At 47.1% G+C, this 143,657-nt stretch overlaps 3 protein-coding genes and 2 long non-coding RNA genes across 14 annotated transcripts in view; 1 reads left to right on the top strand and 4 right to left on the bottom strand.

Moving 5' to 3' along the window:
• Positions 1–9,661, bottom strand: part of CREBBP (CREB binding protein) — a 95,327-nt gene extending 85,666 nt beyond the window's left edge. For all 7 annotated transcript variants that reach the window (XM_017808794.1, XM_017808801.1, XM_017808795.1 and 4 more), the window contains exon 1: positions 9,216–9,661. In XM_017808794.1, coding sequence (XP_017664283.1) covers positions 9,216–9,300 — 85 coding nt within the window. In that variant the 5' untranslated portion in view covers positions 9,301–9,661. The remainder of the gene's footprint in view (positions 1–9,215) is intronic.
• Positions 9,662–19,054: 9,393 nt separating this feature from the next.
• On the bottom strand, positions 19,055–27,867 carry LOC108494382. 2 transcript variants are annotated; one of them, XR_001873826.1, is made up of 4 exons: positions 27,490–27,867; positions 26,701–26,773; positions 24,103–24,186; positions 19,055–19,932 (listed from the first exon to the last, which is right to left on the bottom strand). It is a non-coding gene; the product is annotated as an uncharacterized LOC108494382 (long non-coding RNA). The 2 variants fall into 2 exon arrangements; XR_001873825.1 differs by lacking the exon at positions 19,055–19,932 and having other exon boundaries at positions 23,946–24,186; positions 27,490–27,815.
• Positions 27,868–41,067: 13,200 nt separating this feature from the next.
• ADCY9 (adenylate cyclase 9) lies at positions 41,068–126,910 on the bottom strand. 2 transcript variants are annotated; one of them, XM_017808802.1, is made up of 10 exons: positions 125,092–126,910; positions 79,693–79,865; positions 74,384–74,488; positions 69,927–70,144; positions 65,614–65,716; positions 62,190–62,398; positions 55,118–55,277; positions 51,930–52,078; positions 49,046–49,087; positions 41,068–43,222 (listed from the first exon to the last, which is right to left on the bottom strand). In XM_017808802.1, exons 1-10 carry the CDS (start codon positions 126,788–126,790, stop codon positions 42,034–42,036), a joined length of 4,047 nt encoding a protein of 1,348 aa, XP_017664291.1. In that variant the 5' UTR covers positions 126,791–126,910; the 3' UTR covers positions 41,068–42,033. The 2 variants fall into 2 exon arrangements, with proteins under 2 accessions (XP_017664291.1, XP_017664292.1); XM_017808803.1 differs by lacking the exon at positions 74,384–74,488.
• A 725-nt stretch (positions 126,911–127,635) lies between these two features.
• LOC108494371 lies at positions 127,636–131,745 on the top strand. 2 transcript variants are annotated; one of them, XR_001873819.1, is made up of 4 exons: positions 127,636–127,872; positions 127,982–128,048; positions 129,127–129,227; positions 131,260–131,745. It is a non-coding gene; the product is annotated as an uncharacterized LOC108494371 (long non-coding RNA). The 2 variants fall into 2 exon arrangements; XR_001873818.1 differs by having other exon boundaries at positions 127,636–128,048.
• Positions 131,746–142,478: 10,733 nt separating this feature from the next.
• The window catches only part of SRL (sarcalumenin), a 25,620-nt gene continuing 24,441 nt past the window's right edge, over positions 142,479–143,657 (bottom strand). Inside the window, exon 7 of the mRNA XM_017809053.1 lies at positions 142,479–143,657. This exon is cut by the window's right edge and continues 2,514 nt beyond it. The gene's annotated coding sequence lies outside the window, so the exon portion shown is untranslated.

Here is a 143,657-nt window from a genome sequence, read left to right as displayed (position 1 = left end):
TGCATCTGACCTTGACTGTCAGCAGAGCAGCAACACTTCTTCAGAACACAATGTTTAACAACCTGGTTGAAAATGATGGTGATGAGGGACCTGGCTGGGTCAAGGACACCCAGCTGGGTGGAGGGTGGGAAGGGGGAATGAGAGATCCAGCAGCAGGGAGCTGGGCGAGTCCCAACAACTGATGGCTTGCATAATAAGAGATCTGAATATTTAACTTCTTAATTTCTTCCTGCCTGATTGATTGAACTACTTGCACTTGAGATGAGAAAGGAATATGGTCTGGTTTGCTCATTCCTAAGTCAGTGGACTGGTCAAAATTCAAGTATGTCAATACGTGGAAATGAGCTTGACCTTTCGGAATTTTTGGTACTTGCCTCTAGGAAACTCATTGGAATCATTATCACGGCACTCTCTCGCTCACAGACCCACAGTCACTGAGGTTGGAAAGGATGTCAGGAGGTCTGTCTGCAGCCCAGCCCCTCAGGCTCCTATCAGAAGGCACTTGCTCCAGCCCCCAATCTCCTTGTTAGTCCTTCACTAAACTGACTGCAGCTCCTTCATGACCTTCCCAGTGATGGAAGGAGCTGACCAGTCTCCAGTGCCTGTATTGTCCTTCTAGCTCTTCTTGAAAACTGGTGTAACACGTGCCTTCTGCTTTCCTGTGGCTGGGATTTCAGGGATGGGGGCATTGTGAAGGAAGCATTCATTCAGCCACACTTCCTTTGCAACTTGTTTTCTGGCAAAGCGTGACTCTCCTTCATAAGATGAATCCCATTCAGGGTACAGACATGCAACTAAGCAGCAAAGTTCCTAAAATCAATTAAATTAGATCCATTTTGTGCATCCCAATAAGCCAAAGGGACACTATCACCTTAGAATCTTGTTAATCTGAAGTTAAAGCAGCTTCACACTTCTAAAATCGCCCCCAGTTTATTTTTGTAAGACTTCAGCAACTAAGTGACTTTTCAAAAGCGAAGCTCATTGGACAGAGCAAACAAATCTCAAAACTAATGAAAAAGCATCCCTTCTCTTCTAATCTCTACTGCAGTACTACCAGTATGATTGACTTATTTTAAAAATGGTCCTGACACCAGCCCCAACACCAGACACGTGAGTCAGGATGGGGAAAATGCAGGTATCTATAACCTTTATACCACGACTAATGTGTGTGATTACAAGCACCACCTGACACAGGAAAGGTCATCTGTTCTGTCCCTGGCTTCTTTCTCACCTCCATGAAAATGTTACAGAGATCCTTCCTTGGTTACACCAGGTTTAGTTCCCAGCCTCTTTCCACTTGCACACTGTGTGTCACAATGTCATAACCTCTGCTGTACTCATCCAAATTGTCTCCACCACCTCTCTTTTGCTGTGCTCGTAATGAAAATACAGTCTATGTTAAAAGCCTAGAAAAACCTAAGATACTGGCTTCTTTCAGGAATTATCCCTGTTTTCAGATCTACCCTTCCATAAAAATTGGATTGCTTGAATGTTTCTCTATCAATTAGAAAGTAGTATATAAGGGCACATTAAATGCACCTGGAACTGAAGTTTATATAAAGAAAAAAATAGGAAAAATATTCAGATAAGAAGTCAGCCTCTCGAGACCAGAGGGGGATAAAACCAAAATAACCCCCAAAACATGTAGCAGAAGCAGCCCAACAAGAGCATTCACTCTCGTCTGTTCTTGAAATCATCGGATGGCAAACACTGGATTGACTTTACCCTTCTCTGGTCCTTCAGAGCCTCTCCAAAACTTTGCTTCCTCCCTTCCTGAGGTGCCTTCACTATTTTGACACTGTTGCTGCGTTTGCTCTTGTAACTCTAAATGCCACCCAGCAGCATCCACACCACAGACACGGTGTAACAGCGCAGGTGGCAGTGGGGCGAACACTGTCACTGACCAAAACGCTCCAGGACACTTCTGTGCCATAGGAAGAGAAACCTGGACAGAAGGAAAAGGAGGTAAACAATCTGCCTATGGACTGGGAGACACCACACTGGGAACATCAGCTTCCCATTCACAAGATCATCCTGAAGAAGATTAAATATTCTAAGGTTCTTGGAGCACGTTAACAGCAGCGGGATTGCCTTCTCATCCTATCACGAACACACACATCTGGTCTGTTGCCCTAATTTTACAGCTGACAGAACCTTTAAGTTGGGGATGACCCTTTAAAGAGGACTCATCTGAAAATCTGGTAATTAACAGCTGGCACTTGCTTCAGGCAGCGTGAAATGCAGGGTCTGCACCAAACCAGTGTCTGCACACAAATGCCTTGAGCTGACAGAGCCACTGCTGTGCCACCTGCCCAGCTGGAAAAGGAATCAGCAGATAACATGCAAGGACATGAATTATCCTGACAAACAAACTTTAACTGTGACATTCCCTGGCCACAGACTTCTTAGTAAATATATTGTCAACAAAGGTGGTTCAGACTTCGAAATGTTCAGTCCCCATCCTCCCCACGATGACTGACGGTGATGAGAACTCAAGCAGCTCCCAATATTCCCCTCAGCTACATGAGTCTTCCTCCTAAACTTCCCACCTTAATGCACCTTCTCCACCAGAACCACAGAACAGGCTTATTCTGTGAAAACTAAACCAGATAAATACGTACTTGAAATAAAATTATTAAAACAAACAAAAAGGCTAAGCAAGACTATTAGGAAACAGGCAAGTTTGAGGTCTCTTTTATGACGTACAACAGCTGCAAAAACTGTGTTTCTGTTCTTTTTAATGCCACTTTTCCCTCTCTACTTCTGATACCAAACTTAAGTGAAGTGTCTTTTGCTTGGCAACTCAAATTCAGCTGTGCAAGAACATACATACCAAAACAAACCAAATACACACAAGGAAGCAACAGCAGATGTGTGCTTAAAACTAATGATTTTTGCGTATTTCTGCCTAAAAAACCTTCCAACCGTAACTGACAATCCAAAAAGCCCCAATTCCCTCACATATCTATTTTACTTTAAAGCACTGATTTCAGTGAGATGAGGCTGTTTTGAATCATTCTCATTAAGACTTTCCTTAAGGGAGTTTATGAACCTTCGGAAAAAAAACTTCACAGCTCCTCCAAACCAGACTTGCACTCAGCACTTACTGAATTCAAGCCTCTTGGTAATTTCCCCAGTTCTCTTCTCTGTGAGATGATACTACACAGAAGTGATGTCATCACCAACACCCACTAAATCAGCCACCCAAGTACCCGTGGTGGCAAAGCTGGGCAGAGCAGGAGCAGCTCTTCGGGTGACACACACAAGGACAGGGGTTGGAATCTAATATTCCATTTTACTTCTCGCTCTGCAACCGAAAGGATCCAGCTCCCACGCCTGGCTCAGCCACATCCAACTGCAGCAGGGATATGTCTGCCTGTGGGACTGGGAGGGGGATCACCCAGGGAGAACAACTCCTCTGGACAGCATTGTCTAACCAAGGCAGCTCCCGCAGCATTAAATGTGATCGGCAGGGAAGGAGATTATTTTACAGACCTACAGATATATAAATGAAGGTTTTGCAAACCAAGGATACTGTATTTATCCAGTGTCACAAATAAGATCCTTATTTCTCAATGGTGGTGAACAAGAAAGGAGGAAAGGAAAAATGAAGTGAAGCTTTTGAAGAGTATATGTTAAGGGGTTTAGATTCCGAGCTATAATTATCAGGGCTAATAGAAGTTTCAGTTTTCTTTTCATTCACACTTTGATTGTGCACAATACCTAACAGTATTTCTTGAGGCATCTCTATTAAAAGAGTTTCTAAATAAATGATTTAGGTTCTCTCTGTATCTCAGACATCTGAGAAGACAGATGGAAAACGTAACATATGTTAAAAGGAAGATTTACAAAGCAAAAATTCTTTAAAGTGTAAACCAAATTAGGGTGGAAGTGTCAGATTTCTAAGCTAACCCACATGCTTTTCCCCTGTATAAGAACAAACACTAGAATTTTTCAAATTGTGTTTTTCAACTACCCCCTCCACCCTGATTTCACATTGACTTGCAGAATTTTGCCAATAGATTGAGGGCTTTTGTTCATGTTCTTTTCTATTAGCAGGTAACAACAGAGAGTAAAATATCTAATAAAGGTAAACACTAAGAACATGGGGATTTTTTTTAACATGAAGCTGCAGGTATAATAACAAAACACTGCACGTTGCTGTAGAAATAATTAATGGCACTGGATCGTGATGCCAAGGAATGTCCAGCCAGAACAGAAAGTGAATCATCTGCAGCAGAAAACTGGGAATCATTCACAAGCTACCAAGAGATCTCTGGAGTACAGCAAAGTCTGACCCCCCAAGCACAGCCTCTATTCCTGCCTGCTGCTGGCAGGGCTTCTCCAGGAGCTCTACGCACTGCACAAGACAGCACTTACTGAGTTAATTTTAAGTCATAAGAGGGAAGGAATCAGTTTGATAAACTCCCCAGTACATGTGCAATTATCACTCAAAATATGACTTCCAAAAAAAAAAGATTGTGGACTGTCACACATGATCAGAGTGGCAGATCACCTGCTCAACTTTTCATCCCCCACACACAGACGTATTAAACTCCCTGGGAAAAAACCTATAAAAGTCTCCAAGCACTAAGAAAGTACACAATATCCTGCTATCAGCAATGCTCTAGGAATTGTTAAGAATTAGCTGCACTAGACTCTCTAAATGAGCCCATTTCTAATCTTACAAATCTCCTGTTCCAGATCACAACTGCTGGCATCAAGTTATGAGGGTCAGTCACTTCGGTGGAAAAGAAAATAATCAGCTTGTATCAAACTCACAGCTCAAAGTAAACATTCTTGCTTGGCATCCTCCTTTCCCATCCACCACCCACATTGTTACACCTAAATACTAGGTCTTATGAAACAATATAGCCACGAAATATCCCAAAAGAAACAATATAGCCATGAAATATCCAAAAAGAAACAATATAGCCATGAAATATCCCACCTCCCACCCCAGATACTTATGGTGCAAGTTCCACAAAATAGAGGACTTTCCAGTGGAATAATTACAACTGCACACACTCCTTCACCTACAGCTTTTCAGAAGATGCATTTCTTCCCCAGATTGTCTGCTTATAAATCCAAGTCTGGTCATTTAATGGAATTACCCTTTTCCTTGTTCCAGGGAGAGATGGAGGAAGCACGTGTGTAACTGCAGTTCTTACTGCCACAGCACACAAATGACACTCAAGTTTTGCACATATCCTACAGAACGAGAGCAGACCGATTACACAGGCTTCCATGGAGCTTTTCAGCCACGCAGGAATGAGCCCTTTAAAACATCCATACTAATGCTTCCACGTGCCCAAACAAAATCTGGTTTTAGATCACTGAGACGTCACTCCACCTGAAGTCTCAGCTAAGAACACAAGCTCAGAAAACCTTGCTGGCTCTCCTTAAGCTACTTTGGTTTTGTCCACCTCTTTTAGAACTAAAACCTAAATCGACTGCAACACACCTCTCTGGTTTTTGGCAGGGGAGCAGGATCAAATCAGGCTGCGCATCGGCACGAACTCCCTTCTGCGAAGTTCTGTAGCTGGCTGGGAGTCAGCCAGAGATCTGCTTATCACAGCACGTAGGAAGGCACGTGCGGCAGGGCCAGCCTTCCCCCGGCACAAAATCCGGGGCCTGGATGCCAGCACGAGGGCTGTGAGGAGAACGTGAGTTACCGGGGCTGTCAGCCCGCAGACTCTGCGGCCGCAGCTCTGCTGCTTCAGCTGAGAAAAAAAAATCAACACCCCCCCCCCCCCCCAAGAAATTCTGAGGTGAAAATCCAGCTCTAATGGGTTTCGGAAGCTGCTCATCTCACCTTTTTCCCAACTTCACCTACTTTAGGGATTCGTTAAGTCCTGACGCCGTCAGGGACACCCTCTGCCCTGGCCCAGATTACGCGGTGTCGTTTCTGGAACTGGCGCAGCTCCACAGCAGCACAAGCTGCAGGGAACGGAACGAATGCAGACAGAGGCAGGACTTCAGTGCAACCCAGACCCCACCGAGCCACCTGTAGGAGGGACCATGGTCCAGGGGCACTGAACACCTCCAGCTTTGCTGCTGCTCCACACAGTCGTATTTTTCCCACCGTGTGGTGTGCAGCATTCAGCCCTAGACCAGCTCAAGAACAACGTGGGCTCTCTGTATATTCTGCTGGAGGACCAATACCAGACACGTACCAAATAATCACGACACTCAACGTTAAAATAACACACTGCCATAAGCAAAGTTACTGTATTTCTACTTTTTGTAAGAGTCCCTTGTTTATTCTGCCCCATACTGGATGAGAATGTCCCACAACAGCCACAGAGAAGAGAAATGTTTAGGTATGAAAACGACTGTGTCTCTAATAAAGCAGTAATTAGACAAAAGCACTACTCCTACTTGGCTAGACAAGGAAAAATCTTTCCCACGGACATTTTAGCACAGGAGTCAGCTTGTTCAATACAGCACAGCCACCAGTCTTAACCTTTCTTATTCATACAAAGAGCAGCGGGGCAACTGCAAAATGGGACTATCGTGAAATTCAACGATGGTCACAGCACCCATCTCTGTTACCCTTTCATCTCTGCTCCCTTCTCCAGATCAGACATTAGATTCAGCTGCTTGGGTTTAACAGGAAAGATTGTATTTTCAGAACGTAAGCAGACCAATTTCAACGGCACAAACTTCGCCCTGGTAAGATGAGGAGCTATTTTTATCAGAAAGATTAAAGGCAGCTAAAACTTACCCTGACAAAAGGAGTTGCTTAACATCACTGCATCAAAGCATCCAGAGAAATATAAACAAGGATGAGCAGTTGCTTTCTGCCGAGCATTCAGGGCTGCCACCAGACCCTCGGGTACGGGCATTTGCAGGCTGGGAGCTGAACTGCTCAGCAGCAGAACGGCCCAGCCGGGCCCGCGGTGGCTGTGAAAGCACGTCCCCGCCGCGGCAGCCGCAGCACCCAACGGCACGGGGTGACCACTGCAATTACAGTGCTGTTCACCCACACACAACTCGCTGCTCATCCAGGCAACGAGGCTCAAACCCACCTCCCCAGGCTCCTCCAGTCACAAAAGCCCCTTTCCAGGCTGCGGCAGAACTTTTTCATTTAAGCCTCGGCATCAGGGAGCCAGCCTGGTTTAGGTCCAGGGCAGGTTTTTGACAGCAGTCACTATTCAAACTATGTGTATCACCTGCTACAACGCACAGAAACCACCAGGGATGCTTCAACAAGCAGCACTAAGTGCTGGTAACAAACCTAGAAGTGCTTTTCCTAAAAAAAAAAAAAAATCTCTGAGTGAACAAACACGACCCACGCTGTCCGCAGAGAGAGATTTTTGCCTGTGGAACACGAGGGTGACAACAGAACTCCACGGACACACTTGTCCAAAATACAGCTTGGGGTTTGCCATCCCAGTGCCCAGAGGCCCCCTCAGCCCTGCAGAACTTTCTGCAGATGCTGGAGTTCACACATCCAGCACTGCACAGAGCTCACGAGACGCACGAGAACTTGCTGAACAGGACGTAATTAAGACTGAAGCATTCCAGAACAGACCAAGTGAACTTCAAAAAAGAAAGAAAAAAAAAATAAATCCAAGACACCTCTTCAAACACCTTTCACTGGCTACCAGGAGAGTCTAAGATGTCTAGCTGAAGACTTAAAGAAAAACTGTATTTAATCTGAGTTACTGTGTAGCGTTTCACAGCAACTTGTGTATCAGCCTCCCGTATATTCCACAGCTTCCACGAAAGGGATTAACATGGTTCAATCACAAGACCTCACCTAGATATTCCCTTACAAGTCTTACTCTTGATACTGTTTCTTTCTCGCTTGTTTCATTTATTTGTAGGTTGAAAAGAAAAGGATACCATAAAAAACCCTAAAGGACACCTAACAACTATTGCCGAACGCAGATTGAGCAAGCTGAAAAAAACCACAATATTTATCAGCTCAATTATAGCAATAATTTTTTCAGTCTATGAAAACACAGCAGGCATAGCACGATTAACTTATCACTGTCCCTTTCACAAGATTCATTAATCTCTGAAAGCAGAAATGCAAGTCCAACACACTTCGTGTTCCTCAGAAACCACTGTTTCAGTGATTGAAACAGTGGGAACACCGGGAGATGTCGGTCCACACACACATGCTCTTGTGCACACACGTGTGTATTTACAACAGGCAGGCGCTGCTGGAAATGAAACATTTTGATGCACCTTATTATCTACAAACCCATCACAACTGAAGAACAAGGCACGCCAGAGAGACTACACACAGCCCGACTGCCAGGCTGCCGGGCATTTCGTCACACAACCAACCCCACAACTTCAATTATTATCTGCAAATCGTTTGGGTTTTAAAGGAAAAACGCTCGGGACCGTTTGAGCCAAGCGCCTTAAACCTGAGTCACAGGTGGGGAGGCAAGGAAAAAAAAAAGCAAAGTATTAACTGGGGCGTGGAATTAGATGGTCTTTAAGGTCCTTTCCAACTCAAACCGTTCCATGATTAAGAAGCTGTTAGGGACTTTTTATTCCGTTTTTATTCCTACATGTGTTGCATGTAGGGGCACAGTGGAAGAGCCTGTATAGGGCTGTTAGCAGTGGGTTTTCAGGAGTACATAAAAACCCTGACCACCTTTCCATGAAGCCACCTTCAGCTTAGATTTAGACTAGATATCAGAAAGAAATTCTTCCCTGGGAGGGTGGTGAGGCCCTGGCACAGACTGCCCAGAGCTGTGGCTGCCCCATCCCTGGAAGTGTCCAAGGCCAGGTTGGACGAGGCTTGGAGCAACCTGGGACAGTGGAAGGTGTCCCTGCCCATGACAGGGGGTTGGAACGAGATAAGCTTTAGTGTCCCTTCCAACCCAAACCCCATTCCACGATTCTACAATAAGCAGGATGGTCAGCCCTTCTCCTTCCCTACCCGCACCCCACTCACCTGCGCACCCCCATCATCCGAACTAGGGAGCTAAAAACGAGGACGACGGAGGAAAAGAAGGGGAAACCCGACTCAAAAAAACGCCTTTTCCAACCGCTATTTATAGCCGGGACGGTACTTGGCGTACGGGTCCCGCCCGGTAACTTCGACTGCAGGAGGCCCAACCCACCCCCGCCGGGAACCGCGGCAGGGCGGGCGGTCCCCCCAGCCCCCCCCTCCGGCGGGGCGGTCGGGTGTGTGTGTGTGGGGGGGGAACCGCCGTGGAGCCCCGCCCGAGCCACCCCCGCGGCCTTACCTGTGCTATCGCTGGCGGAGAAGCCCGGCGAGTTGAGCTTGGCTCGCTTGGGGTTGGGCGGCCCGTCGAGTAAGTTCTCCGCCATGGTGGCCGAGGCGGCGGAGCCGGTGATCGTTGTCGGGGGGGTGCCCCGGGGGGGGGCCGAGCTCGCTGTCCCCGCTCCTCCGCCGCTCGGGAACCCAACAGCGCCGCTCAGTGCCCGGCCGGCCGCCCCCGCTCCCCCATGCCGGGCCGCCGCAGGCCGCAGGGAGGAGGGCTCGGGGCGGGGAGCGAAGGGCCCAGCGCCCCCTCCCTGCCGGCCGCGCTCCTCCCGGGCGCTCCCCCCGCCGCGGTGCCCGGATGGCGGCTCAGGCCGTCACTCGGGGCGCATTCCGCCCCCCCACACGCTCCCCTCGCCTCGCCCCGTCCCCTCCCCTCCGCGGCGGCGGCTTCGCCCCGGCCCCCGCCCGCCGCCCGCCCGCGGCCGAGGTAGGGGAGGGAGGAGGGAGGAGGGGGGGGCGAGAAGAGAAGGGGGAGGGGGGGCGGCAAAAATTAAAAAAAAAAAAAAAAAAAAAGGAGAAAAAATCGTCAGAAAGCGGAAAAAACCGCGCCGACACCCCCACGAAAAAAACCGCCCCAAAACAATGAGCGCGGCGCGGCGGCGGCGGCGGCGGCGGCGGCTCCCCCCGGTCGCGGCGGCGGCGGTCGGTTGGCTCCGGGCGGCTGCGCCCCTTGCTCGGCTCGAGCCGCCCCCCCCCACCACCGCTGTGCGCGTCGGCGGCGCTCGGCGCGGCTGCCCCGTGCGGCGGTGGGGCGGCCCCGCTGCCCCCGGCCCGGCCCGGCCCGGCCCGCTCCGCCCGCGCCGCGCTCCGGCTCCGCGACAAGATGGCGGCTGTTGATTCCTCAATTAAAAAAAAAAGTTTTTTTTTCTCTTCTCTTTTCCAGAGCCCTCGGGGGCGGGGCGGGGGCGGGGCCTGCGCGCTGCGTCAGCGCGCTCGCGGGCGCGGCCCCGCCTTCCCCCCCTCGTCCCTTCCCTCATCCGCCCCCCCCCGCCGGAAAGGCGCGCGCGCGGCGGCGGAAGCGCCCGGCGCCGTCCTCAGTTGCTCCGCTGAGGGGATCGGGGATGGAAGGGGAGGTATGGGGGGTAAAGGGTCTCCGGTGGCGATCCCGCCCCCCAGACCGCGCCCTCGTTGTGCGCGGCGGTGGCCCCCGCAACCCATCCGAGGGGTCTCGCCTCGGTCTATCCTGCTTGGATCCTGTCGGGGCTCCTCCTGTCGGGGCTCCTCACGCAGTACCCCAGAGCTGCCCCCTCACAGCGTCCCCTCTTCGTCCCCCACAGCGGCCCCTCGGATGCCTCAGGGCCGCCCTTACAGTGTCCCCTCTCAGTCTCGCCTCAGTCCCCCTCAGAGTGGCTCCCCAAGTCGCTCGCCTCGGTCTCTCCTTGCTCCTGTCAGGGCTCTCCCCACGGCTGCCCTCTCATAATGTCACCTCTCCGTCTCCCCTCAGATGTCCCCTCCTCAGTGTCCCCTCCTCATGTCCCCTCAGATATCTCAGAGGCCCTCTCACAGCATCTCCTCTCAGTCTCCCCACGGTCCCCTCTTCCCTCCTCAGTCCCCTCACAGTCAGCCCCACAACTCCCCCTCCCAGGTGGTTCAACACCCTCGTACAGTGTCTGTTCCCTGTCAGTCTCCCCTCAGTTCTCTCAGATTCACCCCCCAAGTCGCTTGCCTTGGTCTCTCCTTGCTCCTGTCAGGGTTCCCCCCTCAGTGCCCCACAGCTGCCCCCTCACGGCGTCCCCCTTCCACCTCAGCGCCCCTCAAATATCTCAGTGTCCCCCTCACAGTGTCCCCTCCAAGTATCCCCACAGTCCCTCCTTCCCCTCTCAGTCCCCTCACAGTCACCCCCTGAATCTCTTCTCTCATTTTCCCCACGGATGGCTCAATGCCCCCTCAAAATCCCCCCTCTCAGTCTCCTCTCAGTCCCCTCAGAGTGCCTCCCCCCAGGTCACTTGCTCAGTCTCTCCTGCTTGCTCCTGTCAGGTGCTCCCCCCTCAGCAGCCCACAGCTGCCCCCTCAGTCTCCCCTCTTCTCAGTGATCCCCTCACAGCGTCCCCTTTCCATCTCCCCTCAGATGTCTCAGTGCCCCCCTCACAGTGTCCCCTTCAAGTCTCCCTACATTCCCCCTTGCCCTCTCAGTCCCCTCACAGTCACCCCCCACAAACCCCCCTCTCAGTCCCACTGTAGATGGCTCAACACCCCCTCACAATCCCCCCTCCCAGTCTCCTCTCTCAGTCCCACCATGGACATCCCTTCTCAATGCCTCCCTCACAGCATCTCCTCTCAGTCACCCCTAGTCCTCCCAGTTTCCCCTCTCAGTCCTCCTACAAATGTCCCCTCTTGGTCTCCCCTCACTGCAACTCCCCTCACAGTCTCCCATCTCAGTTTCCCCTCAGTTCCCTCTCTCAATCAGCCCTCACAGTCCCACCACAAATGTCCCCTCTCAACTGTCCCCTCACAACCTCCCTTGCCAAGCTCCCCCCTCAGTGCCCCCATTTCCCCCCCCGTGCCCTCAGAGCAGCCCCACATGAGGGCAAATCTCCAGTGGGAGCTGACCCACTCTCACAACAAACCCAGCCTCACTTTACAAACACCTTATGCTCTGTCTAGACAGACCTCCCCAGCCCAAAACAGGTTTAGAAGACTGGTGCTCATATACTTCCATGGATTTCCATACTGGTTCCCAACCTGAGAAGCAGGTCGTATAAGCCCTGGTGACGTGTGTGGCAGCAGAGCTACTTGTACCCAAACTGGTTGCTTGGGGCTGTTTTCATCGCCTTTGTGTTGGAATGTCCTCTAAGGGCAGCCTCAACGGGAAGAGAGGCTGAAGAAGGGCACTGAGACAATCCCGAGGATGTGTTGATGAGCTCCATAAGCCGAGGTGGATTCATCAGCAATAGTGGATTGGTTTAAAGGAGATCCATAACGACATCTTCTTTTGCAAAGAGTAGGTCTGCCTTTTGTTTACTGCAAAACTGGAATTCATTGCATTTACTTCTACATTTACATGCATTTCATTACATTTACTTGCAAATTCTGTATTTATTTACATGGTGCCTGTCCTTGCTAAGGTCTGGCTGTAATCACGTGGAGGTCTCTCACAGGCCTCTGCTTCTATCACTGTATTACTCATTAGTTACCCAAGTAAGGGCTCCCTGGTGCTGCCTGCTTTAATTGCCTTCAAAACCAGCGAGTTCCCATGTGTTTCAGGATGTCTTGGTGTGGGACAGGGTTCAGTGTCCCACAGTGGCTCCAGACATGAGAGCAACAGCTCTCGTCCAGCAGTGTTTTACTGTGACAGAAGGCATTTATCCCAGTTTAGGTGAAGGGAATACATTTTGCTGTTGGAGGTGAGGGGTGGGAGTCAGGTCAGATGTCAGGCACAGCTGAGGACAGCAGTGCCCTTTGCTGGCTGCTGCTTCAACTTTTTAACAAGTTTGGTTGGTGTATTTTGAACTGCAGCTTGGATCACTTCTTGTGTTTGCCTTGCCCTTTACAACCTGGGCAACCTAGAGCAGTGAAAGCTGTCCCTGCCCAGGGCAGGAGGGTGGAATGAGGTGGGCTTTAAGGTCCCTCCAACCCAAACCAGTCTGTGATTCTATGATTACATCACTTGTGGAATTGCTGGAGCAGCTGACACCAGGAGCCCCCATAGCACTTAGCTCCCCTGATGACCCCCTTCCCTGCTGCTGCTCTAACTCTGCAGCTCTGGCATGAAGTCAGGATGGAGATTTACCACTGGGGACAGACCCTGAGTGGTCCCACAGCTACCTCCTGGCTCCAGGAGGTTCATGCTGCCTGGTGCTGGGCAACACCGATGTCACACCAGCACTGTGACTCTGACCACACAGCCACTGAGCAATGGACTCCGACAGCCCCAGTGCTGTGACAGGAGCTGCTGTGTTGGTGCCTGAGAGGGAAATGCCATGTACTCAGCGTTGGGAACGGGGAGCAGACCAGAGGAGCAGACATGGAGGGTGTGGTTCCTCTTCCATTAGTTTGGGAGAACTCTTCCATCTTTACAGCAAGAGCCAGGCTTGCCATGTTGGGGAAATCAGAGCGGGGCTGTGAGTCCCAGGAACAGAGTGGAAGGGCAAGGAGGTACTTTGGAGAGAGGGAATTCTTTCCCTGAGGCAGTGGGGGCAGAGGAGGAGGATCCTCTTGCTGCTGGGTCCTGCAGCTTCTCCATGACATGATGTCCCTTCAGGATGGCCTCAATTGCCCCCTGCCATGAGATCCAAACAGCACCGGGTCGATGGCAGGAGGGAGAGGAAGACTTTACCTGTTATCCACTGCCCCCAGAAACAGGGCTATGATTAAATACCCCCAAAACCCAGGAGTTCTGCAGCACCCAGGGTACCACAGCCCTCTGGTATCAGTATTGCAGGAGTCAGACAGCCTGAACCACTGGCAAATGCCGAACATGGAATGAGCTCAAACAGAGTAGGAGGATTTTGTGAAAAGAAACTCTTTGAAAGACACCACGTAACAAGCACACCAGGATTCCCAGTTTGGACCTCAGTGCACAGCTCCCTGCTGCCCCAGCTGATGGCTAAGCCCTTGCTTGGATTCCTGCAGCCTTCATCCACGGTGCTTGGGAGGCAGGGTGAAGCAGGTGCTTAATGGAGAACTCCTTTATTCAGGGACTAGTTCCAAGAGAAATTGCATAATAAAATCTGCACTGCTGCAGCCCATTGCCAGACTTCCTGTCTCCAGAACTAAGCTGCTTAAAGACACAGCTCCCGAGATCCTACCCTCCTTCCCCACCCAAAACATGGAAGTATCATTTCTATAGCTTGTGACCTCAAAACCTTACAGCCAAACAATTAGCAGTGTTTGAATAACTTCTGAGGAGCTCTGCCCTGTAACTTGTAGTCACTGTGGCATCATCAGAGCAGTTCTCAGTGGGAATGGGAGTCTGTTTTTCCTGGTACTGTTATGTCCCAGCACCTGGATGCATTACCATCCCTGTGTGCTGCCAGAGCTGTCCCAGGGAAAAGAGAAACCCAGAGCCTGTTGTCTCCTCTCCCCTCGGCCGCCGCAGAAGGTGCTGCCTATTCTTTCTCCAAGCACATCTGGTTACACACACCCTGCACTCATGGGATTGTGGAGCAACTTTCTGTGAAATAACTGTTGTTTCTGGCTTCTGATTTTCATTGTATGTGTGAATTCCGTGGTGCTCAGGAAGTGGTGGTAACCCGGGACCGCAATCACAGCGCTGTTCTGTGTTTAGCCCTGTGTCTGTGCACTTCTGCAAACCCTCAGCTGCTCGGGCTGCGGAGCTTAATGCACATCCCAAAGGGTCTCCTTGCTTCATTTGATGCAAAAAAAGTGGGTTTTGCAGGTGGCTAAACATGTTCTGTAAGTGCCATCCTGTCATCTAATGCTATCAGGCACTAGTCAGATCGGATTCTGATTCTGCTCTGCTTTTCAGCATGTATTCATTAATTCAAAGCCTTTTCCTACCTACTTGTTGAAAGAGTCTACTGGGGACTGGATGCAGATTTGGACATTACTGCTCAAATTCCTGTCTGTCAGCTGGCAAGCCCATCCTCCCTACAGGCACAACTCAGATGTAGAGGAATCTCCCATGTAACAAGTAAGGCTGTCTCACAGAAGTGAGAATAACAGTTCAGGAAAAACATGTAGTCTTCTGTCATCAGCATAATCAAATCTATCACTCAGAGGTGTCCTTCTTTCCTGTGTCCCAACTGTGAAGCCTTTTTGCTGGAGTTGGCCTGTATTTTTGCCATGACCAACAAACTATTATGAAAAATCTGTATAAATCTGTCTTTGCACTCTCACTCTGGGTTGTAGCTTGATAAATCATAGTTTGCACTTTGTCTGAGAGACAACAGTCCATTTGCTTTATTTTTAAGGTCAAACTGCTCTGAAAAATGTCTGTCTTTGGGCTGTGCTACGTTATGGTTTCTCGTCCGTCTGATACCAGCTCGCACCCTGCCCCACAGTCAGTTTAAAAATCATATTTCTAGCCATAAAATAGTGAGTTCACTTTTAGCAGTTGCAATTAGTGGTTTGTGGGTGGTTTCAGCCAACATGGGCCAAAAGAAAGACATGGAACTTTTTTTCCCCTGCAGATTACGGTGAAAGATCCCTTCCCCGAGCACACAGAAAGGCAGGATGCCCATAGATACACTCTGGCCATTTGTGATGGGAAGATTTCTGTGTTTCCCACCTCCCTGCCTTGTCCTTCAGTTAAAGGTTTGGCCTTCCCCATCACACCATCAGGAGGAGGGTGCATTAGCAAGCTCTTCAGGTGCTACTGCTCACACCTTGGCGTGAGGTGAATCCCAGATGAAAGGCAGTCCAAGTTCAGGTGCTGAACTGTGAACTCTGGCACCGAGCACTGATCGCAGTTCCCTTCTGGATCCCCACAGGATCCACCTCTTGCCTGAACCCATATCTTGGGAGAAAGACCTCGTCCTTCCCACGAGGCTGGTGCCTCCCTCCATTCGTTCTCCTGTTCTCTCCTGGCAGCTCAGAGCAGTGGTGTGTCAGCATCTTCAAACCTGGGGGAATGGGTGATTCCTCGTCCCTTGAAAGGTGTCTCCAGACTCCTCCTCACCCATTTCTGCCCTCTGCTCTTCCCACCACGGCAGAAGAGAGACAAGACCAGTACCTTCCAGTACCTGAAGGGAACTTATGGGAAAGATGGGGCAGGACTATTTACAGGAGCATGTGGTGACAGAACAAGATGGAATGGGTTCAAACTGACAGACAGTAGGTTTAGATATTAGGAAAAAAATCATCCCTGTGAGGGTGGTGAGGCCCTGGCACAGGTTGCCCAGAGCAGCTGTGGCTGCCCCATTCCTAGAAATGTTCAAGGCCAGGTTGGACAGGGCTTGGAGCGACCTGGGCTAGTGGAAGGTGTCCCTGCCCATGGCAGGGGGTGGGAACGAGATGAGCTTTAAGGTCCCTTCTAATCCAAACTATTCTATGATTTTAGGATCAAGGGCTCAGCATGTTTGACCACACTAAGCATTGCTCCTTTTGATCCAAGGCCATCCTACCATCTATTAACTCATTTGGACACACTGCATATGTCTTTTGTGGAGGTAATTCATCACTATAAATCTCAAAGTTCAGGTATTTTTCTCTCTCTGCATATAGCTTTCATTTTTTTACTGGTAGCAGTGCTCACAGCAATGCAGTGACTTCCACGTAAGTGTCTGGGATGACATTTGGAAACGCCCTCCCTGTGTTCTGGCTGACGGTCCTTATTTTTTGCTGCAGCAAAATCTGGTGTTCCCAAGAAAACTCTGCCCAAGCTCATAATCTCACCACCATCCTGTGAGCAAAACTCTGCTGAGCCACTGCAAAGCCAGGCCATGGGGACACTGGTGGCATTTCTCCCTGCCCTGCCATTGTTGTGGTTGGTGGAGGCAGCTACAACAGCACAGCTCTGCAGTTCCTCCTGCTCCATTCAGCCCTGCCTGTACCTCTGCCTCTCCTCTTCTTGCTGTCAGCCATGGCTTCAGTGCAAGGCTTTGGTGATCTCTAGGAGCTTCATTCCCAGGAAATTCTCCATACCTTATCAATGTTAATCTTGGCTCCCCCACCAACCTTTAACCTTTTGCTGTGGGTTCAATTCTTAAAAAACTTTATTTCTCATCAGAGACTCTGTTGAACTCCCACAGTCACCCAGAGAGCAACTCCAAGCTCCTTTGCAGCATCAGCCTCTCTCCATCGCCCGGGTTAAAAGCCAACTGTGAAATGTTTTGGGTTTAGGTGGCAGACAGGTCCCTCACCTTCTGTGTTAGGCTCCAAGGGTCAACTCTGCCCAAGTTCTTGGAGAAAGGTGCAGCCTCAGAGGTGGCTGCACTGTCCTTGCTCAGGCACTGCCACGTGCTATCACAGAATCATGGAATAGTTTGGGTTGGAAGGGACCCTGAAGATCATCTCGTTCCACCCCCTGCCATGGGCAGGGACACCTTCCATTAGCCCAGGTTGCTCCAAGCCCCATCCAACCTGGCCTTGGACACTTCCAGGGATGGGGCAGCCACAGCTTCTCTGGGCAACCTGTGCCAGGGCTCCTCATAGGGAAGGATTCCTTCCTGCGGACTGTACACTCCTTCCAGGGAGGAAAGGGCCCCCAGCGGTGGCCAGGAAGCCTTTCTGGAAAACTGTCCTGCTGAACCAGTTCCAATTTGTATGAAATTCTTCAATATTCATCAGGGCAGGGAGCACACTGAGTTGGGCTGACAGGGGGAATACATTAACTGCCAGTTTGTGCCTCCACCCTCTCTCTTCCTCTACCATAAGGTGTTTTGTTTTGGACAAAAAAAGGGCAACTTCCAAGGAGTTCAGAGCTCAGTGCTGTCTGGTTTGGGACCAGTGGAAATTGGGACCTGGCCCAGTCCCACATTGCCCCACAAGTCGGATGATGATGGCTCTTTTCCCCCTTTTTCTAGCAGATAACAAGTTTGTGGAAAACTACTTTATTCAGGTGGGTAACTCTGGAGTATTCAGGGATTCAGTGAGTATTCAGAAACCCCCTGAGGTTTTAGTTTTTGGAATTTGGAAAGCGCTGAAACCTTCTGATCTATTAATTGATAAAGAAAACACTTAATTTCCATGCTGCGTGAGCAAAGCTTTAAAAACAGCTTTTACTTCTGAAACTGAGAAAATGAAAGAAGTAAGAAAGGACAAAGTGACATCAATCCACCAATCCACCAACCTTCCCCTCACTGAATTTTTCACATCAGTTTGATTCAAACCAAATTCCTTATTTTTTCTTTTTTGGCAACAACCAGTTCAAAGGCCCCACTGTTTCTCCAGCCCCGTGGTTCTCTCAGAGAGCCTTGGGTATGGTCTGGCTCTCCTGCATCATCCTGCCGGATGCTTCTTGCATCCCTCCTATCACCTTGTTTCAGCTGCCTGAATCACACCTGGAATCTCCTGGGTGCCCAGCATAGAGCAAGACCCAAACTCTTCCTGGTGGTCAAATCCAGAGTTTCTCCCATCACAGCACGAGGGCTTTAGCTGGAAAACTTTTTTCCAGCAGAAATCACCTTTCTCCATAAGTTTGCACACTGCCTAAACAGTGGGCTCAGGTGAAAGTAGAAACAACTATTGTCATTATATCTTCTAGCTCGTAGAATCATGGAATCACAGACTGGTTTGGGCTGGAAGGGACCTTAAAGCTCATCTCATTCCACCCCCTGCTCATTCCACCCCATTCCACTAGCCCAGGTTGCTCCAAGCCCCATCCAACATGACCTTGAACCCTTCCAGGGATGGGGCAGCCACAGCTTCTCTGGACGACCTGTTTGGGTTAAGGGGATCAGAGCAGGGCAGCAGAGTGGTTGTGGTGGTGGTAATAATCAGCACAGGAAAAACAGGGATCATTTCCACTGGAAAATCTGTGTGAGAATGACTCCAGTGAGGTGCCTGACTCTGTTGTTTCAAGGTTATCAAAGAAATGATCACCCTCCCAGCTGTGATGTCCCACTCTGTGACATTAATGGCAGGGAAATTTAAAGCCAAAGGAATGTCTTGGCACAGTATGTAATTTGCCTGGGGAAATTAGTTTCAAAAAGGATCAGAAAGTTAAATACTACTGCTGAGCTTAAACGAAGGTGAATAATTTTATAGCCAAAATAATATTTTTCTACGATAAATTATGTAGAAGGCGAGAGTAATAAAATGTCATGCTCCAGGGTATAAAACAATCCCTGTAAAGGTCAGGAAGCTCTTTTAACATACCTGCACATCCCTCCAGATGCATTTTAATTTGTTTGGATTTTGTGTCCTTGATTGGACATGATACTTGTCTCGCCTGAAGTTCCTCGAGGCCGAACACCTCGTTGGGTGGACAGAGAAACCTCCCCCAGCTCTCCCGGGGTATTGCTCCATCCTTTTAAGCGTGAGGCAGAAGATTGTTACACATATCACTCCTGTCCCATTCCTGCAAGACTTGGCATTGGTGGCATCTCACCCTCTGACTTGTGACTCCACAATTTTGCTGTTACAACACTGCCTCTGATTACATCGGGATTAACTTTTCAGCCCAAGCTGTCCACCCTGGGCATGATGCTTAATTCCTGCAATGTGGAGTTCCACAGTTTGGCTGTTGATGTTCTCTGTGCTTTGGTCTTGGATCATCCACAGCACATTCGGTGTTAAGAAGAGAAACTCCCTTTTTTCTTGCTTTTCTTCCTGCCACACATCAGCCATTAAAGCTGCTCCCAGCCTTGTGCTCAGCAGGGGAGTGGAGCCAGAGCAGCTCCGAATCACCCAGCCTGGAGGTCCCATCATTGCCATCCTGGAGTGGGGCTTGACAAACTGCTGCAGCTCATCTCAGTCCCCCAGCTCCTCCACATCCAGTGTACTATTAAATATCCATTATGTACTACTAAACAACCCCCAAGCAATAAGTTTGGCCCCTGAGTCAGGTCAGCTCCGCTCTCTGTGGCCCAAGCCCACATCTCCCTGCTTACCTGAAGGCTTCTCAGCTGCCTGCCAGGTTCCTCTACACAAGACAACATTTGGTGCTCATTCAGGGCAATTTACTGGGCTGGTTTGAATATGAGAGCTCTGAAATTTATTTCACACTTGTGAAACGAACCCAGACCCAGCCTCTTCACAGCGGCTGTCAGTGATGCTTGCAGCATCCTGCAATCCTGTGTGGAATTTGCTTGTGAGCTTTGTACAGTTACCCTCTGGGAGAGAGAAAATAGGGGAGAATTCAAGCTAGGAAAGGCAATTTACATTATTGAAGTGTTAAAGCAGGACAGAGCTGTTATCTCAAACCTAAAAGCAGCCAAAGACTTTGTAAAATAAAGGATTTTCATAGAATCATAGACTGGGTTGGGTTAGAAGGAACCGTAAAGCTCATCCAGTCCCACCCCCTGCCCTGGGCAGGGACACCTTCCACTAGCCCAGGTTGCTCCAAGCTCTGTCCAATCTGGCCTTGGACACTTCCAGGGATGGGGCAGCCACAGCTTCTCTGGGCAACCTGTGCCAGGGCCTCCCCACCCTCACAGGGAAGAATTCCTTCCCAACATCCCATCTAACACTGCCCTCTGGCAATGGAAATCCATTGTCCCTTGTCCTGTCACTCCGGGCCCTTGTCCCAAGTCCCTCTCCAGCTCTCTGGAGCCCCTTTAGGCCCTGGAAGGTGCAGAAGACAGATCACCTGAGGCATCTGCAAAAAGGTACCAGTAACCACTGCAGCCATGACATGGCCCTGGTCTCCCCCCAGCCTTCAATTGGAGATGCCCAGAATGATCTTTGCCTCTTCCAGAGCAATGGCAGCTCCATCTCCTCCTTATCCACCTCTCCTTGAGCAAGCGGTGACCCTCTGCACCTGCAGGCCAGCGCGAGTTCCCCCGGGACACTGTGACATCTTCAGAGCTGTGGTTATGAACCTGCATCATCTGTGCCCAAACCAACAAAAATACATCCCAGAACTGTCTGGCTTTGTATTTTCCTGGAGTTTGAGTCCAGTTGAAGGCATTAGACCATTTTTTCTATATTTTTGGATGCCACAAGTCAGTGCATTTCGGGTGAACATGGAGCCCTGTCACTCAGGTCAGATTAAAGCCTCAAGAGAGCAGAGCTACTGTCTGACAAGATGAGAAGCCACGAGGTGCCAGCACAGCCCCGGCGCTGCCAGGGAAGGTTTCAAAGTTCACAGCACCAGCCTGGTGCTCCAGCCTGAAGGAAGGGGGACAATCCAGGCACCCCAAACCCCCTCCCTCCCCAGCTGGCACGGGGCACCGAGCTCGCAGACTGAGTGATCTCACAGCGCTTGGGCAAGGCAAGAAATCCTCGTGGCTTCCCCTCCCAACTCCCCACTTGCAGGCTGAGCCCTTCCTCCCAGACACTGATTTAAAGACGTGCAGTTGAAAATGAACTAATTTTGCTTTAAAGGCTGCGAGCCCCGACACAGGCACTGCGCCCCTTGCCCGCTGTCACAGTGCACAGAGACTGTCACTGCGAGAGAGCTGCGCCTCATTTCAAGGTTGAATTTGTCCAGCTTCAGACCCTGGGACATTTACCTCCCTGGAAATAATGTGGGGAAGCTGTAGTCCATTACAGAAGAGCTGTCACTTCACTCGATGAGATCTCTGGCCAGGAGCTTGGTTTTTAACACCCTGATGTCCCCACATACCTCCTTCTTTGTGCTCTATTTTTTTTTTCTTAGACATTAAGGAAACCATATTTTATTTTCTGGCTTTTCCGTGCAACTGCAAGGACCAGATACTCTTCTTAAATGACAAGAGCTGAGAATCTTGTGCGCTTGCATGACCACAACGATTTTAAAAACTCCTTTAACCAAACCACTGCCCAGGTTTTACCGAAGATGTGCGAGGCTGATGTACGTGCGGGCTGCTGACACCCAGCGCCGAACACGTGAGCTCCAAAGCACCTCAAATTATCTCCTGTTGGCTTTTGAAGATACGTCTCCACCCTCCATTCAGAATGACAACTTTTGGCAACAACAAGAAAACAGAAATGACAGATGGTAACAAAATCTGGTACACAAACATGACAGTAGGCAGTATAATGAACATTTCACCCACTCCTTCATTTATGCTAATCGGTGCTTTTGAGCAACCGGAATTGTTCTGCCAGACAGCCGCGGATCTGAAGCACAGCAGAGCAAATCTCAGAGGGCCACCAACCTGAAACCAGGGTAAAACCTACCAAGTGACTCGTTGTGAATGAAATTAAAGTACCACTAAACTCCAGCCTGCTCTGGCGGACACTGAAAAATCCCCCCACTCCCAAAAAGCACATTGACCTCTCCTCCTGCCTGAAATTCCTGCCCGGAAAACACCACGTCCACAAAATAGAGGCAGTCCGGTCTTCCTGCTACCCAAAGCTCCACCAAAACTCAGAGGAACCATCAAAACTGAGAACCAGCAGCCCTGCAGTCGGTACACACTGTGATAACAAAATGTATTTGCTTTGGCGATGAAAAATTGCCTCTAAAAAGCCCCTTTCTCCCAGATTCAGTTCTCTGGGATGGACTCTGTCCCCACAGGAAAATGGTTACTCTTCCCTTTGAAGCCCACTTATCTCACACTGACATTCTCAGTGGAAGGTGCTATGTCACCCACAGACCTCCTTTTATTTCCTATAAAAATGTAAATCAGCCTATTTTTTCCCCCCAACAACCTTATGTAATGAGCAGTGTTCTCGCTCAATCATTTTGAAGATGTGCTTTAGCCTCTATTTTATGCAGGAATCTGTTGAGACTGAAACCATTCCTCTCCTCTTCCTGATATTTCAGTGCTTGCAATAGATGGAGCTGATGCAAAGCTCTATCACTGTTTCTGGGGTGGGCAGGATCTGAAGACATCTCAGAGAGCAACAGCAACACCCTTATAATCTCCCGAGGGTATAAAATAATTCTTCCCATAAATAAATTGCCAGTGCTTTCAGGAAAAAAGGGGCAACCTTGAGCAATTGCCCCCAGAGCCGGCTGGGGTGTGTAATTGTACAAAACTGTGTATATTTGTAATTATAAATGGGGTCCTCCGTGATGAACATTTCCAGACACTGCCCTTGTGGATCCCAATTTTCCTTTGCTTACAGTGCTGTCAAACATAACCCATGGCAGACGAAACATTCTCTTCTGGGACAGAATCACAGTGAAAACTCACCAGAAAAAGAGCAAATTTTGACCAAAACATTTCAGTTGCTTTTGAGGTGAAAACCCCACTATATGATCCTGGTGCGCTTCCAGTACCCAGTTCTGTGCTCAGCCCCAGAAGAAGGGGCTGGAGAAAATTTTTATGTCATTTTTATGTCAGCAGTTCATTTGATCATAGAATCATAGATCTCCCATTGTGCTCATGCAGATCCACCCAGATTTCTCCAACGTAGAGAAAACTTTGCTTTTCCTGCCTTTTTTCTTATCCCTTTGTCATTTCCTGCCCTGGGTGAAGCATCCCAACCTGTTTAGTTGTTCCTTGGGTGGAAACTACTCCATTTCTTTAATTATCCTTGTTGCCTTCCTCCTTCTCTCCTGGCCCTTCTGAAAGCAGGTTGCCCAGAGAAGCTGTGGCTGCCCCATCCCTGGAAGTGTTTGAGGCCAGGTGGGATAAGGCCTTGAGCAACCCGGCCTAGTGGGAGATGTCCCTGCCCATGGCAAGGGAGGTTGGGACTAGATGATCTTTAAGGTCCTTTCCAAGCCTTAATGTTCCATGATTCTATGATTTGGACTCCAATGCTCCTCCCCAGCTGGACTGTGCCTGGGCCAGCTCCCAGCCCACACACCATCTCCATCGACGGCAAGGAGACACTGCTCAATCTGGCTTTCCCAGGCCTGATCCCATCTCAGACCAAAGCCCTTTCATAGTATAGTTTGGGTTGGAAGGGACTTTGAAAATCATCTTGTTCCACCCCCTGCCATGGGCAGGGACACCTTCCACTAGCCCAGGTTGCTCCAAGCCCCATCCAACCTGCCCTTGGACAATTCCAGGGATGGGGCAGCCACAGCTCCTCTGGGCAACCTGTGCCAGGGCCTCCCCACCCTCACAGCCAAGAATTCCTTCCCAATATCCCATCTAACCCTGCCCTCTGGCAGTGGAAATCCATTGCCCCTTGTCCTGTCCCTCCATCCCTGGTCCCAGGTCCCTCTCCAGCTCTCTTGGAGCCCCTTTAGGCACTGGAAGGGGCACAGAGCTGCCTCTTCTCCAGGCTGAACATCCCCAGCTCTCCCAGCCTGGCTCCAGAGTGGAGTTGCTCCAGCCTTCAGAGCATCTCTGTGGCCTCTTCTGGACTTGCTCCAGCAGTTCCACATCCTTCTCATGTTGGGAATCCCAGAGCTGGAGGCAGCACTGCAGGTGGGGTCTCACCAGAGCACAGCCCACACTCACCTTGCTGCTCCTTTTCTGGGGATGCAGCCCAGGACATGGCTGGCTTTCTGGGCTGCCCCTTCAATCCGTAGGTACAGATGGCATCTGTTAAAAGATAAGCCAATCCTAATTTGTTTTGTTTTGTTTTGTTTTTAGGGTTTTTTTCAAGTGTTTGCACAGACACAGAGGCTTCTTATCCCCTATCACCCATACTCCCCTCTTCCTTTGCCTGGTTTCAGTTAGGAAGCCACACATGATGTTCCTTCGCTCCAAGACCTGGTGAACTGGCTGGCAGGTGGTCTGGTGAGAAGGGATCTGTCCTGGGATGCTGTGAAAAGGTGGGAGCTTCTGCCTGTTGTTTGCCACGGAAAAGGGAAGATGTCTGCATTCAGCTGCTGCTGATACCAGGAACACCAGCTCAAACCCAGGAACACCAGCTCAAACCCAGGAACACCAGCTCAAACCCAGGAACATCAGCTTGGGACGGTGCTGCTCCGATGCTGCTGTGGCTGAAGGAGGTTTCAACCCGTGTCCTTGGCGCCCCAGGTGTGTTCACAGAGGTCCCACAGCCTGAGGTCCCCGGGTGCCCTGGTGCTGCCCAGCCACGGACACCCAGCTCTGGCACAGGGGCCGGGATGTGGTGCTGGGTGGTCTCTGTGGCTTTGCTGCAGCCTCTGGGGCCAGAACTCCAACAGCCTCCAGCTCTGCCGGGGCCGTCCCCACATCCCGGCTCGCTGGACACACTCAAAGTTCACGGTGCTATAAATACCCGGAGCAGGGCGCCAGTGCTCCCGGCCGGGTGGGGGGGCTGAGAAAACCCGAAGGGGTTTCGTTGCAATTAACCCTGTGGGTGCACAAGTCCTCTCTGTGCGGTTTGAGAAAGAGGAATCCTCCGATTCAGAATGTTTCTAAAGCCAGAAGAGTGCAGCAAACTCCTTCTGTGGGCTGATTCCTGCTGGGAACAGACCTGGGAGAGGTACTGGGATTGGAGGAGCGCAGGAGGCTGCAGGACAGCACAGGGAATGGGTGGTTTGTGGCCAGGAACATCCACAGTGTGACCCCCCAGCTTGGGCAGATCCTCGTGCTGGGGACACGGTGATGTGGGGCCAGCATGGCTTGTGTTGTCCCCTAAAGCAGAGGCTGCCTGTGCACCTCTCACTGCCCTCAGAGCACAGCCTGGTGCTGCACAGCCTGGTGCTGCACAGCCCCACACCCTGCCCTGTACAGCCCCACACACTACAGTCCTTTACCCCCGAGCCTGCCCCGTGTCCCTGGCCCCATGTGCAGGTCTCACTCCCAGCAGAAGGGCTAAAACTTGTTGAAAATCCCGGAGTGCCACAGAAATGCCCTAAATCAGGACAAGCTCCATCGCTGGCTCAGGGACAACCCCAAAACGTGGAGCCCCCAGTGGTGTCAGGTCACCTGAGGCACAGCACAGTGCAGTGAGGTGTGAAGGGGCTCTCTCTGGAAAGCCAAACACATGGGGAGACCCCCACTACCCTACTCGAGGCTGTACAGAGCCCTTTCACGGTGCCAAATGTGTCTTTTTAAGCATTTCCCTCACAAACTCTACTCTGCTGGGTTGAGGGGCAAGACAGTCTCCAAGGAAGAGCCTCTGCCCCCTTTCACCCTGTTCAGAGCACGGGAGATGGAAAGCTCAGAGCAATGGCAGAGGACAAGCCTGCAGAGCAGAGCCTGATGAGCTGTCTGTGACCTTGTGGCTCCTGCTGGGGCTGGACACAACTCGGTGCACACATGGCTCAGGACCGAGCAAGGTCCTTGTCACCGAAGGTCTCAGAGCACCCAGGGCTGATCCCCAGCTCCAGCGGGGCCGGGCTGCCCTGAGCACAGGGCTGGACATCCCCAGGGTCTCGCAGACCAGGGGACCCTCTCCCCACTCTCCAGGGAATCTCATGGGCCTGCTCAGGTCACAATGCCCAGCTGACCCTGCCACCAGAACAACCTCATTTCAGCCTCGGAAATGTCACCTTTCATGTCCCTTTGGGCCAAGCAAAGGCACCTTCATCACTTCACTCTCCATCATTTCCCTCTCCTCCCCATCACCACCGCAGTTCCACCTTAGTGCTGCGGGATGCCACAGCTCTTCCTGACACCTGACCAGAATTTTGTGTTACTCAGGTCGTATCTCCTCATGCCGACAGGGTCCTGCCCAAGGCTGCGCCCTGTGCCCCGTCCCCCATGCTCCCTGTGCTGGCTGCCCCAGGGCTGGTCCTTCCACGCCCCCACGGCCACCGCGTGTGGCATCGCCGGATTCCGTGCCCGGCACGGCACCGGAGCAGAGGAGCCGGAGCCGGAGGCACTAGGGGGAGATAAAGGCCGGGACATGCCGGACCCTGCGCCCTCGCCAGCCCCTCCTGTCCCCTTGTCCCCAGGGCCACACTGGTCCCGGCTGCTGGCGGGGACAAAGAGGAGAGCTGCAGGTTTCCACCTGTCACAGTCCCGTTGCTTTGCGGGGTCTTTCCTGGCATCTTCGGTCTCTGGGAAGCACCTCTGGCAACGAGAGGCCTTACGGCATTTACATCTTCATGCAGCAGCTATAAAAGCAAGAAACCACCTTCTCCCACGTGCAAAGAGCACAGGGGCACCCCAAAAACTCACCCAGGAGGAAGGAGAACAGCATACAGCACCCAGACCAGGGGCCAGCAGGGAAGGAGGGGTCTGGGGACCCAGCCTTGAAACAGAGAGTGACACACACTGCTGAGCTGAGCTGGAAGCTCAGCCTGTCGTTGCCCCAACTCCCCTTTCCCAATGCCCCTCAGGTGCACTTGGCATTGGCACAGCCATGACAGCCTTCACAGGACCCCAGCACCAGCAAACTGGGCACCTTCAGGGCTAAAACCATTCCAGGGGACATCTGGCTCTAGGCACCACCCCGATATCACACCAGCTCCTCTCCTCCCATGGATGTTCCCTTCTACAGGGGCTCCCTGCAGCCCCTCTCACCAGAGATGGGAGGATTTCAGATGGGCAGAGTTTGGGGGAGGTCCCAGGAGACAAAGAGCCAAACCAGCAGGATCTGTCCCCAGCAGAGTTGTTTGTGCCCAGCTGGATCACACAGGGCCCTGTGGGTGCAGCCCTGGCTCCCGTGTCATGAATTGGTGCCAGATGCTGGGTAGGCACAGTGCGGGGGCAGCTCCGTGGGCAGGAGCCACGTGAGGGGGGCACTTCTCCCTTGTATCTTCTATGGATTAGAAAGAAAAGTTACATCTTACCCCGTTTTTCCAGTGTGACTGGCACAGAGTTAACCCAAATACTACTGATAAAGGTTTGTATGTTGCCTGTGATGCCATCAATCCATAGTGCCCTTGGGACCTGGGCTCACCAGGCACATCCTTGAGCTCCCCCTAAAAAACCCCCACAGCACCTGCCCCCAAACCACCAACCTACCCCAAACTTGTGTTTTCTCTCCCACTCTCCAGTTTGGTCACACCGTGGCACCGCTTCCCCTGCAGCCACATCTCTGATTTGCTCATATTCACAGTTATTTACAGCTCCAGCTCCACAGTTCTCAATACCCTCACTCTTGAACTTCCCATCTGCCGGCGCTGGAGGGGAACAGGGCGGCTGGTAACGCAATCGGGATGTTGGCCTCGGACCAGGAGGCTGGATGCAGAGGGAGGAAGGCAGAGGGGTGCCTGGGGCAGGGTGTCATCTGAGCCCCTGCGGGAACAGGGTGTCTTTGCCTCGATATGAGCTGGCAAGAGCGAGAGGAGGGAAGGAGATCCTCCGTCAGTGCTTTGCTATGCGCCGCACTCCCTGTCCCCCACTCCCGGGACACAGGGACTCACCGCTGTGGTGGCAGCACACCCATACCCAGGGCTGCTCATCCTGGCTCCTTGCTCCCTCCCAGGCCTGGAAAGTTTCACGGCTTCGTAACAAACACACGCTCAAAGAGCAGAGATTGGGTGCATCAGTGCTTTTCCCGTGCTGGGAGGCGAGGGAGGTGCACACGGGAGCACCCCGTGGCTCACCCCGTGTGCCGAGTGTGCGCTGACGGAGGCGGCTCTGACACGATGCTGTGGATATGAAAGAGCTGCAGATTTGTGCTCAGCCCCCAGCACAGCCCCTAAACCTTTTGGGGGCTCTTGTGCAAGTCTGGGGTTTGCACTGTCTCTTAGCCAGTGGCAGATACCCATGGATTTGCAGCAGTTTTACCTGGAAGTAAAGGCTTATTTTTTCTGCTATTTTTCAATAACATTAAATAAACACAAAGGGATTGCCTGGAATTGCTTGTGGCACCCAGTGCTGTGACTGCAGCACAGCTTCCCCACTGTGAAACGCATCCTGTGCCACCATGGGACACCAGTCCAGGATCTTGGGCTGCAAACAGGCAGGGATTGGAGTTTGTTTCAATTGTTTCCACGCTGCTGTTTTGCTTTTAGCAAATCATTCCTAAGATGGTGCCATTCTGCTGCATGTTCTACCCATTCAATTCCCACCTCCCAGCTTGGACACAGCCTTTGAAAAAGGACACCTCCAGTGCACCCCCAGCACTAATCCAGCCCCTCTTCCCAAAGGCTCCCGCTCACAGGTGCCTCGTGCCAAGCCCAACGTGGTCACTTGTCTCAGAGCGTCAAGTACAAAGCATATGCAGGACAGATGGGTATGAGGCTTATAAGATAATTAAGCATGTTAATGAAGTTCATTTGCATCTAGCTCTTAAATTCCCATAAACTCGGTGAAGCTGGGAAATGAGAATCACTGCTCGACGTCACAAAGCAGCAAAACTTTAGTTACCAAAAGAAAATGATAATTACCAAGTCGAGACCCAAAGTCATCAAGGCCCAGCCGGTTGCAGCCTCCCAGGCCCTGGTGGCAGAGCTGTGACACTCGATGCCACCGATGCCACTGCAGCAGCACAGAGAGCTGATGGGCTTTGCTGGACTGAAATAGCACAAAACCAGGGAGAGCAGGGGGAGTTACTGCTCCAGGGAAAGACCTGACCCAGAGATGGAGGAAAAGGTCAGAGTGGTGTGAAAAGGAAAGCCCATGGCTGGTGTGGGGAGCCAGGTGAGAGCACCCGCTCTCCATGGGCTGCCCCTGAAGCAGGACCAGGGCAGGGTCCTTCGGTGAAGCCTCAGCGATGGCACAGCAGAGAGAGGCAGGTGGGTACCCCTCAGGCACAGAGGGAGTCCAGGGCTGTGACCAGAGAGAGCTGGAAATGCCTCATGAAACTAGAGGAACAGCTGGAACTTGGGGATTGCCAGGGAACACCCAGGAGAACAAGGGTAGGAGCTGAGAGGAGATCTGCCCCACACTCACCTTCCCCAGCGCCGGAGCTGGGAGGGCACAGGGGGTCCCCTTGCCTAGCCAAGCCCAGGACAGACGTCACCTGCAAGTTCTCAACTCCCCAGGAAAGCTGAAATATCACCTCCAGTTCAGCAAGGAGGGCACAAGCCAGGCAGTTTCCAGCCATCCATGGATCACAGACTGGGAGACAGCTCCAGCTGCTGCAGCACCTCTCCATCACCCCGAGCTGATGGTGGTTCCTCAGAAGCAGAGACCCCACGAGCAGCACAGCCATTGTCCCCCATTGTCCCAGAAAGCCTTTTGGGAACTGCTGTGAAACACATCCAAGAGATCTCTGGGCTTTGTACGGAAAGTCCCCACGTGAACTAATCAAGCACAGGGTGGATCTTTCAATACACCCAGCGTTGGTGTACGACACATCCTGAACAAGAACCAAAGCACAGAGAGAGAAGAAACTTTAACATGGGGTTACCCAGGACAAGACAACGCCAAACTGAACACAGGAAGGCAGGGTTTATTTGAAATACCTCGGTAAGATTTATTAAAAATATCCCTTGGCAGTTGACAATCACCATGATCCACAATTGGAACCTGACTGGACAACATTGGAACAGTTTTTGCCTATAACAGAGGGTGAACACCCAGGAACACCACAGCAAGGCCTACACATCCCTACTGTCATCAAACACCTGGGCTGGAACTGAGGAGCACAGGTAACGCCTGGCTGTGGCACCAATCACACCACAGGCATTACTGTGTGCTCTGATACTTACCTGGGCTGTGGGAAAACCCAACTATTTAAAATACGGGGAAAAGAATTAATCAGAACCCAGATTCCACCTCTCCATGCTTCCAGGGGGACAAAGCTCTTGGTCTTGCTGCAGCCGAGGGAGAGCAGAAAAATGGGAGGTGGGAGGTCTGGCTGGACCCATCCTGATGCTGTGGCTGCCCCGTGAGAAGGGTCTGGTGCCGCAGGACACGATGGCAGTGGGTCACTGGTCATTGACAAGGAGCAGGATCCAGAGGAAACCTTCACATCTTCCAGCTCAAACCCTGGCTGGGCAAGGGCTTCATTAGGGGCTTCATCCCCCAGGGAAACCCCATGAACACACGGTGGGAGGCTTAGGAGAGACCCCAAGGGAGGCAGGGGGTGGTTGGTGGGACAGACAGACAGACAGGATTTGCTCTTTGGGTCAGATTCTGATTTTGGAAGCACCAAGGCTCCTCTTCTCAACCAACCACCCCCCCTCAGCCAGTCCTTGCTCTGTGGACGCTCACTCCAGAACAACTGCCTCACTCCCCTTTCCAAGCGGATCAGAGTAAGGCATTGGTATTCCAGAGTAAACCATCGATGCTCTCTGCTAAAGAGAAAAATAACTACTTCAAATTCATGCCCCGTTCTGGCCAACACAAGCTCCCTGGGGGGAAAAGCTCTGCTGACACCTCCTGCCACAGCTGGCAGTGACCTCCGGTGGCTGCACAGCCCCTTCCCGACACTTCAGAGCTGCACTAAAATGAGGAAAAATCAGGAAGGAGTCGTCTTCTCACCCAGCACTGGGAACAAGAAGGTCATTTATCACCAACTTCATGTGACAAATTCCTTTCACGTTTAAAAAAACGTCCTAGGTATGTCCCTAATAAAAAATTAACTCAGTGGCTTCGTGATTACCAAAGAAACATTGTCAAAAGCCAGATCCAAACCAAAGGGCGGAAAAACCTTCTGTTCCAAACTGTTCCTCTTCCAGACCATGCGCAGAGGGCTGCAGCTGAAGTGGGGCTGGAGCAAAAATACGAAAGCAAACCGATTTGGAGTTGACATAGTGTATTGTGAATTACTTCTCAGCTTTTCTACATCTAAGAGAGCGTGAAATGAGCGTCCGTACAGTGAAACAGTTCAATACACAATTGATTACAGAGCTGCAGATAATACGTTGGATCTATGTACACACAACGCTTAATATTTCACAGATAACAACTTTTTTCCATCTCGGTTTTGTCCACAAAGCATTGGCAGAGTATTTACAGCGAGGCCTCTGTGAGGAAGCCCCATCCCCTGTCACAGCCCCATCCGAAGCTGCTCGAGCAGTGGGTGTAAACAGAGCGGTTCCCTCTTCCTGCAAGGGAGGGACAAGGTGGGGAACATGGGCTGAGCTGGGCAGGAGGGAAGAAATGATGTCCAGCTAACCTGGAGGCTTCGAAACAGTTTGATTTGCCTTTTTAAAAATTTGTAACTGGAAACTGTTCTTGGTTAATTTTCATTTCATAATTCAGTAACGTTTCGATGACGTTCTCAGTTCATGCTTTCTACCCGTCTGTATTTCTGTTCATCCCCACGTGTGCCTGTGCAAGGTCAGGCAGTGCTGAAGCCTTGGGTCAGCACTGAGGCAGCTCCTCAAGGAAGCAGGGGATGCTCAAGGGAACAAGGGAATGCTCAGGGGTCTGTGCTGGCTCCCAGACCCACCCCCTGGCAAACCAAAGCCAACCCTGGTTTCAGCCGATTACTCCAAAAATAATCTCCCTCAGGCTGTTTGTAATCAGGTGCTGCCACCCTTGATGGCTTATACAGGGGGAGGTGTAGGTGTCACTGTGTGGATGGAGAGTGGGCAGACCCATCCCCATCCCATCCTCATCCCCATCCCCATCCCCATCCCCACCCTCATCCCTCGCCCCAGTCCAATCCCCATCCCCATCCCCGGCCAGCCATGGGATTTCTAGCGCAGGGTTTCAGTAACCAGATGAAATTCGCTCCCACGAGAAAAGCAAACCAACAGGCAGGAGGGAAGGTGCATTTACAAAGGTGTCCACGGACTGGCTGCACGGAGCAGGCAGTGGGATGTTGTCCTAGAGCAAACCTTCTGTATTCGTGCTTAATTAGATGCTGCTACTTTTGGTCTGTGTTTGGCCCAGCCACCTGTGAGAGTCTGTTCTTTTCCTACCAAGTTATAAGAAAACAAGCACTGATAAACGAGAACTCCGTCCTTGAAGGAAGCATCTCATATAAACTGAAATTAATTGGTGACTGACTATTGGCCGACAGCCCTCCAAGGGCATTTGAAGGAGGAAGCGAAGAGGAGGAGGATGAAGTAAGCCCCCAGACTCATTTAGGAAAGCCCCCCGAGGTGCAGCACGCAGGCACAGGGGAATTCCAGCGTACACAGGAGTGCACAGGAGGGGCACCACCTACACCACAGGGGGGAGGGACCGAGGGCCTCTGGCTGGGCAGTGCTGGCCACACCTGCCCAGGTAGACATCACAGGTTAATTGTATGAACAGCAGAGAGCTCGTGTTGGGAGCAAACTCAAGCTTCTCACGGAGGACAACGTTGCCTTTTGTGGGGACACCCGCTACCGTGTGAGCCTGTGGATGCAGCCTACCCCGAGGATGCAGCCTGTGCTTTGGGGAACTCTGAGCATTCTGGGGTCAGTGAGACAACCTTGTAAGTAACACCTGAGTGAGTAGGGGGTTCCCTCCTCTTTCCTCTCTCTCGGGTTCTCCTTTTGTTGGCCACTTCTTTGTCATAAATATTGTTTTGTCGAGCTTTCAACAGTGTGGTGGTTTCAGTTTCAGCATTCTCCCAGCTATGTAATTTGGTGACGAGGGTGGGATGCTGAACATGAAACACCTTGTTGTTGGGGAAAAAGCGGACTCTGCAAGTAGGGTGCATAGCTTGTGGAGTTGTGCCACTGATTGTGGAAAACAAGCAGGACCCGCCGGTGGAGTGCATAGCTTGCAGGGTGCGCTGCTGTTTGGGGTTTTTTTGTGGAAAAAGTGGGACCCACACAGCCTGTGGGGCTGCTGCTTATTGCTGGGGGGGGGGGCAGGCTAGAGAGTGTAGCTGTCACCTCCTGTTTTTGTTGTTCTCATGAGAGATGTGTTGTCTGACCATCGTGTCGTTGTGAGCTCAGGGTGTTGTTAATGGTACCGTAATCCCTTATCTGTTAGACGAGGGTTTTTCTTGGACCCCACAGTGATGGTGTGTGCAGGGCTGGCTGGTTGCTGCCCGACGAGACTCTTCCTGAGTCTTTCCTGACTCTTCCTGTGTGAGCGTGTTGGGGGCTGTGGGTGGAGGAACGAGCATGAGTTTGTGAGTAACAGTGTCGAAACCCCGGGATGGGGGTCTGGAAGGTGCCCCTCCCATTGAGCATCCCAGGTGGATGCAGGAGCCTTGGAATACACTCTGGGATCGTTTAGAAGCTGTGCCGGGGCCAGGCCACTGCGCAGGAGCCGCAGGGAGGGAGGTGGCCCAGTGGCAGCTGCAGCAGCAGGGAAGAAGAAAAAAAACTCTCTGAGTCTCCAAGCCCTCCAACAGGTTGGGTCTGAACCTCAACTACACAACAGGAGGAGAGCTTGGATGCAGAGAAAAAAGAAAGGGGAAAGCTTGGATGCAAAAAAAGGAGAAAAGGGGGGAGAGCTTGGACACATGAATCCTCTGAAGAGTGGACTCACAGCGTTGGAACCATCAAATCTATTTGATAATTTAACTTTGGTTTTGGTAACTTTAAAAAAGTGAAATTACCTATACAGTGTGTTTTGTGCTTTAAAGCAACAAACACCAAGTCCTAGGTGCATGTGTACAATTAGATGCCCTCACACACATCCCATAGTCGAGATTTAAAGAAAAAGTTAAGAATAATAAAATTGATGAAGAGAAGGGAAAAAAAGGTTAAAACTTCAGATTGATTGATTCATTTATGCCTGTGTCAGGGATCTGAGTCGTGTTTGAGACTCTGCCGTAGTGGGTCCGTGGTTGTGTTTGCCGATGTGGCATGGGGAAAATATTGTATGGTTTTACTTGACTTTTGGAAAAGATACAACGGAGCCGTTGTTGGCACGAGGTTGGTATCATAAGCTGTTGTGATTTCAGTCACACGTGAGCCGGTGTCACCATGGGAAAACACCACTCAGGTGAGGAGAATGAGACCACACTGCTTTGATCCACGGGACACCCTGAAGGTGCATCACCTGACTGAGTGGGGGGTTGTACTGAGGGCTTATTTCCCTCCTCTTTCCTCTCTCTTGGGTTCTAGTTTCGTTGGCCACCTCTTTGTAATAAATATTGGTTTGTTGAGCTTTCAGCAGTGTGGTGGTTTCAGTTCTGGCATTCTCCCAGCTACACCTTCCCAGAGCTTCACTGCTGCGCCAGCGACGGGGACAACTCGGCTGCGGGAGCTGCTGCTGCCTGGGCACCACTATGGCACCTACATGGCAGCTCCAGGGGCACATCCAGCTCCTTCCCAATCCCCCACCTTTCCCATCATTTACACCCCTGCCTCCTCCACCTCAATGCCGAAGGACTGAAAGACCCCAAGGGTGGGAAAGGAGGAACCCTGCCATCAACAAAGATGATGTGTTATGCCCAGTTAAAAATGCTGTTTCATGGGAAGAAGGAGCTTTGCAGAACAACACAACACCAAAAGCCACCTTGCTGGCACTGGGGGAGCGAGGTGACTTTCCTGAGAGCACGAGGAGGGAGCCTGTTTACCTGTTCCTGGGGAACTCAGTGAGGGTGGCCAAGGTCCTTGTCATCTTTGGATACTGCTGCTGCCTCCTCGCTAACTGGAGACACTCGCCATCGAGCAGGAAAAATTCCCAAATATTCAGTGCAAACTTAGAACTGCGTTGTTTGTCTCAGCAGATGCTGGAGTTGTTAAGGCTCTTGGCTTTAGAGAGTTTATTACTCTGGAAGTTTAAAGCTGTGGAGTGGGGTGTAACAGGCTCTGTCTTAGCATATATATTGTACATCTCTGTATCTCAACAGGGTCTCTGAAACTAGAGGCAAGTAAATTGGGGAGAGGGTCTCTCTGGAGACTGTGGGCTCCTGCACTGGGACACAGGGAGAGGAAGAGCTGCCGGTGCCTCTGGGACTGTGCTGGGACCTGTGTGGTGGCCAAACCCTGGCTGAGGCAGCAATGCAGGACACGATGGAGTCGTACAGCCAGCACTGGAAATAAACCCCAAACACAGCTCTGGGCTGACTCAACAAAGGCAAAGCTTCAGAGACTCTGAGGAGGCCTTTCCCCCAGGCACACCCACACATGGACCACGTGCCGTGTCCTTCCCTGCCCCGAGTTAAAGCTCCATACAAACCATCTTCAATTCCAAACTAACACTGAGCAGGTGCATTAAGGTAGATACAAAGACATGAGTGACCAAGGGAGGAAAAGAAGGAAAAACTTGAGAAAGTTGCTTTGTTTTGACTCATCTGGAGGAGGATTTGAGAGTCGATGCTCAAATCAGGGATGTGCAAGTGGTGGCACTGGTTTCACCACACATCTGGCATTGAGCTGGATGACAAACCGGTCAGAGCATCACTGATAAAAGCTGAAACTTAAAATTTTATTAACTGTTCCCAGTCATGATCTTCTCTGCAGTTCTTCAGCTTCATCGAATGCTGACATTTCTGGACATTAAAATCCATTACGGTCACAGAGACGCTCCAAGGGCTGGAGCACCTGTGCCATGGAGACAGCCTGGGAGAGCTGGGGCTGTTCAGCCTTCCAGTGCCTAAAGGGGCTCCAAGAGAGCTGGAGAGGGACTTGGGACAAGGGCCTGGAGTGACAGGACAAGAGGGAATGGCTTCCCACTGACAGAGGGCAGGGATAGATGGGATATTGGGAAGGAATTCTTCCCAGTGCTGAGGCCCTGGCACAGGTTGCCCAGAGAAGCTGTGGCTGCCCCATCCTGGGAAATGTCCAAGGCCAGGCTGGATGGGGCTTGGAGCAACCTGGGCTGGTGGAAGGTGTCCCTGCCTGTGGCAGGGGGTGGAATAAGATGAGCTTTAAGGTCCCTTCCAATCTAAACCATTCCAGGATTCTATGAAATTGTTGCAGTGAGCCAGAAAACAGGGAGAGAATGGAGCAAACCATGCCAAGGCATGACAGGAGAGGCTGAGAGCAGAAGTGTGAAAGACCAGTGACACTGACCTCTGACTTGGAGACAGGCACATGGGAAAGCTCCTGAAAAGGATGTCAAACTCCAACTCTGGAGCAGAGTGTGGGAAGACACCAGGCACCCGCCTCCTGCCCCTCACCAGCCTCAGGCTGGGCAGCTTGGTCAGGGCAGAAAAAGTTTAACGGCTACAATAACGGACCAGGGGAAAAAAAAGCTTTAAATATCTTTACCAATCTATTTTTTCCAAGCTAATCTTCTTTCTCCCAATCCAATATTGACTCCTGAAGATGAGCAGCAAACAGTTCTGCACGTGTTGTACAGCCCAGCTACTCATCAGGGCTGAGACAGATGTTCAGCTCACATCATAAAGACTTGGAAAAGGTTTTATACCCAATATTTGCACAATATTTCTACCCAGTGTCCACAAAGCACCTCAAACCTTCTCACCACGGCACCCTCAAACTGCGCCCCTAAGACAGGACACATTCCACCTGTTTTATTTTCTCCTCCAACCTCTTCAGAGCCTGACATTTGATTTTAAAAGAAAATCTCATAAGGGCAATAAGCGCCTGGTGTGCTATTTTCTTTCCAATGAAACTCTGTGGACAGAGTTCAGAGGGTGGTGTTAATGCAGATTTTAATAAAATCAGCCTATTTTAAGGCACCTTGGTGCCCCCTCCGAGCACAAACACAGCTCAGCTTCACACCTGAGATACCTCCCCTGCAGCCACCAGGCACAGACATCACACCTGGAAATACAGATTAGCCTTTGGAACCACCTGACACCTCATTCCATGATCCCTTCTCCTCGTCTCCTCAGCTCCAGGACGTGGAAACACACGTGACCATCCAGAGGCTCTTGGTGAGCCAACCCCACCGTGGCACCGAGTCCTGCCCACGGCTCTGAACTGAAACACACTCAGCCCATCACAGCACTCCCAGCTACAGCACCTGCAGGAACTGCTGTGCAGTGGCTACAAATTCCACCTTTTTTACAGGACATTGCAGAATCCCACGGCAGCTGCATGCACGGCACAGCCTCAGCAACCCAGGTTTTACCTCTAGGAAACAAAACAAGGACTGCTACAGCCTGCAGAGAGAACTCAACAGGTAAAAAACCATTGGAATAAATGACCTTCCTGCCCAAACTGATGTTCCCCACGTAGCCAGTCAAGTCTCAGCATTACTCTGAAACCCCAACTGGGTTTTCACAGCTGCCTGGGCATTGAGACAGCAGCACCAAGGCACTGGGGGATCCCTGAACCTCCACCTCTACTGTTTCCACACACAAGTCATTCTGTACTTAGAGTGGCATTTCCAGCAACTGGGAAAATCACATCAATAAATAACAACTGCCTTTTTAGCAGTTAATTCCTAAATTTAACTGCCGGGACGTGTCTGCTGCTCTTCTGTGTCTTCTGTCATCACCATGAAGAGGAAGCTGCAGCTGTGACTGGGCAAAATGGACCGAGATATGAAAGCAAAACCACTCTCCCTTTTCCATGAGGACACAGAGAGGCGCCAGCGGGGAGAGCAGCACCCGGAGCCGTGACCGGCAGCGGCAGAGCTCAGATGCTCCGTGCAGTGAGGAAAAGACAGAGGTTACCACAGGTGAGGAGATGGGAGGCAACAGCCACTCACATGTCCTGTCCAGACAGAGCAAATGAGAATAAGCAGGGAATAAGGGAGAAAACAAGGTAGAGTCCTTGAATTTGGCAAAAACCCCCTTAAGACAAGGTGTCGAGTTAAACATCGACGGCGTCACAGCCAACACAGGCACCCTCGGCCTCTGAGATGTTGCAAAATGAAGACATGGAGTGACTTAACTGCTCCCTTACAACACTTTTTACTGTATTCAGGATGAAAGCTTTAAAACAGGTCAGAGTTACCAATTTTAAAATGCTGGAAACCCTAAAAGTTTGGCTTTTTACTCAGGAATAAGCTCCTCTTTAGCTCAAGCTGCCATGGTTAAGTGTTTGGTTTGTAGCTCCCTTCAGTTTTGCTCCAGGCATCTCCTTTCTGTGTTTTAGCCCTAAAGTAACATTATCCAAATACTGATGTGTTTTGTAAAGCCTTTGGGGAATCCATCCTCTCCTCCTCTCATTTTATCACTCCAAAATCTTCCTGGGACACAGCAGGAGCCACAGCCAGGCAGCAGCACCGGCACACCCTGCTCGCAGTGCTCACGTTACCTCCAGCAAAGGAAAATGGCCCCAAATCCTGGGAAATAACAGGCAAATCCATCCTTCTCAAAATCATGATGCCAGACAGAAATCAACGGGAATTCCATTTACCTGCTCCTCAACGAGAAATCTCTCAGCTGGGAGGAAAATAAGCACTTTGGTGTGTTAGCAACAGATTCAGACCTCCCTGCTGACAGTACTGTGTGTATTCCTCGTTACTCCATGCTCCAGAGTAGGTCCTGCAAGTGGCAGAAGGGGACACGGGGATCTTAAACACTCAGCAACCTTCCCAACCTCCTCCTCTGGACCAGTTTTAAATCTTCACCAAACCTCTGGGCAAAGCCCTCCCCGTTCACTGACAGCTCTGTGCTGGCACCCACAGCACACACAGGGATTTTAACAGAGCTTTGCCCGTGGCCTCCCAGCAGCACACCCAGCAGCACACCCGTGTCAGGAATTCGGCAGCAAAGCCGCACATCCCGCTGAGAACACCCCCGGAGTCGGTTCTGTGTTAGGACGTACCTTCAAAGGCATAAAGGGAAGGTGTAAAGGTTCAGCTCCCAGAACTGAAACAGGTGGCTCCTGGCTCTTTGTGCCTGGAAAATGACCCTCTCCAAATTACACACCGAGAACTGAACCTCTTGGTTTGGTTGTTCCACTGCATCAGAGAGATTTAACCCCCGAGAGCCGCAGCCCCAGCTGTGGAAACCTTGCTGCTGCCCTGGCAAGGAGCAAACAGGGCACCACTGCTCACCCAAGGTTTTACAGCTCTTTTCCCAGCTCCAGAGTTAAGGCAGAGGAATGTTGCTGGCAGTTCCCAGAGCAGACAACAGCCCTTGATTTCAGAGCCCACTAATGCCCCTGTCCTCGGTCCCTGTATTTGCTCAGTGCCAGCACAGAGGCCCTGGTGGGTTGTATTTTCGTTTCCCGATGTTCCCACAAACCCAACGATCCCCCCGTGCCCCCCCATGGCAGCACAGGAACGCTGTGCACTTTATAGGCTGGAGGAGAAGGGTTTTGCACCTACAGTGCTTGAAGGATGAGGAGGAAGGTGCTCTGGGTCCAGGGCCCCATTCCAGCACCTCCTCCTTTCGGGTTTAACCACAAGATGCCAACCTGTCCCGGGGTGCAGGGCTGGGCTGGGGGAGGTTTGGTTGTTGTGCAGCGTCTCAAGGAGCCAGCACATCCCGACTGAGCCCTGCCACTGGAAACAGCTGAGCAGGGAGAGAGGAGGAATGGCCAGGCTCTACAAAATGGGGAGAAAGAAGAGGCAGGGAGAGAGGCTGGAACAACTCTGAGAACAAAAATATAACACTAGAAGGCATGTAAACAGTTCTGGACCATGTTTAGCTCCTCGACTGTAGGAAAAGGAATACTGACACACCTCAACTGAACCGAGAGCCCTAGAAATGCTTCAGGAATACATTCTTTGGATGCAAGAGGTATTTCAGAATTACTACCTGAAAGTTGGAAGTGCAAGTCACTATGGGGAGGGGGGAGTTGTAACCTAGGGAGAAGGAAGCTGCTGGAAAACTGTGCACTCCAAACACCTCACGCTGCTGCTCGTCAGGAACAGCCTCCAAACAGGCAACAGCACTTGTGGCAGAGGGATCCCGGGATGAGGATCCCCTGGATTTTTGTGTGCTGGCAGATTGAGCAAGATGAATTCTGAACAGCTTTCCTATCAAATGGAATACTGATGTGCATAAACAGCAGCTTTTGTGGGACCAGTGTGCAGAGTCCTGTTTAACTGAGGTCCAGAAATCCCACAGATTTACATCTGAGAAAGGCTTCAAGGGCTCCATGCTGACCATGGAGAGGAGATGGCTCTCCAACAGCTGAACAGGAACTCCACAATGGATACAGTTATTACTCATATCCCAAAAATCACATGGGGATAAGAAGAAGAATCAATATATTCTGCCTTGAGCTCAGATGGAAAGAATCAAAGCCCACAGCACCACGCAGCCAGCGCAGCACTGCCCTCCCCCAGCTCTTCCCTGGCTGATGAACTTCTTTTGGGCATAAAAATTGTTTATTTGGTGTCACAAGGAGTTGGCTGAACGGGAATAGTTGAATAGCCCATATTATCAAACATCAGTGAAGGAGGTGAGGGAAGCAGAGGACAGACTGGCACAGCCCATGGCACCCATCCCACAGCTCCCTCTGTGCCAGCAGCTCCTGTGCTCACGCAGGCCCCGCTCCCAGGGACTGCACGGAGTCACCCACAGGACTGGGAAATGATTGTGCTTCTCAGCTCACTACAAGGACTCTTTCCCTATTCCCGCTTTCAGTGGCACACAGGGAGCACACTGGCCTGTTCCCTGCTGCAAAAGCACAGTGTGTGTGGGGGGGAAATCCTGAAAAGTATTGTGCAGCACCATTGGTTCAGTCCAGAGGGAAGCTGGGATACTCAACTGCATTTGGTGGCTTCTGAAGTGTCTCCAGCTTGGAAACAAATATTGCCTAAGGTAACATCCTCACAGTGGTTGGTAGCTCAAAGAGGCTGAAACACCATCTTATTACTCCCGTTAAACCAACCCACGATCCATCTCTCCTGATCCCTTCCGCACACGAAAATCCCCAAAGGAAAGAAAATAAAAAAAAAGCCAAACAGGAATGAAATAGATAAATAAATAAATAAAGGCATTCCCAAAACATTTATTTTGCTTTTTTTTTCTCTCTCTCTCTCTCTCCAATCAGCTCAGAGACACTGACGTCACCTACCTCGGCCACCTCAGCCACGCACGGAGCAACCCCGAACGGCGTTGGAGTCGTGAGCCCTGAACTGCAACACTCCCATGGTCTCTTGTCTGCTTCTGGAAACCTGTCCCGAGAGCTGGTGCTGTCCCAACCCTTATTCCACTCCCACACATCAGTAACTCATTGGCTATATGGAAAAGAAGTGTATCCAAAGCACACGATGGCACGTGGAGGCTGAAGAAAGCATCGGTAAAGGAGAACAGAACTGCAGCAGCTGTTCCTCCTGCCCTAACTAAAGGCTGAGCCACGGCACGACTCCTCCTCCAGCCCGACCCAAAGTGTGTCACCCCTCGCCCAGACATTCTTGTGGTGCATTACTGGCACTTTATAGCAGTCTCGTATGGTAGATACATGCACATGTCTGTGTGTTACATACAAAAGGTCTGATAACAGTAAAACATTGTTCCGAGAGATATAAAAAACCCAAGGAGCTGCATTAGCCAAAAAAAGTGTTTTGTGAGAAACAACAATAAAAATGATATAACCACAGCTTTTCTTTTCTTTAAAATTAGATAAATACCCAAAGCTATGATTTCACTTGGGGCCTCTGTACCTTGACAGGGAGTCCAATGGAGTATATCTGAAGGCACTTAATATCCTCTACTCAGCTGTAAGATGGTTGCACAGGGAGCTGGGGAGCTTGAGATGTGATTTGGGGCATGAAGGAGAGAGATGGGTGGAAAGAAACCCTGAAGAGCTGTGATCCACACAGCCCCAGGTGCCGAAATGAACACAAACGTACAACCCAGGTGTGGAGAAGGTCTCTCTTGAAAAAGAAAACTGCCAATTGCAAAAGTCAGTGTGTTTCTATGGACAGAGCACTTCATGCAACTCTGACAGTGCATCATACACTCTTAGAGATATTTAGCTTTGTCAGTTCATTGACCTCCTCAGTCCCCGCTTCCTCACAGTCAGACTTCTCCGCGGCTTTGCCGAACCTGCACTTCTCCTCTGCCTTCACCGCGTCTTTCTGGAGCTTCTTGGCAGAAGGAGGGATGTCCTTGTTTTCTGAGTTATCTGTGCCATGGGCTATGTTATCAGAATTCTGTACAGAAGGCACCAGGTTGGCAATCTCGTCGGTGGGAGACCGCCCAATGCTGCCATCCACTTGCACCCGAATGTCTGGAGATATGGACAACTGGTGATGCGGCACGATCCCGTTGTCCATGCACTTGGGGTAAAGGTAGGTCTTCATCTGACCCTTGCCCTTCACGTTGACCGTCCCCCTGTAGTCAAAGTCATACCCCATCTTGCTGAGGATGCGGTAGCTCTCCTCACTCACCTGGATGCGGCACTCGACGCCAGTGGTGTCCATCCTGCTGGCGATGTTCACCGTGTCCCCCCAGATGTCGTACAACAGCTTGGTGGTGCCGATGACCCCGGCCGTGAGGGGGCCGTGGTTGAAGCCGATCCGGAGCTTAAAATTAAACCACAGCATGTTGTTGTTGAAGTCGTCCACCACCCGCATCATTTCTTTGGCAAATTCGAACAGGGTCTGCAGGTGCCCGTGGGGGTGGCTGCTGTCCTGGCACTGCGACGTGTTCAGCCCCGACGCCGCCATGTAGGTGGCCCCGATGGTTTTGATTTTCTCGATGCTGCTGTAGTGGGCTTTGCTCAGCAGCTCGTCGAAATCCCCGATGAGCTCGTTCAGGACTCGGTAGCACTCCTTGCCCCCCTGGTAGTTCTCCTCGTAGAACTCGCTGAAGTTCACTATGCTGGCAAAGATCACCCCGCCGCTGTCGTGGTTTTTGGAATAGCTCTGGGACACCTTCAACTGCTCAGCCACGTGGTATGGGATAATATTCCTCAGCAACCAGTCAGCTTGATCCCTCATGCTCTGGATTTTGGTGCGATGGAGATCGGCCTCCACGTCCCCGTGGTAGTGGAGGCGGTAGCTGACCTCAAACTCTCGGTTCAGAAACCAGACCAGGAGCAGCAGGAGGAAGGAGACCAGAACCACCTCCTGACCGATCAGGTCTGCCGGCCTCTTGGTGTCATCTGGCACTGAGCTGTTGCATGGGCTCTTCCTGGAGCTGGAGAGAGGGGAAAAAACAGACAGGGACATTTAAAACCACGGAGTCAGGGCACTGCCATTGCCGCTCCGGAGACAGAAATCCTGTGCTGGAAAAAGAAGTGTGGGAAGTGCAGTTACATACTGAATTATAAAATATGCATTGAGAACTTCATCTGCTGTTAAGAAAACACCGAAGAATTAATTTCATTCTTAAACTAAGTGATGATTTCCTTATTGTCAGGTTCAGCACCATGGAAGTCGCCCAGTACTGTTTTAAGGACTTCACCAAGGAAACAGTTATCGTTATACCTAAATACATAACTAAAAGCATACATGTAAATATGCATATACAATGTTTAATAATAATTACTAATGTCTGGTGTGTTCAGATATCTGTGGGTATGTGCATGTCTGTGGGTATGTGCCCTCTGTACGGAGGGGGTGTGTGTGAGTTTTGTGGGATTTATCTCTTTTTGTCTTACCTTCAATACTCAGAAACATCTGCTTTACCTTCCTTGTGCCTTTTCCTCGTCTCTTCATCAAGAGGACCAGTGCTGTGTGCCTTTAATGCTACACATGAAGGGTTTGGAAGGAGGTAACACTGCACAAAACAGGTCATGGAGAACCCCCATGGCAGGGGGTTGGGATGAGATGATCTTTTAGGTCCTTCCAACCCAAACCAGTCTGTGGTTCTATGAACTGCATGGAAGTGGAGAGTATGGCGCTCTGGGCTGACATCTTTTCTATGATAAAACCGCTGAGGCTCTTCATGGTGGAGACAGAAAGTTTCTCAAAGTGCCAAGATTACATAAAATAATAAAAAACTCCTGTCTCACAGAGATTGAGAGCAATATTTCAGATCCTTTCGACAGTTTGTCGCCTGCCTGTGCAGATTATGAAGCACTGATGGAGCATCTGCCAGTGCCAAACCGCCCCTAACGAGGAGACATCTGCACTCTACAATCTCAACTTTCTGGAGAGAGGCAAAGACACAAATTGAATCTGAGAAGGCCCCACCTATGTAATCCTAGAAACCAAGGCTAAACCCAGACAGCTTGGCACCCAGTCATTTCTGCAGGCACCCAACTGCATTTTTTTGTATAACATTATGCCAAAGTTTAAGATTTGATATGAGCAGACATGTGCTGAAGTTTTCCAAGTTAAGAGATGTTTTTTTTAAGGGAAAGTGTCACATCAACCTTTCTCCTCGAGAACCAGAAAGGCAATCCAAGCTCAGTGCCTCCATGTCTTTATGGAGGTATGAAGAGCTTAAAACTCAGAGCACAACTGGAGCAACAGCTCAAGAAGAGGAGGCTGAATTTGTTCCTACAGCACATGAAAACACTTCTCAGCTCATTTTCCTTCTCTCTGTTCATGGGGGACAGGTTTCCACTTTGGAAATATTTTAGAACTGAGCTTTATTAGAGACACGGTTTCTTTTTTTGAGTTTGATTCTCAAATTCTGGATTGACAGAAAAGTGTAACGAAGCAAAACCACAGCACAGCTGTGGAACAGATGAACATGCCCCATCTCTGAAAACACTTCTCTGTGCCGTGGTCTTTGTTTCTATAGGGAAAAGAGCTCCCTGTAAGTAAAATATTTGCAATACAGAGTGTGCAGACTGGATTTCAGATTAAAGATAAGACAACATATTATACTGGAAATTACTCCTTTTGTTTTCTACCATAAATATGCTTCTCCCAGGAGAAGGGAAGGAATGTTCATTTTATTCCCTCTTCAGGAGGTAACAATGAAAGGATGAGATATGCCCAGCTCAAGTAGGTCCCCACCATTGGTTTCCTGTAACTTACAGCTACTTTTCTCAACAGATCCTCTGTTATGAACCTAATTATTTCCTCCCTTGAAAGACAAGTCAGAGACTAAGCCAAAGACATGGTTTAGTGGTGGCCTTGGCAGTCCTGGGTTAGTGGTTGACTTGATGATCCATGTTGGTCCCTTCCAACTCAGGATATTCTACAATTCCCTGATCTTAGGGGTCTTTTCCTGCCTAAATGATTCTATAATCAATGTCTAGAATGGGAACAATTCCTGAAATACAATCCTTGCTACCTATTTTGCAGGTGGCAAAATATCCTCCCAGCTTGACGGGCTTATAAAACAAAATGAGGGGAGGGTAAGTGAGAGAAAAGATCTTGGAAAATAAAAAAAAGGTTGGGGAAAGGATCTTGTTTAAGAAAAACAATTCAGGTTCTTTACAGAATCTGAGTTTGTTATTTCCTGCATCTTGTGGGCAGAGACCTGCGAGAGGATCTGAGCAATGATTATGTTACTCCTTTGAGAGTACAAGTTTGATCCAGATAATCCTCTGTAACATCAGACATCCCTGCCACAGGGATTTATTTCAGTCATTAAAAGCTTTTTATTTACACTTTGTTGTACAAAACACTCCTCAAAGTACTTTAACTCCTCTCCAATGAATTAGGTGAGAGCCACAAATGGTACATTAGGAGAAGTGGAAGGCATGATCTGCTTTCTGGGAAGGACCTGCTGCCTCCCACTGCCCATTCCTGAAGCTCTGGCATCTGTGAGCTCTCAATCACCTCCTCAGCACCAGCCTGATCTTCTTTGCCCTGTGGGCTCCAACCCGGAGATCTCCATGTGCAGGGAGTGACTCACTGTTCTCTGACCTGATTTCATTAATAAGGAATGGGTTGGGATCCCAAAAAAGAAGGTGCAGAGTCTTCTCCAGAGCAGGCGTTTTTATCCCGATGGGACTGCTGGAAGCATCAGCATGGGAAGCCCTGATTCCAGCCTGGAGCAGAGAGCGACTACGTCGTCCTCATTTGCAAAGCAAACTTCTGGGTGTCCCAGTGAGCAGGCTACAGGACCCACAGGACTATAAATCACCTCACAAGTCAGTCAGCAGTGATGACCTGGAGTCACCCTTTAGAATGAAAAGAAGAAAAAAACCCCACAGCTCTAACAGAAAGGATCACCTCCCCCCCCAAATTCTACTTTTTTATGAGTTGCCGCAGCAGAAAATGAATTTTAAAAGTCATTCAAATTGAAATCTTAGTTCCTTTAACTCAAACTGGTGAAGTGCTGCCTGGCACAGCCACCTCACTATTAACTTGGCACCTCCATCCAGGCTGTGTGAATATGGAACAAGTGAGAGCTCCAGAGATAGGATCTCGATCACAAATCACAAAGATAATGGCTTTCCACTTATAGTTTTGGAAAGCCAGTTTGCTTCTGAGCCAGTAACCCCTGTCTGGATTTGGATATCTTGCTATATCTAAGGAGGATGCCTGCCTGCTGAATCTGAGAGAAGAATGCAGTGGAGGAATGGAGAGGAAAAGGGGATCAAAGTGCTGCTTTCAATGAACAAAGTGTTACTGATGCCTATAAACCCCTCCCTACAACCAAGAGATTTCAGTCCTCCCTATTGCTGATCCTCCTCAAGCAGCCACAGTGGAAAACAATCCCCCTCACCTGCTCTGAGGTAAGGAATGAATGAAAATGGGAACTATTTCCTGCTTAAAAGACAAAGTTTACGGTTGCATCCTTTGGGCTGAACAAATTGGCTGTCTGGAAAACAAGGCACATTCCATATTTTGATTAATGGAAAATCCAGAGATTAACTTTGTGCTAAGGCTTCATTACCATTGCTAGTGTCTCTCCTCCAGGCAGATTGATATTATCTCGATTCTTGATCAAGGAAAGAGAATAACCTCATTAAAGGCAAAACATAACTTTGTTTGGCCCTCTTAGAACACAGGAAAGCTTTTGCAGTGACTGGGGTGGGAAAAGAACCTGATTTTTTTAATTCCATGAGAAAGGTGCTGCAAAAAAAAAGTGTGTTAGGATAAGGGAGTTTCACCTTTTTATTAGTCCATCACCAGGAAAAGGGGAGATTCTGTCTGCACAGCACTCGAGAAATGTGGTACACAATAATGTACAGTAAAAGAGCCCTGAAAAAGAAGCCAAATTCTGTTTAATGGTAGAAACAGAACAGGGTTAACTCCCAGTCCTCTCTTTTAGCTTCCAGTACTTGTTAATTTACAAGTTTGGGCAGCGTCAGGTCCAGTGGAGCCTGGACTGAAGGGCAGTGCTAAGCAGCATTAGCTCATGCACATGTGTCTCTTCCCCAAATAAAGGAGCACAGACAACATACAAACCCAGTACACCTCCAAAGGAGAAGTGTAAAATTAGGTTTAGAAATGTTTAATGAACGAGATATTTTGGTCACTGCCTTATTTGGCCTTTAAATCACAAGTCAGACTTTGCACAGAGGCAGAGCCCGTTCCACACCTGCTCGGTGACCTCTGTGGTTTGGTCTCTCACCAACTCTTACCTTCACCTGTAGTGACTTAAAAGTTGTGCATTTATGGAAGAAAAATACTTGCATGCTTGATAACTGATTTTTTCACAGATTTCTGTCATCGAGGGGAAGACCTGGTTGTTAATGATTTAAGGCAGGATGAATTACTTAGGAGTGATTAACAGCTGGTTGGGAGCCTGTTGGGGAAGAGGTTTGTAATTCTGAGCAGCACAAAAGCTTTGGTGATTTCACAAACTAATAATAAACCACTAAGGATCCAAACCTGGACTGATCCTAAGACATTACTGGAGTGATCACCACACTTTAATACTTTGTTCATTGCCTTTACAGCAAGTTCCTCGCAGAGTTTGTTTATAAAAAAAAATCAAGCTGCCTCTTCTTTTAGCTTTAAATTTCCATTCTGGATTCAGTGAACCGGAATTCTGCTGTGAAAATGAAGTTACCTTTATGAATCAAAGCCATGAAGAAGGAAAACCTGTGTAAGAAAACCCAAAGCCCCCCAAACCCCAACACTGAAGTGCTGACTCTTTGGTGAAGAAACACCTAATGTGAAAGCCCAGTTGCCATCTCTCTGTACTAAACCCACGTGTTTTCCCCACTATCACAGAATTCATGGAGATGACAGGTTTTAAAAAGTAATTTTGTTTTGACACATACTCCCAGGAAAAGCATCATGCTCCTGAAAACCCATTTGAGATGAATTACTGAGTCCCATATCCACAGGGTTAGTAGTTCAGTCAAGCACAGCATGACCCCAGTATTGTCCCCAAACTTGCCATTAGCAAACACATACTTGTCTAATACCAAAGACAAGCAAAACCACTTTAAAAATGGTATTGCAAAACTTGCAATAAAACCCGTGAGAAACTCAACACTGAAATAATCAGAGTGAATCTTTAATGTGTTCATTTTTAAGGGGCCATTAATAACCCAGGAAGAGATTTTTGTTTGATTGTTTGAAAGTCTGGGGGCTAAAATTTTCCTTTGCTCTCAATTTTCTTTTGCCGCTCTGCCCAGGTGAGCCGAGGTGACAGCCAGTCCCAGACTGTCACATCTCATCTTGGGAAGGCACCTGGCTGCACATCCAGCTTTTCCAGCAGAAGCTCCTCTCCCACAGGGAATTCTCCCCCATCCAGCTGTGGGAGCATCCAACTCACACTGCTCCTGGATGGTGCAAACAAGCCAAGTGAACCAAATAAACAGCTTGTGATGTACAGATAATGCTCTAAAAACTGCTACTACCAGAAAAACAGATGCTGTTTTATAGAGCTCCTCCACAGTTCTATTTCCTAGAAATCCAATTTAAAGAGAAAATATCATTACACAACTCTGACTGCAGCATCAGCTCTGATGAGTTCTGGTCATACCCAAGTCCCCTGTAAAGGAAATTACACATATGAAGAGCTTAAACACAACCTGCTGAACCAATTTGTTGAACTCCCAAGCTATTACTGTGGATGCAAAGTCTTGCTACGTATAATTCACTGAAAATGTTTCCATCCCTGAACATAAAGATAGTAAGTTTATATAAAGCTTACCTAAAGTTCTGTGCCAAATCTAGATGAGGAGTTTCCATGGAGCTGAAATTAAAAAAAGCACTGATTTCAGAGGGGAGGTTAAAGCAATAAACAAACCATCCTGCAGAATTTCAGAGAGAATGTTAAACTGCTCTGTTATATAGGCCAATAACTGCACCACACACCTGATCAGCTTCAAAAATCTTTGTTTGAACATGACTTATCTGCTCTTTTGGCTCAAAAGAAGGAACCAGCCAGAGATGCAAATCCCTGCAAAGGGAAACTGATGGTTCCTGGAGTGAGTAATTGTTAAACAATCCCATCTTACCTGGGAAACAGGGAGGAGCAATCTCAGAACTCTAAAACTTGCTTATGCCTTCATCTTATCTGAGCACACAGTACCAAGATTTTAAAAATAAACCACAAAACCCCAAACCCCAACTGCTCCAAACAAACAAACAAATGTCTAATAAACATAGGGTTTTTTGAAGATGCCATTACAGGAAATAAGTAGTTCAAGCACTTTTTCAAATATTAAGAGAGTATCAAATTCTCAGGGTTAGTTACATCTGTTAAAAGTAAGGAAACATGCAGAATGGATCCATCTGTGGTGCAGACAAAGCTGCAACAACCACCGTGACAAAAAATATTATCCAGATTCATGGTAAGAGAGGAACAAAAAGATGAACATTAAGAAACAGAATTTATGGGTTTCACTAATTCAGCCTGTATTAGTTTTGTTCAGGATAACTTCTATCAAGCACCTTTTCAGATCTGCAGTTGAGCTGAGCCCTATTACTTTAAAGATTTATTTCCGAGGGATGAAATGACAACATATTCCATGATTTCTGATCTTTCCTCATTAATAGTCACCACTGTTCAAATCACAGGTGGAAGAACACTATCATTAGCAACATTTCTTAAGATAATGGTTTTTTAACATTCATAGAACCCCTCCAGCACTCAGCGAAAGCTGATGCTGTGAACTGACACCACAGCAAGGCCTCCACTTCTGTGCTTTGGAACAGCCTTTCCCCATCCCTTAATAAAGTTGAAAGGCAGTGAAAACCCCCAGTTTTGTGTTTCTTTCTGCACAAAGTCCTAACACAGAGCTTGTGCACAAGTATATTCTATTACCCTCTTTCAAAGGTGGCTGTGTCACGTCAGCTCTGTGCAGACACCCCAGCACGTGTGGAGCTGAAGGAGCTGCAAGAACTCCTGCCTGGGGAATTATGGAAGAGTAACCAGGGAGTCAAGGACTGGCATCAAGGGTTTGCTCTTCACTGACTTCCCTGAAAAACCAAACCTGGGGCTGAGGGGGTCGGGCTCTGCTCCCAGGGAACAAGGGACAGCACAAGAGGAAAGAGCCTCAAGTTGTGCCAGGGGAGGTTGAGGTTGGATATTGGGAAAATTTCCTCATGGAAGGGGTGGTCAGGCCCTGGCACAGCTGCCCAGAGCAGTGGTGGAGTCCCCATCCCTGGAGGGATTTAAAAGCCACGTGGATGTGGCACTTGGGAACATGGTTAGTGCTGGGAACAGTCAGACTCCGTGATCTCAAGAGGGCTTTTCCATCCTGAAGGATTCTGTGATTCCACAGCTCTCAGCAAAGCTGGTGGCTGGCCAGTGAAAGCATCAGTGCCAGAAAGGGAAAAGCTATGGGAGAAAGTCATCTTTGTTCCTGGGAGTTCCTGTTCAGTGCTGGAGGACAGACAGTGTTGGCTACACTGGGAATCTAAACCCAGTGGGACAAATCCATGAGGAGAAAGGGGAGTCTCCAGAATTGAGACACTCCTTCCCTCCACTGAGGCTGGAAAGAACTGTCCTGCCCTCCTTGTCTGAGTGCTCTGCAGACTGACAAGAAAGGGATTTTTCTTTAGTCCAGTATGACCTAGAAATCATTTGTCAACTGGCTCCAGCTCTAAGTTACTTTTTTTGAAGGAAAGACTTTCTTCCCACAACCCTTACAGCCACCTCCAAATCACAGCTGTGAACAGCTGTAAGGGGTGACCTTTATGCTCCCCCTTTTTTTAATATAAATTAAATCAAGATTAAAAGTACCTACTGAAGATACTTCAAGAGGGGATTAAAGCTAAATACTCACATAAAACATGTATCTGCCAACTCTTTCTGGTTTGTTTGGGTTTTTTTTTCATGTTTTTCAACATATGATACAGCAGGTCTCTGAAGAAGGAGAGGAACTAGACTGATCTAGCAGAAGACCTTGCAAAGTCCATCCCAGGAGAGCCAAAGGCTCTGAGAGGTCTTAAGCCAATGAGAAGTGCACGTAGATTATAAAATTTTGCCAATAGGACTGGAAGGCTGGAAAGACCCCCTTGACTCTCTTGGCAAGAAAACAGGAGAATACTACAAACAATTTCTCCTTGGGGAAAACTGCTTATCAGAGGAAAACTGAAATAACTTGGGGTTATTGCACAGAAACTGCATTATGTTGATTCTCCTGGTTACTGCCCTGCAGCATCCTCTGAAAAGGTAGGAAAGTGAGAAATGAAACCAGTGCATTGAGGGAGGTGGTGGAAGAAAAACACACAGTTCCTAAGGGCAAAAATAAATCCAGGGAGGTGTGGGGGAACATCTGGGCTCTCTGGCACCACCAAATACCTGGGAAGCTCCTTAATAAGACAGATTATCAAAGGAATGGTAAAAGGCAATTCTATGCCCTTGAAGCACACGAGGTGAGGACAGTGTCACACAGGAGAGGGCCCTCAGGCACCATCCTGAAAACCTTAAAAAAAATAAACGATGCAGAAATAAAATTACTGAAGTTGAGGTGGTGGACAAAGTCACGGCAGGTGGCACAATCCTGTGCACCAGACCCTCCCTGCAGCGGTGCAGAACCCCGACCACGTTCCCTGGCGCGGGGCGCGCGGGGCTGGGGGACACTCACCTGTCCGGGCACAGGGACACGTAGAGCAGGATGAGCAGCACTGCTCCCACCACGGTTGCCAGCAGGGACCTCATCCAGGAGCTGAGCTGGCAGAAGTTACAGTACTGCACAATGGTGATGAGAATGGCACAACACATGAACATGGTGTACTGCAACAGAGAGAGAGAGCGAGTCAGCGGCTGCCCGGCGCCCTCGGGCACCAACGCCAGGGGAAAAGGGGCACAGGGAGCAGAAGGGTCTGATTCCATCTGTGTTATGGTGCATCAGGAGTCAGCAAGATGGACATCTTCCCTTCCAAGGGCAAGAAAACCTTTAGCACAGGTAGTTGGCCACAGTTGCCCCCGGGTGGAGTTTTGTATCACTGCGTGACACGGTTATTTCAGCGACTTTCAATGCCTCCAGCTTACCTTTGCAAAAAGCTCAGTGCCTCTTCTTGTTAAAACAAAATAAAATTTAAAAAAAAAGGTAAGTATTCATGGCAACCTCCACTCCACTGCTGGGGTTAGATCCTGTCTGTTTTAAACTGAATATCGAAATTCCGCTGCACTGAAAATGTGGAATGCAACTTCACCCACCTGCCTGTTTTTAAAAACACTTCTTAGGGGGCACTGTCACACTGATCAGCAACAGGGGAACTCAGGTTGAAAAGAAAAGATCTGCCTTGGGAACAAAAGGCAGATATTGGTCATTGTCAATGGACACTTTGTGACACGACCACTTGTGCCAATTTGCAAGGACAATTTTACATTTTCTGTTCCAAATGCCTGATCTCAAACCCCCTTTCCCTTTCCCACAGCTTTATCAGAAAAAAAAAAGGACAGGCAGGACAGACACATTGCCCAGAACACCTTCATGTCTCTGAGATACAGTCCTACAGTGGTCAAACCTCTCAGGCTGATGTGCCAATTTTGGTTTTAGCAAGAATATTCATGACCATCCAAGCTAAAACAGAGACTCCTCACTTGCATTAGGGAGTTCTGTTCTAGCTTTATGATGTGTTTTACAGCATGAAATGATCATTCTCTCCCTTTCTTTTATTTTTAATAACAATCTCTTCATTAATAATCTCTTTTTTTTTTTTAATTTTACATTTCCTGTACAGCTGAAGCACAGACACTGCAATCCTGTAGCACAACAAACAAACATGTGATTCAGAGCAGACACAGAGTATGGGAAAAAAACCTTACATAATTTACCATTTTTAAACCACAAGCACAGTTGTTGGTTTTTTGAAATGACTCAAAAACAGATAAAAGGAGTTTCAGAAGTGTCCATAAAAAACCATAACTTAAACTTACTTTTTTCCCCCCATTTCAGGTCTCCTAAAGTGGCAGAGCACTGGTTCTCACTCCAAGTGATGCCCCAGCATGAAGCCAGCCTATAGAGGGTCAGGATGTGCTGGATTTTACTATGGATGCATGGCTTTGGAAAGTTTTTTTTTTTTTTTTTAATGGCTGTTTTTTTGTTAATTTTCATTTTAATTATTTTATATCCAGGGAGGGTATAAAATGCTATGAATAAAAAAAAACTTTGCAAAACCATGTCATAGTAAAATAGGACACTTACCTGACCCTCTATAGATTGACTCCATTTCCTAGAGCTCCATGAGTGTGGAAACACTGAGCACAAGCCGAGTTGGGACATCTCTTGGAGAGGGAGCCAACAGCCCCACGACTCTGGAGGACCTGCAAGAGGAAAGAAAGCAAAGTTCATTCTCAGTTTGGTGATGTAAATCACCATTTTACTGCTGCTGCCTCAAGTGTTTCGACTCAGCCTGTCCTGAACAGGTATTGAGAACACACCAATAAAGGTTTTTAACATTTTTTATTATTTTTAAACGTTTGGAGAGATGATCAAGGATGGTGATGAATGGGATGATATCAAAACCAATGGACAGATTTGAAGGTTTTTGGGTCCCTTCACTTTAAAGAAGACATTCCTACAATTGATTTACTGATAATCATGTAGGAGGAAGACCATCATTAAACTGAACCAACAAAAAATAAATTTCCTGCTTAAAAATTCTTAAGCAAAGTCCCAAAAGGTGGAAGCTGCAGAATGGTTTTAAACATGGGATGTAACAGAATGTCAAACACACTCTCCTGTGACTGTGATAACCACGGGATATGTGTTTAAATCAGCAAGGACCAAAAAACATGTGGTCACATGTTCCCAGGGAACAAACACTTCCCAAAAGCCAGGAATAAGCTGTGATAGGAAGAGTGAGGAGGATCTGGCCATTACCTACACCCAGAGCCCTGAAATAGGAAGAGCTTTCTGAAGCAATTCCCTGAAGCTCCTGGAAAGGATCACTGTGCTATGAAGAGAAACTTGCAGAGAAACAAACTTTCATCTCCAGTTTGAGGCCATTTTATTCACAGTTTTAAAGCCCTGATTTTATGCTACAGTTGGCCTTTAAATTAAACTGTTCTTCCCCCTTCTCATCACTGCCCATGGTAGGGGGTTGGAAAGAGATGACCTTTAAGGTCCCTTCCAACCCCAACCATTCTGGGATTCTATAAATTCACAGAATTTGCAGAACTTATGTGAAATTCTTTGAATATTTAACCCCTTGTTCTCCCCTTCTGAATGCTCTCATTAAGAGAGACATCAAATTCCCTGTGGATCTCTGTGTCTGGGCTAAATATGCCCATTTCTTTCTGTTCCTTTTCAGAAGGCAAGTATTGCTTTCCTTTAACCACTTCCACAGCTCCTGCAATGATCATTTCTAGGCACTCAGAGCTCTCTCTCTCCTTTGAGTTCCTCCATCTCACTCTGCAAAGCCCAAACACCCACCACTAATACTGTTCTCATCGCTGAGATTCAGTAACCACACAACATGTCCACCTAGAAACTCCAAATCCAGCCTAGATCCACAAGCCTGAGATAAACTCCTTGCACTGTCTCCAATAAACCCCTGCAGAAGTGCTTGGTCTAATTAAAAAAAGGTAGGTAAGTCACAGGCATTTCAAGGTTTGCCTCTCCTCTTTCGTCTGAGAGTTTTCAAAGCAGCCGTGGCCGTATTTACATAACAAACTAGGAATTCCAGCATCCACAAAGCCCTCTCCCTCCAAGGGATCTGTATCAGACAGATGTAAAGCGCGGGGAGGTGGAGGAAGGCGGCAGGCAAACAGCAAGCTTTGTTCCATCCAAAACATCACATTACCGAACGGAGTTCGACAACTTACATGTATATTTGTTTCAAAATCAGAGGTGAAGTGTGAAAAAACTGCAAGAGCTGGGAGAGAAACCAGGATTGCGCCGAAAAAATGTCGAGGCAGCCAGCCAGATATCACCTCCAGGAGACGCTTGGTGCAAGTCATCACCTCCTCCAGAAAGAACGCCATCCTGGAACACAGGAAATCACGGAGCGGGCGTTAACTGCAGCACATCTCCCCCTGTCTCTGAGCTACCTGCAGGAATTCAACTCCAGGTCCCTCACTTGGGCTGTGTCAGCAACCACGGTGTGTTACACCCACAGCACCTGCTGGTCATCCCAGGGAATGATCCACCTTTGCTGACAGATGACTGGGTGTTTGCTCCAGCAGGGAGAGCCCCGGGATGGGGGCTTCGAGGAGGCAAACTGAAAGCCAAATTTCACTCACTTGGATGGTTAAGCACAGGGAAGACTTCTCTCCATTCATAAATAAAGCAGGCAGGGAGAGGGGAAGCTTTCACAAATTCAAATGACTGAAAATAACAGCAGAAACGTTTGAAAAGCAGCGCTGTGCACCCCACTAACAGCTCCAGCACCCAGGGCTGTGCAGCTCCATCCCACTGCAACCAAAACCAGTTCTCCCAGTTGCAACCACCCCGTCTGCAACCAGGCTCCGTTCCCTCTCATTAGGGAAGGGGAAGAGGAGCGTGGGCTGAGCTCTGGCAGCCTGGCAGGAGCAGAGCTGGAGAAGCAGTTGGGCTGAGCCCCTCGTGGGCCAGCTGGCACCCACCCCGTTCCTTGGGAGCCAGCACAGCATCCCAGTTGGATCCCACACGGCTCACAGGCAAGGAACGGCTCCCGCCTCGAGCTGCCGATGGAACCACGGCCCGAACCTGCGAAGAGCTGAGGGAGCCAACTGGGAGAGCTCTGGAGAGCAGCTCACCGGAGATGCTCCTTAATGAGAGCAGCTCTAATTGCTGAAATGAATAAGGGACGGTAAAAGGATGCTCGATGCTCAAGGGCATTGCATGGAAAACTATTATTTATCCACAGGAATAAATCCTTGGGATAACTTCCTTCTCAAAGCTCAACATTAGTCACTTGAGAAAAACTGCAACTGCTGTTCAAGTGCCTAATTATTTTTATGGAGACATAAAAAGGTAGTGGAGCACAGTTAGCTGCATCCAGAGCCATTAGTGGGATGTGTGGAATTCCCAGACTCAGTCCGGGCAGGTACTTCTGGACAACAGCAGAGCCCAAACGGTACAGAATTACACCTTTTTTAAACAGAGATGCTCAGAGATGAAAAAAAAAGTATCACATACACTAAATATGAAATTCCCAATCTTCAAAGTTACATAAATTACCCCATATCACCATAGTTTTAAAAAGAGAAAAGCAATACACTTATTTTTAACCCTGTTGTCTGAAATACAAGGTTTTATGCTGGATAAAAGCCTGATACGAACCATCTGAATTTAAATTTCTTTATGAGAATTTGACACTCATTCCACACCTTTAAATATTCATTGTTTATGGATGATATTTTAATTCTCTGGTCTGGACTTCTGTGAGTTTTGTGAACACAAGCATTTTTCGAAGCATCAAGAGCTCTCCTCTAATTTAACTTATTTAATTTTAATACATTCAAGTCTGGAAATTATCCTTAAATGCATTAAAAAGAGAAATTTGGGAGGATGGAATACAGTGTAATACACCGGGATCCCACGAGAGGGTGCTCACAGATTTGCCAGTTTTCAGTTTAATGGACTTCCATTCACACCAAAAATTATACCTGTATTCCATCAGGAAACAGAGCTTCCAACAACGCACTGAAATTTAAAAACTGGATATAGAGCAAGATAAAATTTAAAAAAAAAAAAAAAAGCTCTGCAGAGCAAGAATTTGGGTTTCTGAAGGGTTATAAAGTGTCCTACCCTGATGACAGAACTGCCCCTGTGCTCAGTGACAGCCCTACTTTCTCAGCACCAAGTACGTCTGAAATCGAGTTCCTGCCTCTAAAAACAAAGTTCCATTCTCCCAAAGCCTACGGACTGGGATTAGGATCTCCATGGCTGAAGTGTGAGAGGAAAGGGAATGGGGCTCCCTGGGTTAACCTGCACCCCCAGCCTCTCCCGAGGCAGCTCGGCGGCAGCTCTGCCTACGCTCTCCTGGATCTCCGCATCGCTCCCATCCTGCCTGGCACAGGACCCAGCTCAGTGGCAGATACCCAGTGCAGCTCATGTCTCTCACCCCAACCCACACACCAGGGACTCCACTTCTTCAGTGTTCCTTTTTGCCAAGCCTCCATGCCAGGACAAATTCCTGTGGGAACTATAGCAACAAATCCACCGGCGAACGCGATCGGTTAATCCTGCGATGAGGACACTGCTTTATTTAGGCAGCTGTGTGTTTCCAAAGGGACAGTGCAAATTCCAGGGCAATGCCACATTTCTCCTGATAATCTTTACCTTCTTGCACTGATTTTTTCGGGCTGGTATTTATCGCAGAGCTCTGCGCTCTGGAATTAAACGACTGAATTCCCATCCCTAGCAGGGAAAGCCGGTGGATCCAGCCCAACGCTCCCAGCACAGGAAGTCAGGAGTGCATTAAATCCAGACAGCAGTGAGAGCTGCAGACAGATTTAATGGCTACAGGGCAGTATCAGTAAATAATGCAGTGTCAGTGGGCAGCTCAACGGGGCTTAAATGCTGAAGCTTCCGAGATGTTTACACAAGCTGGAGTTCAAATTAGTAACTTTGACATAAATGATTAATGGCTAATGGAGACTGTTACCATCATTTCTGTATTTACTGGCAGTTTAAAATCAATTCCCAGAGTTCGAATCAAAAGCTTTTGGCACAGCAGCAATTTGGTGGGATATTAAATACCAGATGTTAGAAATAAATAAAGGCAAACAGGCTCCATTGTTTTCCCCGGCATCAGGACTCTGTATCAGTCGTGTTAACAGATCTGCTTCGTTAAGCTCGGGATGCAGGAAACAATTTCTGCTCCTGGTCACTGGGAATTTAGGAAGATCCAAGTGCTTGGCCACAGGGTCTCTCTGCTGTGGACAGAGCGTGGGTGGCACTTCAGCAAGGCTGGGAAGGTGAAGCATCAGGAAAAGGGCAGTTCTGCTCAGTCAGACAACAGCACAACTTCCCATTCCAGTGTTCGACTGCACTCGCTTGCTTCATCCAGGAGATAATTTGTTTTGCTCTCTAGAAAGGCCCTTTTAAATTCATGAATCAACTTGAAGTGCTCCCACCTTTCACTCTTTCGAGCAGGGCTGAAACACCCACTCTCTGCCCTCAGCTCCTCACCCACAACTCTTCTCTGAAGCACATCATCAAAAGCAACATATTTTTTGTAAACAAACTCATTTATGGCCAGTTTTACTCAAGAACTATGTGTCAAAATCATCTAGTTAACAAACCCCCTGTATTTACACAAAAATAGTGGGCAGCTATCTTTTACCTGCATTCCTGCAGACCCACTCCTCAGACTCCCAAGTGAAACCTTGCATTTGTATGTTCAGTGACATTTCCCAAGTTTTTTTTTTATAAAACCCAGAATTTCAGGACCTCTTACGCTTCAACTGAACTTGTCAAAGTAGTTACACTTCAAGTGGGCCGAAGGACATTCTTTACAGAACATGTACAGAGCAGGAGCTGACATTTTCCATGTGCTCACAAATGAAGCACCAATTTTGGCGTGCAGCTTTATACAATTAATTTTCAAGTGGCTCTTGTGCTAACAGTGGGATCCTCATCTACAGGTACTCCAATAATTTATTATCAGACACTTCAGAGGAATCAAAACATCCTTCTCCCTCGTAAGCTTTGCTCCATGAGGCCTTCTGCTCTTCCAGAACTCAGGTTTTGTTTCTCATTGCCCAGGCACAGACAGTGCTCCCCTTCCCTCTCCCTCAGCTGGACCGAGGGCTGAGCCACAGGAGCCAAGTGATCCTTGCTAGGCTGAGTCCTGGATTTAATTACAATTTAGACTGATTTAAAGACAGGGTGTTTCACATCACGATAATGAAAATACAATGTGAAACTTAGGCAAGAATTTTCTGGTCTTAAAATAATCCCTTTTCCTGAAATTCTGGGATTGTGCCCAGCATTGTAGTCCGATCTCCTCCCTGCAGATATCTCGCTGGTATTCTGTGATTGTCATTTGGGATGACATTTCTGCACAGGAAGCTCTGCACTGCATAATGAGTGGTCAGAGGGAGCAGTCCTCACTTGGGAGAGGATTTGAAGAGGAAAAATATGATTGCCTTCTTTCTGCTCAAGGGAACCGTACAGCAGTGTTGTGCCCCAGGAGACTGGGGTGGCCCAAAAGTCTATCTTATGTATTTACTAGAAAACAAATATGTATTATAAATTCAAAACAACAACAAAAAACCCCCTCCAAACCCAACTAGACACCTTTTCTTACCAAAGTTCCACCCAAATACACCACTGTCCTTACATTTAAAACTGAAAACCTGCCAGAAAGCTTCTGAGGTTTTTCACCTACAAAGCCTGCTCTGTTCAGGTGAGGTCTGAGACTGTTTTCAAGCAGGTACCCTGGGTAGGACCAGCTCAGATCTGAGATGACCCTGGGTTTGTACTGTAAGAGATTTACTCCAGTGTTACCTTAGATGGGATGATCAGAGTTAAGTTAAATACAAATTAAATCTCGTTAGCAGAGGAAAGATCACGAGTGTGAGCCCATGGCAGGAGGTTCCAGCCAGGAGCTGGACTCAGTGATCCTTCTGAGCCCCTTCCAACTCAGAATATTTAAGTGCTAAAATACAGAGTGATTTGCAGACACTCCAAGAGATATCTGGGGCCTCAATTTCTACGTCCCTACTCCTCAACTGCTGGTTTGACAGAGAGGGCAGGGAAGGGCAGCTGGTGCTTCTTCCATCCAGCAATTCCTGGTTCCCAAAGTAACCAGGAGAATTTGTGGGGTCTCTGGGTTGACCACACAGTGCTGCACTGAAGCCAAACCCCTGCACAGCCACACACGGCTCAGGAAGGCAAAACTACTTTGCCAGTTCTTGACTATATAGACAGACTGAAAACAACAATTTTCCTTCTCCTTAAGAAAACCATAAACCACCAATTATAGAACAGGACTGCAATAAAACCTTATGTACCTACCTATAAATATTTCTAAGATTATAGCAATAATTTTTATGAACGGACAAAACAAGGAAAGGCAAATGTAATGTAGCATTGGGAAAACAAGTGGGAAAACCAGTGAATTGAAAAATACTAAAACGAAGCAAGAATTCACCTGAAAAGTGAGTGAACACAACTTTTCTCCAAATAATCTGGACAGCAGAAAGCAGCTCTTCAGCAAAGTGGGTGTTGAGCTGTTCACAGCTGAACAAGTTCATGGCCACCAAAGCCAGACCACCTGCTGTTGGTGAGATGGCAGAGCTGCCTGGGCACACTGAAGGGCCAAAACAACTTCTCCCCCACCCAAACCAGCGTGCAGAGACTTCTGCAAAGGGGAAAATGCATTTCTGATGCAAGAGAGAGGACAGAACATGAGTTAATCCATTTTAGGATACACTACAATGACAGCCCTGCAGTTCAACCATCTCCCAGTACAGCTCTTAACACCTTCTGAATTTCCAGGTTTTCTAAAAATGATTTGAATCGCAACAATCAAATACCCCCACTAAGAAATACTACCTTTAAAAGCATTTCCACTGTTCACACATGACCCCTCTTCACTCTCTGTGCCAGCTTTGATGTAACACACATACATTTATATGCTCATTGAGATACAAACTTCCTTCAGTGGCTAAAGCACTAATCCAGTATTTTTACCTTGACCTTGTAAAGTCAAAATAAGAGTGCACACTGTAATCTCTTGTTTCTCTCGAAACAGCAGCAGAATTCCTTCCAACTTGTAATTACAGAAGCATTTTGACTTACACATTCCTGACAGATCTGCAGAACTACAGGTGAGGACACAGGTTTCCACACACCACCCTTATCACGCTCCTGTGTCAAGGGAAGCGCCGGGAAAACGGGGCTGAGGAGGGCACAGTGAACTCGCTCTCACACGTACACACAAACAAACAACTTATTAATAGGTCCATCATCTGGGTTAATTACAGGTTACACGGGGTATCTGCACAGATCAGACAACACACCCAGGAGAGCATGAACACTGAACACACAGACAACTGCTGGTTGCTACACCTGGATGAGTGAGTAACCCCTGGAACCCCACGTTCCAGAGGAACTGCTCACTGAGTAGTTACCACGGGAGTAAGGCCTGCAGGTGTCCTCAAAGCCCAGGACACATGTCCTGTGGGTGACTGGGTACCTATGGGGACTGTGGAGTCACTGTTAAACAGCCAAGCCTTCCCCTCCAAGGGCACAGATGAGGCTGAGGGGCAGGACAAGGATTCAGGGACTGAGGATTCTTTGCTGCTGTGTGGGGTTGGCACTGCAAAGTACCACTCCTGCAGAGACAAACCAGTGCTCCCTTCCCTTCAGCAGCAGTGCCTATCCCACAGCCCTGAATCCAGGGAAATGCTGACCTCCAGTTACATGTCAGACAGAAAACACAAGCTCTTACGACATTAATCCACGGAACTTTAAAAAGAAACTATTTCTGGACAGATGCAATGTGACTTTAGCAATTTTTCTTTTTTTCCTTTGAGAGAAGGACTGCTCTTTGCACCTGTGATACATGATTTCAGCTTTAACCCCAGAACGGTGTACTGTTATCTAGGAATTTTTTGGGTGGGTTTGTTTGAAGGACAGACAAAAGTTTCCTGTTTGGATTCTGATGGCCCTGTGAGGGGAGGCTCATGGGGCATCCCAAGGAACAGTAAGAGGCGCAGGCACAGTGTGCAGATCCCGTTTCCCTAAGTGGCCTCCATCAGAGCCACACTTCTCCTGCAGTCCCTGCAGCCAGAGCTCTCTCTGCACAAGATCTGCCGCCAGCCTTGGCTGCACCGACGCTGCTCTTCAAACATCACAGACCGTCCAAGCGTGTTCCTGGGGGGCTGTCAAACAAAATGTTCCCGAGCCAGCCACCACCTCAGCTCCCCCTGCTATTCCCAGGCTCTGTTACTGGTTATTTACCTAATGGAGACGACGAGGGACAGCACTTCCAGCAGGATGGCGACGACGAACACCGCGACGGCGGCGGGGGGCGGAGGGGACGCCACCATGCCGTGTTTCAGGAAACAGGTGATGGAGAGGATGAGGAAGACTGTGGTGGACAGGAACACGTCCAGGAGCGAGCTGAAGGTAGCGCTGGCAAACGTCTTCACTGGAGCATTCTTCATGACCTGTGTGCAATAGAGGCATTGAGGGAAGGGCTGGACACGAATAAACGCCACTCTGTTGAATTCAACTGGGTGATAAACAGCAGCTCAAAACAAGTTGGGGAATAAAGAAGTTTTGGCCACTTCGTTAATCCAATGTAAGGAATGTTTGGAAACAAGAAGCAGAAGAGGTGGTGCCATGGCTGTCACAGTTCCCTGAGAAGATTGTGTTGAAAAAAGCATTGGCAGCACAGCCCCCAGGATTGAGGTGATTTTTACACACTATTATGATACAGAAATAAAATAACATGAATATTGACTATTCTGTGCAAAGAAACATGAATATAATTACTAGCAGATAAAGCTGTGAGACATTTTCTTCAATGATTTCAATTTAAAATAATAACAGATTTTACTTTTTAGCCTCGATGGGTCTTTAAGAAAACTCTCCAAACACTTCCCCACAGTAACGGCTCCTGTGGCAGGGTTCACATCTCCCTTTCAGACCATTAAAAGCAGCCACTGAGATTATGTGTAATCCAAATTGATCAGAGCTCAGGACACCAAGTCCTGCTCTTCCATAACCCCTCACCACACATTCCCATCCCATCTTGTCCTGGCCCAGTGCTTGTGCAGCTGTGCTTGTGCTACTGTGGACAGTCCAGCTGAAAACTAGATCATGAGCTCTACATCCCAGCTTACTTGGGTGAGCCCACTTTTGGGACTGTCTATATCTGCCCAAGGGACCACAGAAAGCAAGTTCCAAAGAAAAACAGAAATTATGTTATCAATGTCAACATGAAGGCACCCAGTTGGAGGGCTCTGGTTTAATCTGGAAGCTTCCTTTGCTCCTCAGAACACTTCCTGCACTGAGCAATACTGGGAAACAAACTAGTCCCTCATTTGTACCTCTCTGCAACCCAGTAAATTCAGCCAGCATCACTTCAGTGCCAAAATCACCTTTTAACCTGAAGAGCAGCAGAGTGCTGTTCACACACCAAGTCCCACCAACTGAATCAAGGGAAGCAGCACCGTATCCCCAGTGACAGCGTTAAAGATGCTCTGACAGGGCTAAGTAGTGCCTTCATTTCCAAACAAGAACAGGCTAAGCAAGCTCCTGGGAAGCAGAGCTGACTCTGGAGAGGGATCACAACCCAAGCATGCAGCTGGCACTGTGTAATTAGAGGGGAATTCAGGGGTGCTGGAAGTTACTTTCAGCAGCAGTTGACAGCCAGGCAATTAGAGAACTAGGAGTGCTGACAACTCTTTTCACTCTCCAAGAGAAGATTTTGTTGTTGTTTCGGACCAGTACTCTGCTAATATTAAGGCTTTAAAAGGTTTTTGCCCCAGTGCTGCAGAGTTACTATTAGAGGGTGAAGATTCCCATTTCCAGGGAGATTTATATAATGATTTTCAAATTAATAGCTTACTACTAACAAAAATGAACAGACCTCATCGGTGCTCCTTCTAGGATTTCCCTACATATCCACATTAATAGGCCAATCTGTATATGTTTGGTTATTACTACTTCATTTCTCTTTCCAATCTGTCCATTGGAAACAACTTGATTTACTATTTTCTGTATAGTTTGCAAATTTTATTTTATATCTGCAAATAAACCAGTGTGCCAGGGGAAGTTTCTCCCCGTTGTTGCTACAAGAGCTTTATGCAGATACCACTAGACTATTTTGCTGCAGGATGAGTATGGAGTGAACAAAGTGAACAGACTGAACTGCAACACAACTGGGCTTTCCTTTGGTAAAACAAATTAAGTTAGGTCTCACCTGGAAATACTGGAAAACAAGCAAACAGGGGCTATTGCCAGGGAGAACACAACAACACTGCCCAGAACTGAAAGCAATGAGCAGCAGAAGCAGAAATCCCACCTGCCCTCAGATGTAGGACATACTACTGGGAAGAAAAGAAACCAACACCTACATTTAGCCCAATGCAATTCTGCAGCTGGATGAACCAAACTAACAGTTCTGCACTGCTGGAAGGGAAGGGCCCATTCCCCTTCCTGCTGCCAGCTGCTTATCTTGGGCTGGCTCTGGCATCTTGGGCTGGCTCTGGCATCTTGGGCTGGCTCTGGCATCTTGGGCTGGCTCTGGCATTTGCCAACCCCTCCGAGAGCTGCTGGTTCCACGAGGCAGAACACAGAGGGATGGGAAAAGAAAGAGCCCCAGACAGAAAAACAAACCATGAATATTTTATGCTGGGCCAGTAAATGAGCTGCTCACAGCAGGGAAGGCTGGTAAGCACCAGAGCCATTAGGAGGAGCAGGGAGGAGGAGGAACAGGGAGGAGGAGGAACAGGAAGGACAGAGCAGAGCAATTGCCTTCTTCTGGCAGCAGCTTTTCAGCTCCTGGTGAAAATGCAGCCTCAGTTCTAACTGACACCTAATGTCACTTTATGTAAATGCCAGTTCCTATCAGCCAGGCAGGGATATCCACTGGCATGGAAAGCCTGTGATATTATTAGCCCCTGAGGGAACTGAGGACTTGTTACACTCGGTGCAGAATCCTGAAGAGAGTACCGAGTTCCTCACAACTTACTCCCTGCTCCTTACAGTTCCACAGGGTTTCTGAATGCAGCACACTTATGGAATTAGGGCATTTGAGTTCAGCAAGGGTTTAGGTTCCACAGGGGTAACCATGGGGCTGTGACTTGAAAAAAAATCAAACTGGAAGTTGCCATTCTCAAAGCTGGGATATTTGATGAGGAGGCAAGTAGCATTTGGTCCTTTACTTTCATCTCAACACGGTTCTCTGGCCAAGACAGAGCCTTAAAACATTAACCTGAACATGGAGAAAAGGTGAGTGAGAAGTAATTAGTGAACCTTGGTAGACTGTGAAAATGGATTTCTAGTCCAAATGTAAGACTAGATTTGGGGTACAGGGTATGTTGATCCTCTGAGGGCTTGAGCTCCCCTGCTCTGGAGACAGGCTGGGAGAGTTGGGGGTGTTCACCTGGAGAAGAGAAGGCTCCAGGGAGACCCATGGCAGAGGGCGAAAAAAGATGAGCTTTAAGGTCCTTTCCAACCCAGACCAGTTTGTGATTCTGTGATAAACTGAAAGGAGACTGTTTGCAGAGGCAGCAATACCAGTAGTAAATCACATTTGACATTTCATGACCGTTGTCATCAACTACAACGAGATGTGTTGAAAAAAACCCCCAGAAAACGACAGAAAGTTTCTCAGATGGATTACAGAAGGAAACCAATGCCAGGAGAAACACACCTCTTCCTGGTAGCTTGTCCTGTAGGTCATCTCCAAATCCTGATCCAGGAAGTTCAGGCTCAGCTTGTTAATAGGTGGTTTAAAGAAATAATCTTTCATGAGGCTAAAAAAAAAAAAAAGACAACATAAACATCAGTTTGTTCAGCTGTACCTCTTTCAGACCCCCCCTAGTCTGTGGTTGCTCTTTCTAGGGATGCTGGACCTTGGCTTTGAAGTTCCTTTGGCTTTTCTCTGCTCTTGATCACCAAAGTATCCCCTTAGTCACAACACTCACTCAGTCAAAGGAAATATTCCACAAAAAAAAATGAGAGAGCAAACTTTTATACTTGCAGGAAGAGACTAACAAGTCCTTCAAGAAACTTAACAGCTCTCACTCCAGATGACTCCAGATAATTGCAATATAAGCCAGCAAACAGTAAAGGTTAATTGCTGCTACAGAGGCACAAGCTCAGGAGACACGTGGCTGAGGGATATTTGTGCCTTGGGTGGAATTCTATTGCTCAAAGCAAGCCAAGGATGACAAAGGTGACAAATTGTTAGGGGAAAAAAACCATTGTCCCTTTTAGAAAACAGCAGTTTCTTGTTATTTCAGACACTAAAATGACTCAGTAACTCGACTGGTAAAACACTCCCTTAAGAATCTGGGCTGCAAAGAAATGGAACCTGAGGAGACAGAGAGCTTAGATTTACTGTTGAAACAGATGATTTAAAATGACCAGAATCATCAACAAAGCCAGTGACAAATAATGACACCAGCTCAGAAGAGCTGAGGGACCCAGAGGCAGCGTCCACCAGAGGGTGTTTATGCCCTCCTTCACCTTCTCTTCCAGTGTCAGGTGCAGAAAAAAATCAAAATAAACAACATAAAAGAGGCTTCAATCATTAAAAAGTTGTTTATATTTCCGATCCTCTGGAGGAAAAACAGAAAGTTGAGTTTTGCATTAGCTGTAAGAGGTTTATGAGTGAAGTTTCCTAAAGACAGCTCTGACACTTGATCTGCAACTCCTTTTTTTTTCTCGAGCAGGTGTCAGAGAGCTGAAAGGACCTGACTTAGAGATGCACATGAGGTCAAACTCTCAGCAGATGAAGAAGCTGAAAGATCCTAAAGAGTCTCTTTTTGGGGGAGGTTGGTTATGGGTTTTGTTTCTGTTTAATTTTGCCCCTTGGCAGAGGGGTTTTTGGGAAGTACAGGCTCCCCAGCACACAATGGCATGTTGGGAAGCACTTTTTTGAACTGAAATGCAAGACCAACCAACCACAAATTCTTAGACTGATGCCAGAGAAGACAAACGACTCTAACCATGAATATGGCTGATACTTTATAACCTTGGCCTTGGCCAATATATTAAGAACATCAGGATGCCCTGAAAGAACGACAGGACACATTCACTTGAGCCACCCTTCTGTCTGTCATTATTCCTTGTCTTCGTTCCTCCCCTCTCTTAGATGTTTCTAAGAGCATCTTATATTAAGAATTTTGAAAGCTTTTGGTTGTTTTTTTTTTTAAAGGATTGTTGAATTCCCTTTCTTCCTCCCGGGAAGCTCAACAGAGGACGGTGATGTTATGCTGGATGATGTCAGAGGAACAATCCAGCTGCCAGTGCAGCACAAAACAGAAGGTGCAACAGGATGGAAGGAGGGAGAAGGCAGCATTCCCAGTGCCAATCCAGCTCCATGTCAACCCACGCCTGTCCCAAAGAGGAAGATCCCACTTTACTCGACTAAACAGTCAAGTACATAATGTGCTCCCCAGGAGGCCACTGTGCCTCCCAGCACAGGGATTTGTGTGCTCCCCGGATCAAGCAACACTGGGAAGTGGGAGATGAAAGAAACAAACAAATTTTAAAAGTATTTAAACAGGAAGCTGACCCAAGGAGGGGATGAAGGGCTGCACAGAACCCAGTTCTGGGGGAGCTCCATACATCCCTGGGACTGTGCTCTGTAACTCTAAAGAGATTACTGGAATTACTGCCCTGATCAGTTCATGAGTACCTGTTCTTGTACTTCAGGAGGTTTACAACCTAAGGAATACCTAATTTTTCTTGGAAACAAAAATCCCAAACCCGAGAATCCTTTGAGGATATTCCCAATGAAACTAAGTTCAAACATTCTGTACTCTTACAATACAGTTTTCTTTTAAAATACACTCAGTAATGTGCAGATTACAATGAACAGTATTTTTATGGTGACAGTAGTAAAGCCAGACTCAAAGCTCAAACCATACCCTGTTTGTCAAATATAAACAAGCTGTAAGAACTGATAACTTTTCATAAAAGTATTCTAGAATTACTAATACAAACATGCCACACTAAGACTGTCTTCATTACTATTATTTTTAAAGGCAGTGCTGAGTTATCAGCTCCAAGGTTAAATCTCAGCATGCAAAAAAGCTCCCAAGCACACAGCTAAAGCTCCAGAAGGAGACTGGAAAGGAAAAATATCACCAGTGTCCAGCACTTCCTCCCAGGCAGCTTCCTAATGCAGTGTCCAGGCTCCTGAATCCCCTGAGGACACATTTACCCTTCCCAGCTCTCCAGGAAGCCTGTGGGGTTAATTTATGCACCTTAGCATCATATCTGGGTTAAGTACTTTCTGTCAATAGGAATCCTGTGGAAATTGCTGCCCAGTGCTCAGGGAAAGTCACTTGGCTGCTGCTGGGTTTGCAGCAACGTCAGACCAATGCAACAAAACCTACTGAAAATGGGGATTCCTGTAAAACAACACCTCGAATTCCACATCCAAAGATCCCCACAGATGCTCGATTCGTCAAGACCAACAATTATGTTTTATAGCAGGGGATCAAGAACGCTTTTAAAAGGACTTATTCCAAATAATTTCTCATTGAGAGATGTTGAAAAGATCAGTGTAAACCAGTAGGCTTAAAGCATTTTGCTTAGAGCTAATTAATCAGAAGATTATTTTTGGAAAGTTATGTTTACATGAACTGAACTCGGCAGAGAAGTTTCCGTGGCAACAAGAAATGGCCCACTTAATATGGTAATGATGATATTTAATTGAGACCAAAAAAGAGCCAGGCTTTGACTGATCTCAAATCACAGTCCTGCTTCTTCCTTTTTTCCGAATCAGAGAGAATTATCCATTTTGGGAGGGCGGGAGGAAAGCGCCGGGAACACGAGAGCTTGACCGAAGTATCTTCAGCAGACCCAGGGCATAAATTAATCTACTTCTATAAGTTAAAGTTTGCAGTGTGCTGGTTACATTTTAAACAACAATCCTGTTTGTTCTTGCTCATTTCTGCCAACACTTGGATTTTCCTGATCTGACTGTCTTCTAATATTTGAAAATATCAGCTAAACACCAATTCTCAGCCACCAGTGACAGAACATACACAGAAAAAAATAATAAAGGAACCTAAGCTTTAACTGAATTTGAGCACAGGAGAAAGGTAAACTGAGAAAACCTGGATAAGAGATTGGAGAGGGACTCCTGTCCTCTGCTGTCACCTCTCCCTGCCTTAGTTATGTTTCCAGTTCAGGTGATGTGTCCCTGTTCCAAGCAGCCCAGAGTCCACACAAGCACACAGCAGTTTCAAGGATATTTAGACAAAACACCCTCAATTTGAGTGGAAGCAGTGAAACAAAAACAAAAACAAAAATAGCCATAGATAATAACAAACTGGAGTTATCTGTTTAGTTGCTCCAGTCAAGTCACTGTCATAACAGGGGATATATCATTTTGTGTTTATAAAAATCCCACACTACTGAATTTTGGACAACATTTCCTCTGCCCAAAATCATTTTCCTTTGTTTGGAACAGAGTGAGAAACCAACTTTGCAATATGTAAGGAGGTAGCAGTTGCATGAGAATTCTCTCCTATTAATTCTGTTTCCAAGCTCAGCATGATTTCTAGGTGTTAGTCACACTGTGTTATCAGCTGTTGTTCTTTTGCTATACAAAAACGTGAGTTTCGTGGTTCAGATTCTCTGTCACACCGTGAATTGCAGAGGAAGGTACAAACTACGTGCATTCAGACGACGTTTGATTGTGGAGATAGAGCTGAACTTCGTGACAGGGGATTTAAAGAGCAATTTCCTTTCCCGAGGTTCCACCGAAGGAGGACTGTTCACCATGGAAGCCATGAAAAAAGTGGTTTTGCATATTTCTAAACAGAATGTTTCTGATATCAAATTCCCACGGCAGTTTAAGCAGAATAAAGACTAAAATCAGAAAATGTAGGACATGTTGTATGTTAACAGTAATTGGACAAAACCCCACACAAATAAAGACTAAAGATACGGGACCCTGGTACTGCCTTTTCACCTTTACAAGATTTTACACTCCATTTTCCTTACCTGTCCTCTTTAATCACGTCCACAAAGTGAGCATCTGTCTTTTCTCGGATATTTTTGAACCTCAGAGGGAGGAGAGCGGACTGGTCCAGGCTCACCCCGCCCCATCGGCCTTTCTCTTGCAGCATTTCATACAGAGAGGTTTGACTGTTGCTGAGCTTTTCCTCCTGTGGAGGACTCAAAAGGCCATTCTGAGTCTTGGGACTGTGTCCTCCCGGAGCCTGGGTGGCAGAAAGGAAAACATACACAGGGAATGTTAGTGGTTGAGAGGGCAAACAGACGGGATTCCAAGGAGCAAAAGCTGGAAGAAGTTCTTCCTCAACACACTGAGTTCTGACCTGACCACATCAAAGACCAGACTCCACCTGCCCTGAACCCCTCCACATCTCCTCTGGATGTATCTCCTCCACGTTCTGCAGGCACATCCCTATTTAGGTGTCTTTTTTGCTTTTTCTGGACCAGCTTTCCAAGGAGCAGGAAACAATGTACATTTTCACACATGCAGTGACAACGAACCACAGGCCCAAATTTCATTCCCTCGTCTTAAGGTTCAGATTCCCCTAAAAAGCTTTTTAAACACCCACGTCAGCTGTGCTGACTTTCCACAGATCACGAGACAACTCACTCTGCCAGCCCTTGCTGATCCTTCCTGACCACTACAGCCCTGCTGCTTTCCCAGAGCTTCCTCCTCTCTCCTACCTGTGGGAACAGCCCTTTTGTACATCCCATCAGCCTACCAAAAAAAACAAAAAAATCCTACAAATTAAACTACATTTTCTTCACTGACTAAGGCATACTTCTTCTTTCTGGTTTTCTTCTGCCTTTGTATTAATTAAGACTGCAGTGTTAATTCTGACACCAGCCTGCAACACGGCTTAGGTACAGCATCACCAATTCTGCTTTCATTTGAGAACACAAATTACTTCTAACCAAAAATCATTCTGTTTTCATGGAGCCTGGAGTTCCTTCTTTTACATTTTGTTTGACCTAGACCAATATGCACTGAAGCAATTCCAAAAGAATTAGATAACTAAGTGTGGTTAGAATGAAAATGAACTGCAGTTAGTCAGGATCATTTTCAAATGCAAACACAGAGCAAACTTAGCATATTTGAATGTTCATCTCCCCCCTCCACATCTTATCACTTATCATGCAGCATTTATCCTCATCCTGAAGCCCACTCATGACAGAAGTTTCTCCATTCCTGCCTGAACAGCTCTGACAAGCTCCTCCAGAAGACTATTCTTGGATGCCACCGCAGTGACCATAAATAAATACCATAAATATCATCACCACCCCAACCACATGCTGAAATATGTTACTGACATTGTAAAATCAACTTAGTTAAAGTTAAAAAATATCTGGTTGCTGGCTGCCCATGCAAAATTAATTCAATTTCCTCGTGTGATCTATGCTGTGAAGCAAACAAGGCCCACGAACACAGATAGGTAAAGTGAGAGGTGCAGGCACGACCAGGGGAGATGCAAAGCTAACGGAGCAGCAGGAGAACCTCGTGCAGGGAGGAGTCAGGAACCACTCAGGCTTGGCTCCCTGTCACAGCCAAGACCTCAAGAGCTAAAGCCATAACAAGGTGTGTTGGAATGGTTCCCTGGAGCGACAGGAAAAGCAGGAGGGAGGTGGGTTGTGCTTCCCCTTCCTCCCTCCCTGGGGGACGGCGGGATCCTTGGGCTGCCCCAGCGGAGGTGTGAGCCCGAGAGCTGGGAGCCAGGAGATGGAAGGATTCCCAGTCTAGTCCCTTCTAGCCCTCACAACAGTTGTTTTGGCAGCCTGCAGGTGTTCACTGCGCAGCGACAGCAGCTGAGGAAGGAATAGGAAATTGGGTAGTTTCCTTGGTGTGCTGCCAATGCTTTGCTACAGACCATAATAACCAGGAGAGAAAGGTGATTTCAGCCACACATATCCCAGCAGGGGCAGATCAAGAGCCCTCTTGGATGGAGAGGTGCTGCCTGGGACAGAGGGACACTCCCCTGTAAGCCAGAGGCATGAGGACTTCTCACATAAAAGGTCACCATGTTCTTTCTTTCTAAGGGAAAACATTCAGCAGCTTCCAAGCAAGTCCTCCTGCATCCCTACCAGGTTATCCAGCCTGCTCAGAGGGAACACAGCTATGGAGCACAAGGCATCCTGCAGAGCCAGGTTTGGAGATAAGGAGAACTAACAAAGGGAAACCAAAGAGAACAGACCAACAAGCTGCTAGTGAAGGGTTTTCTTTGTTTGGTGGGGGCTTTTTTATATTTATGCTAAGGATTGTATTTGCTCAGAGCACTTCCCAGAACAACCTGAGGCCTAAAGAAAAACTGAAGGTCATAGTTACCACCTTTTTTTTCATAATAAAGTGTCTTTCTCCTCTTTCTCACCCCTGCAGCCACTTGTTACTTGAAAAGCAGTAACTGAGAGAACACAGTTTTTGCTATAGTCAGCTCAAATAAAAGATCTGGACTCCTGTGCACTGTCTGCTCGCCCTGCTGTTCTTTAAGATCATCTGAAAAATGCAGTGAAAATTTCTGCTCCTTCAAAGAAGGTCAGCATGGACTTTCTCTTCAGCTCCTTGGCAAAGGCTCAAATCTCCAAGAAAATTCTTTCCTTCAGTCAGCTCAAGGTTTCCCTGTGCTGTCTCCACTCTGTTAATCTTTACAGGCAGGGATTAGAGTGTGAAACTGTTTGTGTAGGAGAAAATCCCTATTTATTAAATGTTGTTAGCTCCAGTGTTACTGTGGCTTCTGAAGGCAACAGGGTTTGCTTGAGAACTCAGAGACTTGATGTGAGAGTTTCCTCTTATCAAAAGATAGGGAAGCTCCAGAGGCTGTTGGGACCCACAGAGGTCCAAGGATGTGGTCAAACATCAGTAACATTCCCAAAAGGCAGGGGACATGAGGGCAGCATGTGGCATGGGAAGGGAACAGACTCCAGAGATGGGTAGAGGGAGCTTACGGCTCCTTTTCCCGAGAGACCTGGAACTTCAAGGAAGATTTGGAAATCAAATGCCACAGTAACTTTGTGCATGTGGCTGTTCTTAAGGCTCTCAGTTACAGAGGCATCCCAGACTTACTGGAGAGCCACGTAACAGCTCCAATTTTTGGCTGAGTAATAACCAAACCAAATCCAAGGAGGACGTGCAATTTGGTCTCCACTAACATGTTTCTTCCAGCAAAATTACAGCCCTTTTCCTCTGCTCTGCACAGACCTCCTCCAAGCAGGGTCAGATGACTGGCTGATTCACACACATGAAGCCAGTACAGCTGCAGGAGGAAGGAACTTAAAGGATAATTCCAATGAAGACATTGCCCTGGTACCTGAGGACAATCTCTGTTTGCAGTTGGATCCTGGAGATCCCTGGCACGTGGGCAGAGGCAGCGTGGAGAAGAAACATCTCCTGCCCACCTGCAGATCTCCCAGGGTTTTTGTCTTAAAGATCTCGTGCTGGTTTGAGAGCAGTATGTGCTGGCCACTCTGCTCCACCTCCCTCAGGGCTGAAGGGATTATTATTTGACTCTTCTCTTAGGCTGTTTCCTGGGAATCCTGGCACAGAACTGCTGTGTAACACACCCCTACAGCCCAGTAAGGCAGGCCTTGCTTCTGAGCTTACAATTTAGGCATGAGACAACAGGTCAAGTACAGACAGAGAGCAGAGAGACAAACACAGGGTAATTGAGTGGCTGAGCAGTGGAGTAAGTGCTGGCAAGGTTTCCAACCACCTTTATAGGCGAGAAAAGTTTTAAGCCAGACGTGAAGGACAAGACTGTTGTCTCAGAGTGTGTTTATGAAGTGATTCGCTCTGAGGAGGGAAAGCATTAAACTTATTTGAATATATAACAGCCAGGTGATGAGCACTGGTCCCCAGTCTGCATTTAGGCAGGAGCTTAATGTTCAGGAGGGAGAGGTGACAGGCAGAGCAGGGGCTGTGAAGGCCACAAACAAGACGACAAACAGGCAACGTGTGGAAAGGCAGAGGAAGAAGTAGGTGGCTTCAGGAAAGCAACCATGGCAGCAGCAGCACGAGGAACATGTAAGGTGCTGTATCTGTTGGTCAGAAATGGATGCAAAGTGACTGAAAGCTGGGAATTTCAGCTGTGTGTCTTAGAGCTGCAATGCAGGAGACACTGGCAAGACACATCACTTGTGGTGAGGTGACACAGCCCGCTGGGGTAAGGGATGGAGAGCCTGGCAGTGCTGTTTGTGCCTTCTGAGTAGCCTCAGCGTAACTGAAAGAGTCCAAATTTTAGGTCCTTCTCACTATCAATCTGAGCCCATAAAATTACTAAAAATTCTGAAAACTGAGGCAGGGGACTTGAACTAAATTTTAGAACACAACTGCTCGAAATCAAAATCCGTTCTGCTGCTCAAGAGCTTGAATAAAGGAACAGCGGAGCAAAAATGAGAAAGCTGAGGGAAGCAGAGAAATAAGGGAAAAGAAGGGGAGTGAGAAATACTTAAATTACCTTTGTACTGTTTTTATGCTCATCCTGACAACCATTTTGGATAGCTCCTTCCTCTACGCTGACATCGCAGTGGGGAGCAAGGGTGGTACTACATGAAGGGCAAGGCTGCAATGAGACAAAAAAATTTTAGCCAGGAATGTTCTGGTGTCCTTGTAGTATTATGCAATTTGTAATTCGGTCCACTTGTATACTTGCAGCATGGTTAAAAGATAAACAAAGCTACAGAATGGGAAGCAGGGAGCAAAACTTGACTGGAACAGAATGCACCGTTTCAAAAATAAATCACAGATTTGCTGTTCACTGGAGCTAAATCTAACCCAGGAAAGCTTCACTAGTGCAAGATCACAGATACACTGTAATCGCTGCATACTAGCACAGGACCTCCCCGAGGGGAGTAAAATGCTCTTTAGTAGGTGGAGTGCAATTTTCTTGTGTAAAAACTGCCTGCAAAGGGACCTGAATGGCATTGGGAGTGAAGACTTAGCACAAAATGCAGCAAAATCCAGAGAAAGCACGAAACAGGGTGATGCGTTACGAGCAGTACAGGGAAATGGAAAGCAACAAATCTGAAACTAAGGAAGGGAAATACTTTCTCATACAGAGCTCTGAGGCAGGGGAGTGGAGCTCAGGCTGTCCTATGTTGTTGAAGCCAAACACTCAGCAAATGTCACAGGGAACAGGGAAAGCAAACCCATCGGGATCTGTACTAGTTCCAGGTTGCGCGTTTTGGAAGCAACCTGAAACGCTGCACTTGAGCTTTTAAAACAAGCTAATTCCTTCGAGTTAAAATGTGATTTCTTTAGGAAAATGAACCCCAGAATTGTATCTTCCAAGTTCTTCGCTCTCTCCTCCAGTCCTGCCAGGATCCTGCTCAGAGCACCCTGTGCTTGAGCCCTCTTGGCAACTCCCCTGCTCTGGGGATGGTCACTGCGACCAGGCTCACCAGAGCTCTGCTGATGTGTGGGAGGGGATTCACTCAGCACCCTGGTAAGTTTTTCAGAAAGCACTTTGAGCCTTTTGTCCCAAACTCAACAGCCCATGTTCATTTTAGCTGGTTTTTCTGGACTCAGGAGGGGCACGTTCAAGTCTCTCTAGTCCGTCATTCTCCTGGTCCAAACCCACAACTTCTGCCTTCGGGTTATCTCCTGGTTTCAGAGACCAGGGTGTTAAGTCTTTTCAGAACTGACTCTTCACCCAAAGCCATTTTCTCTCTCTGGTGTCATGCCTGAAGTTGAATCACCCAGAATGTTTAATCTGCAGGTGTTTCTCCCAGCCCACTCTCCCTGTGACTGCTGACCCACCTCACCACAATGCCTCTCAAAGGCTTTCATGAAGACCCCGAGCCTTCTCAGAAGCCAGCAGACCATCATATCTGCTGTTCCTCAGGGGCACAGTCCAGGTTGGTGCACTGAAATTACTCTGAGTTTCCTAACCGGCATCAGAAAAGCAACTTATGTCCACTTCTGAACCTGCACAGTTTGAACAAATACCAGCACAGCTGAAGAAATTACGAAGCTGGTTCTCAAACGGTTGTGTTTAAAAATAATCTCGGACTAAATGCCAAGAATGTCTTGACCACTCTGTGGAAGGCATTATTAGATGGCTTGAAAAACAAACTGGCAACGGGCTAACAAGCCCTCTAAACTCCTAGAGGGTTAGTTAATAGATTTATCCATGGCAGAAGTCAGTTAATGGCAACAAAAACCAAACACCTCCAGCAATAAATAAAGAAAATACTCCCTGTTTGATCTTGCTAGTAAATTAGGAAGGCCACCTCAAACACTCAGCTCCCAGGGTTAAACCTGGAGACAAAGGGCTCGGAAAAGCAGCCTGACCCTTGGGAAGAGGCAGAAGTCCCTCTGACTTTCCCCATGTGTTCAAGTGAACATCATTAAGTTCCTTCTCTATTGCAGGCACTCACAGGGCTCCTCGTGCTGTGGCCTCACTGCCATGAATAAAACATTAATGCACTTCCAGCAAACACCCAGACAAGCAAAAGGACCTTCTGTTTTCATACCAAGCAATGATTAAAACATTTTTACAACAGCTTATGATTCCCTGTCAAGTGAGGCATTTCATTAAAGATAATAGGGAAAATAAACTGATACCAAAGCTGCTTAAGCAGGTTACAGCGTTTTCGTTCAAAAACCAGCTGCTATTACAGACTTATTATAGTTTTAGCCTCTGTCTTCACCACTTTAATTACATACATGCACTGTATTGATATCTACACTTACTGCAGTTTGCAGTTAAATGAACTGCAGATACACCAGAGGAGGAAACACGATTCCTTTCATGGATCAAGTACTGTTGCATTCTCCCTCCTGACTTTCCTTGACATTTGTTCAAGCCCCAAATGTGAAAGTCATCCTTGGCATCCAATATGGCCACTTATTCCCTTTAAAGCAAAAATATTTCATCTTGCCTGTAATTTTGCCCCTCCTGCTTAAGTCTCTTTTGCAGAGCTGGAGTCATCTCCTCCTACACTGACACTGTTTACAGCTTTGTATTTAAAACAGTCGCATATAAGTCATGATTCTTTTGCAAATTATTATCTCCAGACCCTACCAGTGAGCTGCAGGCTTTAAAAAAAACCAGCACACAAACCCCCAAAGAAACCCACTCCTTTTCAAAAATTGTGCATGATCTGTGATTAAACTGCAGTCGTTCTTCGTGGACGTTTTTTGATACACATATTTATTTAAACTGAAAGAGGGTAAATTGAGATTAGATATTGGGAAGAAGATTTTTACAACAGGAGTGGTAAAACACTGGCACAGGTTCCCCAGAGAAGCTGTGGCTGCCCCAGCCCTGGAAGTGTCCAAGGCCAGGTTGGACAGGGCTTGGAGCAACCTGGGCTAGGGGAAGGTGTCCCTGCCCATGGCAGGGGTGGAATGAGATGAGTTTTAAGGTCCTTCCAACCCAAACCATTCCAAGACTCTGTGACTGTAACAGCAGAGAGAAGGCTGGTGCACCTCCACCCTTGTGCTGTGGAGCCTGGAATATCTGTACCTGGCCATGCTGTGAGAGGCAAAGACACTCTGCTCTCCTGTGCTGCAACTACAGCCTCAGAACACATTTTTAAGCCCTCACAGGATTGCTCCACCACTCCATGGCATCCACCATACAGATGCTTATCAGATCACAGGGAATTCACAGAATTCAGAGCACAGAATTCACTCCAGCCTCAGTGAACTGTGAGGCTGCTCAAGGAATCCCTGGCCAGACGAGCAGGGCTCAGGGTGATGAGTAAAACCAGGCACCCATAAAGACAAACTCTCTGCAGTAGCTGTGGCACAACAGGGTATCCAAGGCAGCTGAAAGCGAGCTGGCACTTGTCCAAGATGCTCCTCTTAGCAGCTTCTTTTAGCTTCTCCTTCCCTCACTCAGATAGTCACGCTGGCACTTCTGCACTGCACAGACCATCACTCAGCACTTAAACACTTCAAGAGCCAGGAGCTGCACTTGGATGATCCTTGTGGGCCCCTTCCAACTGAGGATACTCTAAACAGCCATTAACACCAAGCAACAGCCCCAGAGCAGAAAATCAGGCAGCAAACAAAGCATGGTGGGGCACATATGTGCTCCACATCACGTATCAGCTGCTCAGGGACAGGGGTGCAGCTGTACCTGCAAACACAGAGCTGATCCTTAAAAACACATTTCATTTTGGACCTGGATCATTTTAACAAGTGCCACTGTGAGTTTGTATTAACAACCTTGGTCAGTCCTGTACTTTGCTGTTGTTTCAGGGTCCTCAGTCACAGCCTCCTCTGCTGCCTGACATTCCCAAGGCATCCTCACTGTCTCTCAGAACAGCACCCTCAGCTTCACTGCTTTGTTTCATCCCTTCTCTTCCCCTTCTGCTCCAGAGAGACAGCTCAGCAATGCTGCTCCAACTGGCACATTCTTCCTTCACTGCTTGAAATGAAGGAGTTTCCACCCTCACTGTCACACCTGGGCTCGTGCACGGTCACGCACTGGGCAGTGCTCACAGGTTCATTTGGACAGCTCCCCGCCCACTCTAAGATGTATTTTCCTGCCTTATTTGCTGGTGCTTTCGCTGAAAGGTAAGAAGGAGACGGAAAGCTGGTGCCTGGAGGGTGCCAAATATATTCTTTCTTACACAGGAGAAGGAATAGAAACGTATCACCAGCAACTTGGATGCTGTCAAACCACAGACAGTGCATATTTTGTAGAGGGATAAAGTTGGCTACAGCTGCCTTCTGCAGTTAAACAGGCCTGGCTTGCTCTCTAAGGAGCTCACTTGACTTTGGACAGTGCAGCTGATCTGACTTGTAATGCAGTGCCCTTACTGCAAAACATAAACCCACGTGCAGAGGCAGGGTAAAGGGGCCCTACTCATGCTCTCCTAATCCAGACAACAAACAAACAAGGAGTAAAAATGGAGTAGCACAAAAATCATCCCCACGTGAACTCCACCAGCTCAATCTCAAACTTGTGTTGAAGGGATCCAGTCAGGACTGAACACACTGAAGTCTAAGGACAGGGACCCTGGTTCTGACATCTGTGCCCAGCTCAGGCAGCCCAGGATAAGGAATTCTTAGCACGAGTGAAAAGAGAGAATGGACATCTGTTGTTTGGGAAATCTGTTCTGAGCTGAAGGATGGAGAGTAACAGCAAAGCTCTGAAGCAATACACATTGTTTCACAGATTTCCTTGTCAAGAGATCTTGGGAGAGGTGTGAACATAACAAAGTGTCATCATTCCTCAGAGCTGAATCCATACAAATCCTTGCCCTCAGCTCTAGACACAGGTTTCTAGAGCAAACAGATATAACAATGTCACAGTCCCTCAGAGCGTTTTCTCCCACCACACAAGCAATCCCGTTATCTTTCTGCAGGGATGTCTGTTAAATACCCATAAAAAGGCTCACAGGTACACAACCTGCATGACAGAGGAATGGCAGGAGCAGCAAAAGCAGAAAATCACAAAAGTTACAGTAGCTGCATAAATCACGTTCTTTTTCCCCCGCATAAAATCCAGACCATGGAAAAAGCAGCACTGACCTCTCAGTCCTGAAATATAAAAGGAAATACTTCTTTGAAACCACCTTTAAAAAGTGCTCACCTTACTTCAGGGATTGCCTGTCATTTGGTGAGTGGAATTTTTACTTGGTAATTTTTTTCCTCCCTCAAACCATGTTTTGTCACTCCATGTATATAAACAAATACATACATACACACATATGTATGTAAAGCAGTGCATAAACAAGCCTGTAAGGTTTCCCCATCCCTGGTTTGCCTGGTTTGAGGTCTGTGCTGCTGGTCTTTGAGATCAGAACTCACCTTTGGTTTCTCCACCTGTTTGAGAGGCTCAGTGGAGTCTCTGGAGTTCTCAGCTGAGGATGCTCCCTGTGTCCTGGCTCCCTCTGTGGACTCCAAGCCAGGAAGCAATGCCTGTGAGCAGCTGCAGTGGGGCTCCCTCACCTTCTGACCTGAGATCAGATAGGTCTTCAAACCTGCAGAAAATAGAAATGAACAGTCAGAGCTGCAGAAAGACAAAGACAACACTCCTTTGGGCTTCTCAGATATGAAATACAGTGACTCCCAAAGCACTGCCAAGGCTCGGGAATACAGCACACAGGAAAAGGCTGGGAAGAACAACCAGAAATATGAAAAGACGTTGTGTGTGAAGTGGTGGCATGTAGGGTTACCCAAACCTGCTGCCCAGGCACAAGGGACGACTCAAACACACAGCAACAGCCAGGACCGAAATGTACTTTCTTTATTCCATTTTCACTCATCTGCTTCTGAAAAACACAGCTAAGACCTTATGTATTCGCTTCCAAGTTGTAATTTGAGCTCTCACATTAACCCTTTACTTGTGGAAAGGATCTGCAGCCTGGTTTTCACTGATATCTGTATTAATATTCTCCTTCTGAAAACCAGCATGCATTGCTCCACTTGCCAGGGAGTTGTCGTGAGCATCACTTGGTGCTGGTAGCACACTGAGAAAGGAAATGGCATTTAAGTGCTAGAAATTCTGATGGGTTTTCAGAGTTAGTGCAGACTTCACATTTTTAAAGAACAAAATCAATCTCCCTCTCTCGCACGTACACCCACACACGCCCTCTGCAACTGGTGTATGAATTGAAGCATAATTGGGAAGCAGATCCAATATTAAAGGCCAGGCTGGTAAATAGCAGGTTGTATCAAGCTGAGCTGTATCAAAAACCTGTTCAAAAAATGAAAGCTTGGGATTTTGTTTAGCATATCACTTCTTCTACTTCCTTGAACTTTGCCTTGTGATGTTCTGGATTATTTCTAGACACAAAGACTAAGAAGGAGCTGTTAATCACTGCTTTCTGAATTCAGAGGAGTTCATTTTATTGCCACTGGATGGGCAATCTCCTGCTCAGCGCTGAAAGGCAGCGACGTGCCCTGAAAAGCGTGGAGGTCACCAGCGTGCAGAAGGGGAAAGCGCTCGTTCTTCTGCGCTGCCAGATCCCAGTGTCCCTCGGGATGCTGCCCCTGGCTCATGGGATGGCTGCTGGCTCCCATGTGGGTCAGCTCTGTGTCCCCTCCCTGCCCTGACACCTGTCACCCAGTTACAGCCAGAGCCGACTGTCACACCATCGACTGCACTCGACTGCCTCTGTCCACGGGGTGAACGCTGGAAATAAATATGTCCAGTTGCAGCCTGTGGAAGAGGGCAGGTTTCTGCTCTGGGTGATAAGGTCACTCACTCTCTCATAACCTTCTTCACAGATGAAAAATCATATTCTATAAACCTCGGGTTAGCTCTGTAATACACAACACCGACCATTCTTCGGCCGTAACCTTTCCAATAAATGTAAGCCAGGCACACCGACAGCAATTTTGCAGTTTCTCCGTCTATTCCAGTCATATCTCCCAACTCCTGAGCACTCCAACCACCACAGAAACCCACAGCCACATCCACCATGTCCCCCTCAGGCTCCAGAGCTGAGGGGAAAGCCCTGGTGCTCCCACACAGTGCTCAGAACTCCACCTCACTCGCTCTGTCTTTGAGATGCTGCCCCACAGCCAATCTTCATTTTTAAATCATTTATTGTAGTGCTTGGATTTTATTTGGCAGTGCTGCTTAATAAAATCCTGAGCTGCTGCTGGCTTCCAGATGTCAGGCCCTGTCCTTCAAACTTCCATCGATGGGGGCTGTCGAGTGAGGAATTCACCACAATCAGCTTACAATTGTATGTTTAGTGTGGCAAAAGCTGAAGCAATAACTTACTACTTCTATTTTTAAAAGCTACCTTAAAGCAACAGGATTACTTCTCTACTCCTATTACTCCTCCTTTTTTTTTTTCCTAAACAAACATCTTTTCTTTGTTTATTGTATTTTTGAAAAGGCACTTTTTATGTCTTACCGTGCTGTGCAGCAGAATTATTTTGTCAATCTGCTGCATGCAGTAAAATTACCTCCAGGTTGAGCTCCACACCGAGGAAAAAGGGAAAAGGCCACAGTAAACCAGACATTAAAAATGGGTTTGGGAAAGCAGAATCCACCACCTTGTCCTCTCCTTCCCTGGCAAACACACCAGCCCACGGCCACATTGACAGCACCCACTCTGCCCCCCAGGCTTTGAAGTCGGCCGAAAGGGTTGGGTTTGGCAGCAAGGACTCTAAAAATCTCTTTATTCCTTTCTCATGCTCCCCAGCCCCATCACATCCCTGCATAAGGAGTGATACTCAAAAGGGGTCATTTGAAATGGGACAGAGAAAAGCCAATATCCTGCAGAATCACAGCACAGGTTTTGTGTGGAGCCAACAGGAGAGCAAAGAAGGAAAAAAAAGGTTATTTTTTCAAAGTTTTGGAAAATGAAGAGGTGTAAAAACCTTTCAACTTTACCAACGTGGCCTATCTAATGCTTTGTTTGTTATTAAATCCTTATGATAGGAGAATTAAATTTGCTTCAGTATTCCTTGGGACTCTGTGACACTTCACAAAGCAACTCCTACGCTGAGTCGGAAATATTCCGGTATAAAAAAGAGTCATTAATGGAGGAGAGCTGTAATGGGGTAAACCAAGATGTATTATTTGGGAAGAGTATTCTTCCTCCTTCTACACACCCCAGGGAATTAGTACAACCAACACTGACATTTTCCACACAAGTGGTGTATGGAGTATGGAAAAACATCCACAGCACCGTGCTGCACGTTTACATCAGTGAAGTCATGTGACAATACCAAAGGAATAAGCAGAGGAGCTGATATTTTATTTGAAAGTGCAACTTTCGGTGCGTGTTGCTGTGCAACCAAGTAACTCAAGACAGGGCAAGGAAGAAAATGCTATGAGGTGCTTGGAGTGTTATTTCCAAAGGCCAAGCTCAACCTTTTACTCCCCTATATTTATTCAAAATAAATGCTGAAACACAACCTCGAAGTGGCTGATAGCAAATCTGTACTCTGGCAGGCTTTATCCTCAAATTCTGCTTTTTCCAGAGGTGGCTCTTGGAAGCAAAGACAGGGAATGAGCTACAGCAACCCACCCCCCAACAAACTCATTTAATGCAGACAGCATTTTCTGCCCTGGAGGAAAAATGAGCCACATCACGAATCTCTGAGAAACACAAGCCATTTCCTTCACTGGACTGCCAGGTCTGAAAACCTCCAAGTGTTACAAAGACTAACAGCTCCTGCACACTGAGCCAAAACACTTATTTCTTTAATTCAACTGCTCTGAATATTGACATGGCAGCATTCGTAAAGGATATTTTTGACAGAATAACAACAGGTGAGATGTCCACTGTGGGTTTATTAGTCCTGAATTTTAAAAGAAACAGTAAATTTCTGTACTTGGCTCCTTTGCTCAGTTTGCTTTTCTTTTATCAGGCAGTTCTCTGAACTTAAAAAAAACAGAGAACCATCCCAACCACTAAAAAATACTCCTAACAACGACACAAAAATCCTATGCAGGCACTCACACGGATTATTTTCTGCATGCACAAAAATAAACAAGAGCATAAATAAGGCCGTGTGCAAACATGCCAGGCGGAATTCCAGCAGGTTTTGGTGGTGTGAGAAAAGCTGGTGGCTGCAGAGCACAGGCAGAGGATGGGGCTCCCTCCTGCCCATCCCTGGGAACACTGGGATGGGCCACAGGAGTGACTCCACCATCCCTGGCTGCAGCAGGAAAACCCTCTCAGGGAATTAGTGGGAAGGAACGGGGAAAAGGAGAGAAGAGATGTCCTGGTCCTTCAAGTCCCTAATTCAGGCATTTACACCTTCCTTTCAGCTCATTTATCCTCAGACTTCGGGTCAGGAGTTGCTGTTATGCCAATCTAATCCCATTTTTACGTCCCTCCCTGCAGCTGTTAAAGATGGCATGTCTGCTCCTACAGGGGAGGGGGGATTAACTCAAATACTGATAAGCAATTCCTTGGCAAAATAACATTCGAGTTTCAATTTTTGATGTTTCACCTGTCTGGAACTGAAACTTTTTATCCCTCTGTTGACAGCAGACAGCAAAATTCCCTTCTCTCTGGCAAACATATTGATGCTTCTCACGTCTCTATCTAATGAAAGTCAAATGCTTTTGAAACCCTCTTCAGCACCAATTCAAAAAGACACCAAAAAAATGGCAATATTTCAGTTGTGGCCTTACTGACTCATTTAATAAAAATATAATCCCACTTTTGTTATATATCCCTGTTCCTCCCTCCATGGATCACTTCACCTGTTTAGTTGCAGTATGTGCAGTTTAACCAACAGGTGAGCTTCCTTTTCTCATTCCATGCTTTCCAGTACCATCCCTCTGTGCTGGGACACAGCAATATTCCTTACCCTGATGTAACAAAATCCAAACTGTATTGATTACACTCCCTTTGTAATAATGCTGTTCCTTCTCTATTTATCTTCCCATCATTTCCCTTAGAGTCCCCATGGTTTAGCCATTTAATCACATTTCTCCCCATAATTAAATTTACAGAACTACCTGAGCTCTATTTTCACCCCCCTCTCCTTCTGCAGTATCTCACCTCACAAAGCTGGAATTTCCAAGAAAACTGCCTCCCTGTGAGAACCCCAGTGCCTGTCACTGCCAGGGCAGGGCAAAAGTCCCTTCCCAGCTAGAAAGTGGTTTAATCTCCTGCTGCAGTCTGTGATGGACATTGTTAACTCTTCACTTTCAATAATTTAATATCTCATTTTATATGACTGATACAAGCAGCCAGCAAGGTCATAACAAGGGCTCTGCAGTTCAGGACTGGCTTGAGCTCCTTCCTGCACTGATGGGTAACTCACTCCTGGGTTGTGCTCCTCTGCAACCCATCAGCTCTTGCTTTCTCTTTTTAGAAAGACAGGAGGAAGTTTTCTCCATGCCTTTTAAAGACACCCTCTCTGCACTTTGCCAAAAATCTGGGAGTGCAAGTATTGATATTCAGGCACTGCCACTCCAGGGAAAGGAAACAGACACCTACAGTGAGGTTTCCTCACACAATGAAAGATGCTGCCACACCATTTCATCAGACTCTGACCTGCTCTGTAAACTAAATTTTGAACTGTGATTTCTGGAATGTAACGTGACAGTCAAATAATAATTAAAAAAAAAATACCAAAAAACCCCCCCAACCAAACCAAAAAACCCCCCCGAAATGTATTTACCTCTAATTGCAGTCTCTTTTTGGCTTCTCTCTAACTTTCCTGTGTTGGTTTTCTTTTTTTTATCTGGCCAAATCTTAAATGATTTTTCAAGCACTAACCTAGTCTAATGTTCATGCAATAAATAATATAGGGAATACCCTCAGCCCAGGAGATTTAGTATCCTTTGGGTCCAAGGTGCTGCTGAATCTAAAGATGATTTTCAGTAGAAAATACTCTCTCCTATTTTTAACATTCAACAGTTGCCAAATCTGTATTTATGGGGACTATTTTCTCACTTTATTAGACTCACTCTTGTACAGGGAATTCACACAAACCTCTTCCTCCTCCCCAGCACAGCTCTCTCACCTACTGAGTTGGGAGATGGGATTTCACACCACAAAACCCCTCTGAACTCACAGGAGCTCAGCCCAGCCACTGACCCTTCACAGCAACTCTGGTGTGTCCTGCTGACATCCACAACTGCTCAGTCATAAAATCATGGAATGGTTTGGGTGGGAAGGGACCTTAAAGCTCATCTTGTTCCACCCCCTGCCATGGGCAGGGACACCTTCCACTAGCCCAGGTTGCTCCAAGCCCCGTCCAACCTGGCCTTGGACACTTCCAGGGATGGGGCAGCCACAGCTTCTCTGGGCAACCTGTGCCAGGGCCCCGTGCAGGGAAGGATTCCTTCCCAATATCCCATCTAACCCTGCCCTCGGGCAGTGGGAAGCCATTCCCCCTGGTCCTGTCCCTCCAGGCCCTTGTCCAAACCCCTCTCCAGCTCTTCTGGAGCCCCTTTAGGCACTGGAAGGTGCATAATACAGGTCATAATACACAATAGACATCAACTGAAGCATCTTCAAAAGTGGTACCCAGCGCCCAAGCTGAAGGTGGTGCCAAGACATGTGCAACTGTAAATGTAAATAAGGGTCGCTATTTATATAAAAATGTTCTCTCCCCTCTTCTGCAACCTTTATTTGTCAAAAGACTGTTACACCAAAAATAACTTCACAAAGCTTTTCCCCTTAAAGCCTCAATTAATTTTGCGATTAAAGAACTTGTGGAAGCAGAAATGAAGAGAGAAGCAAGAGCTCAGAGAAATGCCACCTGGGCAACAAGACTGGTCAATACAAACCAGGGGCTGTGACAGCCCTGCAAAACACTTTCCAATCACTGAACTGTCCCAGCTGTGAGAGCAGAGACACTGCCCTGGTACTGACTCCTCACCACAGCCCCAAGAAGTCGCTCTGACTTTGCAGCTCAACTTTAAGTTCTGGCTTTCACAGGTAAAGGCCTGCAGGTATGGTTTTAATTTGAAGGAAGCAAGTGCATTGTAATTAGACTGTCTGGAGAGAAAGCATGTCAACAATTGGGGGAAAAAAATATTTATCAACTTGTGCTTGAAGCTCTGCAGCAGCCCAGCACTCGTGGGACTGTGCAGTGCACAGGCCATGCCCAGAGGCCACTCCCAGGGTAAGTGCTTGCAGCACCTTCCTCCCCAGCAGGGGCCTGGGCAGATGATCAAACACCTTGGCCATGCTGAACAGAGAGGGCAGAGCTTCCATGAGATGCTCCAAGAGGGGAAACTCTCCCAACCCCAGCTGCCAGCTGTGCCCAACGGGCTGTGCCAGGCGGAGTTTATCCGATTTCCTGATGGAACTACCAGCAGCTGTGGTTAAACACCACTGGGCACAGCAACCAAACCAGGCTGGTCTCCCTCACTCCTCAGGAAAGCTCGTGGAGAAAGGAAGGAGTACTGAACTGGGTATCTTGTCCCTACTCCAGCTGCAAGGCTGTCAGAGCTCCCACCCCACGTACCCACAGGGTGCTGCTTTTCCTGCTTCTGACCACAAACCCACAGGTCCCTCATTTTTACTTTTCTAGACCTTCACCTTTTTCACCACTTTCCCAGTTAAGTTAAACAGTTTTTTCTCTGAGAGGATTAGAAAACGTTTCCATGATTAGGCAGCAAATACACATTTACTTCATTCTTTTAGAAAACGTCCCCAGCTGGTGTTGTTCAGCCTGGAGAAAAGGAGGCTCAGGGGGGACCTTCTCGCTCTCTGCAACTCCCTGACAGGAGGGGGGAGCCAGGTGGGGGTCGGGCTCTGCTCCCAGGGAACAAGGCACAGGAGGAGAGGAAACAGCCTCAAGTTGTGCCAGCAGAGGTTTAAGTTGGACATCAGGAAGAATTTCTTCACGGAAAGGGTTGTCAGGCACTGGAAGGGGCTGTCCAGGAAGGTGTGTTGGAGCCACCATCCCCGGAGGTGTTCAAGAAACAACTGGACATGGCACGTAGTGTCTTCTTGACAAGGCGGTGATCGGTCACAGGTTGGACTCAATGATCTTGGAGGGCTTTTCCAACCTTAATGATTCTGTGATTCTGTGACTCGCTTCTCTTTCAGGCACAGCTCTCCTCTCATCAACCTTCCTCCAGGTACGAGGAGAGCCCCACATCCCACACCCCCATCTCATCTCCAAACCCAGCAGGACAGGTTGGTGCTGAGAACCACAGGCACAACTGTCCTGCCTTGCACAGTCCCTTCCTCCTGTGCTCCTCACAATTAAAGCAACCTGGTCCCTGCAAGCCAAAGCCAGAAGATTTCTTCACACAAAACTAAGGACGACTTATGTTAATAAACCCAATCCAATGGGTTGATTTATAATCCCAATAAACGCTGACCAATTTCTGCTCTTTCCACGTGGTGGTTTGTGTGTAACATCACACACCACAGAGGTTTACTGAACATTTAAATATTATCAGATACAAACTAAAGACCCTCACATCATCATATCTATCCTTCTTGGAAAACAGTTGTGGAAGCACCAGGAAAGGCAGGCACAACACATCTGACTGCTCTGAACGGCTACGTAGAATAACATGAAAAAGAATTAATGAAGGTTTTTTCTTTAGAGCCCTAAAAATACTCATAAGAGTTGCATGTGAATTCCAGTTTCTTATCTCCAGATACTTCATGGATATAGCTGAAAGCCAGAAGCACATCACTGTCTTTTCCATCAGCAGGCAGTGTGGTGGTCACACTGCAGGACTGAGCAAGAGGACACTGGATGACTTCACAAGAAATAATTTTCCCCAACCTGCAAAGCAATGAAGCAAGTCCCACCCTCTAACCTGTAGAAACCACTTCCAGCTCAGTGCAAATAAAAGCACATAACCCAAAACACCTGGATTCCAACAAAATTCCCAGCCTACCTGGAAAAGCACTTTGAATTAATGGAGCAACATTTCCTGTGGCTAAAATGAGAAAGGGAATTTCTGAGCCAACTTGCTATCTTAGGTCTCTGGAAAGCAGAAACAATGGTAATAAGAAACAGAACTTTATAGACTGGAAAGACAAAAGAAACTACAAAAAAACAAACCCCTAAACCTATCCTCATAATCTCCAAAGAGCCAGAGAAACCAGAGGCATCTTCTGAATTATGGAAAACCGCTGTTTTCCTTATGCCTCTTTTGTTTAGCAAAATACTTCCTTTTGATCAGCTAAGAGACATCAGCAGGTTTGGAAAATGCTGATCAACAACACATGTGTAATTTTGGTATTCAGCATCTGCCAGTTTTAAGTGGGGAATCCTAGACCCAAACCCACAATTTACATTTATGGCTAAACTGCAGAAACGAAGTTGCAGCCTGGCGGCCCATCCTCCTTCAGTCTCTTTTATCTTCTTCTCAACCTGGGTGAGATAAAATAACCCAACCAAACAAAAAACTCGGGGGAAAAAAGGCCTGGGCAAATCCAGCACAGACATGCAGCTCAAACACATGGGTCCAGCTGCCACTGCTGGCTCAGGAATATATTTACATTTTAAATTTATATTTTTAAACTCTGCTGGCAAATGAAAGATGGGCTGAGGAGCGAGACTGATCCTCACCCTGGGGTTTACAACTGCCCGTGTTCACGTTCTGCTCCACCTGTGCCACGGACCGTGGCCTGAGAGCAAACAGCAGATGAGCCTGTTCTCCGCAACCACTCTGGGTTTTGAACACATTTTTTTACCTCAATACAACCCACAGCTTGACACCTTAACAGGAAAGAAAAGCAGGTTTGAGGAAAGGTGAGTCTGGGACTTTGCAGTCCTGCCAGGGGTAAGAGTGTGCTCTGCAAGGGAAGCTTGAAGTCCTGCAAATTTAGCGGCGTGCTGCAGAGGAAAGGTTCTCTCTATCCTAAGGGTTCCTCCCAAAACCTAAGAGGTATATGATGTGCCTACATTTAAAGCTAAAAAGAGGGCCTCATTTGGGATTAACTGGTAAAGATACTGTCTGGCTTTTCCTGACACTGATCGACCCTCCTGTAAACCCTCGAAGTCTTGGTCATGAAAATGAATTCCATGATGCAATCACATGCCTGAAAAGGCATTTGCTCTTCTTATTATTGACATTATTTTTCACATTTATTGACCATCCCTTTGCAATCTGTGTTAATTTTAACACCTGGAAAGGAATAGGTGTGATGAGAGAAAATGAAATGTTTGAACAATGCAGCTGCCCAAACAAGAGCGACCCAAGCCCACGGGGACACGGTGCTTGCAGGGGGTTCCAACTGCTTCAAAAACTACGATATTCCAACCACAGAATACCTTTTCTGAAAATACACTTAAAGAATAATGAACTAGAAGTTGAATTTAACTATGAATACAGCCCGTTTAGAAACTCAGCATTTGCTTCACTGCTGGACTGGGAACAAGGGGCCAGCGCTGAAGAAACTGCAGAGGTGGAGAAGCAGAAGGATGGAGCAGCAGGGATGGAAACCAAGAGCCTCAGTCCAGCACTGCCCAGCCTGCTGGGGCACCTACTGCAAACTGGGAGCTGTGGGATGGAGAGGTCCAGGCTGTGGGCGTGGCTGCAGTGATGCAAAGCAGATGTAAATGTGTTTGAGATATGTTTTGGCAGGCTGGGGGCTCTGCTCTTCGAGAAAAATGATAAGGTCACAGCACTGCAAAGTCTTTTGAAGACATTAAAGAGAGTCTTTTTCTTCCACTTTCGTGTTCAGGATGCAAATGTGGGTTCGGAGTTTTCCTAGGGAAGGTACCTCAGAGTCCAAAACCAGACAGCCAAGGCCATAACCAACCCGAACTCCTCCGCTCGAACAAACGCAGGGCCACGGCTCAGCCCCTGGAGCTCCTCCATCACACACATCCCTGACGTGCATCCCTGCCTGTACCCTGAATTCCTGCTGCACGGCAACAGCACGGAGTCAGCGGGACGACAGAGGAAGCCTTTGGGAATAGCTTCCTGTACAGCCTCTTCAATCCAAGCTCTCGGGCAGGATCTGGCTACGCTTCCCTGGTGAATTTGCATATGTGGGAAGTTCTGACATTCCACATCGCTCCAAGAGCGCAGCAATCCTTTGGGGATATGTAGAATATACTTCCAAAACTTCCCTTTATTACAAACCAAAAAGTGCTTCCAACTTAAAGCTACATTTTAGTGTGGGAGGGAACCGAGATCTGAAAACTGGACGGGGGATATCTCTAAGGCAAGGACTTCAAACAAGCTGTTCAAACAGCAGCGTTATAAACCAGAGATCTATGGACAGATAAGGATTTCTCAAGAATAATTCCACTGCTGTAGATGGGACAATTATACAAAGCCACAAACATTCCAGAAAGACATCATATATATTCCATTTTCTGCCCACATAGGGCTGGCACACCTCAGGAACTGCAGATGGCCGTGCCAGCCTCTACTACATGCAGCTGGAATTAAAAAGTTAAAGACAGAGAGACTCCAAGTCTGCAAGTTTTCTCAGCTCCAGGCTCTCAGGAATGGGAATTTATTCATTGTAAACTAAAAAGGCGAGGCCAGGGTGAAAGCAGTTAGAAGTTTATTAGAAATCCCACCCAGCAAAATTCCACTCAGGACCAGAAGATGCCACCTATCTTTTTGATTGATACTTTGGAATTGATGAATAACAAGCATGCAGGATGGAGAAGAGGATTCCAATAAAAAACAATAGTCTGATGCAACTGGAGCCTGCTTGGCCCTTGCTAACATGTGGCTCTCTGGACTAACACTTCTTAATAGGAACCAGACCCAATTTAAACAAGACTTTAGGAGCTGATTTTGTTATACCAGTGCAATCTCTGTGTGTTGACAGGACTACAATCAGGCAAATTCTTTCCCTCTTGCATAATGCAGGTAGCTGGATGTGACATGCTAACTCAGCATTTTGTTTAAACCAGGGCAATCCCACGAGCTGACACTGCCCTTGCTCTCAGCTGAGACTGCACCACACTCTAAGGACTCACAGCAAAGTAAACCCAAATCACTTAAAAACCACGTGCAAAGCTGGTGGGCTCTGCATGTGAAACTTTTTTGGGTTGGTCACTGCTAAAAATGCAAAGTCCAGAGTTTAGAAGGTAAAATAAAAACCAAGTGTCATCCTGTCATCAGTAGTTTTTTGATTTTTTTTTCCCAAGCAACTGAAGAAATAATATTGAAAACACACAGCAAGCACCCACAGTTTAACTTATGTCAGAAATATATAATCTCAGGCATCTCTGGGACCACATATAAGGAAAGTGTAATTCATATGTTTCCAGATACCCATCACATACTAGTCAGAACAACCCTCCTCGTGTAACCTTTCCTCAGTATTGGCTACCCACAGGTGTCACTTGTCACCTCTTCCCATGACAAAAAGCCACAACAAAATAAAAGCAATGATGTGAGGAGGCAGGGCAGGGCTTTAGGGAGTGCACAGCCCTGGTGCTGCTGTTCTGCTTCACTACAAACTCTGGCCAGCTCTGCTCCACACACTAGGGCATCTTCATAAAGATGAGCCTCACACTCTCCAAGTAACCTGAAATACTTACCTGAAAAGAATGAGACAGAAATGTTCTCCAGGCAATGGGAATCGTTCTATGGTTCTATGAAATAGTATTTCTGACTGTTCCTAGGGGAATGTTTTATGAAATTTTACAGAAGTACATTCGGTGTTGTTACTTTGAATAACACCTCTTAAACTTGATTAAACTAACTCATACTCGGAGAACATAAAGGATTTGTCCTTAGGGGACCAAATTCAAAGAAATAAATCTACATATTGTAGACAATTCCCACACTAAAAATAAGAGGATATTAGGTTTTTAAAGTTACATCTCTGTATCAAAGTAAAGAAAAAGATCATCTGGGATCCCCAGCACAGGAAGGACATGGACCTGCTGGAGTGAGTCCAGAGGAGGTCACCAAGATCAGAGGGATGGAGCAGCTCTGCTAGAAGGAAAGGCTGAGAGAGTCAGGATTGTTCAGCCTGGAGAAGAGAAGACTTCAGGAAGACCTATTTGTCAGCCCAGGACCTGAAAGGGCTGACAAGAAACATGGAGAGAGACTATTTACAAGGCCCTGGAGTGACAGGACCAGGGGAATGGCTTCCCACTGACACAGGGCAGGGTTGGATGGGATATTGGGAAGAAATTCTCCCCTGTGAGGGTGGGGAGGCCCTGGCACAGGTTGCCCAGAGAAGCTGTGGCTGCCCCATCCCTGCAAGTGTCCAAGGCCAGGTTGACCTTGGAGCAATCTGGGCTAGTGGAAGGTGTCCCTGCCCACAGCAGGTTTGGGGAGCAAGATGATCTCTAAGGTCCCAACCTAAACCACTCCATGATTCTATGCACATTTTTTCACCTATCATCAGAGCCTACCAGCACAGTTTGAAGAATTAATGTTTAGATCAAATGCTTGTTAAATACATTTTACTGTTATTAAATCAGTTAATAATGGTATTTTTCCCTCGTCCAAGTTCTGTTGCTCTTTGGTCAGAACTGCCAAGTTACACAGTGAGCAAGCACAGCTTTGACAGAGCCTGCAAGAAATGCTGCTCATCACAGGAGCCAGCATCAAGCCAGCACACTCCAACACATGGGAAACCAGCAATGCCCCCCAGGACAGCTGCAGGAATCATGGGAGCATCAGGATATTTACTCAGATGGGCTACAAGAAAGCAGACAAATAGAGTAATGACACTGCACTGGTGAGTTCAGTGATTTCCCAACTCCCCCAGCCCTGGGCCTTGTGCAATCCCAGCAGGCAGTTGTAATTCCAGGTAAGTTGTTATTCATAACTCACACACCACTTGTTTACATGTGGTTGACAGTTTTAAATGGTTACTAATTCAGAACTGAAAAATAAAGCTAATGCAAATAAAACTGCTGCAGGAGGCACTTCAGAATAGCAACATGTAGCAGTGGTATAAACACGGGCGAGGTGGTGAAGAAGAAATTCCCAAGAGCAGCCATCACCTAAGTATCCATCACCATACAGTTGGATTTTAACTGGCAAACTCCAACACTGAGTATTTGCAGCGTTTCTAGCTCAAAATGAGATTAATTTGAGAGCCCCTGCTGAGAACAGCCACTGGGTGTTGTGTCTCCCCCAAGCAGAGGATCAGCATTTCAGTTTATTTCCCCTCCTTAAGTAAAATACATAAAAAAACAATCCCTCCCCAAAATAGAAAGCATCTGAAAGTCGAAAAAGGAGGTTAAAAAGGAAATATTTCCAGAACTATGTTTATTCACACAGCGAAAACGTTTCTGAAATTCCTTCCATTTCCTCAGTGTACAGCACGGAGACAACCTCCAGTCCTGACACCACACATGAACCGGCCCCTTCCGCTTCACAGAGCAGCCACTTTGGGATCCCTGCTCAGATCCACAACGCCCTTTTACCCAGGACACGGCACTAAACCCACCATGGAGACCAACCAGGTGTTGCTACACCCGGAGCAAAGGACATGGCTGCAGGACAGCACCCGCTGCTCCACGGGAAGGATGCTGAGCTCTCGGCTAGCGAGGGAGATGGGAAAAACATGGCCAAGCCTGGAAGAGTCTTGTCCAACAGCTGATTCGACTTTCAGTTGTTTCCAGCCTGTGATTCTCAGACTCTGGCCTCTAAGTGAGCCAAACCACCCATACCCAGAGGAGTCTGCAAGCCAGAACAGCTTGAAAACCACCACAACAAAGGACTGTACAGTAGTGGAATGTTTTGGGTTGGAAGGGACTTTAAAGCCCATCTCATTCCAATGCCCTGCCACAGGCAGGGACACCTTCCACTACACCAGGTTGCTCCAAGTCCCACCCAACCTGGCCTTGATCTTCCAGGACATCTTCTACTGCCCTCTCCCACTGTATCACTCCAATGGAGTTTGCTGCCTCTCTTATTACTAGAAAACAACAATGATGGGCAAGAAGGGTGATGACACCCCCCACCCCCAACTCCAAGGACAGAAAACAAATTCTCTGTCACACAAGCAGCTGTTGAGGGTCTTCAGCCCATCCCTCAAAGCTCCCAGAATAGAGCAGCCAAGCACCTGGGTCAGGGGACTTCAGAGCCAACACAGGTATCTTGTGCCCAGCCTTAAACCACGTGTGGGTACCTCAGGTAAACCTGTGCTCCTGTGCACTCACTCCAAATGCTTTATCACTGTCCAGTTTAGCAACTTGTACTTCACCAGGTCAAATAACGTGATAGATTATAACATGATTCGTGCCTATAAAATACAGAACATATGTAATGAACTCTTTCAGGTATCCAAATGGTAAAACTACTTGATGAAATGAATATTGAGATTTGTCACTCGCTACTTAATGGATTTGCTTGATCACCATTAGGTCATGTCACTAATGGGAATGACATCAAATAACATACAGTTAAATAAACATTCTCCAAATGCAGCTCCACAGACCTGTTTGAAATGAGTTCATCCCCACACTTCAAGCAGCAAGTCTTTGCCCAGTGCTGATACTCAAACCTAGTTTTAAGAACAAAGCAGAGACTAACACCAAGCTGAGATGTGAGTAGAAATCTTTCAAGTGACATAAACCAGACGTGGGTAAAATCAGCATTTCTGGTTTTCCAAGGTTTGAATATTCCATAAATCATCTATTATTATTCTCCACATTTGGCCCAATCCTGGCAGCTGCTTCATACCAGAGCAAGCCCCCAACAACCAGCTCCTCCATCAGCTCATGGCCCAGATTTGATTTCTCCATCCTCTGCAAAAACATTCTCAGACTTTGTGCTAATAACTAGCTGATTACATTTCAAACCCTCGGGCTAAAAGTTATTACTGGGGAGTACAGGAATGTGTCTGGAATGCAAAAACAACCGGGGTGAAAAATCAGTGGGCTCTGAGCTGGTATAAATAGATAGTTCACTGCGGAAACTCATCTCCTCTCAAAACCCAAAAACAAAGACCCACTATCTCCTCCTGTTAATCTTCCAGAAAACTGACTCAGCCAGCCTCCCAGCTCTTAGGAAAAGGCATCTCATATCTACACAGATACAATATAAATAATGTTTCTGTTGTGTTTGCACCTTAAATAGACGACGACCCTGCGTAACGTGTTAATAAACTCATGTAAGAAACAGTAGTTTCGTGATATGCCAAATACCTCACACCTTCCAAAGAAAAGGGGGAAAAGTTATTCTTAGGGAAGCTTGCTTTATGGTTAAATGATACCAGGTTTATTGACAGAAAGTTTCTGTCATGAAAACTTACTTTGGGTCCAAGCAAATTCCCACATCCCCTCCACCTGGTAGTTCCAGCCGAGTATTAAACCATGAGATCACCAGGAAAGCCTGGTCTCTCTCCCCAGGCTCTGCAAGGGGTGTCACAGCACACAGCAAGAGAGCAGCCCTGCAAGGGGCCTACACAGACAGCCCCAGGGATCTATGGGATCTATGGAAATTAGGGTACCAGTCCCCCCAGTTTGATTTTTGGGGTTTTACCTGCCTAACTTACATCACTTCTCATTTAGATGTGCAGTTGATCACTTTGAGGTGTAAAGGACATGGGGGAGCGAAAAGACTTCAGGTCTCCATAAGAAGATTTTTGTGAAAACTACTTATTTAACTGCAGCCAGACTCTGTAGAAAAAAGCTTTAAAAAACCCCCTAAAACGTGGAAGCACAGAAACAAAAGAAATACCCTCTTCCCCATCAAACTCTAAAAAAAAGGGCTCTTGGCTGTACTTGGCAAAACTGAAAGAAATCAAACCAAGGCTAAATATTTCCCCAACCTCTGTATTTGCATCTGTGCTGCTGTTGCTGTTTCCTGCCATAACTTGGTTAGAATTGGAAGAGGCAACTCCAAGGTCCAATTTCTCTGTACTTCTACTGAATCACTTGCCTAATGAAGTCTTTCATGACTTATTTGAAGATCCAAGCATTCAAAAACAAAATCCCTCAATGGAGGGTGAAGTATTTTGTGGGATTACTCTTTCCCTGAGGTTAGGGATCGAGATTTCTGAGAAACACAATGAATCACAGTGGGTTTAGCTTACTCATCTTAAAAAGTGTGGGTTTTCAATCTGATAACGAGCAATTCTTTTTTTCAAAAGCATTTGAGAAACACCATGAACTTGTTTTTATGAGAAACACAAGATGCTTTTGTTACCCTCACACTTGTATAAACTATTTTATGTAAAGGGAGGATTTCATAACAAACCTTTGACATTTTTTGGTGTCAAAACTGGGATAACCCGTAGGAGCTCTTGCTGCTTTAGAAGCAAGGCAGCTGCACACCTCAGACATGCAGAGGAAGCTTCTAACCAGAAAAATTTACAATGTTGAAATCACTCTTCAATTTGCAATGTCTTCCTTCCAGGAAATTGAAATTAAACACCCAACATAATGAGATTAAAGTCACTGATGCCATGAAATGGTTTTAAGGTAAGTGCAGGACTTACAGGTGAGCTCATAGGTTAGTCAGTAATACATTCCCTGTCACCAGCATCAAAACTTCTGTCACACAAGTCCACATCTCAGTTTTCACATCATTTTTGTGAGCAGTGAGATCTCTGGTCTTTGCAGACGTTTTGCCCTCCCAAATTGTCACCTGACTGCACTTCACTTGCCCTGTTGCTCTTGCATACTCTCCTTCCTTAAACCAGCAATTCACAAATTACAGATGAATTTGATGTCAAAATAAAGAGCACCCTCCCATATGATTAAATCTAGGTGGCTCTGTTAACAAACTTGTTTAATAAAAGTTTAATTTTTACTCTTTTCAACAAGAAATGCATAGTGAAAATAATTTTTCATATAAAGGAAGGCACACCAGTGCTGTGGGTATCACAGAGAAGTGACAGATTTTTCTCCCTTAAAAAGCATCACCTAAGGTTATCTTCAAAACACCAGGAAAATCAGAGTTACAAGTCTATTATAATAAATATAAACTCACAAATATACATGGCTAATACAGTGGGGTTTGTTCCACCTGGGACACTTCCCTAAATTGGATACCTCCATTCATGGCTCTCAGGAAAACAAAGCTTCAAAATGAACAGAATTATCTTCCTGCAGAGCACAAAATCCAACCTAAACCAAACTTTTTGCACTAAACCCATAATTCAGTAGCTTTTTTCCCAATTAGCTGTCTGGTCCAAGAAAGGACATTTTAATTTCTCATTGATCCATGCCACTGGAATTTCATGCAAGAGTTTGCTTGGGAAACCAGAGCAGGAGAGTATAAACTTTCAACTGAGAGAGGAAATACTTCTCTAATAATTACTGGAGGGCTCCACTAAGTCACAGTCATCAACCCAAGGTATGACACAACAGCTGGGTGTCCTCTTTGCAGAATACAATGTGGAATTCATATAGTATTACCAAGGAAGAATTGCTCATATGAAGCCTATACAATAGTTTTAATTTTCTTTTTTTTATTTATGAAGCTGCTACAATCTTAAGGAGCGAGGTCTGGTTTTAAAAGGAGGTGTGCTTTTCATCTTTTCTGTCAGAAGCTTAAAAGTTGTTTACTTTAGAGGAAAACTGATTATTTGAAGTCTGCTCTCCCATTAGCACCAAAGCACAAGCAAAGCATTTGTCTTTCCAGCTGGACCTGATCGTGCACACACATCCAGGGGAGCTGCACTTTCTCTCCCAGGCAAACCAACGAGCACAGAAGCCTGGAGGTAAAAAATATAATAAAAAAATAAAAATGCAGCTGTGCTCACTGAAGCCTGAATCGGATCTTTTGGTGTGAAGCCCGTGCTGCTCTTAGATTGCCACTTTATCGACTGGAGGGTACAGCAAGTTCAGGAAAAGATTTGCCAGCTCACACAGGGAACTGCTGTGAGATCTATCACAGCAGCTATGCTTTGCTCAAGATAACAAGGTGATTTTGGGAGTTCAGCTGAGGAGCCCAGAACATCATCAGACATCAAGGAAGAGCTCACAGAGGAAAAAAACCCCTCACAGTATTTCAGGAAGACACAGAGTAGTCGTTGCAATATAAATACAAACACTGTGTACTGAGGTGAGGCCAAGCCCTCTTTAGCCTGATGCACTGAAAGTGCTGGGAAGAGGCTGATCCCAAAAAAGAGGAGCATGAAATACAGAACCTGCCCTGAGAAACCAACCCTTCCAAAGGCTTCCGCTTCGATGTTTCTCTTTTCTGGGAAAAGAAACTTTGAGGACAACATCTTCCTCTAGTCCAAAACAAAGAATGCACTGACCTTCCCAAAGGCTCTTCATCCTCTTTATTATCAGTGGCAGAACACGTGGCCAGAGCAGCGCCTGGACCAGCCCCCGGCAGCTCCTCGTGCTCCCGCGGCTCCGGGAGCACCGGTGGCACTACTGCTCCTGGATGACCCTCTCCAGGGTCAGGATCTCCTCAGGCACTCCATGTGTGTTCAGAGGGACACACAGATCCACGCTGGGCCTGCAGCAGGGCATCCAAGAGGAACCCCTTCGGCTGAAAATGAAAACATGTTCCTTTCCCTTCCTCTACATTTGTTTGTGACCAAATGGACCTGCACATCTCCATATCCCATGTTTTTTATTCCCTCTGTTTCATTCTAATGAGAAGAGGTGGAGTCCATCTTGTAATTACATTTTGGGAACTATTTTTCCTGATAAAAGGTGGGTAAGACCATTGATTTGTGTTAAACCAAGCACAGAGCGGAACCAAGTCTTATGCTGCTTTCAAGAGACAACATAAGGCAGATCCCACAAGAGAGGAGTCAGACAGTCCAAAGGGAACTTCTGGCCTGAAGACAGGTCTGGACCAGCTCAGAGCCACCAGCAGGTCAGACATCAGGACATGCTTCACAAGGCAATGGTCCCGAGGGTCACTCCTCAAGATGCACGTTGCCCTCTGCAGAGCCTTTCTGCAAACATGTGCCCACAGTCCCACATAGAAAAGTCCTTGATGGTCAGAAAATAAATGTCCCCCTGGCTCCAGCAACCCATATGAGAATTCCCTGCTGTCCTGAGCAGGCTCAGCCCACCCTTTCGCTGCAGAGAAGAGCCACCAACTGCACCAAGTGCAGGAGGGTTTGCGATGAAGTTCTCTGGGTGCATTCTAGAATCTCTCCAACATGAGAAACCACCAAAACATACACTAAGGAAGAGCCCAAGTCCTCATAAAGCAGTTAAAATCTGCCATACCACTTGCAGGAAGGAGACTGATTTCCCTCTCTCAGCCTCTTCCACTGTGCTTGCCTCCCCAGGGATGAGTCGCAGTGCTCAGAGATCCGAGTCCTCCCCGCTCGTAGCTCTCTCAACATGAAAGCAAGGTTTGAAAGCAACGTTCAAGAGCAAGGTTTGGTGCTTCCCCCTCCCTCTTCTGCTGTGCTTTAGAAAACATGAGGGCAGGGAGAAGACAGAGCCAGGCTCTTCTCCGAGGAGCACTGAGACAGGACCGACACACGGTGAGGACAAGTTACAGTGGGGGAGATGCCTAAAAAACAGCTCTAATTGAACCTCTGTTGAGCATGAGTTTGGACAAGACACCTCCAGAGGTCCCTGAACAACCTGGTTATGCATAGAAAACTACAGGAAGAGTTTGGTTTGCCTCAGAGATCTGCTGTGTGCCTGTTTGGTTTATATTGTCACTGATCCAGCAGAAGAATACATAGGCAGGAGGAAGTTTTCGTCATATTTGACTTAAAAATTCCACTTCATGCCCTAATTTTCACAAAGAAAGGTCATACTAGATGATTTCTTTCAATTCAGGTAAATCTGAGTTCCTCTATGGTTTTCAGTTGAGATTTCAACACTTTTCCTTCAACGTTCTGATTGCTATTTCTTCAGAAACAACAAGTGGATTAGAAATTCCCACTCTGCTCTCTGACTGAGGAATTTCCACCATAACCTCACATGACCTTGGAAAACACTGACCACATATACTGAAGTTGTATTTATGCATTGAAAGCTTCATAAAACACCTTCTGTGAGATGTTTATGTGGGGCAAGACCTTCTAAATCCCTCCTGACCCACGATAAACCGAATTTCGAGTCCAGTTGCTGAAAGGAGAAAGACTCAAGGGGTGAACCGGTTCACCTGACTCAAAGCACGAAGGTTACAGCTGAAAAGTACCCATCTGAAATGCCAAAGGAGTTATTTTTATCCCTTTTCTCATTTAAATTTAAAGCAGGACAGCAGGACTGATACTGTGAGGTGCTAATGTTGTTGAAATGCAATGGCAATCAATAGCTTTTCCAGGAAAGGAGACGAGCAGAGCTTCACCTCTGCCAGAGGCAGCTTCAGCCACCTCCTGGATACTCAAAACCCAAATTATCTCCAACACCTTCCTTCTGCCCAATACACTAATTTTTCTCTCATCACCTCACAGGTCCCGAGCTCTCACACTCTCCACAGCTCCTCCACTACAAGTTAAGATAATGAATAACAAAAATGCAGCATATTGAATTAAAAAAACAACCTGGGAACAGCTCTGCCGGCTCTGGAGCTGCCGTGCAGATTTGATTAGTGCTGCACAGCGAGGCAGAGCGTCCTCACACAGCCGCCCACTTCCCAGTTCAAGAGAACATGAAGCTCTTATCGAGCCTCACACTCCACGTTTCCAGGTTGAAGGAGAGTCCAGACCACAATTTAATGAGAAGTGGTTCTGATTCTCACTCTCCGTGTGCCTCTGTAAACTTCCCACCAAGGCCATACATCACAGCCATATTTTACTGGTAAACAACTGAATGTCTGTGTTTAAATTGCTGTCCTTTAGAAACCTGCAAAATTCTTGTGTGTTGTGGGGAAAGGAAAAAGCAGAAAGGGAAGGAGAAAATGCAAACACAAACGGTGAAGCCACGTAAAGCCTTCATGGCCAAATCCTTTAGAATTCCAATTCAATTGGAATATGGCAGCCTCGGAAATGATGCTTCTAAACCACAAACAAGCCAGGGAATGTTTAGTAACCCCAAGCAAAAATCCCCTTGCCTCTGAAGCAGCACAGCTCCAGCCTGAAGCTCTCTATCTATTTATAGACCTGGGGCACATATCACCACAATAGCTGATTGTGCTTTGCAGCTGTTTTGTATATCTAGAAGGGCAGGAAAGAACAGGCTGCACTTTGATCTTGCCCTTTTTTGGAGTAAAAACAACAACAAAAAAAGGGCCATTAGGAAGGACTCAATATTGAGGACTCACAAGGCTCCCAAAGCCACAGCTTACACGAGGCAAGGAGGACTCCCAGCAACATCTTCAATTGTTTACTGGGATTATAAATCCAGGCCGCAGACAATATTTATTCTAGAAGCACGCAAACTATTTCACCTTGCAGGAAAACATATGTCAAATCTAATTATAGGAGAATTTACTCCCCAGAGCATCTGTTAAGTGATACACACATAAAATTAAGACTCAACCTGAATGCGACTGCATTATAAATTAGCACTGCAATTAAAGAAATTAAGTATTTGCTCAAGATAACATTGTGTGATAAGAATTAACTATGTACAACCTGTAAGGCAGGTTGGGATTAAAGCTTTATAAATTATACAAATGTATCAGAGCTAGTGCTGCTAAAGGCAGAAATAGGTATTATTCACAGAGTCAAATGAGTGATCTCCAGCTTAGGAAGGGAGCTGCTCCTTCCTGAGCTCCACATTAGGAAGGATCTGTTGGCCACTGTGTGTGTCACTCCAGCATTCAAACAGCTGGATGATGGGCAGTACCATGAGGAGAAAAATCTTGGGGTTTTAGCACTAGAAAGGAAATAAGGCAAAAGCAAGCACCCTCCGAGACCTGCCCGTACCATATCCAGTCTCCCTGAAGAACATTTCTGATCAATTACTGACAGGGTTTACAAACTGCAATAAAATGTAAAATGGGGTATAAACATCCAGCTTACAGTTAGTACCTAAATGAACTTGAGTAACTCATTTCCAAACAGCCACACGGACTGAAGAACATGAATATGTTTAAAAGGCAGCGACTGAGTGAGTAGAAGGGATTTTAAAAAATAAAAGCACCACTGGAGAGACACAGAAGGTAAAAAGAGCATGTGGTGAGTCCAGTAGTGGGCTAGGAGGAGTGAAAGGCTGAGGGAATTGGGATTGCTCAGCCTGGAGAACAGAAAGCTCAGGGATGACCTAAGTGTGGCCTTCCAGACCTGAAAGGAGACAACAGAAAAGATGGAGAGAGACTGTTTACGGGGTGAAGGACAAAGGGGCTTCCCACTGACACAGGGCAGGGTTAGAGATGGAATATTGGGAAGGAATTCTTCCCTGTGAGGGTGGGGAGGCCCTGGCACAGGTTACCCAGAGAAGCTGTGGCTGCCCCAGCCCTGGAAGTGTCCAAGGCCAGGTTGGACAGGGCTTGGAGCAACCTGGGACAGTGGAAGGTGTCCCTGCCCGTGGCAGGGGGTGGAATGAAATGAGCTTTAAGGTCCCTTCCAACCCAAACCATCCTGGGACTCTGTGATTATCCCCCCCCAGTGAGCCTGGGTACCTCCCTGCTGCACAAGGGGCTGCAGGGTAACCCTGCACTTCCACATTTCCCAAATGTTGATTCAGGAATGTCAGGGAGAGCAAATAAACAAATTATAGAATTAGGGAGATGGAAAAGCAGCAGTGGGCTGCAAGAAATGCAGCTGATCAAATGGAGGAGAGAACAGATTTAAGAGGAAAGTTGGCAAGATCAGCCTTTCCTTAAGTGCTAAATGGCCTCCTAATTATCTGTATGGCACCACCAGCACAGCACATATGATCATTCAAAAGAAAGCTTTTAGACTTTTAAATACTTAAGATAGGACATTGAATAGTACTTTGTAAAACCTCATTTTGAAAGAAAATATTTAGGCATATCCCTGTCCTGAACACCAATTTATCTCTGTTGTGTCCTGTATCTCTCTATCTTGTTTATTTAAACCAAAATTCACAGGGATGGAGAATTAATTATTTCATTTTTAGAGCACTTGAGAGAATGTTCTTGATTTTCATTAGCACTGTTATACAATTATCTATTACTTTAGGAACTAATACATAATTAATAACTTACTAAATAAATTATTTATACTGAGGCAATAATAGAAATGTTACTACACCACCCTGAGCAGGGGTATCAGAGTTGAAGAGGAACTATTTATTGCTAAGTATATATAACGATATTTCACATAGATTATAAAACCCAGTAAATTAAATAATAGTCATCAAGAGAAAGCATGAGCTCACAAAGACACCAGGAGCATCTAAGAGACTGTGAAAATGAACATTTATAACAGAGATAAATAAACATTTATAACCAGAGATAACCACTGACAAAGTTATTAACCTGGTCCAAGCAATATTTCAGAAAAGTGAGGAATATCCTGAAAGGCTTCAATGTATTCACATCCTGCAGGGCAATCCAAGACTGAATTTTTACATTTCAAACTCAATATTTTAAGAGCTGGAAAAGCTGAAATTCAGAAAGATCTCTCACATTATTCCCTTTTACAAAATTTGAAGTAAAAGCATGTTTTACACACAAAACATAACCTTTCCAAAGCAGATTTAGCTCCAAATATCAGTGGAATTCCACATACGTGTTACCACAATAACTCCTTCCAATACAGGGATGCCTTCCTATAACGTTATTGCTACAGTAAAACATGTTAAACATTAAGTTTAAAAGTCAAGTTGGCTCGGCCTGAGCTAAACTTTAGCTCTGAGCAGTTTACAGCTGTTGTGCAATGTCACAGCACTAAAAGCCTCCATCGCACCGGGTTTGTGCCCACGTGGAAGCCACTCGGCCCTCCTGACACAGAGAGGGGACAGGAAAGCTTGGGAATTACTGCTGCACCCCACAACTGTGCTGGAACAACACTCGGGCTCTTCCCTAAGTCCACAAGAATGGGAATCCAGAGGAGAGTCCCTCCACGGAGGGACAAGGTACTTCAAGGCGAACGATAAATACCCCGCTCTTGCAAAACACAAGTGCTAAAGATCAAGTTCCAAAGAGAAGGAGAAAAACTAAACTCCACTTGTCTGGGGAGAGGTCTGAGATGAGAAAAGTTAATTCCCAGTATCTGTGAGGGGCAGCACACACATTCCCCCCCGAGCAGCTTCCCCAGGGAGTGGTGCTTACACCGGGGCCAGGATGAAGCCCAGGACCTCGAGCTGACTCAACACTGGCATTTGATGAAGCCAGCCCCCACTGCCCGACCATATTCCTCATTTTTTGATTAGACAACACCAAATCCAGGCTGGAATATATGGATAAACCTCTGAGAACAATAAACTTCGCTGCCCATCAATTTGTGCTCGCTGACGAGCTGCTCGTGACAAACACGTAAGGGATCGTGTCACAGACGTACTTGTGACCACTTTGAGATCCACTTTCCAAAACAGAAATGCAACTTTCAGAAAACATATTTTAACGAGCCCTGGTGCACACTAACAGAGCCCTGGAAATAGTTTTACAATTGAAACATTACACACAGTAACCGCTATTTATACTTCAATATGTCAGCCTTAAATATTTACTTTTCCACTCACTTGGTTTACACGGTGTGCCAGCAGAGCACTTTCTTGCATCATTTAAAGAGCTTATAGAAATTTCAAATTATCAGAGCAATAAGGGAGATATCATAAAATAATTCAAACTAAATGACGAGGCAAAACGTATTTGCTACTTTTGAATGCAAAATTTAATTTCATGCAAAGATGCACGATTTTTACCAGTAATTAGACACTTTGCATTACTGGTCCTGATTAAAAAAAGGACTTTTTTTAAAAAGGTTTTTAAAAAAACTGTTTTGAACTTTAAATCTCTAACCAGGCTTTACATCTCTGCATGGAGACCACTCATCAGCTGGCAGCATCACATTATTCCCCTGCCCCAGGGGCTCTGAGAAGCCAAGGAGTGAGTTCAAAGTAAATGTTTAGAGGCTGAGCTGCACATCACACGGCTGTACCAGCAGTTACTGGACATTTTTCCCAGAAAGCAAACGGGCTGGACAGCTGTATTTTGACAAGAAATGTTGTTTCCTTTTATGGCCCACAGTTGGTGGCTGTGGTCTGTGGGGGAAGGCAGCGGGAAGCACCACGTGCTTCATCCCATGGCACTGCTATCCCCGGGCAAGCTGTTCTTCCCATAGTCACCCTGATGAGTCCCTTCCTAGCCCTCACTTACTTAAGTGCAGAAGAGATGCTCCAGATAGGATAGTGCATTATTTACTTTCCATTTTGCTCTATTTTAAGTCCCATAAACCCAGAGTTTAAACAAATTACTTGGATTGAAAAATGTTTACGGGCGCTTCCGAGCCCACCGGATTTGGGCTCATCTCCTACAAAGGAACCAAGACAGGGCTCAGCTACTCTGCCACCTGCTTTTCCATTTGTATATCTAAATTTTTGTGCCATTAGAACCAGTTAAAAGGGGTTTTGAAGAATGAATGGCCTGGAGATTCAACATTGAGATTGCACAACGTCCCAGATCGCAGCCCATATAAAATTAAAGGGATGACTGTGACCGTTTCCAATCAAGTTTTTGGCTGTTTCTTTGGGAATTCTGTCCTGATGGGCACATGAACTGAACAACTGCAAAGAAGAAAATAAGAGAGCCGAGGATGTGGGAAACCTCTGCAGCAGATGAGCTGCAGACAGACAAGGAGCACCTGTCCAGGAGCAGACAGATCTGCCGAGCAGGTTTCCAAACCTACCCTGGTTACTCACTCCCACTACTTCATTTACTCCCTTTGCTTCAGCTTTTCACTCCTTCAGTTGAACCAAACCCTGAACCAGCCCTTTCTTGTGGCTTTAATCTCAGAGCGGAAACCTGGAATAAAGGACTGGGAGGAAGGAAAGGGGAATGGGGAAAAGTAAGAAGCTGGAGGCATGGAAGGAAAATATTTCTATAAGGAAGATAAAACAAGGTTTCCAAGTGGCAATCGGAAATTCAACAGTTCTAATAGACAGGGAGGGGGAAAGGCCAAGAAATCACAGCTGAACACTGCCTGCACCACACTGCAAACAGCAAAGCCTCGTTACCTCCCTGACTTAAAAATCCTTATCTGACTTCTGCCCTTCCCTAAAACAAAGCAAAACTGACATTTTGTATGAAGGCAAACTCCAAGCAGCACTTCACAACCACTGCCCCAGCAGAAAGCACCAGCCTCTTAAACTGGATGCACTTTCCCTTGTGGTTCCTTAATTTAATTTGAATAAGAGTTACACTAACGAGAGGGGAGGGGGAGAAGCACTAAAGAAAGTGGGGAAACCAAGTGCAAGTGAACAGCAGGAACACTGGGATACAGCTTGAGGAGCAGTGACAGCAAGCCTGGAGGTGGCTTTGTAGGGCTGTAGGTTTGCTGGGCAGTTATTTGCACAAGCTTTATGGGCATGGGAAAACTGCAAACGTTGTCAGGAAACACCTAACCTCCTGTAATGGAAAATCCTGTGGAGAAACACATCCTGGCCACCGCCAGCGCTGGCTGAGCCCCAGCCCGGTAGGGATTCTCTTGTCCTCCAGCAAACAACATCCAACTCCAGCAATTCTGAAAAAACTGAGTTTGGAAAGTAGATGGAGAAATTAAAAAATTCATCTTCTTTCCGTCAAAAGCACTGGCACAGGTTGCCCAGAGAAGCTGTGGCTGCCCCAGCCCTGGAAGTGTCCAAGGGCAGGTTGGACGGGGCTTGGAGCAGCCTGGGCTGGTGGAAGGGGGTGGAACGAGATGGGCTTTAAGGTCCCTTCCAACCCAAACCATCCTGTGACTCCATGGTTCTGTGAGAAGGCAGGATTCAGATTACTGGAGTAAATCTCAGGTCTACCCCAACTGCATTGATCCCACTGGAGAAACAGGCCACCAGTTCTCCTGCTGGTGGGTCAAAGGCCGGGCTCGATGATGTCAGAGGTCTTTTCCAACCAAGTTGATCCTGCGTGTGATTCTGTGATGCTTGGGAATGTCCAGTATTGTACCAAGAAAGGGCTTCAAACTGCTCAACACAGCTCGTTTCCTCGTTAAACAGCCTCACTGACATGAGTAAAATATATTTATACTTTGCCTTTTTTCCCCAATCCAAGTTTAGAACTCTGTTTCCACAACCTGCCGATGCAGAGATCAAAATGAGGGAGGGACACAGCTCTCAATGAAATTTTAAATTGCAAATTAAAGGCAAGGCATAGGCTGGAGAAGCTCAGGGCTTGTGGAAGTTCAGTGTTGTAGAAACTGAATTGTAAGGAGGTTATAATGGGAAATTTAAATAATTCGATCTGGCACTGTTACATCAGACTTGAACAAAACCAAATAAAAGACTCGAGTTTCAAACTCTCAGAGAGAACAAACTATTGAGGGAACTGGATACAAACACACACTGGCAGCCTTTCGTAATAAACACAGGTCTGTGTGATTTAATAAGAAAATCAAAAAGATATAAAAATTAATTAAAACAGGTACAAAGAAATCCTTGGGTAAGAGCCCTCACAAAAATTAATCTAAAAAATACAATCCCCTAAAACTTGCTGAGACCCTTAAAAATTAGTACTTGAAGGCAACGAACTTCCCAATTAGGAAAAGAAACACAATTGATTTAAAAAAAAAAAACCCACAACAAAACAACACCATCCCAAACCCAAAAACCAAATAAAACCACCAAAAAAAAAAAGCACCACAAAAACCCAAACTATGGAGGGGGAGGGAAGACAGTCTCAAGTTTTCAGTACCTAAAAACAGCCCTTGAGGTGCTCCTCCCCGAGGATATTTTGATCTTAGTCACATGGTTTTTTCTAAGGTATTTTTATTTAGTCTCCCTGTAGATAAGTGCAAGGAGAGAGCTGCTAACACGGTACTAAATTAATGATTTGATGGCTGACCTCGTGGCTCAGAGAGGCATTAAGTCTGAAATATTATCAATAAAACCATCAGGGCTCAGCGACCTCAGAGAACATTCTCACATTCACAGACTGTTTCCATCACTTGCCACCTCTGTCTCAATCAAGAAAAATCAAGTTTATTTTCTCATTCTTTGATATTTACCTGCTTATTGATAAGCCTGTACAATTGTACAGGTAGATAAGAAAAGAATTCAAACAAGAAGGGAAAATATTTGAGAATGTCTCATGGTACACAAGAGTTCTTGTTTACACAAGGAGGAAATGGTTCTTTCGCTACTGTGGCTCGTATTTTCACCCAAATCACCTATTTTTTTGCTTTCATCTTGCCACATGCAACATAAATGTGGAAAATACACAGAAAGAACAGCTCACACAACAACCTTTCTAAGCAGCTGTGTCTGGTTTCTGCAGGTTTACACAGCAAGAGCGAGGTATCCAGTTAAACAGACTTGGAAATGTTATGGCAAGGCCTGCAAAGCAGAGCGGAATAAATTCCAACAACAAATACATCCGTAATCACAAAAAACTTATCACACAAGTGTACCCACAACAAAAGCAGCTCCAGAGCAGGAATCAGCAGCGCTGGAAGGCGAGGCCGGGCTCGCTGCACCGGGGTTGGATTCGGCCAAAGAAACACGGATAAGCACGGCAAGGGAAGACACAACAGGCAGAGTAACACTGGCCTGGCTGTCACACCTGCCTGCCAGGGAGCCTGGAAAGACACACACAGCTTCTGTCTTGGCATCTGGAAAGGCTGCAGCATCCCAAGGTTTTCACATCAAAAGCAAACCCCCCCCCAATGTATTTTTTCAGTTCTGAACTCACTGAATGGATGTATTTATTTATAGACTTACACATGTGCATAGAACAGGTAAAAATTAGTATCATTAGGTGTTGGATTTTTATCAGTGGGAAAAGTTTTGGCAATGAGAAGCAGAGACAGGGATAGAAGGGGGAGAGGGACACCAGCCCTCTGAAGGCCCTTGCTCTGCTCAGCTGTCCTCAGGGGGTAGGACAAGTGCCCAAGCATCTGCTGAACACCACATTTCCCTGCCAGAAATGGTTCCACAATATCAACGGGTATCCTGCACCTCGTGTGGGCAAACCTGCACCTGTGCACCCCTGTGCTCCTCAGGGAACACACCCCTGGGATGGGCCACCGACACTGCTGCGTGCTGAACCTCCATGGAAAGGAAAGGCACAGCTCCAGCATCACATCACTGCTCCATGGAGCTCCTGATGGTAACGAACACCATCTCTATCCACTTCAACTAGAGCAACTCTCTTTCATTCCGTGTCCTGGACGAGTCAGACGATTCACAACACACACACACAAAAAACCCCAACTCAAACCAACAACTTCAGTAAACCAGCCACAGCTCTATGCCAAATTATTCAAATTATTCAAAAAGAAGATTAAGATTCCTGCAATGCCATCCTGCTGAAACACTGCAGTGTTATTTGCAGCTGAGCTGTCAGGGAGCAATCCATGGCCACGCCCAGCTGTCCCTACCCCCGGGATGTGGGACTTCCCTTCCCACAGGTGACAAACGCTGAAGCTCCAAGGGATGTTGGCTGGTCCAGACCTCACCTGCTCCGAGGCCGGACTCCCAAAGGTGTTCCCATAGAGCTCCTTAACTCCTGCTGGAGGTGTTGGTGTTCCCCACACATTTGGTTCACATCTTTTTAGACGATGTTTCTTCTATTATTGAAACAAGTTACGAGATTTAAGGACTAGACAAAGAAACATTCCACAAAAAGCGCTTCACAGCAGCTTCCTGCAGATTTCAGCTTCTTGTAATCTCTTCCCTCCCACTGTCACCCAACGTCCCTTTGATTTCCACTTCCCCACTGCCTCCCAGTTTTTCCAAATACCAGCACGAAATTCCTCTCTAATTTACTTCTTGAAGATACAAGCTAACGGGCAATTAAAAATACAAAAGAGAATTTAGGAATAACTGTTTTCTTTTAACAGCTTCCATCCCATTAAAATATTTTGCTGTTATAATGCCTACAGGGATTATCTCCAGTTGCAAGAGAACAAAGAAAATAAACACTGAAAAATTATCTAAATAAGCCACAATATTTTGAGAAAAGTTACCATCGTGCTGTTGGACCTTGGAAACTTGCATCAAAATATGTGAGATATTGCTCAGAAGTCAGTTTTGCTCTTCAGTTCTATGGCTAGAAACCATAATAATACCAATGTCTGCAAGTACTGCCTTTTCTTTTTTACATCAGCAAATTGCATTGGTAACACTATTACAGCTCCCAGGGCAAAGTCCACCACTGCCTCCACTTGTTTATGCTTTCAAACTATTAGCAAACAAATATTAAAGTAAATAAAAAGGGGGGAATAAACTACAGCATTAACATATGATCACCTACATGGAACTGTAAATAAAAACACAGAGTCATTTTTAATGGGGGGAACAACAACTACTGCTAAGTTTGTTTATGAAGGAGTCTGGTTCTCTTCCAAGTTTCACGTTCCAGCCTGAAAATAACTTCTTAAAACAGCTGTCAGGTTTTTTTGGGAGGAGGGAGAATGATCTACCAGCAAATACGACCTTTCTTCAGAGCACACAAGTTATCTTGGGTAGCGGCTTGGGCTTCACTGAGAAAATTCAACTCCCTCTGTGGCTCCTAAAATCTGCAATCAAGAAGGAAAAAAAAGAGCAACCGGAAAAAAACCCTAACCTTCATGGAGAGCTCACGAAATAGAGAGACACCACTGTCTCCATGCTCTGAGACCATGGGAATTAATCATCTCCCACCGGGCCAAAAATCAATTTTCCTTTCACTTAAGTTCTTCTAAACTCCCAATTTCTCCACACGTGGGGACACGTTCACAGCAGAAGTACTCACTTAACCAGCTGTGGTAAGCAGCCTCTGTATCCAAACAGTCAAATATTAGCTGGATATATTTACTGAATCAACCACTTCTACACCTGGCACAGGTAGAGGCTCTTCCACGTTTTAAAAGTCTTGGAATTTACTTTGGGGAGTGCAAAATAAGAAAAAGCATCTTAGATTTACTGCTGCTGCTGCAGTATGGTCTTTCCATCTCCAACATCCAAAAAGCTCAGTTCTGGTAAATGAAGCAGCACAAATCACCCCAGATGTGAAGCAGCAGCAGCAAACTTCAGATCGTTAAAGAATCACTTCCTTCCAAAAAAATGTCACTTAAATCCCCCCTCTCTCTTCTAGAACAAACATAACATTGCATAAGAAAGGTAAATCATTATCTGTTTTGTATTAAAGAAAAAAAAAACTTACTGAAAAATATTGTTTCTAATGCTGCTGTGCTGACCCTGCCATCCTTCATCCTGTTTTTGGAACGACAGTGCCTGGTGTCCCCACAGTCCCCCTTCTCTTCTCATTCTAACATCTGAGTGCAGATTTAACTTTCTTAAGACTGCAAATTATTTTATGAAGGCCACAGTAAAAAGTGCAATTCTCCCCTGTATGTCCCCTTATTTCAACATGGGGTGAAAAATGCCACAGGCAGAAAATGTGGAACTGTGATGGGATATGAGAAAGGATTCCCATCTCAGCACAAAAAGAGTATCTGCAGAAAACAGTGACCAAGCCAGACACGGTGTCCCATGGAACAATAATACTATTTTTATCTGCTCACTATTTAGTCTATTTAACTCTCCTCCAGCAGCAAGCACCTGGATTTCTGGAGAAACCTCAAAATCAGCGTTTTGGGAATCACTGTCACCAAAACATTTAGCACAGTTTCTTATCAATAAATGAGCTCATGCCCCTGCCTCAGCACAGACCAGCACTTCATATCCCTCATCTGACCACAAAGACAATTTAGAAGTGAACACACGTGTGACTTCTCGGGATTTAAACCCGGTGTTAGGAACCCCACAGCAGAACGTAGAGCAGAAATCTCAGTTACAGCAGGGCAATGCTTCGTCGCCACCTCTTCAGGATGTGTCTGGTGAAGCTTCACATTAAAAAAACCTCACATTAGCAACTGTCAAACTTCACAGAGCAGGAAACTGAAGTCAGGTATTCCTGAGGTTTGTTAGAGGAGGCAGGAACACCACAAAACACAAACACCCCCCCGCCAACATCTCGAACTGGAGTGTGACTGGGGAGCACCTCTGGCAGGTTATTGAATGGGCACGGCCAAAAAATGATACATTCACACAGTCAAATATCTAGACAAAGGTTTTTTAGGAATGGGCTCCACAGGTAAAAATCAGGAGTTTATTAATTAGGAAAATAAAAGGACTCCAGAGTTTTCAAACCAGGCACTGGGCTCACTCTCACCTCAGTATCCACGCACAGGTAACACACCTTTAATGCACACAAGTTACTCAAATGCCTGGTGATCCTTCCAGTCCCTATACTGTGCCCATGGGGGAGATTTTTATCGCCTGACAAGGGAGAGAGTAAATACTGGAGATTAAAATTTCATCCCCCGTTTGTTACGGGTCAACTATATATGACTAAAGGAATATCTAAATGTGTACAAATCAAGACATTTATTTTAGGCTTTCTTGAAAGCAAAAGGGTTTTTTCTTCAATTTAGGGGACAGGGCAAAGTCACATCAGGAAATAAAAAAAAAAAGGTCAGAAAATGAGAACTATTCCTTTTCCTGCAAGGTTCTAACAGGCTCAGCCCCACTGGCTCTCAGCACCTGAGAAGCCCAGGTAGCAGCACAGGCTGCTTAATTAATTCAATACTGCTTCTTGTCCAAGAAGTGCCTCAGTAAATGAAGATCAAAGGATGAACCCTTTCAACGACCATGTGATACCAGCTACGTTTCACTGGTTCATTTTCCATAAGATTGTCCTCCAGTAGTCACTGCAGCAGAGCTGTAATTTTATATATGCACTGAAAGGACAATAAAAACTCTCATAAATACTGCTGGCCATCCTTCTTCTGACTCCAGAGTCTGTGTTTACAGCTGGAACTCTGTGTTCATTGCCCAGAGAAGCTGTGGCTGCCCCATCCCTGGAAGTGTCCAAGGCCAGGTTGGACTGGGCTTGGAACAACCTGGTCTAGTAGGAGCTGTCCCTGCCCATGGCAGGGCAGTGGGATGGGTTGAGCTTTAAGGTCCTTTCCAACCCAAACCATTCCATGATTCTCTAGTTTTATACTGAATCACCTAAAACCAGCAGCAAACACTTTGAGAACACCATTTTGCTTTACTTGTATTCATAAAAGTCATTGGCTGCTTTTAAAGTTGTCTTATTTAGATAAGCTATAGGCAGGCTCAGTGTAAATTAAATGCAGCTCCTGAATGGAGTGTTATGTATTTTCCTCACCCAGGGTGTTGTGTTACCATAATGTCCCAAAGATCACATTTAACACACACACAATCACGTTATTTCCACAAATCAATAATTCTGCTGTTAAAACCAACTGGCTCTTCTTTAAAATTACACAATCATAAACGCAAACCTTAACAAGTGCCATTTGAATTCAGAGGATTTAGTGTTTAAAAAGCTGCCCCAAACACTGGTGGGTCATGGTCCAACTCCTGAGCTTACTAAGCAGTGCAAGAATTACCAAATCCCTTGCTCCAAAAGGGTTAGATAAATAACACACCGTCAGCATAATCCAACTGCAAAGCCTGGTCTGTAACAGCAGCAGCAGAACTCACACTAATTTATGACCATCTTGGCTGCACACTTGGTTATGGTTGATATTAGGCTCATATAACTCAAATAATAATCTAAATCCCAAAATACATCTGTAATGCAGTTTATTCAAATGTTTTGCAAATACACTGCTTCAAAGAAGCACTGGTGAGGGTGGAAGCCGAGCAGGCAAATATCCTAACTTGGAAAAAACAAAATCTTAATCTGAATTTTAAGGCAACTTCCAACTTTGTCACCTCCTGAAATCTTGGAAAGAATTAAATGCATAACAGATGTACTCCATTTTAAATATAGCCACATCACGCACGCGTTTCTTTAGAAAACACTGTGCCTGCTCAAAAAATGCCTGCCCGTATGGGCTGATTCACTGTCAGCACCCAGTCACGGACACAAAATCAGCACTGACTCGGAACAGCAAAGAGCCACGGCCAAAGGGCCTCTGTCCCTGAGCAGGGATAAGCAACACAGCACAGTGGTCAGCCCAGAGCTCCGGCAGGGCTGGGAAAACAGCACCTTCCTCTCGGTGTCCTGAACCTTCACATTTAAAAAGCCCGGCATCCTGGATGTCCTGAAGCTCCTGTTACCAACAGGCTGGTTTTATGATGCTCCCCATTAAATGCAGAGAGCTAAGCAGAATGTTCATTCAGAAGTGCCACCCAGCTGATGAACACGTAGCCATTCGTGCTGCAAGAATTCAACACGGTTTCCAAGCCGAACAAACACGGTTCAAGCATCTGATTATGGAGAAGTAACAGCCTGCAACGACAACTCAGAGTATTTTCACATAAAAAGTATCCTAAGAATGCACATAGTTACTGAAATGCTCTACATACACACATGTATATGGGGGAAAAGAGACTATTTACAAGGGCATGGAGTGACAGGACAAGGGGCAATGGCTTCCCACTGCCCGAGGGCAGGGTTAGATGGGATATTGGGAAGGAATTCTTGTCCATGAGGGTGGTGAGGCCTTGGTGGAGTTTGCCCAGAGTATCTGTGGCTGCCCCATCCCTGGAAGTGTCCAAGGCCAGGTTGGATGGGGCTTGGAGCAACCTGGGCTAGTGGAAGGTGTCCCTGCCCATGGCAGGGGGTGGAACAAGATGAGCTTTAAGGTCCCTTCCCACCCAAACCATTCCATGATTTTATGACTGAGCAGTTGTGCATGTCAGCAGGACACGCCGGAGTTGCTGTGAAGGGTCAGTGGTTGGGCTGAGCTCCTGTGAGTTCAGAGGGGTTTTGTGGTGTGAAATCCCATCTCCCAACTCAGTAGGTGAGAGAGCTGTGCTGGGGAGGAGGAAGAGGTTTGTGTGAATTCCCTGTACAAGAGTGAGTCTGATAAAGTGAGAATGGGGTGGAATGGGATGAGCTTTGAGGTCCCTCCCAACTCAAACCATTCCATGATTCTATGAACACAACAGCTTTATGTAACCAAGATTTTTGGACTTATTTGTGGAAAACTATTGCCAAATATCGAATTAAAGTATCTGACACAGGTAAGAAAATGTGACTTCAGTGAAGACTAGCAGACCTTTGTTTACCCCTGTATCCACAGCAAATTCCAGTAGCAGCAAGGTTTCATAACCAAAGACGTATATGTTACTTTAACATCCTCAGCAGAAAAATTCAGTTACTGATCGTTATGGATTCCAGAACCTCGGGTGAGGCACGGGGTGTGTGTGCTTCTCTTAAATGGTTTATTGGAATTATGAAACAACTTACAATAAATTTTCTCATCCTCACGTGGTATTTTTAAGAATGCTCTCTGGTTCTAGTTGATGCCACATTGCCAAGCAGCAACTAAAACATCAAATATGATTCATATTGTCTCATCAGTGCCTTATAGGTACATGACAGAGAATCTCTTTCATAACCTGTATCTTAGTAGCAAGATCAGTCCCAAATAGGGAGTCAGCCAGAGCCAAACAAGTTCCTGGAATCATGGAATGGTTTGGGTTGGAAGGGACCTCAAAGCTCATCTCATTCCACCCCCTGCCACAGGCAGGGACACCTTCCACCAGCCCAGGTTGCTCCAAGCTCTGTCCAGCCTGGCCTTGGACACTTCCAGGGATGGGGCAGCCACAGATACTCTGGGCAACCTGTGCCAGGGCTTTACCACCCTCATGGACAAGAATTCCTGCCCAATATCCCATCTAACCCTGCCCTTGGTCAGTTTGAAGCCATTCCCTCTTGTCCTGTCACTCCAGGCCCTTATAAATAGTCTCTCTTCATCTTTCCTGCAGGGTCCCCTCAGGTACTGGAAGGCTACAATTAGGTCACCCCAAAGCCTTCTCTTGTCCAGGCTGAACAATCCCAATTCCCCTAAGCCTTTCCTTGCAGGAGAGATGCTCCATCCCTCTAATCATCTTGGTGGCCTCCTCTGAACTCGCTCCAAATAAGAACCAAGTTTTAAACACTGGAAATAGATGGGAAAGGTTACAAAAGCCTTGGATCAAAGCCTGATTATCTCCTGGTACAGTCACTGCACCAGGGCGTGTGACACAGCAGAGCCTCCATCTCCCTCCTGGAATCCTGTGGCTGTTTCTGAGGGCAGGCCCAACACAGACCTCCTGGAAACACGGACAGCATCACAAACAAAGGAAATTCAGAGCTAGTGTTGTACCTGGTCCCCTTGCAAATAATGCCCTTACAGGAACATTTCCTCATTACATCCTGCCTGTGACACTGCTCCTGTCAGGCCCTGAGCACTTCCAAAAGATTTATCTGCTGGCCATTTGTCCAAGTCGGTCAGAGGTGAGAGACACTCAGCACCTACAGGACGGACTTCACGTGTTCGCTCAACACGAGTTAAGGAAGGCAAGAACCTGATGCCAAGAACTACTGGGAACAGCTATGGAAAAGCTTCCCAGAAGGGTCTTCTGAAAATGGCACACCAAAAATTAACATCTATTCCATCTATCAGGCACATGCATCTAAGTCAAACCCCAAAGCTGCACATTTAAAAACCGAGAGGGTTCCATTTCTGACTCGAACGTCCTTATTTATCCAATGAACATAAAGAATTAATATCAGAAGCAGAAGTTTTCCTACATTTCCTGTGGGCTGAGTCAATGTTTCATAGCATGTTTTATTTCAATTACAGACTTTTTTTTTTTTTTGTGGGGTAGAGTGTTTCTTGTAGGGTGCTTTTTTTCTTTTGCTTATTGTGCAGTTAAACACAGTCAACCCAACTATCACCATTTTGGCCCTTAAAACATAATTAATTGTTAATATTGGTAGTATTGTTTATCCATAGCTTTGCTTTCCACTTTTCCCTCTTCTCTCTGCTTAGAGGGAAGAAAAGAATTTTCCTATCAGGGCCTACAAATTAATAACACCAGAAGGAAATTAAGTCTTTATAAACAGAAACAGCTGGATTTGGATGCTTTGGGACTCTCTTTGTGCATGGCCCCTCTGCCCCCCCTTCCAGTGGCAGGACCTCTGGTTTAAGGAATCATGTGCCCAGCAGGAGCTCTGGGAATTCCAGCCCATGACGACATCCACACAAACAGATCTGAATTAACTTCAGCTGAAGGGGGAAAAAAAAAATCAGAAGGAAGCAAATTGCTCTTTCACTTGTGGATCATCGAGATGTTACTTTTCCTTTGTCTGCATGTTCCTGTGCATGTCAAGCAACAGGCAGAAGGAAAGATCCCATCACCAGGCTTGTGGACTTCATTCCACCAGTTCCTCTGCACTGTGCCAATTTTGGAGATTTTATAAACAATGCTATTTTATGACAATAACGTGATTTCTAAATTTACCAAGTCATGTTGCAGAGAACAGTTTCAGACGTGCAACAAGAGGAACAGCAAGTGCTATCAGTGAAATAAAGACTTGCAATACACTCGTTATTTATATATTTTGCCAAGAATTCCCACAGTAAGTTACTGTAACAACTACAAACCCAAAAAATTTACAGGCAGTTGTGAGGGACATTTTGATCCTCAGGGATGCAGGCTGAAGAAATACATCTAGAACGTTTAGTCCCTTCACAAAGAAATTTCAGAGCCACGAAAAAATTACCAATCCCCAAAGCCATCTATCTTGCAGGCTTATTGCTCAAGGTTAAAACATTTTTGGGAGGGGGGAATGAAAGAAAGTATTAATTTGATGAAAACAATTTGGCTTGTAAGGGCAGTGCAGATCTCTGGGGCAGTCCAATCCTGACAAATGCCTCTCCAGAACCACCTAACCGGCCAAATCTGTCCTACTGCCCAAGACAACCTGTGCCCAAACATGACCTTTGGGGAAAGAACGAGCTGTAACGCCCTGGTACATCCCCATCCCTGCTTCTTTTCCAACTGCCACTTGGTATTTCCACAAATTATTACTTGGAAGCAGGCAGCTACACTTTCAAACCCTGCATGGCTCCTCTTTAAATCGAGTTCCAACAATTCCCTCCCTCAAACCTATGAAAGAGCCATCACAATAATGCAAACTTACATAACAGAACCTGTTAAAATGTGTTAATGAGGCTATATTGACTAGCTGGCTTCCTTGCAAGAGCAACTCCCCCTGGAAGTTAAAAATTTAAAAACTAGGAAAAATTTTTTTTCTTCTTTTCTTTTCAAAGGGCAGAAATGAGAATGAAATCACCTAAAAATAGCTGAGAATTTTCAAGTGTCAGCTGTAACATAAAGAGGAATGGCTGTCTCTCCTTACAGAGCCAGGATGGATGGAGTGAGCTTGTGATTCAGGATCAAGACACAGAGATCTTACACACAAACTGTAGATGGTAGGAAATAATCCTAATTTCCTAATTTTAATAATATTCCGGGACAATCCACAGCAACTTGAAATCCAGTGAAATTGTACTTTGTTTAAAAGTGGTGAATGTAAATTCTTACATCTTTTGCCTGCCAGAAGGAAACTGAAGTACATATTGTGAAATAACTGCAAAAAAAAAGGTTTTAAACAACCCATTCAAATCATGCATCCTGCTCATGACAGAAGATGAATATAAACTATGTGTCTTTGACTTTGCTTTGTCTTTTCCATCAATCTTTTTTCCCCAAAAAGCCACCATGTCAAGGCTTTTATTTATAGAAGACATTCTGTTGCATTTAAATAGTTTCCTATCTCTGAAGATTTACTGAAGCAAACAGGGAGAAGACAGCTCAGATTTGTAATTTGTAGGGTACCTGTGGACATGGCAGCACCAAGATTTGGGGTAGCCAGACAGAAATCCAGGTGAGAGACACTGCAGATGACAACCCCAGAACGCAGCAGAAGCCACGGTGTCCCTCTGGGATCACAGGATCCCGGATTTCAGGGCTCACCTTCCCCACGTTCTGGAATGCAGCTCCATTCTGGCTCCACTCACTTCAACTCTTGCAGGATGTAAATGTTTGAGGTCTATTGAAACTGTTCCTCCACTCCACAGGGCTCAGACAGGGCTTGAACAGGCACAGCTGCAACACTTCACCACCAGGCCAGCAGCACTGCCTTGACTTTCTTGTTAATTAGTGTCAGGGCATGACAAATTAAACCAGAGCCCACGTTGTTAAATGGAGTGTATGGTCAGGGTCAAGCTCCATCCCCTTCAAAGGCAAGAACCTTCTACAGATTCTAACTATGCTTAGAATTTTTTTTTCACTGGGTCCAGTCAAATTAGCCCGTAAGTATGACACAAAGAACTCAAAGTCTCAAACACTGTCCAAGTTTCCTGTAAATAATAAAAACAGCTGAAGTGTGAGTAATTTTTTAATTGAGATGTTTTTCTACTTGGTCTTCAACAAATCAAGTCATGAGCAACTGAACAAATCTTCTTCACAATTTGGAGAAGTTGTGACCTTCCTGCCCAGGCCTGGCAGCGAGCTGAGCAGTACCTGCACACATACATGGGTTTATTACAGAAAGTTATCATTGCATTGTCAAATATTTAGAAAGCTCAATAATCACCAGGTTAAGGTACTTAACTACAAAGTTCTTTCTTTTGTTTATAGCTATGAAAGACATCTTCACTGGGTAATGACTTGACAAGAACCTGGTTGAGCAACTATATTCACTATTTACCTCCTCTATTTCTTGCTATTACATGGTAAAATTACAGATCATGTCAAAATGTTCCATCAGTGCAGAATTTGCTTCTCCCTGGCAATATGCCTTCATGCAAATTACCTCTAATTATAATTCTTTATCTGTCACCGTGCACTTTTCATTTTTGAAATACAGGAGCGAAGTCAACTTGTATATGACACCTTCTTTTCAGTCTCACACATAAGATCATGAACCACTACCTCAACAAGAAGTTAACAGGTCAGATTGTATAAAACTGATAAAACTGACTGGTCGCTAACATTTTCTGTCACTGTCAGCATGTGGAATCCTGTTTGGGGGAAAATGGAAATACATATACATGCTTAATTCATTACCACTTAAAACAATGGACATTTGTTCTATCTATTTCTGCCTGACTGTTGGTTTAGTATCAGAACACATGAAATCCACAATTATAATGTCTGCCACGGAAAAAGCCTGTATCTTAAGGTTTACATTTATGGAACATGATGAAACTAGAGGATGGACAGAAAGACCTGCACAGCAGCTGGCAAGACACAAGTACCTTAACCCCCCTTATTCATCCCCAAACCCTCCCTGGTCAGAGACTAAAGCTGCTCTCAGCCCCAGAGCAAAGCCAAATGCATGAAGAGCTCTGCAGAGCCATCCTGCTGGCACGAGCACAGACCTTCTAGATTTACACTGTGCCCAGCAGGCTGGGCTCAAAAAGCCAAGGAAAACTTTCATCTGATCCTTCCTCTACCTATGAACTTCCAGAAGCACATGACAGCTACAGGTGCCCCGTGCACAGGGCTGGTAAAGGGCACAGAAACAGGGCAGGCAGAGGAGATTTCACTGCCATCGGGGGGTGATCGTGGTCCCCCCTGATCGGCTGCAGAGGGGAGGAAAGGAAATAAAATTCAATGACTTATCTCTTCCCAACCTTACCCAAGACTTTTGTCTTTCAGGAACACCCATGCAGTGCTCCCTGTAACTCAAACATGAAGTAGCAGCAGAGTATCAGGTGACCAAGCAGTGCTGTATCCCACGTGCCACGGGAAAAGCATCTTAGATCACAGGTTGCCATCCTGTAAAGAGCCAGGCTGTTTATGGAGTAAAAAGCTTCAGTATAGAGCAAAATGGTGACTTTTGTAACTAATTTACTAAAGAAATGCTTAAAATTAAAGGAAACGTAGAGAACAGTAAAAGACAACACATCAAGCTGGAGATCTTTCATAACCTCTATCAGGAACCAGTGGCCACAGGAAAGTTTTCCTGCAGTAAGTGCTGTAAAAGCCAACCTTCCTCTGCCACCAGGCACAGCTCAGCCAGGTGATGGAGAGCACAAGGATCCCTTTGCATTTTCCCCATGATGAAATAAGGGACAAAATCCGAGAGAAAAGCGTGGCTATACCGTGTCAAGGGCTCCTAACAGAAACACAGCAGCAAAGCCACTCCTTGAGGCAAACTGAACAAGATGTCTGGCTGCAGAAAGTTTGGAAATTATTTAGAGGATCAGTGAACATACAGAGGCCCCAAATGAAATGGTGGTTCTGCTGTGCTATGCTCTATAAACACAGAGAAAGCATTCTTGCCCCAACGTGCTTACGTATTTTGAGCACTCAAAAAACAAGATGCTGGTGACCCTGGTATTTCTGGAAGAGTTGCTGGCTGGTAAATAGCAATATTGTGACCTCCCAAGTAACAAGAAAGAGAAAGGCAAACAACTAAGAAGAACAGAGCAAAACAAAAATATTTCCATAAGCAGAACTTTTTATATCCCAAGAGGAGATATCTGTCTCCAGAGCTCAAAAGGGACACATTAACCTGTGCTATGAGACTTCAATAAATTTATTTGCTAGGAAGCTCAGCAAGGAAACAGAAAAAGAGAATTGTCTCAAATGCTACAGCAAAATTATTATGGAAAATATAATTGAACTGATGGCTGGGGTTTATCTGTGTACCTCAAAAAATCAGTGTAACACTGCTCTCCTGTGCTCCCCTCACATCCAAGGGGATCAGGTGCTGTGAAAACAGAGGCCCACCAGAAACAGGCAAAAATACTGGAAGGCATCACTGGCTCGCTCTTTGTTGGTTTGTTTTAGACACCATCTACTTAATTCCAAAGTCAGAAACGGGAGGGAACACATCAGGGCCCCACTCCTGCACTAAGGAGCCAAGGAAGCAAAGGATGAAGAAAAGATGTTCCCATCCTAAGATTTCAGTGAACCACAAAACAGGAAGAGAAATTTAGTTTTTTGCCTGGTCTACTCCAAGGAACAAGGCGAGCAGCACTGGGACAACCTGGGGTACATCCACCTGAGTATTCCCAACGGAACGGGGAGCAGGGCTTGGAAGCAGTTTGCCCAACCCACCCCTCCTCACCCTGCTCTGGTGCGCACTGGAGAGCCGTACCTGGATCCCTGCTGGCTGAGCCTGGATCCCTGCTGGCTGAGCCGAGAGGACTCGCTCCAGGAGCACGCCTGGTGTGCTCCAACCACAAAGGTGCTTTTGTTCCCAGACCCATCCAGGAGCAGCGTCAGGCAGGAGTCCCGACGGGTAACACGGACACCGCGTCCTCGGCACCTCCCAGTTTGCTCTGGGAAGAGTTTCCTTGCCCTTGTTGACTCAGCCTCACAAAGATACTACGAGTGCTGTGGCAGCTCAGACAATTAAGAGATAATATACTAGATGTACTACATAAAAAATAGGATATAATTAAGATACCAGAGGTTGAAAGGAAGCTGAGAAGTGAAGTACCAGTAGGGAAACAAAGCTTATGGCTGTTATCTCCGCAGCGTTTTTATACTTGAAGAAAGTATGAGCTATGACATAATTAAACAACCACAACAAACTTCCTCTTCTCTATCACTACTATCAACAGATTCTCAGGGAAAATAGTAAAGCAAAGCTTCCTAACAGCACCTCCATTCACAGAACCGAGCAGGTGCCTGGCAGAGAACAATTAATTAACAAGTGAAATCTCAGTCTCCCTTATTAAATCTCAGAGCTGCTCCCTAACAAAACCCTCCCCTGCAGCAGGTCCCAGACACCAGCCTGTGGCACTGCTCTTCAATGGCTTTTATCACTGCCTTTTTTTTTCTCCCTTGATGGCATTTACCTACCATTTACCTACCAGCTGAGTAATCTGGCTGTGGAACAAAGTTCTGAGGAAACAAGAAGAAATGGGCAACTCTGCAGCACCCTCCACGTGCCCCTGAAAGTCTGGGCATCAGAGGGAAAGGAGCTACAAACCTGTGGATAAAGGTGGCCACAGCAGAGGTGTGCTTGGTTTAGAAGTACAGATAGATTCTGATTTCTATAGCTGTGTAAGACATTGGTAAGAAATGAAAGCTAATTATAGTGCCACAACAAAACATAGAAGGGAAATGGGGAAGAAAAAAAAAACCCAACCCATACTCCTTGTTAAAGTAATTCTTACCACATGCTCCAGCTGCTTTCATAGCTACGTTTCAGGGTAAGGAGAGACCATTAAATGTCAGTCCACAAAGCAAACTTCATCTTATCTAGACTGCATTTCAGTTTGTCCATCTGTAGTGCCCTGGCTGAAGCAGGAGCTGTGAAAGGCACTCAGAGCTGCAAAATCCAAACCACTGTACTGAGGAGGCACAGCAGCCTGTGCCCTCTCATGATAAACATAACCAAGGACAGAAGTCTGAGAAATACCATGAAAAATCACTCCTGGCATGGGGTATAATTGCTCTACACTGTGCTCTTGTGATCTCCTAGAAAATATAAACAAACAAATAAGAATATTTAAGAGCGGTACTGTCAGTCTCCACAACTAAGTTCATGTCATTTTGGGATTAATACCGAGTACAATTATAAACACAGCAAAAATACTGCATTTCATTTGTTGCTACAACACGGCCTTCACACTGCATCTGGCTGCAAAGGTGCATGGAGGAGGGAAATATCACAGGGATGTTTATCTACAACCTATCCAATGTATTTTCAGCACAACAACGAAATTCATCTTAGAGTAACAGGGAGATCACGTCTGATCCCCATTTTCTTGAAAGCACACTCCCACTGAAATAAAGCATCAACAGTTTTCAAAGAAATTAACTGAATTTGTATTTTTAGAAGCTAAACAGAAAGCCAAAGCCCAGGGACACACATCTGCTTCAATCCTATGGCTTCCAGCCACCAATGTCACTGTGGATCTCGTTGCTCCCTGTGAGCCTTCCGCTGCAGCCCCGTTGCCATCTGCCTGTGGACAGCCAGCTCACCAAAAATAAGTTTTTGTGTCACAGCAGAACAAGCACCTGCCAGGGGCGAGTGGCTGCCACTGCTGCTGCCACTGCTCTGCAGTGCTCTCCCCACGTCCTTACTCACTGACCTTTCCACAACCAGCCCGGCCTCCTTTGTGTTTGTTGCAACAAATACCTCCTTCCTCCATCACAACGCCTGTCTATGACTCCTTCGGGTTCTTGCACTCGGTTTTCCATGCTTACTTCAAAAAAAAGGGTACTTTTATACACAGAGACAGCATAGAAGGGTTTGTCACATATTCCACTCCCATTTTGGTCCATCTGCTCCCCACTTTGGGGAGCTCCCCACTGCAGACAAGCACCTCTCTGTGAGACAAAGGCACAGAACCAAAGAGACAGAGCTTTGACAAAAGAGACAATTAAACCCTCAGCGTGTACAACCCTCCTGCACACGCCTCCAAGTGCTGCTAGAAAGCAGCCAAGGGTTTCACTTCAAAATGAACACTGCAGAAAAATGAAAACCGGACCCTTAGCCAAGGGGAACCAAAGGATCCCTCATTTTCTTCTCCAAATGGCAAATTTGCAGTTTCATCCCCAAATCCTTCAGCTGCAGAAAGGAGAGCATCTGCCAGCTCACTGAGCCACCTGAGTAACTTTTTCCAGCCTAACTCCGAACTGCAACAACTTGCCATATCAAACTGCCAAATCTACAGTGCTCATTTCTTTCTGTGAATCCAGCTGTCATTTTTCCCAAATGCCTTCGCAGTCCCAACTCTCCCGATGCCAGAAAAACCTTTTCACAGATATACATAATTTTGCAAAACACATATGCTCTTTGTATGGCACATGAAGTCAATTAACAAGTTTACTTACTGAGCTAAAGGATGACACACAACAGTAAAACAAAAACCTCTTGCAGACAGCAAACACATGAACCTTCTCATCCCTACGAGGTGACTCTCACAAGGAGTGCTGAGTCTTAAAGCCCGGTTTGAGTACCCCAGATATTTCACACTTATCTCTGTGGCACCTTTTATTCTGTAATTACCACGGTGTCTGTGATCACCAGCACAGGGAGTTAAATGTAAAACACGTTCAATTTGCTAGTCAGCAAGCACAGAGCAGGCACTGGGGCAACTATTCTCTCTCCTAAAAGAAAAACAAGCACAAATTAAAAGCACTAAAAGCACGTACCTTTCAACTGGTCAGCTACCACGCTCTGACCAACGCGCTCAATCACCTTCCCATCCTCCATTTCATAACGATCATCCAAATATTTGGCAGTAGCCTCTGAAATATGGACCTTCCCAGCCACCCCGAGCTGCTCCATCAGATTGGCCAAATTGACATCGTTGGACCACACATCGAACTTGAACCTCCTCATCCCCAAAATGCCACACAGGACCGTCCCAGTGTGAACACCGACCCTCATGTTCACCATTTCTTTCTTCTCCTGGCAGAACTGCTCGATGGCTCTGATCATGCCCAAGCCCATCTCGATGCAGCAGTACGCGTGATCCGGCCGGGGCTCGGGGCAGCCGGCCACGCAGTAGTAACAGTCCCCCAAAGTGCTGATCTTCTCACATTTAGTGTCCTCGCACAGACGGTCAAAGCGCCCGAAGAGGTCGTTCAGGAGTCCCACCAGAGCGTGGGCTGATTTGTTGGCGCTCATTTTCGTGAAGCCGACGATATCTGCGAACAAAATGCTCACTTGCTCTATCTGCTGCATTTTAAAAGGACGGAATATTATGGGGGTTTTCTGTATGGAGGGCTTCTTCTTCCTGTTTTTGGGGCTTGAGGTGGAATGACGTTTGATGGAGTTTTCACTTTCATCATCGCCCTGCTTCATTAAGTCATCGGCTATTATTCTTGGCATAACAGAATGAATCATCCTCTCTTTCAGGGCTTTTTCCACTTCCAAGTCTTTTCCATGCATGATGGATTGCCCCACTTTCAGGAATGTGCTTCTCGATCTGACTTCGGACATGATAAATAAATGAATGCCAATGGCATGGATGCAGATGTGCAGGAAGGCTTTACTCAAGAGCTCCCAGTAAACCGCGCCGGCTCCGAGAGGTGTGAAACAGTTCTCGTCGCGGAAGTGATAACCAAATGTCTCGAAGAGGACCGAGTAGGACAGTCCCAGAAACAAGCTTAAATACAGGGGTAAGTGCATCACCGTGTAAAGCAACAAGAGCACTTCGATACACATAGAAAAACTGCCCACTTGGGAAAGACATGTGTCTGTGGGATCTGCCGGGGGAGTCCGATTGGACATGTCACCACTTCCTGAGACAGGCTTCAGAGCCTGGAACTGCGGAGCGAGGGTCAGAGCAAACACCAGGAGGGTGAGTATCAGCGAAGTCCAGATGTAATGGCGGGCGTAGGTCTTAGTGAAAGTGAACACAAAAAAAGCTACACATACCAGGAGGAAGCACAGAGCCGGCACCATGAAAACAATCTGTTTCTCTCTCATGTGTACGCCGAAGTAGATGCCCCAGAGCAGGCAGGCCACGCCGATGTAGAAGAGGGCATAGCGAAACCTGCGCTGGGTCTGCGGGAAGCATCTCTCCATGCAAGCCTCCTCCAGGTTGTTGGAGTCGAACTTGGGGTTCCACCACTTGGAAGAGGCCCTCTCGAAGAGCTGCGGCAGCTTCTTCGGCCGGCGGAGGCCGGAGCCACCGCCGCCGGCTCCGCCGGCTCGGCGGGTGCCCCCCGACTCCCCCGAGCTGCAGCTGGAGGAGATGCTGTACTTGCAGTGCTTGGAAGAGGAGCAGCCCTGGTGCTGCTTGGGGTTGATTTTCACCGTCACGCTGTTGCTGTCCCCGCTGGAGTCGCAGCTCACCTCGGTGCTGTGGTGATGCAGCAGCTGCTGGTGCGGTGGGGAAGCCATGTTGTCAATTCCTCCTCAAGAGCCCGCGACGGAGTTGGGTCTCAGGGGCTGCCGAAGCCACCGGGCTCCTCGCAGAGTCGCCTCTAGTCTCCCCCGGTCCTCGCCGCGGAGGGGCGGCCGGGCAGCGCCGCGGCGTTCGGCCGCTCGCCGGGCTCCGCACACAGCGCGCCGTGGCAGCCCCGCATAGTCCCCTCGCCTGGGCCGGGGCTGCCGCCGCCCGCCGCTGGCCCCGCTCCCCCGCAGCCCTCCCGAGGCGCGGGGCGGGCGGGCCGCTGGCTCAGCCCCGCGGGGGGGACGCCGGGCCCCCGCCGGGAGGGGACCGCTCCTCCATGTCGGTGCAGCTGCCCCGCCGCTTCCTCCCCTCACGGCCGCCGACAAGGGGCCGCCTCCCGCCCTCAACCGCCCGCCCAGCCGGGACGGCAGCGGCGACCGCTCCCCTGCGCTCCGCCCGCCCGCCCGCCTGTCTGAGGGGAGGAAGGGGAGCACTGGGACGCGCTCAGGCGGCCGCCACCATCTTCCCCGCGGCGCGGGGGGGGCGCGGGGGGGCTGCGGGAGCGCGCCCCCGCTCGCCAATAGGGCGCGGCGGTGCGGCGGGAGCGCGCGCCCCCCCCCTTCTCCCCCGACTTCCCGCCCCAGCGCGAGGGGCGCGGGCGGGAGCGGGGAACGGTCTCCTCAGAGAGGGACGGGCGCGATGGTGGTGGGACCGTCCGTGAGGGAGCGGCGGGACAGCGAGGGGTGGCAGGAGGCGCGCGGGCCCCTCAGCGGGGACAGCCCTCAGCGAGGGGCCGGGTGCGGGGTTCCCGGGCTGCCCCCGCCACCGCCCTCCCCTCCGGCTGACACTTGTCGTGCGCAGACAACACGCACTGTACCAAACAATTCAGCCCGAGCCCTGCTGCAAACTCGCCGCGTTATTTTTCTCCTCCGCTTGTTTATGGCTGACGCTATCTCGCCTGCACCGCTCCCTCGGTTTCATTATCTCTGCTCGCAGATGGCCCGTGGCTTTCCCTCCTTCGCGGTGTTTCTGCTCGTGGTACAGCTCCATCTCCCCCTCCCAGCTCTCTGTCCCTCACCCTTGCTTACAGGTGATGCTCCCAAATTGGTCCCACCTCGTCCCTCTCAGCCCCTCATCTCCAGCCCCAGTTCTTCCTGCTGTGGCTTCTGCTTCCCTGAATCCCATTTACGGGTTTCCAGGTGAGCCTTTCCCAGAAAAGCACTTCACTCCAGCAGTCCTGTGTTCTGCAGTGCCTCTTCCCAAACAGTAAGTCCCTTCTCGTCTGAAGACCGCACCATTCCATAAAATAAATCCAAAGGCACCCTGGCTTGTACCAGTAATATTGTGGCCAGCAGGACCAGGGCAGTGCTGTGCGCTGCTGAGGCCCCTCCAATCCTTGGGACGGTTCTGGGCTCCTCACGACTCTGGCTGGAGCGTGTCTGGAGAAGGGAACAGAGCTGGGAAAGGGTCTGGAGCACCAGGAGCAGCTGAGGGAGCTGGGGGGGCTCAGCCTGGAGAAAATTAGGCTCAGGGGGGACCTTCTCGCTTTCTGCAACTCCCTGACAGGAGGGGGGAGCTGGGATGGGCGTGTCGGGCTCTACTCTCAGAGAACAAGGGATGGGATGAGAGGAAACGGCCTCAAGTTATGCCAGGGGAAGTTTAGATTGGATACTGGGGAAATTTCTTTCCAGAAAGGGTTATTAAACATTGGAAGGGCTGCCCAGGGCAGTGGTGGAGTCACCATCCCTGGAAGTGTTCATAAAACAAGAGGACGTGGCATTTTGTGATATGGCTTAGTGGGCATGGTGGTGTTGGGTCAAAGACTGCACTCGGTGGTCTTGCAGGTCTTTTCCAACCATAATGGTCTTTTTCAAAACTCATAATAGAAAATCCGTGGCCACACAGTTACTGAAACTGAAACCTGCCTTTTTTTCCCCTCTCCTTTGTAAAGATGCTACTTCTCCCCTTAACCATGCCGTAACACATGTTTTTACTAATACTATTTTGAGGAAATTTTTATTTCCTGACATGCTCAAATACCAAAATAATCTATAATAAAAATTTCCAATCAGTAGCAGTACTTGTTCTGGTTTTGCTGTGACACAGTTGTCTCTTGAATTCCAGCTAATGGCTCAGCTGATCAATATTTTATAGTGACTGCTGCTTTCCATGCGGCTCTTACATAAACACTGTTGGGAGGAAAGAAATCCCTGAGCTGACAGAGCAGAAAGGCAGGATGGCCTCCTGGGCTTGCCTATTAATTGATAAATTTACTAAAAATTCTGTCCAGCCTTTTTATTGATTCATCTTAATTTACTTTAAGTTACATTTTTACTTCATAAAGGATGATGAATTTATTTAATCTGGAGGATTAAAGAAGTGCTACAACTTCCAAGGATTCAAAGACGCGGTGGAAAAAGTGACCTCATTGGCAAAGACTTTAAGGTAAAACTATGTGTGTTTTTTCACTTTGTTGTGTAAATCTGTAAGATTTTTGTTGTTGTAGAAATCGTGTGATTTGAACTTTTAAGAGGTACTGAAATTTCAGCATAGATTTTTAAATGATGGCTTTTTAAATGATAGCTTTGTCTTATTATTATTATTGCTTTTGAGTTCAACTGCCAGTCTGGGTCAGCTCCATTTCCCAAACACCCTCTGAAAAAGGTTGGAACTAGAAAGAACTAAAATATGGTGGAGGACAGAAAATAGTTTAAACCGGTATTATTTCTAAGCGAGGATGTTGTTGAGAAGAACATCAGGGTCCATTTCCCTCCAGCTGAAGATGTGTGTGTTCCCTCTGGTATCAACAAAGTCATGACTTCCCTCAGTTCCTTTGGTCCAGGGTGATTGAGAATACACAGGCAGTAAATAAGTAAAATATTGCTTGCCTGGAGTGTAGTGAAGTTTGAGGCCTGAAACTTGCTTGGCTGGGCTTCAATTTTCGCCTGAGATGAGGATGAGGATGTGGAATGGCTCCTTCATTCCAAATGAGGCTGTTGTGTATGTGCAGCCGTAGGTGAGCGCAGGGAGAAGGAGGTTCAGGGGTGTGTCCTGCCCAGAGAGAGCTCAGGTGCACGAGATGCCACTCATACAGAATTCCCTGTGTGCATCTTTTGGACGTGGACCAACGTGTGTGCAGGAGGAGGAGGAGGAGGACAGGCAAGAGCAAAGCTCAGTGAGAAGCAAGAGAAGTGTATCTTGCTCCCCCTGTGCTCAATAAAGCGGGACTTTGTATGTTCTTAGAATAAACAGAATCACATCAAAGATACTGGCTACATCACAAGTTTTCACTGAGTGACCCACATGATCCCAAATTTTGTCTGGCTACTAGTCAGAGACAGCTTTTGATCTCTGCTAATGAAGTAGTTCTCCTTTCCCAGCTGGTTTGAAGGAGTGAAGTGGGATGGAAGGAGACATCTGACTTGTCAAGCCCTGCTCTGGTGAGCTTCACATCGGGATTCTGAGGTTGTTCAGAATCCTTGCTCCCCCAAGGAAGCTCCCATTAGGTTTGTAACTCACAGACTCCCATCCTGGTCCTCCTTTTGATCTTTTGGATGGAACAGATGCCCAACACTTACTGGCCCAGCCATTCCCCAGCTTCCTCTCTCATTATCAAGTTCAATGGAAACACATTGTGTTTCCATCATCGGGGACCAGTTGTCTTGTCTTCATTTTCATTAGCTCTGTTCTGGCTGGGACAGACCTAATGCTGTCTCCTGAAAGACTGAATTTTTAACTTGACTTTGTTTTTATCGTGATTTTTTTTTCTCTGTCGAACTCAAGAATAAATACATATAAGCAGCAAACAAGAAATGCCAGTGATGCTTGGATTTACATCAAGCGTGAGTAAGGTTTGTTTTAGAGGGCAAGAAGTGGTTTGAAGTTGTATCCATTATTACCCCCCCACACCTTCTGGTTTGTTTTTATCCAGGAGGAGTTTAACCCCACACTATTAGATAATACAGGCAGTATTATATTCCCCTCTAAGGCAGTGCCTCAGGGGATAATGTTGTAGCATCCTTCAAGGAAGATGCTTCCTTTGGATCACTTTCTTAGCAACCACACTGAGCACATCCTGGTGGTGCTGGGAGCCTCCACACAGTCTGGATTTTGAGTCTTGGGTTCCTTCTGGCCTGGGTTGTGCTGGTCTCCTGTGGAGAATTCTGACCACCCTTCCAAAGTACTCTGTGACTGGTTTCCTTTCTCAGGGACCGGGTTAGAGGAGATACTTTACAGAGCAGTAGCTGGGCAAATACAAATCCTGCTTGCAGAGTTCTCTTAGCTTCATGCCACTAATATACATATTTAGTCTAGAGAACTGAGTTTACTTCTCCTCTCAGAGGCACAGCTTTGTCAGCTCTAATGATGAGCTCTTGTTTGACGTTCATAATATTGTGCTTCGCCGCTTATCTGATGGAGCCACACGGAGTTATTTAGGGGGTTCTGAAATGTGACAACCCACATGATGCTTTTTTAGGCTTCACAAACCGCCTTCACGAGGCAGAAGAATATGACATGGGAACGGCTGGCTGGAACAACGGCGTGTCTTAATGCCGGCGTGGTTGGTGGAGCTGGGGAGGAGGAATGCCATTAAGAAGTTTGCAGCTTTTATTGTGTGCTGTCAAAGGAAAACTTGCAGCCTGAAAGAACAGGCGTCGTGGACTAGTGATCCTCTCTGGAAACAGCATAAATATTGGAGGCAAATATGTTAAAATCTGTTTTGACCATCACACAGATTCAAGGGAGACAGCTCGGATGCCCCGTTCCCTCCTTTCTTACCTTAATAAATGGCAACATCTCACTTCCTTACAAACTTCTCTGTCTTCATCCTTGTGGACATGTGCAGCATTCATTGCAAGCTTTGTTTTGAATCCTGGTAACCTCTAGGTGAAAGAACTCATTAAAAAAACCAAAACCCACCAAATTTTCTGACTTCTGTTCACAGATTAACAGGCAAACATTAGAAAATATTATGAAACGTTGTTCCTGCTCCATGGTTTTTAAAATTGTTCAAGTATCACAGTGCTTATCTCATTTTTCCATAGCAGAAGAGCACAAGGATTACCTTTGACATCTTTTCCATACGAAGCCACGGAAGCTGAGTAAGTGGGTGGTGTGTTCTTCTCACTTCCTCACAGTGGCCAGGTTGGTTTTGTGTTGTGTACTTTCATCTTTCTGAAATTGCTGTTCAGCTTATTCATGTTACTGAGACAATTTTGTATACCAGATGCACAGATAAAATAAGTGAGTAAGCAGTAGAAGACCTTTTTATGTTAATTGGATCTTTTTATGTGACTCAAGAGGGAGGATAAATCCTGGTCTGGCTGAGTGGGAATCTCTGGCTCCTGTGGGAACAGGATTTTACTTGCAGGCTTTATGGTTGTTTCATTGGAGAGGTCTTTATGCTGAAAGCAATGCCGAATATTCTGCTTGTTTGGCAAAATGTCTGCCACCAGGAGGTGGCTTCACTCAAATATACATTTCTGTAAGACGAAGACAAACTTAAAATTTATTGCTCATTCTGTTCATAACCAGAAGTTCTCCTGGCTTGCCAAGCTGCTGAATCAGCTTGGGTACCTCACCCTTGAGTCAGCACAGCCCAAAATAGAAAGTTGCTCCGTTTCCGAAGAGAGGAAGTCCCACTGTTGCCTGCAAATACAGCCTCATCTAACGGGCTTTTATAGCTGTGAACACTCAATGGAGGGACTTGTGTGACACTCTGCTTCTTTAAAAAAAGAAAGGGAAATAAGAAGGCATTTTCTGACTCAAAACAGGAGTGTTCATGTTGCTGTGAGTGGGACTGTGTGGGTGTGGAAGTACCGAGGAGTAAAGAGCAGGAGAAGGGCTGTACAAGTGGCAGTCGCTCATGTCCCCTCAAGTCAGCATCAAGCTCCTGCTCCAGCTACTTGCAGCTTCTCAGGACATTCAAATTAGGGAGACAAGGGACAGGCTACAACCAAGCTGAAGCCAAGTCTTAAGTCATTAAGAAATGAGGGCAAGAAGACGGGGTAGAAGCTCTAAAACACTGACTGGAGATCAGCTACAGTGGTGCTCGTCCAGCATTCCCAAGGTAGAGTTGAGTCACTCCCGCTGCCATGCGGTAACTCCACTTTATAGCCCAGCATAAAATAGCAAAAAACAGTGAAAATGACCAAGAGCTGCAGTCCAATAGTGGGAAATGACACTTAAAGTCATCGGCAAGACTTCGTGGAAGGGAGTGAAAAGGCAGTATAAAAGTAGTCCTTATGTGATTAAATTAGGGAGGGGTTTCTGTGTCTCCATTCACATTTGCCCTTCTCAAGCCGGGCAGCTTTTCCTCTTGCACATGTAGCATCCTTAATTTTTGGCGCTCTGCAGAAGGACACCCATTCAAAATGAAGCTTCAAGGGTCTGTCAAGCAGCACTTGCTTGTGCCCCCTTCCCATGAGTGCTCCTCATTTTCCCTTTGGGCAGACAAAACCCAGTAACCTCTTTCAAACCCTGTGCAGGAGGGATATGCAACCATTACTGAGGGAAACAAACCTTTATCTCAGGCAAAGTCCAGTTGTGTTTTACTTTCTCTGGAAGTTTTCCCTCTGTCTCCTCTGAAAGAAGGGCTGGATGCCCATGTGCTGTTCCCCTGTGCCTTGATGCTCCTCCACCTGTATAACATCACACCTTACAGGATCTTGCAAAATAAGGTTTATGAAGCCAAGGAGGAGCAGAAAATAAAACCTCTCCATTCTCACAGCTCACTTATTTAGCCAACTTGTCTTCATAGCAGTTTGTGTGGGAAGACCCTGATGGAAAGGGGAGCTTTTACAGGAGCAGCAAAAGTAATTTGTATTATTACAATTTAAAAAGTAAATGATTCTAAACTAGTCTAAAGTATTCATGTAACCTTGCAGGCAGGATTCCTCCTAGGGTGACCCTTGGTACAGGAATTTCCTGCAGAATTATGAAGGAAACTGTAGAGATTTGAAAAAAAAAAGTTGTTTCTGCAATAGGTGTGAATGTTGCAACACGCAGTTTTACCATTTTCTGATTTTTGCAATAGCGCAGTTGCAAATTGCAACACATTTTATATTTAGTGGTTTGGATTATTCAGCTGAAAAGTGGCGGGAATGAGAATTTACAGGCACAGTTCCAGGGTTCTGCAGCCACCTCGTGCACACACCACGGGTTTGGGGGAAAGACCTGCTGCAAACCCACAGAAAAACCCCGCCAAGGAACTGCAAGGAATTACACAGTGTAAAACTTCTTGAAACATCTGCTGTGTGTGCACCAAGCCCTTTTTAAATTTAGGTTTCTGGGAAGAAGAGAGAGTTGCTGTGGCATTTTTGCGACTTGATCCCTCGTCTCGGTTGATCCGCAATGGAAAGGTGACCCCGAGCCCGGCTGAGCTGGGAATGGATCTGGTGAGAGCCATCGCTGTCCGAGCCGAGCAGAGTGTTCCCAAATGCATCCCTGAATAGATTCACTTGCTCTTTTCCTGGCTCTATTTTAACCACAGATCTGTCATTCTGCCCTGTGGGTGCCAGAATTAAAAAAAAAACAATAACAGAACTCAGTGATACTGGATTTTTGGTGCCTTTATTTCTCCCTCCCCCCCCAAAAAAAAAAAGGTAGAGGAGAGCATTCTTCTCGCCTATACCTGGGATTTCATTTCTTTGGCTGCAACTCTGGTTCTGTCCAGGAAGATAGATGACTTCCAGTACTCCAATCAGATATATCTGAAAAATTCAGCAGTGATGTGACAGGTATGAAGTGGAAAGCATTGAGAAGGTATTGTGTCAATTTTTAGTTTGTATTTAAGAAGATTTTTTACACACTTTTGTTCTTAAGCTTGGAAAAAGCTCACTTCTCCTGTCTGCCAGCACTGGAACCAGTCCTTATTTCAATTTGTTGCTGTGGTGGTAGGCTTGAGATGTTGATGAAACAAGAAAAAGTCATACAGGGTTATTTGTAGAATCAAAGAATCATGGAATGGCTTGAGTTGGAAGGGATCATAAAGATCATCTGGTTCTAACCCCCTGCCATGGGCAGGGACACCCTCCCCTAGACCAGATTTAGTGTGAGAGCAAACACCTTCCCAAAAATCATGTTTAAAACTGAGGGTGAATGCATGTTTCTGCCACGTGCCTAGTTCTGTTTTCGGGGGAAAAAAATTGGTAAGAAAATGTTGCTGAGAACATTAAAACATAACACTTTGGCTGTGGTGGTGATCACATCTCCCAGGCATTTTTACCTATGGTGCTGCCCTGACAACTGCAGTGTATTGTGGAAATAAAGGGTGAACTCGCTCAGGTCTGGGTCCTGCTGGTTGTGGATGAGGCAGATACATTAAATACCTTTTGACAGAGGTAAGAGGGAATGGCTGCTTCCACAGGGAAGGGGGAATAACAGTTCTGGGAACTGAAAACACAGCCAGTGTTTGGTGAAAAGGGCACATAGAACACAGTGAAAGGTCGCGGAGGGAGAAACGCTACAGTCCAGCATTTATTGGCTAAATGTAACCAGGTTTTAGGAATGGGGCCCTAATCCTTTTATAAACCAGGAATCTCCTTGAACTGGGTTAAGGGGAGTCACTGTTGATAGGCAAAAATCAAATAACCCTCGTGCTTCGTGGCACATGTTAAACTCTTAATGACACAGGCAGGAAAAATCCCATGACAGGCTTTTCTGCAGTTTCCCACCAAAGGTTCCCTCCAGCTTCCAGAGGCTCTGTGTGGTTTGTCCCTGCGAGAACTGCTCAGAGATTGTTGTGGTGGATTCAGAGAGATGAGTTATTTACCAAAGGAGAATTATCTCAAAGGGGAATTTGATGCAGGCCATGCTACTGTGTGTGACCCCATCTTGTCACCTCACACCTGAAACTGTTCCACATCTTGTCTGTTAATTTGGGAAATCCCAGAACACTTGGAAAACAAAACCAGGAGCTGAAATTTCTTCAGTACAGAACAAACAAACAAACAAGCAGATTGTGTTTCTTATGCATCCAGTCAAAACATCTCAGTTATTAATGTTAAATTCCTGTGTGCCTGAAGAACCTGCTCCTAAATAAGCTACAAAGCTGAAAAATTAAAGTAAAATATGCCACCATCTTCAGCTGAAGGATGTTCCACACTCCTGTGAGTCCCTGCCATGATTCTGGGAGACGGAGACGTGTGTTCAGAGAAAGAGAAAAGGCTCCAGCCATGCACCAGGGAAGTGAGGGCTGAGAAGCAGATTTATTGTGCTAAGTGGCTTTTTCCTGTCTTCTCCTTTCTCCTCTTTTACCATCCTTGTTTCACTTCCTTCCTGTGGACAACCGGGGAAAATATTCCATTCCCCTTTACACGGTTGTAACACATATTAAATCTTGTTCAATTACAGCCCAAACAACGATTGCCATGTTTGCTTTTTTTATGTGGACCAGTTAAGCCCTTAATGAAGGATTTGTTCTTAATCTGGGTCTCTTGATTCCTTTTCTCATTGTGTTCAGTTCACAGTCAAGGCCTGTGGACTCCTCTAGAGACACTTGGAGTGGAGGTGTGTTGATTTTTAACCAGATCTTTCCTCCTGCCCTGTCTTACCCACCAGAGCAGGAGGCACTGAGTCCATCACTTTGCTGCAACCTCAAACTCCTTTTTCCAAGCCAGAAATGTGGGCAGGGCTCTTGGAGAGATTGTCATGTTCCTGACCTCCTCCTGACTGCAAACCAGCCCAGAACCCACCTCTTCCCCTAGACGAGAACTAACCACGGAAATTTCAGCGACACGGAATTACAGCCTTGATTTTGCCCAGAAAGGCAACACACGGCAGTGAGAGCTTAGTGGGAGGACGTCTCTCTCCTCAACAGGACAAAGCTTCAGGTGGTCACTGCCTGGAGCCCTCCACCTCTGCCCGCTCTGCATCCTGGAAGAGGATGAAGAGGTCGAGGTTTTGGCCCGAAGTCTTATTTCAATTTTATTTTAGGCTGAAAAATGAACACACAGGAATGCAGGATGCTCCCAGTGCCTTCTGTTGCTGACAGCAGGGATGTTCTGGGCTGCCCCGTCCACCTCCTGCATGTCAAGGCAAAGATGTGGCAAACACTGTGTGCTGAAAAAGCTCCCTTTTTTAAAACCTGAAATATTAAAGAAAATGCAAGCAGGGCTGAAGAAACCTCTTAGTAAGCTGAAAATGTTGTATTTAGTGTTTCTGCAGCATAGGGAGAGCTCAAAGCTTCATTTAGCAAAAGCAGCCAAATCTACTGGACTGTGGGGTTGGAGGACTTTTATGTCCAGCAAGTAATAACTGTCTTTAATTAGCTTTATTTACACAATAGATGTCGATGTTGAGTTCTCTCAATGAAAAGGGCAGAATGTCCCTAGTGGGAAATGGGATTTTTGAAGCCTGACAACTTAAAACCAGTGGGAAGGTTTGTGCTCAGACTGCCTGGGGAGAAAAATCACCTTTGGCTCAACAAAACAGGAAGGATTTCAAGCCCACAGCAGAACTTTTTCAATAAACTAATGAAAATGGAGGATTATAGTTTAAACTGTTTTGCAATCACTGGCCTCAATCCTGCAGACACTTTTCACATGTGCCTTACTTTATATCCATGGTTGGCTTGCTGACCCTCATGGGATTATTCACACCTGGAGATAAAAGCAAAGGCCAGAGTGTTTATAGAGCAGAGTCCAAACTATAGCATTTTTATCAGAAAAATAACATCATGTCAAGATCTCCTTAATTGGTTCATTGGGATCCTTTATGTTTGAAGAAAAAAAAAGCTGAGAAATTCAGGAATTAAGATTCCTGAGGCAGTCTCAGATCCGCTCCCTTGCGTGAATGGGACCTTTTGTTGTGCTGGATCACAGCACTGGGCCATGAAACTTTTTCAGCAGCTATTAAAAAAACCCACCACCTTTATATAATTTGAATCTACTGCTCACCTGAAGACACTGCCTGCATTTCTTTCTGCTCTCTGATGTACGTCAAAGCTAAAAGTATGTTTGGCCACTCGCTGAGACTGAAAGGTATCCCCTCATCCATAGCAAGCAACTAATTGAAAAAAAAATCGTTTTATAAGTTTTTTAAAATTTTTAAAACTATTTTTTCTTGTATATCACGGGTGCATATTGAACCTGCCATGAAACTACTTGTTGAAACCTCTGAGACGAGAGTAAACCTCCCCTTCAAACTCTCTTTCCACCATTTCTCAGGCTGTTCTGGCGCAGGAGCCAAACTGCCCTTGTGCTGACTCACATCTTGGCATTTTCTGTTTATATACGTGACGACAACGTTTGCAAGCAAAAGGGAAAACCACCCCGTGTCCCTGTGGTCCTGGAGAAACCTTTCCCTCCTCGGCAGAGCCCGGGGCCGTGGCCAGAGCCGCGGTGTGGGCACCGTTGTCATCGCTCTTTGCCGCCCAGCGCGGGGCATTCCTGCAATCCTCACATTCCATCCCGCTGCTCGACCATCCCCACCTGCCCTGTCCTCAGCTGGCCGGGCTCTGTGGCTGCCAGAGCCCCAGATCTACCCCAAATTTAGGCAGGCCTAGTGCCCCCCCACCAATCCCTCCTGACCCTCTGTGATCCTACACACATTCTTCACAGCTCTGGGCACCTTTCACATGATCCCACCAGGTCCAAAATTTTCAGTGTATTATTCCTGGCACCAGTATTGTCCTTGACACAGGGTTTATTTTTTCCTTGCTGCCCATTTGTATCTCCAGCTCCCTCGCCCTGAGTCTTACCTGGGATTTTTTGCCTTTCCCCAGGCAATGTCTGGGCTTTGAGGACTTCCTGAGTAAGGAACAGCAACACAGGACACGCCATGACCTGATATACCTGGCTTTTCATTGTTGTCACTCCCACCTGCCTCTCTTGGCATTACCTAAATTTCAGCCACAGCTTCTGGTCACTTTGCAATGCCATCAGTCTTGTGGGAGAGGCAGAAGAGGGTCTCCCTTCAGCTCCCCCCACCACAGCTCCTCTTGGTGTCCTCTGACTCGGGCTGACCCGTCTCAGCTGCTGAAAATCCCATCCAGACCCACTGGAAGGTGGAAATAGTTTGTTACTGGGGCAATGGCACCCCTTCATCACACAGAAAGCACCAAGCGTTTGGATTTCTGCCCATGGAAAGGAGCAAAAGCAGCATTGGGGTCCAACTAGGTGAGCAGGTACCCAGTGCACAGCCTGGATTTTGGCCAGGGCTGAGGCTGCAGCTGCAGCTGACATGAACTTTCCATCAGTGGCAATGGGTCAGAGGCAGCTGAGGCTCCTTTCCTCCCTGCTCTGGCCCTCACTGTTGGGAGCTGTGGGCAGGATTAAGGAGAAAAAGCAACATATGGGTCATGGGAAGAGGGAAAACAGAAGCGGCTCGGCCAGCCGAAGAGGAAACGGGGGACACAGATGTCCATGGAAAGCTGAAGCCACTTACAGAGGATGCGTTTACTTGTATTTCCTTCCACTAGAGCTTAATTGCAGTGTTTTTAACGACAGGTAGGACAGGAGCTGGGCTTCTGCCTAAGCACTTCTGCGTCCTGCATAAAAGTGCTGAATTTAATATTAACAACAATTAATCACAGCTACTGGGAAGGAGCCGGCAGCGTTCCCTGCCCCGGGAGCACTTGGTTCTCATGTTCAGCCCATTAACTCCCATCTCCAGGCCAGTGGCACTGGAGAGTTGCAAAGAAGCAAAGGGCTTCCCTGTGCTGCTGAATTTCGATCCGGAGCTGAAGTGGTGATGGCACTGGCACTCACTTCCCATTGCCTCTGGCAGCCTTTGCTGGGAATATGGGTGGGTTTGGACACCCCATGTCACTCCCAGGTGTAGGAAACGGCCGCTGACCACCAGCTCACTCACCCACATGCCATTTTCTCTCCCTCTGCCCCAAAAGGCTGCTGGGATGATTCCAGGTCACAGCAGGCCGGCTGGGTTAGGGTGGAGGGCAGGATTGCTGGGATACTGGTGGATTTCTCCTGTTATTGGTACCACAACTCCCTCTCTCATTAGCAGCACTGATTGCTCATTACGTGTTTTCCATAGGTACAGGAGTGTTTTGGAACAGCTCGTTTTTGCATCCTGTAATTAAATGACCACTAATGAGTGTGTTAGAGAAGGAGCAGCTGAATGCACTAACCCATGTGGGAATGCTGGATATCCATATAATAACTGACAGGAATTCACTGGTTGCCCCAGCTCCTGGCTGGTGACAGCAGCATGTCAGCACCCTGCCATCCCTCTGGCCTCTTGTCCACTTTGAAGGACACTCGAGGCCCTGGCTCACCAGCCCTCCATCCCCCCATTTTGCAGGGATGACATATTCTGAACACTCCAGGGGTTAAAAATCCCCTTCCTGGGGTGAAAATCCCCTTCCCAGGGCTCTGGGCTGCCCTGGCTCCTCTCCTCTTGCCCTGAGTGTCACCCAGGTGTACTAAAGCGAATGGTGACCCCTTGGGGCCGATGTCCAGGCTTTACCCATCTCCTTCAAGCAGGCAATCCTTTGGGACATCCCTGTTCCCCAGCCCAAGGCTCTTCCCAAGGCAGGCAGCCCCAGAAGTGGGCTCGCTCCCCATCCCTCACCCTGTCTCCTCTGGGAAGCGCTGATGTCACATGCAAACCCCAATTTTGGGTGTGCAAATCCTCCTCCAGTGGAGATGTGTGGGCGTGGCACTTGGGGACACGGTTTAGTGGTGGCTTTGGGAGTGCTGGGAGAACTGTTGGACTTGATGATCTTAGAGAGCTTTTCCAACAGTAATGATTCCACATTTCTGTGGGTATCACGGAGGAGGGCAGGGGGTCCAAAGCCCCTGCACGTTCTTCAAGACACAGCTTTGACTGATTTACCTCCCTGATTTTACCTCCCTGGTTCAGTGTCCTGCACATACACATCTTGGGGAAAATGTGTTGATTTTGGGGCTCTCTGCAGACACAAACTGGCTGCAGTGCTCTGGTTCGAGGTGGGACATGTCCTGAAGGCACACTCTGCACATCCACGCTCAGTGTTGCAACTCTTCTGACTCTGGGCAGGGAAGTGGTGGTGGAACTGAGCCCAGCCTCTGTCTTGGGAGGGATGCTGGAGGGCTGGGGTCAGGGCGAGCCAGGGAGTTCTCGGTGCTGCACAAAGCTCCAAAGTCCCAAAAAGGAGGGACTTGCATGGAAAGGGTGTTTTGTTTGCTCTGGGAGCTGTGTTCAGGCATCTGCTGCCAGCAGGGAAGGTGGCAGCCCCAGCTCTGGGGTAGACAACCAGGTAGGCAGATATTCGTGACCATCTGGGGAGGGAGGGAGTGGCTTCATAAATATGCCACAGCTACTGGGGTCTTGCAATTGCAGCACGGGACATTTTGGGTGGGGGTTGGCCCCAGCCTTGGGTGCGTGGGGACAGCAGGGGTCAGGCTGGATGGGGATGGTGGCACAGGGTCACCTCCAGCAGGCAGCAGGCAGAGCACCAGGGCTGCCTCCAGATCCCAGCAGACCTTTCCAAAGGGTTTTGCTCCTTTTCTGATGATTGGATACGGGTTATTTTCATTCCTGGAATGCAGGGATGCCACCGAGGGGTTGATGTTGTGGAGGACAACCAAAAGGGACCGTAAACCCCTTGGCTGGTGCTTGAGGAGCTTTGGAGACCTTTGGAAAACCTGCTGGACGCTGCCCTTGATGGGAGCACCCTGAGCACAGGCAGAATCCGGCCACCACGGGGCTCTCGGCAGCACCAGCAGCTCTCCCCCAGCAGTGTCACGATGACAAATGTTTGTCTTTTCCGTCCAAGAGATTACAGCGGAGCCGCTGCCAGCCCCACGTCTCAGTGGAATTGGTGTGCGCTCTGCCAGCAGCGTTACCGGCTCATGATTCACATCTTTGCAGCAGCTTTGGAAGGAAAATGTGCTTCTCGCCAGGCAGACCTTCACGCACATTGAGATGCCACGGTTTTTCCAGACTTTCCGAAGGAAGCCAAGTGAGACATTCCTTCTCTTCTTCCAGCTTTCTTGGAACAATCTTCTTTGATTAGTGAGCGAGACAGATAGTTGGAAAGACAGACGGACAGGCCAGGAACAGGGTTGTAATGAGCAGTTCACATGAGCCCCAGTTGCCAGTGGGAGGGTCCCTCCCTCTGCCCCTCGCTGGGTGGTTGGTGAGAGCCCCTGCTGTTTTCTGTGGTCCCCCACCCCTGCCCTCTTCCATGGTCCCCAAATCCCTACCCTCTTCCATGGTCCCCAAATCCCTGCCCTCTTCCATGGTCCCCAAGTCCCTGTCCTCCTCCATGCTCCACGACCTCTTGTCCTCCCCCATGGTCCCCAACCCCCCCCCTCCTTCATGATCCCCAAATCCCTGCCTTCCTCCATGGTCCCCAACCCCTGTCCTCTGCTGTGGACCCCATCCTCTGTTTCCCTCCATGGTCCCTGACCCCTTCCTTCTGCCCTGGTCCCCAGCCAGCATCTCCTGGGGCGGATTGGAGCAAGGCTCTGTCTCACCAGGGAGGATCACTCCGCCCTGAGGCACAAAGCAGAGGAGGTGGGGTTTGCTTTGCCTGTTGGGCCTAAGGCACAGGAAACCAGGTTGGAAATGCAGCCAAATGACTGAGGCATGGCTGGCAGATCCCGTGCAAGGGATGGGGACAAGGCTGGGGTTCAGGGAAGGAGATGGGACTTCCTGCCTTGCTCCCTGCAGCTGTGCCCCCTCAGCCTCCCCAGCCTTGGCGCTCACTCCCACACCAGCAGGAGAAAAAAAACAAACATCTCCAGGGAATGTGTTTGGAAAATACCAGGTTTTATTAGACAGGCTGATGTTCAAGCTGACAGTTTTATCCCAATGCACACGATCATGGGCATCTACACAGGCCTGTGTTCCAGCTCCCTCCCTCCCACAGTGCTCTTGGGTGAGACACTCACCACCCCAGTGCTGTGGGTGCTTGGGGTTTCTTCGCAGAATGAAAAGGCCTCCTTGCTCCCCATTTTCACTCCCACATTCCCAGAGATCTCCTAAGAAAGCTCAGCAAGAGCTGGGCTGGGAACTGCAATCCTCTTGGGACTGACAGCCACTTGGAGCCACGGGAGAGGAAGCATCGCAGTGGTGTCATCTCCCCGAGCCAGCACGGAGCAGAGTCATCGTGCGTGGCGGGGAGCAGGGAACAGACCACCACTGCTGAAGCCACTGATTCAGAAAGAGAACCCAAGCACACCGTATCAGAGGGGGAAAAAGGTTTTTGCTGTCACAGAGGAGCCACATCCAAGACATGGGCACAGGGCTTTGCACAGGGCATGCAGGTGCCGAAGGGCAGAGGAAGGGAGAAGAGGCGATGAGGGCTGGAAAATAAAGCAAGAGAAAAGGAAACCAGAGAAAGGATGGGGAGAACAACGGGAGCAGCCTGAGAACAGAGCAACGGTGCCTTCAGGGGCAATCCTCCCTGTGGGGTGGGGGGCCTTTCCCTGGCTACCCCACGGGCTTTAGGGGGACAGGGCAACAAGGACAGAGATGGTGCGATACAAACCTCGCAAATAGAAATGTTTGATGGCCTTTGCTCAATGTGACAGTGACACACAGTGCAACAGCAGGAACAGTGGCAGCATTAGCCTGTTTCTGTCAGTGTTTCAATTCCATTACCTCTTGAGAAAACCATGCAGACCAGCCGAGTGGAGGAGAGTGAGCAGTGAGACGGAGAGGGACACCGATGAGCAACGGGACCATGTACAAGAAAGAAGGAACGGCAGTGGAGGGGCAGCAGCGCTTGGGCAGGTTTGAAACATCACTTTGAGCTCATGCACTGACTCACGAGCACATCATTTCTCTCCAGGCTGCTCTGGCTGCTGCTCTCTCTGACATTCTGCTCGCCTTCCCTTGCACCTCCAGTCCCTCTGCACTGCAGGCAAAATCCCTCTGCCTGAGCCGTGTCCCTTCCTGTGCTTGGACGTAGATCTGGATCTTGGC

The sequence above is a fragment of the Lepidothrix coronata genome, unplaced genomic scaffold (assembly GCF_001604755.1).
Source record: "Lepidothrix coronata isolate B3197 unplaced genomic scaffold, Lepidothrix_coronata-1.0 Scaffold24, whole genome shotgun sequence".
Taxonomy (NCBI): Eukaryota; Metazoa; Chordata; class Aves; order Passeriformes; family Pipridae; genus Lepidothrix; species Lepidothrix coronata.
This window is presented reverse-complemented; position numbering and strand designations above follow the sequence as displayed.

Bases quoted from the DNA above. Each gene is read 5' to 3' on its own strand.
- ADCY9 (XM_017808802.1), bottom strand. From the start codon at position 126,790: ATGGCTTCCCCACCGCACCAGCAGCTGCTGCATCACCACAGCACCGAG. The intron at 52,079-55,117 runs GTAAGTTGTCGA...TCTCTGTTGCAG, and splicing joins ATTTTGAAACAAATATACAT to TACACCATGTTCATGTGTTG. The intron at 43,223-49,045 runs GTAAGCTTTATA...CCCTCTCTCCAG, and splicing joins GATTTGGCACAGAACTTTAG to CTCCAGGAAGAGCCCATGCA.